Raw genomic sequence first — 115,377 nt, forward strand, 5'->3', positions numbered from 1 at the left:
TGTGCACACGGAGCAGGGGGAGCTGCAGCGCACGGGCTGGTCCTTATGAAATATGAAGGTATTTGGGCTCGATAGACGGGCAGTACCTTGCGGGAGACCTCGTGGCTCCTTCCCCCGTGGCTCCATCCACCGCCACAAGCGCTGCATCCCGGAGGGGGGCTGCTGTGCGCGCCCGAGAGCTCGTGATCCAATTAAACACGAGCTAAATGAATGCATAAACGAGTAAATAAATAGATAAGTAAACAACCGAATAAGTGATTAACTAAATGAGTAAATAAATGAGTAAATAAGTAAATAAATAGATAAGAAAATAAGTGAGTAAATAAATAGGTATGTAAATAAATAGGTATATAAATAAGTAAATAAGTAGATGAGTAAATAAATAGGTAAGTAAATAAATAAGTAAATAAATAAGGAAGCAAGTAAATAAATGCAATAACTCATTGCATGGTGTGCCACGTGCCACATAGCCCAGGGTCAGTGCCGCCCGGCACGGAGCAGAAAAGGTCGGCTGGGAGGCTCCATCTCACCAAACGAGCGGCAACGAGCTGTGTGCCGACTCCCCCTGCCCCCGTGCATCTCATTAAGGGCTGATACTGAATAATAATAACGGCACTAATACCTCCTTCCGACAGATTTCTCCTTACCCAGGCGGTGACAGCAGCTTTCCCGAAGGCCTGGTGCAGGTTTTCCATCAGGGTGGCTCTTTCCCTGCTCGCAGAAGGCAGCTGTGGCTCCACATCCACCCGGGCAGCCCCCTGCCTCGCGTGCCACGTGCGGGCCATTCATCTCCCCTTAACGGTCTGCTGTCCCCATCCCTGTCCCCATCACACCAAGTGGCAGCCAGCAGGGAGGTGCTGGCGTGACTTCTCCTGCTCTATTTAGAGGTGATGCCTCCTCTCCGTCCCCCCACCACGCTCACAACCCTGGCCAGGACCGAGCTCACCTCCTCGTGCTCGGACCTGATGGGCTTGAAGGGTTTTTTCCAGCCTCCATCGCCCTGCCCATGTCTCCGAGGTGTCCCCCTGGGGCTTCCCTGCCTTCGGTGGCCTTGCCCAGCCCGGCACGCCGGTGACACCGATGACACCAGGCCCGGCACGTCGCGGGGAGGTTTGCACCAGGAGGGTGACCCAGGTCTGGGTGTGAACGGGGTTTGCAGAGAGCAGCACGGAGTCAGGCTCGGCCTTCTGGGGACCTTTTGGAGGGGCAGTGCCGTATCAATGTCCTCTTGGGGGGCCAACACCTCTGGGAGGAGACGTGAAGCCAGTTCGCCCCTCTAACATCAGCAGGGGCATGGTGAAAGGGGCAGGAAGGTCCCCAAACTCCCCTACACCACCCCAAGAGCCGCCCGTTCCAGGGATCCCCGGCAGCTCCTGGTCTTCTCCAGGGTCCCCCCAAAATCCAGGCCAAGGGGAGAGCCTGCAGGTGGGGCGCGGGGGCCGGTTCCCTGCTTACCTGGAAAGCAGAGCTGAGAGCACCCCCCCCGTGTGGCTTTTAGGGCAGGGGGAACCCCAGCTCCCCGCTCACATCAGGTGTCAGCGGCGGGCAGCGAGCCTCAGCTCCCACCGGTGTGTCTGAGGCTGGCTGCCATGGGGAGGGGGGGACGTCTCGTCTGCTCCCCCTCCCCTAATCCCCAGGGATGTGTGATATAGCATAAGCTAATATAATAGGTCATGCAAGGATTTGCATCTCATTACAGCAGGTTAGAGCCCCGGGAGGAAGGATGACTCATTCGGGCTGGAACACGTTTTGGGGAGAGGGAGCAGGGGGTGCAGGGGGATGGCAGCCCCCTGGCAGCCCCCCAGTGGGCATGGCCCCCACCGGGACCCCCGCTGTCCCCTCAGTGCCACCTCCAGGCGGGACACCCAAGAGGAGCCCTCCCAGAGGTCATTTCCCCGGGGTTGTTCGGGGGAAATGCCCCTTCCTCGCCCTTTTGCTCCATGCCCAAAAGTGCCACGGGCGCATTGGGGCCGCGGTGAGCCACAAAGGGCAACCTCATGGCTCTGCTCCCCGGGGCACCTCCAGCTCCTGCTGAGCACCAGCGGCTGCGCCACGAGCACCACGGGGGCTCTGCGCCCCCCTGTGCCTCCCCCTGCCCTCGCCTCCCCCCGAAACGCCGCCGAGGAGGGTCCCCGGGGAGCCCCCCGGCAGCCGGGGCCCACGCGCTCCTTTTCACCTCGCTGCTTCGCCTGGGCAGCTCGGCTCGGCTCGTCACGAGCTGTTTCCTCTCCCCTCCGCAGACAGGGAGGCTACGCGGCAGCTGACCCATCCAACCCAGCTGCAAAAATCGGTCCTGACTCCGAGTCTCTTGCTGTTAGCTCACGCTGCCTCCCGACGCGCGCTGCGGGCGCTGTTCCAGCCCTCAGCCGGGTGCTCGGGGCCATGCACCCCCCGTTCCCCGCAGGTCGAGGTGCCCCAATTCACCGGGGCACAGCCCCAAGGCCAGAACCCTTCGGCTCACCCTGTTTTTCCCCCAGTTTTACCCAAACTTGGCAGGTTTGCGAGCAGAGCTCTGCGGCGCACTCGGAGCCTCGGAGCCAGGTGTGAAAGCTCTGTGCTGGCTTTTTCCGTGGGCTGCCCTTGCAGATTGGGGGGAAAAGGGAAAAAATGGTGGTTTTGGGGCTGTCCCGCTGCCAGCTCGGCGGGGTGCTGTGGGTGACAGCAGGCTCGTGCCAAGCGCTGCCTCGGGTGTCCCCGGCGGCGGCGAGAAGCAATTTGCACCTTCAGCTGAGCACAGCCCCAGCCAGACACCATGGAGCTGGGGGGGGGGGGGCACACACCATAATTTATTTATTTTTTTCCTTCTACGACCAAGTTTTGCCCGGTGTTACCTTGGGCGAGGGGGGAAGGGAGGAGATGGGCCGCGTCCCCCCCTCGCCGTTCGCTTTATTCTATCTCTTCACAGCTGTTCCATCATTTTAATCTGCGGAGATTGTCTTTATGTTTCCGAAATGAAATGATTTCCCCCAAGCCGGGATTGAGAGCTGGGATATGCGTTCGTATTTTCACCAGAGGAGAAGAAAAGAGGGAGAAAAGGACGCGAAGCCAGGCTGGCCATCTGGAAGGGAGGCGCGTCGCCGAGCCTGAAACTGCTCGACCCCCCCAGGCCTGGGGGGGGGCTGCAGCCAGAGGGGAAATGGGGATGGGATGGGGATGGGGATGGGATGGGGATGGGATGGGGATGGGGATGGGGATAGGGATGGGGATGGGGATGGGGATGGGATGGAGATGGGGATGGGGATGGGATGGGATGGGATTGGGATGGGATTGGGATGGGGATTGGGATGGGGATGGGATGGGATGGGATTGGGATGGGATTGGGATGGGGATGGGATGGAATAGGTACAGGGATGGAGATGGGAATGGGATGGGGATGGGGATGGGATGGAGGTGGGGATGGGGATGGGATGGGGATGGGATGGGATGGGATTGGGATAGGATTGGGATAGGATGGGATGGAATAGGTACAGGGATGGAGATGGGGATGGGATGGGGATGGGATGGGGTTGGGGGTAAGGATTGGGATAGGATGGGATGAGAGCCGGGTGGCAGAGGGCATTTCCCAACCCCCTGGGTGCCTGCGCCTTCCTCAGCCCCCTGCGCTGTGACCGACGGACGCCAGGCTCTGGCACACGGCAGCGCTGGCAGGGAGCAGCAGCTTTTATTAGAATTAATTAACATCGTTAATAGCAAGCTGCGGGGCGCGCCAGATCCTCCCGGCGAGGAGCGAACAACAGTTGCAACTCGTGCGTGCTGCGCCTGCCTTCCGCGGGGTGCTAAATCCTCCGGGAACGGGGGAAATAAAGAAAAAAAGAATCAAAAAAAGCACATTCTCGGGGGGGGAGCGTGCCGGGGGGGGGGGGGAACGAGCAGTTTCCATCCACCCCCGGGCCGGCTGCTCGGGGGGCTCCTTCCCGAGGCGAAGTTTCCCGGAGCCCCCCCCCCATCCTCGTTCCTCCACCGGGGGCCGGGGGGGGGCGGCGGCTCCGCCTCTCGGCCGGGGGGGTCGGGGAGGGGGCCGGGGGGAGGCGGCGCCGCCCCCGCCGCGCTCACACCGGAGCCGCTCGAGCCTCGGCGCCGCTCCCCGGGCAGCCCCGGGGAGGAGCGGAGCGGAGCGGCCCCGCCGAGCGCCGGCCCCCCCCCCGGCCCCCCGGTACCTCGCTGCTGGCGGCGGTAAGCCGGCTCTCCGGGCACCCCGGAGCTGCTCTCCCTCGGGCTCCCCTCCAGCTCGGCACCCCGGCTCCCGGCTCTCCGGGACCCCCGAGAGTTCCCCGAGCCCCCGACCTCCCCGCTGCTGCCGGTTCCCGCATCCCCCCCCCGTTCCCTCAGCATCCCATCTCCCCGTTCCCTGAGCATCCCACCTCCCCGGTACCCCTTGTACCCGCTCCTCCCCGTTCCCTGAGCTCCCCACCTCCCCGGTACCCCCGGTACCCCCATCTCCTAATTTTCCGAGCATCCCACCTCCCTGTTCCTTCAGTATCCCACCCCCCCGGTACCCCCTTTACCCCCATCTCCTCATTTTCTGAGCATCCCACCTCCCCGGTCAGCCTTTTACCTTCATCTCCCGGCTCCCCGAGCTCCCCATCTCCCTCGCACCAGCATCTCCCAGTTCCCCCAGCATCCCACCAGTATCCCCAGTACCTGCATCTCCCGGCTCCCCGAGACCCCACCTCCCCACTACCCCCATCTCCCGACCCCCTGAGCACCCCACCCCCCCGATCCCTCAGCATCCCTTCTCCCCGCTACCCCCACACCCCCATCTCCCGGTTCCCTGAGCTCCCCATCACCCCCGGACCCCCTCTCCTCGCCCCCCCCCGGTCCCGCAGCCATGGCATTCATGGTGAAGAGCATGGTGGGGGGGCAGCTGAAGAACCTGACGGGTGGCCTGGGCGGCGAGGAGAAGAGCGAGGGCGAAAAGTCCCCGGCAGAGGCTCAGGGCATGACCCGCGAGGAGTACGAGGAGTATCAGCGGCAGCTGGTGGAGGAGAAGTGAGTGCCTGGGGGGGGGGGACAACACACGGACAGGACGGGGGGCCCGGAGCTCCCCGCGCCTGGGGGGAGCCACTGGTGGGGCTGCAGAGCCAGGAGGCTGCCTAATGAACCCCCCTAATCCCTTAATCCGCTTCCTCAGGGATTTTTTTTCTCCTTTCTGGCTGCGCCGTGGTGGGGGGGGGAGGAAAGCGGGGGGACCGGGGCTTTGCGGAGAGGATGGGGGGTACCTGGGTTTGGGGAGGGGGGGTTATCGAGGTGATGGGGGCGCCGGCTGGGGGTAACTGCGCCGTGCGGTTCGCAGGATGGAGAGGGATGCCCAGTTTGCCCAGCGCAAGGCGGAGAGGGCCACCTTCAGGTCCCACTTCCGAGACAAGTACCGGCTCCCCAAGGTACGGCCGAAGGGGGGGGCAGGCGCAGGGACCCCCCCAAACTGCGGGGCCAGGATGGGGCGCACCGAGGGCACCACCCAGGGGGGGCATCGGCTGCAAAGCCCAAAGCCCAAAGCCCGTTCCCCTAAAAAAACATCCCTCCCTTTGGCCCTACAGCCCCCCTCACACCACCAGCTCTCCAACCCCGAGGGCAGGACCCTCCCCACGCACCCCCAGCCCCCCAATTCCTCCTTTTTCCCCCCAGCCCTGCCAGGCAGAGCCACCCTCGTGCCAGGCTCCCAGCCCCACACGGAGCTAGCGCTGCGCCCCCCCGGCTGGATGAGCCAGCTCTTGGCTTCTTTGGCACCCCCCCGCTTCCACGAGCTGGGTTCCTATTTTGGCCCTTCCGCCCCGCCAGCGATTCACTCCCAACAATTCAATCAGCGCCCATTCAGCCGCTCTTGGACCTGCCACCAGCGCCCCGCGCCCAGCCCGATCCTTCCCGAACCCCTCGGTGGGAACGCTCTGAATGGAGCCGGGATAATTTTAGGCAGGGAAGGCCAGCTCGGCCAAAAGAGGTTCATTTTTTTGGGTATCGCTGGCACAAAGCGCCCCGCTTATTCTTACACCCGTTGCAGCGCCGGGGAATAAGCAGCCAGGGGATTTTTCTCCTGCCAAAGCGAAGCGAGGCAGGCAAGGAGAGATGGAGATTTTCTCCCGGGGGGGAGCGGGGATTCGTTCGGCTCCATGCCCCCATCCTTCTGCTGCCTCCCCACGCTCGAGACGTCCCGTCCCCACCACCACCACCACCTCGCCCCGACTTTTCTTGTTCCAGAACGAGACGGACGACAACCAGATCCAGCTGGTGGGCGGCGACGTGGAGCTGCCCAAGGAGCTGGCCAAGATGATCGAGCAGGACAACGAGGAGGAGGAGGAGAAGAACTCCGTCATCGGCCAGCTCAGCAACATCCAGAACCTGGACCTGGACTCCTTGAAGGACAAAGCCTCGGCCACGCTGGAGGACCTGAAGCAGTCGGCCGAGAAATGCGCCGTGATGTGACCCGGCCGGCGGCTCCGTCCCCTCTCCCTCGCAGCGAGGGGTCCCCACGGGGACCCCCCCGGCACCGCCACCCCCTGCGTGAGCCGGGTCTGAGCCCCTGAGCCCCGAGCCCCTGCCCCAGCCCCCCCTGCTCCGTCCGTGCCGGTGTCCCCGTGCGTGCTGTGGTTGTGTTTTTGGGGGGGAAGGAGGAGGTTTCGGTGAGGACACAGCCAAGGGGTGGCCTCGCGCCCTCCGTCCCCGATGCTGGGACCTGCTGGAGAAGGGGGGGGGGGGAAAGCGAGCTGCGTGTAGGGAACCTCGCCTCCGTGCCCGTCGTGATGTGATCGTGCGCCGTGCCCCGCCGAGTGTCCGCCCCTACCGTGCTGTCCCCGTGCCGCGGCACCGCCGGAATAAAGCCGGGAGCTCCCTGTGCACCGCTCGCTGCTGTGGGACGAGTCAAGGGCCTGGGGGGCAGCACCTTAAAACCTGGGAGGGGGCGCAAAAAGCCCAGCTCCCCCCAGCCCCACAGAGATTTGGGGTGACCCCGCTGCAGACCGTGTCCTGCCGAGGGGGACGGGGCTCCGGATCCGGCCGCGTCTTCGGCAGAGCGTGAAGGCGAACGTGATGGATGGCAGCGCGGGGGGGCGGCAGGCTTGGCAGCTCTTTACAGCCCGGGGATGCACTCGCTGCTCCCAAGGGTAACGAAAAAAGAAACCCCACAGAACGGCCTCGGGGAGAGAGGTCGACCCCAGCTTCGACCCCACCAAAAGCAGCGGCACGGAATAAGCCACTTGGAGACCCCCCCAAAAAAAACAAAGCATTTATTCGAGGCAATAAATTACATTCCCTTGAAACGCAGCAGCTTTCGGAGACGAGGCCCCCACCCCGCAGGGCAGGACCCCCCCACGGCCACAGAGCCACTCCAGCTGGGGACAGCCCCAAAGGGACGAGGTTTTGGGGCATCCCCACGGGGCACAGCACACGTGGGGCCGGATCCTGCCCCCGGGGTCTGCGTGGGGCCAGGCTCTGCGCTGGCATTTCCCTGAAGCTCATGGCACGGGCGAGCAGCGCGCTCGGTGCCCGCGCCGCCGCCTCCAGCGCAGATAGGATGGGTTTTTTTTTGTGTGTGTGTGCCTTTTTTTTTAATTATTATTATTTTTTCCGGGCTGTGCACGCAAGAGCCTGCACGCAGCAGCAGCGTGCGCCCAGACGTGCGGAGGAACTGGGGTGGAATAAGCCGCCCGCCGCGGGCAGGGCAGGGCCGGGCAGGGAGCAGACGGTCGCGGCAGGGACGCCTCCTGCCACCACCGCCGGGCCATGTCCTTGCTGTCACTGCACCGTGCAGGCTGGGGGGGACACAGAGGGGGACACGGGGTCACTCGGGGGGCTGCGGCCACGGCCCCCAGCGTGCCCGCAGGGTTTGGGGACTCACAGCTCCGGACGGACTCCGCCAGCGCCTCCTTGCCCATGGACTGCGCCTCCCGCACCTGTACGGGCAGAGGAGCTCGTGCCAGCCCCAGACCCCCCCTGCAGCCCCCCAGAGCCCCCCCCGGGGTGGCCGTACCTTGATTTGCTCCTTCAGGTACTCGGCTCGGGCCATCAGGGTCTGCACCTGGTGGGTGGACAGAGGGGAGCCCGTCAGGGCAGCACCCGGGGAGGCGAGCAGGATTTAGGGGCAGCTTTGGGGGCTCACCTCGGCGTGGAGCAGCTCCCGCCTCCTCCCCGCAGGCTCTGCTGGAGAGGGCAGAGGGGGCATCAGCGGGGTGCAGGGTGCAGCCCCCCCGGTGCCCCCCGGCACTCACCGGCCAGCAGCAGCAGCAGCTCGCCCAGGCTCTGCTGGTAGAGCTCCAAGGCGTCGCCGTCGTCTCGGCCCTCCTCCTCCTGCAAGGGACCCCCGGCACCTCCAGGGATGCTCCGGGAGCTCCTTCTCCCCCTGGGATCAGCCCCCCCCCGCCACCCCAGGGGTGCCGGCACCCCAAAATCCGGGACTCACCCTGGCCATGGCCGCTGCTGCCACCTCCAGTGCGGCACAGAGCCGCGGCTTGTCCTTGGCCATCTCTGCGGGGAGACATTTTGGGGTGCCCTCAGCCCTCCTCCTCGCTGCCAGACCCCCCAGTGATGTTTCCCCCCCCCAAAAAAAAAAAAATGCCACCTTTGAGGACCTCCCTGGCCGGGCTGCCCTGCTGCAGGAGGTTCTTGCTGTCGGAGGTGACCAGCGCCTTCAGCTCCTCTGCCCGCGAGATGTACTGCCCCACCTGGGGGGGGGGACGGGGTGAAGCAGCCCCCCCAGGGCTTTGGGGTGACGGGAGCACCCCCCGGATGGGATGGGGTGCCCCCCAGGCTCCCCGCACTCACCTTTGCCCGGATGGCCTCTTTGCGCCGGGGGTCGCTTTCATCTGGGGGCAGAGAAGGGCTCAGGGGTCCCCGAGGGCCGGGGGGTGCCAAGCACCAGCGGCGCTGCTCCTGCACCCAAACCGGGCGAGCTCCAGCCCCTTCCACGTCCCCTCTGCCTGGACTGAAGCCCCCCCTGCTCCTCCACGGCCCCCCCGCAGCCCCCCCGGGGCACTCACAGCGCAGGGCAGGCACGAAATACTCCAGGGCTTTGCAGTAGAGCGCGAGCGCGGCGCTCGCATCCCCCTCCTGGTCCTTCCTCACCGCCTCCACCACCAGCTCGCTCTGGGGAGGGGGCAGAGGGGTTCTCGGGGGCTCGGTCCCACCTCACCCCACTGCTGGCCCCCCCCCCCCATCCCCGGAGCCGGCCCCGCTCACCGCCTTGGGGAAGCTCTCGGGGCCGGGCGCGTGCTCCATGTCCACGAAGGGGTGGGCGAAGAAGTCCTGGAAGGAGATGCGCCGCCGGGGGTCCCTCTCCAGGAGGCGTTGCAGGAGGTCCCGGCAGTCCGGGGACAGCGGGGGCCGGCTGGGCAGCTGGGGAGGGGGGTAATAAGGTGTGTGGGGGGGGTGAGAACAACCTGCCACCCCCCCTGGGTTGGTGGCCGTGCCACCCCGCAGCTCACCTCGATGGCTCGGTCGCTGCGGATCTTCTCCTCCAGCTCGGCGAACGACCGCGAGGCGAAGGGGGGGCGCCCGAAAAGCGCCTCTGTGAGGAGGGGGCACTCCCTAAACCCTAAATCCTAAACCCTAAATCCTAAACCCTAAACCCGAAATCCTAAACCCTAAACCCTAAATCCACCCCCTCCAGGTCCCAGCAAGGGGCCACCGAGCCGAGGGCGCACAGGTGCCGGCCCCGCAGGCTGCTGGATGTCACCGCGGGGGTGCCCCCCGATTTGGGGACGGGGACACCAAGCCCCGGGGGGGTTCTGGGGGGGGACACACACCGTAGAGGATGACGCCCACCGACCAGAGGTCCACGCGGGCGTCGTACTGCTGGCGGCACACCATCTCGGGGGCCATGTAGAGCGGGGAGCCCCGCAGCACGTGCTGCTCGTCCCAGGGCGACATGTACTGCGCGAAGCCGAAATCTGTGAGGGGGGGAGAGAGCGTGGGGAGGGGGCACCCGGCGTGCGCCCCCACTGGGGGGGGGGAGAAGGGCCTGGGGACCCACCTGCCAGCTTCAGCTGGGGGTTATCCGGGGCGCTCAGCAGGATGTTCTGCGGCTTGAGGTCCAGGTGGGAGATGTTGTGGTCGTGGAGGAACTTGAGGGCGCAGGCTGGAGGGGGGGGCGAGGGGGGCAGTGGGTCCCCAAAAGCCCCCAGAGCCCTGCGCCTCCCCGAGGAGGAGGAGGAGGAGGAGGAGGAGGAGGAGGAGGAGGAAGAGGAGGAGGCCCTCACCCAGCTGCTGGAGGAAGACGCGTGCCACCTTCTCGGGCAGCAGGCGCCGCGTGCGGATGAAGCGGGACAGGTCCCCCCCGGCGCAGAACTCCATGATCAGGTAGATGTGCTCGCTGTCCCACTGCACCACAGCAACTGGGGGCTCACCGGAGGCCACCCCGGCCGCGTCCAGCACCGTGGGGATCACGGCGTGGACCCCGAGACCCCGCGGAGCCCCCGGGTGCGCCCCCAGCCCCACCTGGAAGTCCTTGAGCTCCACGACGTGCGGGTGCCGGATGGTTTTCAGGATCTCGATCTCGGTCAGCAGGTTCTCCACCGACGCCCGGTTGAGGCTCCTCTTGCTCACGCACTTGACGGCCACCACCTCGCGCGTGTCCTTCTGCCCGGAGAAGCCACCCTGCAGCCCTGACCCCTTGGGGACCCCCCCCCTTTTTTGGGTGTCCCCCCCCCGTACCCCACCCAGCACCCCAGGGTCCCCGCACCTTGCCATACGCCTTGTACACCGTGGCGTAGGTGCCGGTGCCCAGGCGCTCGGTGAGCACGAAGCCGTCGAGGCGCGGAGGGGCGCAGCCGGCCCTGGCCATGCCAACCCGGGACCCCCAGGGGCCCCCCCCGGTGTCGCCCCCCCGGTCCCCGTCGCCTCCCGGTTCCGGCTCCGCCTCGGCGCCGCCGCCCCCGGCAGGAAGGGGCGGGCTCGGCCGCTCCCCTCTTTATTTATTTATTTAGTGGAAGCACTTTTTTTCTTTTTTTTTTAAACCTTTCCTTTCCTTTTTTTAATTTTTTAACCCCTTTTTTATTTTTTTAAGCACTTTTTAATTATTTCTCTTCCTCAAAGCGCGATCGTTTCACGGGACGCGTCCTTTATTGATTTTTTTTTTTTTTTTTTTTTTTTAAACGGGGAAAGATCAGACAAGGAAAAGGGGGAAAGTACACCAGAAAGGGGCTGGCTGTTCACTTTTTTTTTTTTTTTTTTTTCTTTTACAAAAAAAAAATCAGGTTTTATTACCCAGGAAAAACAAACCCAAGCCCCCCAGGGAGCAGGGGGAGCGGTTTCCCAGCAGGGAGAATTCCCCGTCCCCAGCATCTCGGCAGAAATCAAACCCCCAAGGCTCTCCAGCACCCCCTGCTCTTCCCCTTTTTCCCCCAAAAAAGCACTCACCGCGTGGCTGCCCACCCCCTTGTTTTTACAGAACCCCCCCCAAACCCACCAGCGCACCCACACCTCCCGCATCCCAACCAGCAGCTTCCAGCTCAAAGCTGCAGATTTTGGAGAATTTAGGGGCAAGGAGGAGCTCGGAAGGGGAAGCCCCAAATCCCTACAACACCTGGGGACAGGTGGAAAGGGGCTGGGGGGGGAGCACACAGCAGGAGGGGTCCTGCCATTCCCCTAAAACCAGGCACGAAACCAGTTCTTCCCCTGTTAAAATTAAATAAAATGAGAGCTGGCCCTGCAGGGGGATCCGTCCACGCCTCGGGGCTGGCAGGAGGCAGCGATGGGGGGACAAGGAGGGGAAATTCCCCCCCTCCCCGACCCCACAGCCCCCAGGTTTCTGCTGGTGCCTGCGGGCGGTGGGGGCGCAGCGTGGGGCTGCGGCAGCCCAGCGGGGCAGCTTTCACCCTTAAAAATCAACGACAGGCTACATGCGAGTTACAAACCCCCCCCCCAAAAAAAACAAAACCAGCAGATAATCAAGTTGTTCAGAGCAAAGGCTGATAGAAGAGAGAAAGTAAAATCAAAAATCCTGCTTCTCCTCGCCCCCCTGCCTTAGCCAGGGGGGGGCAGGAGGAGACGAACGCCCGGCTGAGCCGCCTCCTCTGCCCCCCCCGAGCGGGCCAGGGAAAAGAAACCGTGATCAACCTGGGCCAGCTGAAGCGAAACCAGCCCTCTCCTCAGCTGGAGTCGGCGTCTCAGAGCTCGCGTGGTGCCCACGGAAAGTGCGTCGTTAGAAAAGGGAGGTGGGGGCGACGGCGGGAGGGGAGGCGAGGCGGGGGCAGGCCCCCCCCGAGGGGCTAATTCCCCCGGAAAGCTCCGTGTGCGGCCGAGGAGGCCGCCCCGGCCGCCACGTTCTGGAAGCTCCTGTTGGTGAGGATGCCTTGGGAAAACTCCTCCTGCGCCCTTTGGAAGCTGGCTCCCGTGCGGCGATACAGGGAGTGCACCTGGGGAAGGGAGCAGGGGGGAAAACATCAGCCTGCGGGACGCCCCCCAGCCTCGCCACCCCCCTCTGGCATCACAATCCCACGCAGGGACGCCCCACAAGGGTCCTGAGTCCTGCGAGGAACTCACCTGCTTGAGGAGGAAGAGCGAGAGGACGGCGCAGAGCGTGAAGAACGCCGCCACCACCATCATGATGATGGCCACGGCCAGGTTCCCGTGCAGCTCGGACAGCGCCGCGATCCAGCCGCTGCGAGGGAGAGCAGAGGGGTGAGCACGGCCCCCCCCGGCCCCAAGAGCCCCCCCGGCGCTGCCAGGAAGCAGGCAGCTCCCCCAAACACCTCCAAACTCAGCCGAGCAGGGAAAAGAGGGGCTGGTGCGTCGAGAGGTGACAGAAAAAGCTCCCCGGGAACTGGCTGTGGGGCAGGGAGGACTCGGGAGTGATGGGGCAAAGCCACCAAGGTGCCTCCAGAGCAAGGAACCCCGCCGGCTGCTCAGCCACGTGCAGGAGAGAGGGGACCCAAGGGGACAGCTGGGCTCGCCCCACGCTCTGTGCAGCTCCCAGCGCGTTAAAAAGCAGCAGAGAGGCCACGCCGGGCGCCACGGCCAGAAATAACCACGCTGCCTGGCCCGAGGGAGCAGAGCTCTGACCCAAAACGCCGCTGTGTGGGCAGGGAGTGCCAGGACAGCTCTGCCTGGGAGCTGCTCCGCAGGCAGCGGGCAAAAATAGAGGCAGCTTCCACGGCACGCAGCTCCTGAAGGCTGCACCAGGAGGGGAAAAAAGAGAGCAGCCACGGCCCCGAGCTCCTGGCAGCCCCAGCAGCTCGTGCAGGAGCCTCACCTGTCTCCCCAGCCAGGAATGCCGACAGCCTGGATGATGTAGATGGCGATTTGGCAGAAGAAGATGAAAAAGAAGACGAAGAAGCTGAAGGAGCTGTCAGACCTGCAGGAGAGATGGCAGCGGGAGTGAAAACTGGGGACCTGACCTGATGGATTCCCTGCTCTGAGAGGAGGAAACGCACTCCAGTGGCCAGGCTCGGGTTTCCCAACAAAAAAGGGAGCACGGCGAGCATGTTCCATCCAATTTTTTTCAGATGGGCTCAGGAACGAGTGGGTTTGATCTACTCGGTGATGCGAAGGGATGGAAAAATCCCCCAGGCAGCACGCTGCTGGAGCAGACAAACCCCAGCTCCCCACCAGCAGGAGCCACGTGCCCGTTACGGAGGGGAACGGCACTTGCCTGAAAGCCTTGTAGATCGGTCGGTACCAGCAGAGGAAGGCACAAGGAGTGAATAAAACGAACCACAGGATGGAGAGACCGAAGTCTACGCCTCTTTCCGTCTGGACCGTGAACCACGCCAGGCAGGCGAGCAGGTTGAGGAGCAGGGTGACCGAGTGCACTGCGGGACGGAGAGGAGAAGCAGCTGTAAAGCCCTCAGGCATCTCCCAGAGCCCTCCGAGCACCTCCCGGCCCTCGCTGAGGCACAAAGCTCTGCAGATGTGACAGTTTCGGGGCCATCTGATTGCCTTTCTTCCACGGGAAGGACAATTGGGCTTAACCTGAGGCCCTCACCCGGCCCTGCTGCTTGCAAACACGGCTCAAATCCTTTCAGGGCTGAGGGATGCAGCTCAGAGTGCCCTGCACCTGCTCCCTAGGTGCACTTCTCAGAGCCTCAGGCCATCCAGCCTCCTTCAAACAACGACCAAAACTCCCCAAAACTCCATCGTGAATGAGCCATTCCCAAAGCAAAAACCCTCAGCCCTTTACACCCCCCTCCATTTAAAAAAAAAAAAAAAAATCAAGGAAGGGAGGCACCGCTTGGCCCTGGCCGACACCACCCACGGCCCTCGCTGTGGGACAAAGGGCAGCATTCGATCCAGGAACTTCTCAGAGCCAGCTTTTATGGAGGCCAAGGGCATTACTCACGCATCCACAGGTAATACAGCATCTTGCATATCCGCTGGTAGTCGGCCGGGATGTCTGCGGAGAAATCCTGGTAGAAGCAGGGCTTGATGGGGCACCTCCTGGGAAGGGGCGGCCAGTTGTTCTGCCTCGCTGCGGGAGGGAAGGACAGAGGAGAGCTCTGCACACAGCCGGGGCTTCATCAGCCTGCCAGGAGCCACGAGGGCTCCTGTGGGAGCCTCGGGAGAGGCTGGAGCAGAGCTCCCTGTGATAAACCCCCACAGCCACCACCACCGCTTGAAATCGCAGTCAGCCAGAGCAAAACTCTATTTTTCCCTCAAAAAACCTCACCAAAAAAAAGCCAGGGCCGGCCCCCAGCAGCTCCCCTCTGAGCCCCTTTCCTGCCCAGCCCTCGGGGCAGCCCCGATGTGGGCTGTGGGGGGACAGGTACGGCCCCAGGGGCACGAGGCAGGAGGAGAACACCTCAGGACAGGGCAAAGCCGCCCCTGCCAGCGGCCGTGCTGCCACAGGGAGCGGCCAAGGAGCCCCTGGTTGTGCTCCCACTCACGGTTAATGCTGGCAGCGTTGCTCTGCAGCTCCCTCTCCTTCTTCTCCAGCTCGGCTGCCTTCCTCTCGAGCTCTGCCTGCTGCTGCAGCAGCCCGGCCTGTGCCGCCGCGGCCACAGCCTGAAAGAGGAGGGGGAGAGAAAGGTGGAGAAGCCCATCCCCAGCCCAGGCAGGCGCAGCAGGAGCCCCCCGTCCCCTGATGCCCCCCCCAGAAGTCAGCAGGAGCTGGCTGGGGCTCCCCTGGGGCTGTGCCTCACCTGCGGGGTGGGCTCCACCGAGGTCTGCAGGACGGCAGGCTGCGAGGGGCCGGCGGGCTGCGTGGCTGGCGTCGTCCGTGCTGCATTTGTCTGTGAGGGATAAAGGAACACGGTGACTGACGGGCTGCTTCTTTTGGGGGAGGATTCTCGAGTTTTAGCACTGCCACGAGGAGCTGGGGGCACCGGTGTGCTCTCGGGAACACGCTTGCTCCCAAATGCCTGGGGAAGCGGTGCCCAAGGGCTGCGGGCACAAGAGAACCCCAGAGGGATCCCCATCGGCTGTTTAAGCCGCAAGAATTATTTTTATCCCGGTTTCCTCTTCTCCTTTTCCCCACAGCACACGTGCCAGCAGCCAGGAAACGAGGCTGCAGTTCTCGCAGCGATCCATGAGCAGTTTCAGCCCGGCTCCCGGCCCTCAGAGCAGACAAACACGGCGTGCCCTGCCACCAAACCCCTTCCCCTCACACCACACCTGGCTTTTTCGGGAGCCAGCCCCTGAGGAGCTGCTGCACGTGAGCCCCGAGCTCCATCTGGGTGCTCGCAGTGCCCGTGGGGAAGGCAGCCGCGGTGCCTCGCCTTTATCCCCTTTGCACTGCCCCGCTTTAGGGTGCCCTAAAGCCCCCCAGGCACCGCTGTGACGCCCGGCGGGGGCACACGCACCAGCTGGGAGCTCTCCGAGAAGGGGTTGAATTCATCCAGGCCGCTCTGGCTCGTGCTGGTGAGCTGCGTCACCGAGGGGTCCTGAGGAGCAGAAAGAGGAGACAACAATCAGCAGCGGGCAGCGGCTCACAGCCCCCCCCCTACCCCCCCAGCCCCTTTTTTAACCCAAATACAGCCTCAGGGTCACTGCTACCGGCCGGGCTATCCCATTTCTTGCTGGCAGCAGCCCCGCCAAACGGCCTGGCGCTGGGCAAGAGGCTCCCTGGACGCCTCCGTGGCTGCAGGGGCCGGGAGCGCCGTTTTGGGTCAAATCCCGGGGATTTTGGGAGCCCCCCCGGGGTGGGGTGGGCTGCAGGGCAGGACCTCAATTAGCCCCGCTGCTAATGAGGCAGAGCGCCCCACCGCCCCGCCTTGCTTCTAAAACCGGGCAGCCCACCCAGAGCCGCCCCCCGCAGCCCCAAACTCGCGCTTTTTTCCCCCAAAACGCCCCCACCCCCCCCAAGGGGCAGCGGCGGCCCCGGAACTCAGCGGCCGGGCTGCGGCTCCCGGCGGGACCCAAACGGCGCCGGACCCCGGGGGGCGCCGGACCCTGCCTGCGGCGCACACCCCCCCCTCCAGGTCCCGCCCCCGCGCGCTGATTGGCTGCGGCGCGCCGGAGCGGCGCGGCTATTGGCCAGCGGGCTGCCACTCAGCGCCGCGGCCCGGCGGCGCGGGGATGGGAGGGGGGGGAACGGGGAGCGGGGGGGAAAAGGGGGCGCGGCGCGCACCTGGAAGGGGTTCACGTCCACCGGGTCCGCGAACGGGTTGGTGTCGAAGCCCGCCATGGCGGCGCTCCCCGCCCCGCTCCGCTCCGCGCTCCCGCCCCGGCCGCCGCCGCCGCCGCGCCGACACTTCCGGGAGCGCCACGGCGCATGCGCCGCTCTCCCCGCCCACGTGACCGCCTCCCTGCGCGGGGCGGGGCGGTGCCCTGCCCTGGCGTGACGTCACAACGGCGGGTCGGGGGCGGGGCTTCGCGCGTCGGGGAGGGGGCGTGGCCTGGCGGCGGGGGGCGTGGCCTGGCAGAGCTGGGGCGCGCTGGGTCCTAAAGGGAGCCGCGCCCCATAGCGCGCCCTATAGGGCCCTATAGCGCCCCACAGCGCCCTATAGCGCCCCATAGAGCGCCCCACGGGCCGGCACCCCCCAGAGCAGCCCCCAGAGGCGCTCCCGCAGCGCCCCCCGGCCCCGCAGCCCGCTCGCAGCCCCCGCCCGGCCCCCCCGCGGCGCGCCCCCTATGGCCGCTATAGGGCGGGTGTAGGGCGCTGCCCCGCCCGGCGGGGGGAGGCGCCCGGCAGCGGCACCGGGCGGCACGGCCATGGCGGAGATCCGCGGTGAGAGACGGGGGCACCCCCGGGGAGACCCCCGGGGTCAGGATTGGGGTCGGGTTTGGGGTCGGGTTTGGGGTCAGGGTTGGGGTCGGGTTTGGGGTCGGGTTTGGGGTCGGTTTGGGGCCGGCCGGCCGCTGACGGGTGTCCCCTCGCCGCCGTCCCGCAGTGTTCCCGCTGGCCTGCGTGGTGCAGAACTACTCGTGGGGCAAGCTGGGGCTGCAGAGCGAGGTGGCCCAGCTGGTGGCCAGCGACGACCCCACAGCGCACATCGACCCCGAGCAGCCCTACGCCGAGGTGAGTCCGTCCGTCCCTCCACCTGTCCATCCATCCATCCGTCCGTCCGTCCGGGGTCACCCCACAGCAGGGTGACTCAGCCCAAATCCCATTGACCCCCCCCAAATCCCATTAACCCTCCCCAAATCCCATTAACCCCCCCCCAGCTGTGGATGGGCGCCCACCCCAAAGGCGACGCGGCCATCCGGGACAACCGCATCCCGCAGAAGACGCTGGGGCGCTGGATCTCGGCCAACCCCGCCTGCCTGGGCGCCAAGGTGAAGGACGCCTTCCAGGGCCGCCTGCCCTTCCTCTTCAAGGTGCTGTCGGTGCGCAGCGCCCTCTCCATCCAGGCGCACCCCAATAAGGTAGGCACGGCGCGGCGGCGCCGGGATGGGGTTGTGGGGTTTTGGGGTGAGCTCCCCGCGTGCCCACCCTATGGGACGTCGCCCCCCAGCGCTGTCCCCTCGGCAGGAGCTGGCGGCCAAGCTGCACGCCCAGTTCCCCCAGCACTACCCCGACGCCAACCACAAGCCCGAGATGGCCATCGCGCTCACCCCCTTCGAGGGCTTGTGCGGCTTCCGACCCGTCGAGGAGATCTCCGCCTTCCTGCGGGGTGAGCTTTTGGGAAGGAGGGGATATGGGGGGGAGGAAAAAAAGGGGACGGAGCCTGGAGCCCGTCCCCCGTGGCCCCGCTGATGGCCCCGTCCTTTTGGGGCAGCCGTCCCCGAGCTGCGGGCGCTGGTGGGCGAGGTGGCGGCGGAGCAGCTGGAGCAGAGCAGCGCCAGCCACGACCCCCGCGGGGTCTCGGCCGCCCTGCGGGTCTGCTTCACCCGGCTGATGAAGAGCGAGAAGAAAGCCTTCGTCGACCAGCTCAACACCCTGGTGCAGAGGATTTCCCGAGAAGGTGGCGGAGGAAAAACCTCCCGGGTGTTGTTCGGGCAGGGAGGGGAGGCTGGGAAAGGAGGGGAAGGGGCTGGGGAAGACCCCCGTGTTGGGGGCTGGGATGGGGAGGTCGGGATGGGGAGATCAGAACGGGGAGACCAGGATGGGGAGGTGAGAATGGGGAGGCCAGGATGGGGAGATTGGGATGGGGAGGCTGGGACAGGGAGATGAGGATGGGGAGGCTGGGATGGGGAGATCAGGGTGGGGAGATTAGGGTGGGGAGGCCAGGATGGGGACTCTGGGATGGAGAGACCAGGATGGGAAGGCCAGAATGGGGAGATCAGGGTGGGGAGGTTGGGATGGGGAGGCTGGGAAAGGGCGACCAGGATGGGGAGACTGGGATGAGGAGGCCAGGATGGAGAGACAAGGATGGGGAGGTTGGGATGCGGAGATCGGGATGGAGAGGCTGAGATGGGGAGACCAGGATGGGGAGGTTGGGACGGGGAGACTGGGACAGGGACACCAGGATGGGGAGATCAGGATGGGAAAGACAGAATGGGGAGATCAGGGTGGGGAGGCCGGGTTATGGAGGCTAGGACAGGGCAACCAGGATGGGAAGACTGGGACAGGAAGGCCAGGAAGGGGAGACTGGGATGAGAAGCCTAGAATGGGGAGATCAGGGTGGGGAGACTAGGATGGGGACTCCGGGGTGGGGAGATCAGGGTGGGGAGGCCGGGCCGAGCCCCCACCCATCCCCACGGCCCCCCCCCTGCAGCGGCCGACGGGCAGGACACGTCGGGGAGCAACGGGGACCTGCTGCTGCGCCTGCACGCCCAGTTCCCGGGGGACATCGGCTGCTTCGCCGTCTACTTCCTCAACCTGGTGCGGCTGGAGCCCGGCGAGGCCCTGTTCCTGGCGGCCAACGAGCCCCACGCCTACCTGCAGGGAGGTGAGGGGGGGCTCGGCTCGGCTCGGGGCCGGGAGGGGGGCACGGCTCGGGGCGGGGGGCGCTGACAGCCCTGTCCCCGCAGACTGCGTGGAGTGCATGGCGTGCTCGGACAACACGGTGCGCGCCGGCCTCACCCCCAAATTCATCGACGTGCTCACCCTGTGCGAGATGCTCAACTACACGCCGGCCCCCAGCAGCTCCAAGATCTTCCCGGCCGTGCAGAGCCCGCTGGACCCCAGCGTTTTTCTCTACGACCCCCCGGTGCCCGACTTCACGCTGATGAGGATCGAGGTGAGGCCGCTGGGGGTGCTTTTGGGGCCGTGAGCACCCGTCTGGGCTCGGGGATGCCGCGTCCCGGGTGTCCTTTGTAGGGCATGGAGCGGGTCGGGTGGGAAGGGACCCTACAGCCCACACAGTCTGGGCAGCCTGGGCTCGAGGGGTGCAAACCCCACCCGGCCTGGCCATAAACACCCCTGGGGATGGGGCCGCCTCCCAGTTTGGCCTCGTGGTTTGCTGGTGGCACGGGGAGGAGGAGGGTGCTGGGGACGCTGTGCCACCGCCAGCTCCTCTCCACCCTGAGCCCTCCTCGCTCGGCTCCTCAAGAAGTCCCGGGCAAGGGGAGGAGGAAGAGAAATGAGGGTGGTGCTCCCGTTGCAGATCCCATCTTCCATCAAGCTGTACCTCGTCTCGGCCCTGGACTCGGCCAGCATCCTGCTGGTGCTGCGGGGCACGGCCGTGGCCACCTCCACGGCGGCCGCCTCCGAAATGTCCCTGCGCCGCGGCTCCGTCCTCTTCGTCTCCGCCAACGAGAGCCTCTCCCTGCGCCTCGCCTCGCCCGACGGGATGCTGCTCTTCCGAGCCTGCTGCCTCCTCTGAGCCCGCCCCAACGCCCTCAAAAACCAAAGCAGCCCCGGTCCGGCGCTCGGCAGCCACCCCACACGGCGATCCCGAAGCCGCTCGTCCCCGATTCTGTGAAAAAAAGCAGCTGGGCGCCCGCCCCGCGCCTCCCGAGGTGACTTTTTGGGCAGAGGGCTCGCGTCTCCACAGCCCTCATCAGTGCTGCTAACGCCCTGCGGCGGTGTGGGGCTGCTGCGGGGTTTTGGGGTTCCCCTCGGGACTGCTGCTGGCCCCATGAGGCTCCCCCCGGGGGGAAGGAGGCGTCGGGTCGGCCTCAGGTGGTGCTGGGTGTCCCACGGGGGGCTTACGGGGTGCTGGGCTGGGGGTTTGTGGGGTCCTGGTGCTACCAATAAAGCGGTGACTTCGTCCTCAGCGCTGCGTGAGGGGCTGGGGGGGTCCCTGCTGCCTCCCCCGGCCCCAAATCGGGTTCCCCATTGGATTTTCCCCACCTGTGGGGAAAGGAAATGGGAGCGGGGAGACGCCTGGAGTAGCAAGATCCTTTTATTGAGCGCTTCCCTCGCCAGGACACCAAACAGGAGAGCCTCTCTCTCCGGGTGCAGTGTTTAAATAAGGTTCCTCCCTGCGTGCCCGCCGTCCCTGTAGGGCAGCAGGACCCCGATTTAGGGCAGCAGGACCCTGATTTAAGGCAGCTGGTGAGACCGGAATGGCCCCAATGGGGGGAGAAATCATAATGGGGAGGCCGTCGGTCCCGTCCTGAGCAGCAGTGGGGCTCACAGCAGGGAGTTGCCCCGTGTGACACGGAGCCTTTTGGGGTGCCCCCGGGCGCCCCGAGGGCTGTGGGGTGCTGTGCCCTATTGCAGCACGCAGCAGAGGGAGTCCCCAAAGCACCAGGGGCAGGGGGCGGCGGCGGGTTTTGGGGGAATCAGGTCCAGGTCCTCGTCGTCGGGGACCTCGTCCAGGTGGTAGCCGTCCCGCAGCAGCTGCCGGCTCAGCTCCTGGTTCACCTGCGGGGGGAAATGGGGCTGGGACCCCCTCCCCGAGGTGGCAAATCCCCCACAGCGGCCCTGCCAAGCCCCCAGGATGGGAGCTTTGCAAACCTGCACTTGCCTCGGCAGAGGAGTAGCCGGAGGAGCCCCTGGATTCCAGCTCCCCGTCGCTGCGAGGAGGAAAAAAAAGGGGCAGGGTGAGCACCACGGGCACGGGGCTGCTCGGAAACCCCAAAGGATTTGAGGGCAGGGCGGCTGCTGCCTTTAGGGCACGCGGGCACCTCGCTGCTGCTCCCCCAGCCCAGCAGGAGCCCCCTCCAGGCTCTCCAAATCTCATCGATTTGGTCAAATCGACGGCCAAAATGGGGTTTGGGGGCTTTTGAAGCGAGGTTTGGAGGGGCTGTAGGGTGCTCCTCGCCCCGATCCCCCCCAGCCCGCCCTCCCCGTGCCCCACAGCGGGGTGCAGGGCGCTCACCTGCCCGAGCTGGGGGACAGCCGCCCGTCCTCCGCCACCTGGCTGAGCGCCACGTAGCCCCCCCGGGACCTGGCGGGCCTGCTGGGGGACACGGGGTGACAGTGGGGCCGCGGGGGGAAAGGGACGGGGAAACTGTGCGCCCCCATGGCCTCAGCCAGCCTCGGCGTCTTCCTCCCAGTATCCCCAGTATCCTCATCACCGTCCTCCCAGTATCCCATCCTCAGCTTCTCAGCACCCTCATCCTCCCCTTCCCAGTATCCTCCTTCCCCTCCCAGTATCCTCATCATCCCAGTATCTTCATCCCCCCAGTATCCCCATCCTCATCCTCCCAGCAACCCCATCCTCCCAGTATCCTCCTCATCTTCCCAGTATCCCCATCCCCATCCTCCCAGTATCCTCCTCATCCTCCCAGTATCCTCCTCATTCTCCCAGTATCCTTGTCCTCCCAGTATCCCCATCCCCCCAGCCCTCCCAGTGTCCCCATCCCCATCCTCCCAGTATCCCCATCCTCGTCCTCCCAGTATCCTTGTCCTCATCCTCCCAGTATCCTCCTCATCCTCCCAGTATCCTCGTCCTCCCAGCCCTCCCAGTATCCCCATCCCCATCCTCCCAGTATCCTCCTCATCCTCCCAGTATCCCCATTCCCATCCTCCCAGTATCCCCATCCCCCCAGTATCCTCCTCATCCTCCCAGTATCCCCATCCCCCATCCCCTCCCCCATTCCCAGTTCACCCCAAACCCTTCTGTCCCAGCTTACACTCCCCAATTTGGGTTCAAAAACCCTAAAATAAGGATGTGAGCTCCCACCTTTTAGGCGCTGCCCGGGCCGGGCCCCCCAGCAGCCCGTGCCATCGCGGCGCCGCCTTCGCCGGCTCCCGCGGCCGCTCTGCAAGCAGCGGGGTGAGACCCCGAAGCCCCCCGCGGCCCCGTTGGGGTTTTAGGGCCGGCTCGGGGCTGGGGGCGCCCCTAAGGCCACTTACGGAGCTTGGGGTGGCCGGGGGGGGCCCGGCAGAGCAGGTAGGGTCCCCTCCTCTCCGCCCCGGCGCTGCCCCGAGCGCTCGGCCGCCTGCTCTCGCCTCGGGGCGGCTGGAAAGGAAAAGGGGAAGAGTTGGGGGGCAGCCCTGACCCTATAAAGCGCCCTGTGTGTGCTGTGTGGTCCCTATAGCGCCCTGTATGTGTTGTATGGCCCCCCCATGTGCTCGCTCGGCCTCTGTATGGCCTCTGCCCTGAGCAGCCCCTGCCCGGCCCCGTGCAGCCCTGTATGGCCGCGGGCACGCAGCCCCATAGGGCTCAGGCCCTACACCGCTCCTCGAGCACAAAGCCCCGCGTTGCCCCATAAATACAGCCCAGGCCCAGACTGCTCCCCGTGCACACAGCCCCACACGAACCCATATAGCCCCATACACACACACAGCCCCATAGAACCCCATACATGAACCCCCAGCCCCATATAACCCCACAGCCCAGGAAATGCCCATTCAGCCCCACATAAGCCCGTACAGCCCCACACAGTCCCATATAACCCCATACAGCCCTATACAGACCCACACAAGCCCCTACAGCCCCATATAGCCCCATGCAAACCCCTATATCCTCACACATGGCCCCTCATATAAGCCACACAGTCCCATACAGCCCCACATATCTCCCTATAGCCCCACACAGCCATATACAACCCCATATAACCCTGTACAGCCCCATATAACCCCACGTACAGCCCCCTATGTCCCCCCACACTGCCCCCCATAGCCCCCTACAACCCTATATAACCCTGTACTGCCCCATACAGTCCCCTACAGCCCCACGTAACCCCACACAGTCCCATACAACCCCATATAGCCCCAGACAGCCCCACGTAGCCCCCTACAATCCCACATAACCCTGTACAGCCCCGTATAACCCCACACAGCCTCCTATAATCCCCAGAGCCCCATATAACCCCACACAGCGCCAAGTAACCCCACACAAGCCTGTACAGCCCCATTCAACCCCATACAGCCCCATATAACCCCATATATCCCCCCACACAGCTCCCTACAATCCCATATAACCCCATACAGCTCCATATATCCCCCATAGCCCCCTACAATCCCATATAACCCTGTACCGCCCCATACAGCCCCATATATCCCCCCCACAGCCCCCTACAATCCCATAGAACCCCATACAGCCCCATATATCCCCCCTACAATCCCATAGAACCCCATACAGCCCCATATATCCCCCCTACAATCCCATAGAACCCCATACAGCCCCATATATCCCCCCACACGGCCCCACATAGCCCCCCACAGCCCCATATAACCCCGTACCGCCCCATACAGCCCCCTACAATCCCCCATCGCCCCAAGCAACGCCACACAGCCCCACCTAACCCCCATATAACCCCACACAGCCCCCTACAGCCCCACAGAACCCCTCTAACCCCACACAGCCCCTATACCCCCCCCCACCCCCCTCGCCCCCCCCTCACCGCCCGGCCCCGCCCCGCCCCCTCCCGGCCCGCAGCCCCGGGCCCGCCGCCGCCGCCCGTCGCCATGGCCGCGAGGCCCCGCCCCCGCCGCCTCCCATTGGCTGCGCCGCCGGGCGGGGGCGGGGCCTGCGCACCTCCGGCAGGCTCCGGGTGGCCGCCGCGCCCCCGGCTCAAAGGTTCCGGGGCGCAAAGGTTCCGGGGCCGGCTGATTTCTAATTTTTTTGTTTCTATTTTGCCGGTTTTTTGCCCAAACTCCTCAGCCCCGCGGTCAGAGCTAGCGCAGGAGGGTTCCTGCTCCCCGTAACAAATAACCACAGCACAGCGGTCAGGCCAAGCTTCCCTTTATTAGGCCCGCCCCGCCCCGCAGCATGGCGGCGCGCTGAAGCTCGGTGAAACCACAACACCGCGGCCCCGCGGCGGCCGCCCGCGCTCAGGCCGCGTCAGGAGAACGCTCAAATAACGCACCTGCAACGGAAAAAAGACAAAAAAGTCGTCAGAAAGTAGCCCGTTACCTCACCAGCTCCCAAACACCTCCCTGCCCGCCATCGTCACGCAGAGCCCGGCCCTAAGGGTCACGTTAAAAAAATGTGGAAAAAATCCAGAATATGACAAAAAAAATGACAGTCTATGACACTGATAGTCTCCTGGATTAAGAGGCTGCCTTCACGTAACTCAGGCTCCGTGAGAAGTTTTGTTTCGGGCTTTATTTCTGTCAGGGTTGCCACACACACAGCCTCAGCTAAACCTAACGATGGGTCCTCGTTAAGGATCCCTACAGCTCCTCTGTAACCCCGGCACTGATGCTGCAGACCTAACCCTTTGTTACATCCTTTCCCAGGTTATGCAGTGCTCAGAATTCTGCTTTTTAAGGTGGTAAAACAAGCGGCCTCCCAGAACTTGAGGCCAGCGCCATCGGGACCAAATGCCACACACTGCTCCTGACGTTATCCGTGGGCGTCCCGCACATCAGTTAAACTCTGGCTGTGCCACAGCTCATCTGTTTGCTCTGTAAGCACGGGGTCCTGCAAATTAGCAGAAATTATGTTATTTTAACTACAAGGTAAAGGAACTTCAGTGTTGTTAGGTGACCGTCAACAGTGGGGCTCATTTGCTAGCATGAGAGAGAAACGAGCACCTCCCCATTTTCTAAATTGGCTACAATAAAATGAAAGCTTGAGCACTTCCAGATGAAATAATCCTTCCATTTGCTAAAAAAACTTCTCAGGAAAAGGACACCCCAGGGCTGCACAGTCCCACAGGAACTGCTCTGTGTGGGTCTGGCCACTTAAATCATGATCAATTTTCACAATAAACCCTTGTTCTTCCTTCAATGCTTGAATTTCCCAGTTACAGCTAGGGAACTGCAAACATCCCCCTCGTGTCCCAAGGCCAAACATTTTTCAGACAGGTTTCAGTGTCACTAAAGTGATGTCTTCCTATCAAGAACCTCAACAGGAGCCGGAGCTTCCTTGCCACACTGGGTTTGTGGAAGGCTGTGAGGAGCACTCCGGCTTTGCCAGAGGAGTTTTAGGGTACAGGAGTCCCAGGCCAGGAGCCTGGGAAGCGAGAGCACCCCTTACCAACATGGTTTATGCTTTGTCCAGGCCCAGTTCTTCTGGAGTGGAGATTCCTAGTTCACTCAAAGTTGGTCTAAGTTCCTGGATAACGTACGGATAGATTTCCTTGTGAGGTCCTGCCTTGTCCTACAAGGAAAGGAAGGGCGTTAGTCAGAGAGCAAAGTCCAGCACCCTACAAATCCAGCACCAAAGTGCCCCAGCGATCCCTCACGGCTGCAAAACACCCCAAAGCAACACCAAGCTCCTGTCTGGGGGATTTTCAGAGCATTAACAGTGACACCACTCCCTGTGTAACACCAGCTAACGCCTAGCTAAGGGGCGCCCTGCGTGTCATTTCCAACCTGCTCCCTGGGATGGAAGCAGCCCCGAGAGGAAAGCTAGAGAAACCCCACAGAAAGCAGCAGCTGCACCCCGTGCCCCGCTCACCTTCACGACCTCCAGGATGCGGACCGCGCTGGCGAAGTCGTTTAACCGTCTGCACGCCCGCAGAGCTGCATCGATGATTTTTGGTTCCGGAACCAGGTCGTAGCCCACCAGCGTGTTTATACCTGTGAGCGCAGGGAAACATCGAGTAGCTCGGCCCGGGCTACCAAAAGAAGCCTGCAAAGCGTTGTTTTGCTCCGGCTCGTGACAGAATAATTAACACCACCAGGAGCATCCGACTGGCACTTTCACTGCTATTTTGAACACACATCCACACCCCAAGGGCGTTCTTTTGTTCTTCTCCCTCTCCCTGTCGCTCACTGCTATGCCTATAACCAGCTTTTAAGTTAATTTTGTGAAATCCCAGTGGGCCAGTAACATCCACGCTCCCCAAAGCGGTGTATGTGAGGAGCCTGCTACAGAACCATGAAGAAATCCAAACGACTTTGTTCCTCCTAGCGCAATGCAGGCAGCCTGTTCCCTTCCTCTCCCTCCAAGGGGAAGGACCCAACCCTGGTCATCCACATCACATGGGAACAATCCCTCTGGCGGTTATTTTAAGCCCTAATTAGGATAGGTTAATAGCAGCTGCACAGCAAGCAACATGTGGAGACAACCAAACAGTCTGCAGCAAGTTATGGCCAAGCCACTTGCCCAAAGCCCAAAAAAAAAATGTGTGTGGTCTCCCATCAGGCAGCAACTGAGCTCAGAAACTTTCCTCAGAGCCAGTGTTTCTCTCCTTCTCAAAGACCAAGAGTTAGAATACGTGTTCTGGGGCACTAGAATTAAAAAAAAAAAAAAAATTGTTCCTACTGCCTTGTACCCTCTTTCTCCTCATTTTCCATACTGTAGTTCCTTCCAACATCCTCGTTGTATTAGTGAGGTGTCATCGCCCACCACAGCAAGCTCAGCAAGCCCTCACGGCTCCAGATCCCAAACAAAACTGCATTTTCTGCAGGTTACCCCTCCCTTTTCCTTCCACGTACCTTTCCTTAGCTCCCAGGCGTCGATATCTGGCTTGTTGAAATACGTCACCCAGCGAGCGTCAAACTCCTCGTCCGACTCCTGCGACCCATGGGAGTAGCAGCGGGCGTGCAGCACGGCTGGATGCAGGGAGAGAGGAGGAGGCTGTGAGCCCACACAGGAGCAGTGCACTTTAGCCCTGACCGAGGGAACAGCAGCTATAAAAGCACGCGTCTCACTCGCGGTGTTGGATTTGGACCAGTACTGAGCACCAGGCGGGCGCAGCTCGTTAACTAAGCGCTGTTTGCCTCGTGGCACAGCGCCCTGCCCTCCAGCACAGACTTCCACAGCACTCCTGGAGCCTCCAGCCGGAGCAGGATTATTTAACAGGAGAGGGAAAACGCAAGTGAAAAACAATTCTGTGCAGCCAGCCCTCCACAGATGCCTTCTGGGACCCGTTTCCATAAGGCAGAGGAATTTTCTCTCTTTCCAGAGCTCAGCAATTTAGGTTAATGAGCTTTTCAGCAGCCTTCCCCCCCAAAATAAGAGCCTACAGCCGAGGAGTTACAACGTTATCCAACTGCGATGAACGCCCCGATTTATTCTGCAGCATCTTCCCCCTGCAGCCGACTCCTGCAGTTGCTCAGTAGCTCATTCTGTCAGCCAGAGGATTTCTCTGCTCGCACACCCACCCTGCTGGGCGCCTCCTTCCTAACAGGTCGGTGATTCCACCACAAGCTCCGAGCTGATAAAAGGTTTTTTAGTGTCGTTTTCGGGAAATAATCAAGATGAGCACGCCGATCTAAGCCCTTGGAGAGTTATTTCTCCCAACAGGCTACTGAAGAAGAAAAAATTACTGCCAAGTTTGGCTGCTTTTTTTTTTTTTTTGTGGCTGCTTTCTTCTTTTCCGGCACAAAGGTCGGAGCAGTTTGTCAGGAGGAACCACAGCCGGGCTACAAGCAGAGCCAGGTACTTCGCAAGCTGCTCTGCCCCTCCGGGAGCCTCCCTCTGCCCATGTTTGCAGAGCTCGGCTGTGACCTTGAGGGCTCCAAGATCCACTTCTGAGGAAGCTGCAGACAGCTGCTCACTTTCTCTTTCCTAACCCGGCGTGAACTATTCACCCCGACCAGCCAGGAGGGTTCTTTAAAATCAAGAAAAACCCTTCACGTGCCTGCGTTGTTTGCATGGCTGATGGGGCTGGGCTGTGCTTTTCCTCCTTTCCCACAGGCATTTTTCCTTTTGGAGAATCCCCCAAAGCAGTGCTTTAATTTACAACGCACACAACAGGAGCCGCAGGGCTACCGAGGAGTATTTTTAGCCTCATCGAGTGAGGGCCCAGCCGGAACACAACCCAGATTTTGAGCCGAATTTATCACAGCCCAATCTTTGAGTCGCAATCCCGATTTACACCTGCCCCAAAGCATTTTTGGTGGTTTTATCAGGGAGCAGGCAGCAGCCGCCGAGCTCTGACGCCCTCGCTCGCCCCTTCCCGCTGACCTTCCCCAATGACACCGCTCCGAGCGCTCCCTGGGTCAGCGGCCTCCCCCTTCTGGCCGGCATCGCCCTACTGCAGGAGCCCCAAAAGCCCCAAAATCAGGACCCCAGAGCTTCATCACCGCTGCCTGACGGCATTTCCCTGCGTGACCCACACGTAGCCTTGGATATGCCTAATAACAGTGACTGCCTGGGTCACAGCTCTGGGGTGCTGACTGCAAACCTCAGTCTTAAGCAAAAGGACAATTTAGCAGACACGGTTAGACTGTTGTTTTTTTTTTTGTTTGTTTGTTTTCCAAAAAGGGGAAAATAATAACACAAAGATTCCTGAATTTGGGATTCCAGGGGGTATTTTTCAATTACAGCTGTGTTCCTTTCCAACCTTTTTCTCTCTAAAGCTCACACCCGCAGTCAGAACTCAGCACTACACAACCCAAATCCCGTTTTTTCCCCAAAATTTGACAGCTGAGCTTACAGAACCCCCAGCCCCCCCAGACCGATGGGGGGGGGCTGACAGGCAGAGCACCCCGCACGAGGATCAGGACGGGGCCGCACACACACACCCCCATGCCCATTCCACCCCATTTCACCCCGCGAGCCAACCAACCCCCAACGCCCCCAAAACCCCCCGAATTTCCCCCAAAACCCCAAACCCACCCCGGGAGGCCAGCAGGCAGCACAAAACCCCACACCCCACCCACCCCCCGCGCTGCCCTCCGACCTCCCCAACCCCACAGCCCCGAGCCCGGGGGCACCCCCAGACCCTCCCCAAACCCCCCAAACCCCCCCCGTTCCCCCCCCCCTCCCGGTACCGGGCCTCATTCGCGGCCTAGCCCCGGGGTCACGGCAAGGACGCGGCGGCGGCGGGCCCAGGGCTCACCCGCGGGGCCGAGGGGGCGGCGGAGGGCGGCGGCGCGGAGCCCGAGGGCGGCGGCGGGGCGGCAGAGGAGGAGGCGGGCGGCGGCGGGCAGCATGGCGGCGGCGGCGGCACCGGCAGCACCGGGGCGCTCGGAGGAGGAAATGGAGGGCGGGCGGGAAGCGGTGGGGAGGGGGGGGGAGGACGGAGGCTGCGCGGGGACAAAATGCCGCGGGGACGCCGCGCGCGGTCACGTGGCGGGAGGGAGAGGGGAGGGGGGAGGGAGGGAGAAGGGGGGGGGGGGGCTCGCCGCCATTTTGTGGTGGGGAGCGGGTCCTGCTAGGGTATAGGATAAGGGTATAGTGTTGTGTCCTGAGTGGGAATGGTTGTGGAGGCCGGCTCCTGGCTCCATGCGCCACCCAAAAGTCAAAGCTTGTGTCTCAGAAGCGCTTCTGTCTGCAAACAGTCCCCAGTGTGCCGTGCCCACGTCCCCGTCCCACCTCTGGGTGCAGAGTTTCACCCTCACGCCCACACTGAGCGTCCCCTGTCCCAGCTCCGTGCTGTCCCCTCGGGGCCTGTCTCTGTCCCCAGAGAGCAGAGCTCAGCGCCTGCCCCTCCGCTCCCCTCTTTGGGGTGAGCAAACCATGGAACCTCAGCCACTCCTTGCACATCCTCCCCTATAGACCCTTCACCATCTTCATAGCCCTCCCTCAGACGCTCTGGTAGTTTCATGTCCTTACACCCGCTGCCCAAACTGCACGAGGTGCTCGGGATGAGGCGGCCCCAGCAGGGCAGGATGATCCCTTCCCTCAAGCACCGTGTGCCCGAGGCACCCCAGCATGCAGTCTGGCTGCCTGGCCACGCTGCTGCCTCAGCTCCCACCCGCAGCAGCACTTCTTGGCATATCTCAGAGCCATGTTGTGTCCCTGCTGCCATGGGGCTGTCTCTACCGCTGCCCCTGAAGCCACCAGGCTTGCAAAATGACCCCAAAATTACTCTTTGTGGGCACCTGGGGCTGTGTCTCCACAGCACACAATCCCCGCACTGTTTTCACTCACAATGTTCCCTCAGGACCCCGTTGAGCCAGATGCCATCCTGCTATTTATAAATGCTTCATATTTCGAGTTAGTCTTTTTTTTTTTTTTTTTTTTTTTTTTAACTATTTCCTCATGCAGGAAATCCTTGGTACGCAGCCAGCAACATGAGGCGTTTGAAATCCCCAGGCTCCTGTTGCCTCCAGGATTGCAAATTGACTGTGTGCAAAATCAATTAAAAATAATTTTGAACATTAACGAAATAATAAGGTGAAACAATTGACTTCTTTTTCCCTCTCTCCTTGCTCCTCTCTTTCCTGGGAGCAACGTGAGATGGCAGCAGGATGAAGGACTCCTAGTTCTCAGCCTCATTTGTGCTTCGATCAGTGTTTACTAAGCAGTGCGGTGGCACTGGAGGGTGACGAGGGGCAAAAATGCTAAGAACTTAGAGAATCTCAGCTGGATACCAAAGGACGCAGGCCACAAAGCAGTTGGGGATGCTCTGGGTGAATTGCACTTGGTTTATTTCCATCTCCCACTGACACAGGCTCTGCTCATCTGATAGGAAAGCTTTCCCAGCCCCTCTCCTTGGTTTGATGGGGAAGCCATCACGTTGGTAAGGTTAAATAAATCTGCCCCCAAAGTCCTGCCATTGCCGGCCAGCATGTTAGGAGACCAGAAATCCTTGGCTGTGATCAGTGAGGGCAAGGTCGAGGCTTTGGGGGAACATCACCCTCTGTGATGTCCAGGATTCCCCATCTCTTTATGCATAGTAGGAAGTCCTTCTTTAGCCTCATTTAGGGTGGAAACTGGTGGGAGATGCTATGGGGTCTGTTCAGCCTCCTCCACTTCTCATGTCCCCCCACCCCCGTACACCTCCCATCTCCCTGCATGGAAAAACAAACAAACGAACAAAAAACACAGACAAAAAATGAAACAATTGGTAATTAATGTTCAATTACACCGTGGCAGATCCGTGAAAGGAATCAATCTGCAGCAGGGCAGATAAGCGGGAGCCTCTGGCCCGGAGGAGCAGCTGCCTGCTGAGGGAGATAACAAGGTCATTGCCAAACAAAACAGCCCCCTGCTTCCTCCTCCTCCTCTTCCTCACTCCCCTGCTCTCCTTTCAATCCCTCTCCCAGCCAAGAACAGCGATTTTCCAGATGGGGGCTCTGGGGGAGGCTTTGCCAGGCTCTGCTGTGCCGGCAGGGGCCAAGTGGCTGCCAGGGCATGCAGGAGAGGCTGGCCCCGATCCCTCGTCCCCTGGGGACATGGTTTGGCCAGGATCCCCCCCGTTCTGGCTTGGCAGTCCCACCCTCCCCGCGCCCATCTGTGCCACGGGCGGTCGCAAAATTGATCCCCCCATTTTCCCACAGGCATATCCCAGCTATTTCTAAAGAGCTTTTATTCTCGATTAGTTTCCTTTTACCCCTAGAAAACGCAGGGGGGGTTGCTCTGAAGGGCTTTCTCCATGAGCCAGCCCTTGGCAAGGGCTCTGCAGCCAAACCTACAAAGGCACAAGCTCCCCCTCATCCCGGTGTCCGTCCAGCACGCAGCAGGAGACAAGCTGCCCGATGCTCCCCATCGCTCCAGTCCCTCGACATCAGGCTTTCACCGTGGCTCTGGATCCTGCAAACAGCTCCGGGAGAGTGAAGACCCAAATATCTGATACAAGAAGGATTATTTCATTTTCTTCTCTTTGGGGGCTGCTATTAAAATAAAACAAACAAAAAAAGCAGTGCTCCAGGGCTCATTTCCTTGGCTCTCGGGCTGCAGCGGTGCTGGGAGGGGATGGATCAGCTTCAGGTATTTCAGAGAGAAGCACAAAATAGAAACGGTGCCGCGTCGGAGGGGAAAGGGGAGACAAGTAGAGGGGCAGGAGAGGCAGAAAGTGACCCACCCGCTTGCTTGTGTGTTATTCAGGATGAATCGCAGGAGCCACAAGGCGCGGAGCCCAGCATTAATAAACCTGACAGCTCCTCTCCGGGCGCAATCGAAGCAGTTTTCGTAATGAAGGTGTCACTCCAGGGGGCTGTGGGCAAAGCTGCTTCTCCTGATGGCCTCTCGGTGTGGAGCAGTGCCGCTTTTCCCCGGCTGGGCAAAAAGCAAAGGATGCTCCGGCTCCGCGGGAGTCCCGGGGGTCCGCAGCCCTTTTCGGCAGGGGGTTATTTAGCAGGGGGGCGTGAGCAGCTCCGCATCCCCGCACGCGGTGCCAGGCAGAGGAAAAGTTTGGAGAGGGGAGGTTTTCCTGCAGGCAGCCCCCATCCTTGCCTCCTTGCCTGCAGTCAGCAAAACGGGGAACCGGGAGGGGGGACAGAGTGGTTTGTGGCATTGCCACCGCCCTGGGGACAGCAGGATCAGCAGCCCCCCAGGTGCACCCCCTGAACCTCCCTGTAAGCGGGAGGTGGCAGGTCAGTGGTGGCCCTCTAGCTGGCTGTCCCTGTCCCCCGAGCCCCACGGGCTGCTGCCAGGGCCGGCTCCCTGCACCTTTTTGGGCAGCAGCTCCTCGCAGGGAGGTGGCAGGGGCCGCTTCTGCCCCTTGGCGGAGGAGCTCGAGGGGTCTTCTCCTGGCTGGCTGGGCTCGGGGGGCTGGTAGCCCGTCTGGTTGGGGTCCAGGGGGTCGCGGGAGAGCAGGATGCAGATGGAGGGCACGTTCTTGTGGACGGTCAGGTTCTGCGCCGCGCTGCCGGGCGGCGGGTCCTGGTTCTCCCAGACCTCCAGCAAGGTTTTGTAGCGCACCTTGGTGACCTGGTGGAGCCCCCCCAGCTTGCGCTTCATGATCTCCACGCAGGTGATGGTCTTGGTGACCGCCCGGCCGCAGCCGCTGAAGACGATCTGCCGGCTGCCCTTCAGCTCCATCTGGGCCATGGCGAAGCTCATCAGGTTCCTGATTTTGCTGCCCTCCTTCACCTTCATCTCCACCACGCCCGGGGGCAGGTCGGGGAAGGGCAGGGGGCTCTCCTCCTCCGACGTCCTGACCTTTCGGAAGTTCTCCATCCCGGCCGGGGCTGGGGGCTTGGCTGCCCCTCCTTGGGCTGCCATCGCTCGGCCCTTCCCGGTGGGCACGGTGGGCACCTAGCCCACCGCTGGCCTTAGCCTGGGGGTGTCCCCAGGGGGCTGCGTGGCTGCGGGACCCCCCAGCCGCCCCTGCTTGTCCCCACCGGCTGCGGCTCTCGGTGACGCTCGGGCTCCTCCGCTCCCGCTGCGGCGCTGGCTTCTGCCGCTCTTTGCTTCATTGTGGACTTCAGCAGCCCCCAGAGCTGCTCGGTGTAATTAGCAGATCCTCCCCCTCTCCCTCCCCTCCTCCTCCTCCTCCTCCTCCTCCTCCCCTCGCTCAGCCTCCCGTGCCAGCACCCAGCCGCTGCCTCCATCCCTGCGAAGGCAGAGGGAGAAGCTCTCTCCTGGCTTCGCGATGCTCCCAGAGTCCTGCCCCCTTAAAGAGAACCTGGTCCCTTCCCTCAAGGGCACCGAGAGCTGCCCGATAATGTCAGCAGTTGTCCCCTGTCACCTCTCGCTTGTCCCCTGTCCCTCCCGGCCTCCACCCCGCTGCCCGGGGATCATTGCACAGTGGAAAGAGATGCCCAAGTATTGCCTTGCGGCCAAATCTTATCGCCCTCCGGAGGACCTGGGATTGTTTTCACCCCGAGCAGGGCTTGCAAAAGCCATAAATAAACAAACGGGTCTGTAAGTCCTATCCCTGCTGCCCCTAAAGCAGGTAGGAGGGGGCACCACTGCTGCGACGTCCCCTGGTCCTGGCCACCAGCCTCGGGGGGCCAAAAGGGGCTGCAGATGCACAGGGGGACACCCCATGGTGTCAAATGGGGCACCCCATAGTGTAAAGGGCTGGGAGCCCCGTGGGGATGGAGAGGAGACAGCATCCTCTCCTGAAAGCACCTGGCACCAAGAGGGGAAACTGAGGCAGGGCCACAACGACAAGGGGACCCTCATGTCAGATCTCCCTTCAGCCTGGCCGGGGTGGATTAAAGCTTCTGGGGGAAAACACCCCAAAAGATGCTACCTCCCCACCCCAGGAAAATAAATAGGAAGGATTTCAGCAGCCGTGCACGCGGCAGGAAGGAAAGCTGTGGGCTGGGGCCAGGTCCTGCCACCCGCAGTCCATTTTTTCGCAGCGCTCCGCAACGCTTCAAATGGAAATGAGCTGCGTTATTAGCAGCTCCACCGCTAATTACCATCCGAAGCCATTCATTACCCTGCCAGCGCGTCTGCTGGGGGACAGCAGCGCAGTTATTCCACGCTGGGGAGCAGCAGGGTGGGAGAGGAACGGGAGCGGGACTGGGGGGTGGGGAAAGAATTGGGTAAAAAACCCAGGGAATTGGTTAAGATGGAGAAGAGGCCGATGGCAGAGGCTGCAGAAACCTGAGCCCTGCCCTCCGCCTGCCCCGGCTATATTTTCTTTCAGCTGCTGAATGTGGGAGCAGCTCGGAAAGTTGGAGCAGGTGATACGGGGACAGTCGGTGCCCATCTGCGCGTCACATCGGGGCGGCTCAGGTCTCGGGAGCACAGCTCCGCTCTGACCCCAAACCCTGACCCCGCACCCAGGGACCCCTGCTGTGGGGTGAGCCCCTCCACCGAGCTGCAGCACGATGGGGCAGAGCAGGAATTACACCCCCAGGGCACCAATAAACCCCCAGGACCCCAACCAACAGGTCCAGGAGCTCTGTTTAAGCTCAGCCCGGGGCTTTCCCCACAGTTTGGGGTTTGTGGGGCCCCAGCTCTGGGGGTACTGGGGCCTCCTGGATGGGAGCTCAGCCTGTGGATTGATCCGGGAGCTGCTGGACCTGGCTTTTAGGGGTTTTTGGGGATGAATGCTGTGTTTGGTGGGGGTGTGCTGCTGGGCCTGGGCTCCTGGCTGGCCCCGCTGGCTGTCCCCAATGTTCTGGGGGTGCTGGCTGTGCCCTCCCCCCTGGCTGCCCAGCCATCCCTTATGAGCAAGGGGAACCAGAGCTATTCCCAGCGCCCTGCTAACAGCACTGACGCACAACCACGTCACCCTAACGCTGTGCCCATGCCCTGAAGGCACCAGAAGCACCATTTCCCTACAGAAATGCCCCAAAAGTGCTCTTACTGCAGCACCCCATTGGCAAGAGACCCCACCACCCGCCTCCCCCCCCGGGCCATCCCCTGGCTCTTCCCACCACCCCCACCCCCCAGGGGATAGAGGACACCCGTGTCTTTTGGCGTTTTCAACATTTTTTGGTGTTTCTCGGTACTTTTTGCGTTCAACCCCACAGCACCCCTTGACCCCACAGCCCCCCCCACCCCCCGCTCCCCCTCCCCTCAGGGCCCGCCGGGCGGCAGCGGGACCCTGGACAGCTCCCGAGCTCTCGCGAGACTTGCGGGCGGCGCCGTGCGTGGGGCGGCGAAATCTCGCGAGAGCGCGGCCGCTGCGGCAGGAGCGGCGCCGGGCGGCCGCCGCCACCCGCGACGGGCCCGTGGGGACGGTGAGGGGCGGCCACGGCCACGGGGGGGCCCGCCCGGGGCCTCGTTTTTGTTTTTTTTTATTTTTTTTTTACCACGTAGCCCCGGCCAGCGAGCCTAGGGGGAGCCCGCGGGGTCGCGACACGCGTGGGGAGCCCGCCGGCGACGCGCGTGGGGGGCCCGCTCGCGACTGTCGCGATATGACAGGGGGTGGGGAGGGGGCTGAGGGGGTGTGGGGGGTGCTGGGCCCACCCCAGCCCGTCTGGGGGACACGCGTGGGTGTCCTGTGCTCACCCCCCCCTCCTCCGTGGGTTCCCCCCGCCGTGGGTGCCCCCTCCCGTGGTTTCCTCCCCCTCCGTGGCCAAATCCTCGTTAATGAGGGGTTAATTAGGATTAATGAGGGGTTAATTAGGGTGTCGGCGTGGGCGGAGGGAGCAGGGTTTATCCCGGAGATGAGGCTGTGAGCAGGGAGCTCGGGGACCCTCTGGTTCCAGCCCCTACCACAGGCAGGGCCGTGTCCTCTTTTGCCTTTCTCCACACCCCGCTTTATTTTTCCCTCATTTTTCTCTTTCCTCCAGCTTTCACACAGCTCCCGGCTCTTCTCCAGCTTCCCTGCAGAGTTCTCTCAGCTGAGAGCGTGTCAGCATGGCAGGTACGGGGGTTTCCGCAGGGACTTGGAGTAATTCCTGCTCTCTGCCCCTTCTTGACTCATTTTTTGGGGGTTTTCTTTTCAGAGAAAGCCAACAACTTCCCCCCGCTGCCCAAGTTCATCCCCCTGAAGCCATGTTTCTACCAGGACTTCGACGCGGAGATCCCGCCGCAGCACCGCACCATGGCCAAGCGGCTCTACTACCTCTGGATGCGTGAGTGCGGGCTGTCCGTGCGAGCTGCGGGTCCCCGGCCCCAAAACACGGACATTGCTCCCCCTCCTGCCCCCTGGGCCTTTGTGTCTCGTGCCCAAACCCTTTAGGGATGGGGCAGGGGTGCAGCATCCCCTGGATTTCCCACCATTGTGGTGGAGGATTTGCTGCCAGCGAAGCCTTTTGGGTTTCCTTTGCAGCCAGGGGCTTTCTCCATGGCCCCAAGCTCCTGGTGACTCCTTTGTGGGCTCCCAGAAGCCCTGACCCTTGTGCCCACGTCCAGTGTGAAGCCAGATGTGTGGGCTGGATTCCTCCGAGAGCCTTGCCTCTTTCTCTCTGCATGCGTGTGCCGTGCTCAGTGCTGAGAGCCACTGCTCTTCTCTAACCCCTTCAGCTCGCCCCGGTCTCTCTAACATCCCCCTGCATGCCAGGAGGGCTCTTGTAACCTTTCCACAAAAAGGAGGGGGGGAGAAAAATAGTTGTGCTTCCTTGGGGAAGCTGTTTTGGGGTGTTAAATCCCCTCCAGCTCACGCCTGCTGGCTTTTGGAGCTGTGTGTCCAGCCAGCTCTGTCTCCAGAGCACTTTCCCCCATCTCGCCCATAAACGCGGGCAGGATGAGTCCTCTCGGGGGGCTCTGGGGGGTCGGAGCTGCCGTAGGGTTTTGGGATCACGCCGCCCTCCTCGTGCACGCTACTCTGCTCCCTCTGCGTGTGTGTGTGTGTGTTTGCAGTGAACAGCATCACCTTGGCGGTGAATCTCGTTGGCTGCCTCGCATGGCTGATTGGAGGCGGCGGAGCTGTTAATTTGGGACTGGCAATTCTCTGGCTCATTCTCTTTACGCCCTGCTCCTATGTCTGCTGGTTTAGACCTATTTACAAAGCTTTCAAGTAAGTGGTCACACCTGAGCCTGGCTTCTCAAGGTTTGTGTTTTTTTGTGTGTTTTTTGGAAACTTCCATGCAGTGCTTAGCTTGAGGCACTGCCTGAATATTTGGGGAATTTCTGCTCTTCCTGGCCAGCCTTCTAGCTGTACTTCCTAACCTTTACCATGAGGCTGTTTGGGGGTGCCCCGTGTGGGCAGAGCAGCGGGGAAGGAGGCACAGGAGCTGACGGAGCCCTCTCTTGCAGGACAGACAGCTCCTTCAGCTTCATGGCCTTCTTCTTCACCTTCATGGCCCAGCTGGTGATCAGCATCATCCAGGCCGTGGGGATCCCTGGCTGGGGCGTCTGGTAAGGACCTCGCTTCTCCCACGGGTGCTTGGGCACCCAGGGGAGGTGTTTGTGCGTGGTGTGGTGGAGAAAAAAGGGGGAAGCTGCCTCTCGGGGTCTTAACATCGTGGGCAGCTTCTCCCCTTGGGGGTGCTGAGCGTGGCGGCTTCCATCTCCTTGCAGCGGCTGGATTGCGGCGATCTCCTTCTTCGGGACCAACGTGGGGTCGGCCGTGGTGATGCTGATCCCCACCATCCTGTTCACGGGGATGGCGGTCTTCTCCTTCATCGCCCTCACTATGGTACGACAGTGGGGCAGTGGCGGCGGGGTGCTGGCCGTGTGTTGTTTTTTTTCCCCTCTTTCCAACCTCTTCTCGGCTCCAGGTGCACAAGTTTTACCGGGGGAGCGGCGGGAGCTTCAGCAAAGCGCAGGAGGAGTGGACCACGGGCGCCTGGAAGAACCCGCACGTGCAGCAGGCAGCGCAGAGCGCGGCGATGGGGGCGGCGCAGGGGGCCATGATGCAGCACGAGACGCAGTACTCGGCCACCCCCAACTACACCTACTCCAACGAGATGTGAGCTGCGGGGCTCCGTCCGCCGGAGGAAAGCACTGGGGGGGAAGGAGGAGGAAGGCTGAGTCGAGTTCCTGCAGCTGTTGCAGAAAGCCAGAGCGAACCATCATCTTTCCCTGTTCTCTGTAACAGAACCTACTTTTTTTTTTTTTCCCCTTTTCCCCCTCATCACCTCAAGCTCCTTCTCTTTTATTTCTCTTTTATTCCTCATTCTGAAGAGGCTGTGAGCTGCCCTGCAGGACTCTTGCTGTGCGTGATAGTACGTGTACATTCCTGTGTCTTCTTTTCCCTGTGAAGTAGTGCACGGTGGTAACTTTTTAATTACTGTGGTGATAGGTGTGTGTTAGAACTACATCAGCCAAAAGCCCCCCCCCAAAAGGGAAAGATCACAAAATAGTGACCAGCACCCATCTCCCTCCTAAATAAGAGCTGAACTACAGGTTTCTGACGTGTGAGTTTCCTTTCACTTGGTAGAATCCAGCCATTTGCCAGTGTCTCAGCAAGGGCAAGCAATCCTGGGAATTCTTTTCTTCTGCTTTTTAACTAGCAGGTGGCTGATTTAGCCATTTAAAAAAAAAAAAAAAAGTTGTTTTAGCTGATTTTTAAATCAGGAGAGAGAGAACCCTTCAGCCCTGCTGTTGACATGCTGGAAGCCAAGAGATTCCTAATCCAATCCCTGGCTCAGGATCTCCATCCACCTTCTCTCAGTGCGTGGTGTTGTACCTGTGTAGTTTACATTTTGCTGTGGAAGAGCAGTATTATTTTGGCGTGGCTGCAGGTGAGAGCTGCTGTGTGCATGGGTGCGTGCGTGTTGGGGAGCAAGGACAGGTTTTCTCTGGGGGCTGAGACCAGCCCGGTCCCGTGTCCTGGTCCTGTTTTCTAAAGGCTTCTATTTCAGAACTAAAACTGGCAAAACCTGGCAGAGTGTCTCTCGTGGGACCTATTTTTGGTGCAATCTTGCCACCCCACATACAACCAGCCCCGCCGATGCTGTAAATAATAATAATACTCCCTGTTGGCTCGCAGCTCTTTAGGGAAGCTCTGGGCTGGTGGGAGTGACTCCTCCTTGCTCGCACTCCTAAGCAGTGCAGTGGAACTTGGCTGCCTGGCTCTAGTAGGATTCTTTGCGAGAATGAGTCCTGGTCCACCTGCCCCCAAATCCTGCCCAGTTTGGGGAGGTCGGGCTTGCAGGGAGGCAGCAGGGCTCAGGGCTGGTTTGTAAATGGGAGCAAATGGACATTGTGGGGCAGGAGGAGGGAAAGCTCCTTCTCAGAGATGCTTTTCAGACTCTAAATGCACTTTAAACAACCATTATTTTTTTTCCTTCAAGTCCTAGAAAAGCAACCCAAAAGGGAATGCAGCCCTCTGGCTCCAACCCCTCCTGCCCCACAGGTGCCCCAGTGATGCTGGCACTGCAGGTGCTGTGCCCCTGCCTGCCCCCCCAGCAGTTTGGCAGTGCCCGGATGCGAGACCTGCCCACGGGGATGGCACCAAACTGGAATTTCTCTCTTATTTTTTTCCCAGCAAAGCACACCAAGAATAGTTTCCTTTTTAAGAGTATCACTTCAGTCATTTGGCAGTAGGTAGTTGTCTCTTGACAAGACTAAAATGCAGCTAATGATAAAAATGCCTGTCTGTGTATGCGTGTATATATATGTATAAACTGTAAGGAGAAAAGTAATCCGTTGCTGAGCCTATTATGTACTTAATCAGGTTTAAATATTGTGCAATTCATTTCTAGCTAGCCTAAAACTTACTATGCCAAATCATGTGCTCTGTCATCCATGTCTGCAAAATAACGAAGTGATTTCACCTCTCGCGTTTATATCGAGCCGCAGAAATGATAACCTGTACCGCGCTGTACCTAACAGGCACTGCTTCAGCACCTCACCCTCCTCTCCCGTGTGTCTCCTCTGTGCAAGCCGGGCCCCTCGCTGGCCCCACGCGCGCCTTGCCCTGCTGGAAGCTGGCCGTGGCACCACACCGGCTCGCAGGGTGGTTATTTTTAATTAGCAGCTGTGTTAATTGGGGGAGCAGCCTTGGTTATGAGCTGTGGCTTGTCTCCCCTTCTGCACTGATTATTTAATAACAAGAGGGGTAGCCACAAGCTGGCACTTGGCAGCTGCACCAGGGGAAATTTGGGGGAGGCTGTGCACTAACCCAGCTCTGCTCTGCCTGTGGGGTGCCAGGAGTAACCCTGCACCCCAGGGCTCTGTCCCTGTGCCCTTGCTCTCACTTTCTCCCTGTCTGCTTTTCATTTTAACCCCTAGCAGTGAAATTTTAACCTCTAGCAGCCAATTTTTACCCCCTAGCAGCGACTCCTCTGCCTGGGACATGCATCAACCACCACCACGAGCCAGTGCTCCTGCTGGGGCTGACGGGACGATGCTCACCCTATAGCTCAGGGTGTTGGGGTGGGGAAATGCAGCTGGCCAGCCCTCAGCTGCAGCAGGGACGGGACACAACAACCCCCCGGGGGCTGGGCTGCGCGCTGCCACCAGAAAATAATGCACACTTATAGCGCCCAGGGCTGGGCACTGAGATGGGGGGCTTTGGGGCTGGGAGAAAGCGGGGTGTGCGTGGTGTGGGTGACCAGAGCGGGGTGTAGCGTTGCCCCACGGGGCCCTGAGGCTCTGCTGGGGTGAATCTGTGTTTTTGGGAGCCCCCTGAGGGCCGGCCTGGGCCTCATGGCGGCGCCGCGGGACTACATTTCCCAGCGTGCCCCGCGCTCTTCCGGGTTCCGCCCCCGTTGCTAGGGCGGGGAGCGGGGCCGGGCCGCAGGTAGGCCGCAGCCAGGCCCCGGGCCCTCTCCCCGGGCTCCCCGTTTGTGTCCTGCAGGCTGCCGGGCTCCTCCCGGCCGTTTTCGGCTTCGGCAGCCGTTAGGAGCGGTTCTCAGAGCTAAGGAGCCGGTAACGTCGCTGAGGGGCCGCCTGCTCTGTGCGCCCTTCGCGCTTAGCTCCCTCCCTGGGCTGTGAGGGGGAGAGGAGGGAGCGGTGCCTCCAGCGCCAGCAGCCGTCATGTCCTGTGTCCTACAGCTCAGCTTGGGGGTGCTTCGGTGAATTAATCATTACTTAATAAGAGTTTTCATCTCTGGGCGGCTTGCAATAGCTTTAATTTTTGTTAGGTAAGCACGTGAAGTGTCGCTCTGGTATCAGACCACCCTAGCTGCTACGTACACTGAGCATCCCGTTCTGTAATTTCTCGTGGTAAGCAGTGCCTGGAAGGTCAAGCTGAAATTGTGCTCCTGTCCTAGCTCTTTGTTTATTTGCCCTTTTTTTTTTTTTTTTTTCCAGCCATATTGACAAACCCCAGGGCCCCGAGCACAACGTATGAATTCCCAGTGGACTGTGGAGAAAGGATGTGTGGCTCCCTTTGTGCCTCAGCTGAGAGGCTGAGGCAATTAGCGAAGATCCTGGTGCTTGTGCCTCTCGGTGGGTCAGGCTTCTGTGTAGCTGTTGTGCGAGCGTGATCTGAATCGCCCCGTGAAGGATCCTAAATTAAACTTGGATCTGAGTGAGCTCTGGGAATGACCAAGAGGTAAACTCTCTCCAGGGAACCCAGCTACCTCACTCCAAAATCCAAGCTGGTGCGTAAAATAAAGCTGGTGTTAAGATTTTTTCCTTCCTCTCTTTTACCCAAAATGCTTCCAGGTAACTTCCTCTGAGTAATGAGGTTAGTTTGAATCCTGGTGTGATGCCTTCACTAACGTACAGTTTTCAGGTGTTTTACATGAGAGAGTTCTGTGTTAGTTTCAAGACTTATTAGAGACGTTCATATGGATTCTATAGAGGTATGCTTTTCTTTGACAGAATACTTGTGAGTGATTTATCGTTAGTGACTTATCAGTGTGGCAGAACACTCAGAGATGGTAGAAGAGCATCCTGAATCATCTCTGCTTGCCACACATGCCTTCAAAAACAACCTCTAGGCCTGTAGGTAGCCTTGGCTGGCAGTGGTGGATGAGTGAGCGGTTCTGGCTTTCACATTCCTACAGTGTTTGCACATGGTGGCTGGTTTGGTTTATGTTTTATGCACAGTTTGGGTCTTTTTTTGCCCGATCTACACAGAGTAATTCCTAGCGCTACTGTAAATATGCATTAATACGATGGGCAGTACAGCTCTAATGCTTGTCTGAGGCCCCCCCGAATTTTTACTTCCTGAAATGTCTCCCTGCGTTTATTCTTCTCCACAGAGCGTGAAGGGAGCACAACTCAGCTGGGCTGCGTGTCTTGCCTGCAGTCTGTACCGTGTCCACCACACGAGGGCATATTTCTGTTCTGGGGGCTGTTGGCTTTACCAACTGCAATCGAGCTTGTGTAATTTCTGGCATTCTGTTTACTGTTATCCCAGAGAACCAGTACGTAAGGAAAATGGGAGGAGTCCGGCTACTCCTGTGCTTAAAGGAGTGCCAGTACGTAAAAGCTTTGTGGATCAGGGCCTGAATGCTCAGCATCAGACCGAGTTGCTCTGGGTCCTGCATAGCCCACGCTTAGACCTGTGTCTTTGGGAGTACTTCAGGAGCACCTGCTGTGCAGGTCTCAGTGCTAAAATTCTTTTATGTTTCTGTGCTCCTAGAGTTTGACTGAACCATGGAGCCCTTCTCACCTCTGGAACCAAAGGCAGCTGCAGAAACGGGTTCGTCTGTGCCAGAGAAAAAATTCCGTGTCCTGGTGGGTGTGACTGGCAGTGTGGCTGCCCTGAAGCTGCCTCTCCTCATCTCTGAATTGCTGAAAATCCCTGGGGTGAGTAAATCTTATCGGTAGAGCTGGTGCTATCCTGTTTTTTTGGTTTCCAGGAGAGACTGGATGGCTTCTGCTGAAGTGAAGAGTTCCATCTGGCCTTGAGCCCTTTAGTTTGAAACTTGGGACAGGTTTCTCCTGCTTTTAAAAATCAGTATTTCTTTTAATATCATTTCTTACTTCTCTACACTTAAGCTTTAGCTTGAAATTAGGTTTAAAGGGCAGCGACTATTCCTAGATACTTCCCTGGGCAGCCCTGGCTGCAGACACAGGTGGATGCTTTTTGGAGGTTAACGTTTTTAATTAGGACCCTGCAATTTTTGGTAGCTGCGACATGGGTTTTACAAAGAGGGACGCTGCCGTCTGACCAGCAAAGGGCAACCAGATCTAGTAGAAACAGGAGATCTGAGCCAGTATATGTGTCTGAGCATTTTTATTTATTTTTTAAGTCGAGTTTGTTGTCAGGAGTAAGAGAGGTGTCCAGCAGAGGCCACTAGTGACTAGAGTCAGGGAAGGAAGGGTGGTAACGTTTGCTTTAGAGTGAAGGTAGGGGAAACTGTAGAAGCCTGGAGCTTTTAAGAAGCGAAGCGTCTGTTTTGGAGCAGCAAAATGAAAGAGGAGCAGGAGCAAGAGTGCGCACTTAAATATCCACGGCTCTTGGTTACAGTACCTGCTGAATGTCCTTTCGAAATGATTTTGACCTGAAATCATTACTGAGGCCAAAGGTCCTAGCTTGGAGCAGGGGGGTGAAGCCAAATGGTGCTGAGGAAGTGGGTGACCAGCCCAGAGCCAGCTCCAGCCGTCGTCCTCTTAGCAAGGGATGCAGGGCACGCGTCCTCTGGTCCTCTTGCCTTGGATCCACTTCGCTGTGGTCTCTTTTCCCTTGCTACTGGTGCTGGGGACACCCTTTGGAGGTGGCAGGAAGAATGCAAATGGTCTGTTGTAGGAATCGAGATCAAGGGCATTGCTTCTCTGTTGGCTTTTGATGCATAATTAACAGCCACAGATGGCTGGTCCTAAATTCTGTGCTCTGTGACATCTGTTGCAGGCCTTGTGGCTGCTGGTTTTAGGCTGTGTTGCATAAAAAAAATAAAAGACGAATGAGTATTCAGCCTGTCCAGGAGCTTCTCATAACAGTTTTGTTAGTTAAATTTATTTGTTTACTCAGTTTTGATGTGATTTTGCTGCCTGATCTAAAGCCTGGTGGGTGAAGTCAGCGTAATTTCTCAGTCAAGTTTAAGGCCTGCTGCATTAACTGACAGAGCAGAACTTTGGGAAGCAGGGCAGAGGCGGAGGAAGGCTTTGGTACCAGCAGAGATGCAGCCAGAAGTTTGAAATGGGAGCAGTTTAAAATTGTTGTTTCTGCTAAAATGATTCTCAGCCAACAACTTGGTGGCACAATTTTGCACCCATTAAGCTTTAACATGTCCTTGAGGGTGATAATTGACACGGCTATGTCTTACTGTCTTTTAAGCTCTCTGAAGATCTAGGGAATCCATAGGGCACCAGCTTATGCTTTACAGCTTTTTACCCTTGCCTCTTTTTTATTCTTTTATTTTTTTTTTGTGAGGAGATAGCACGTGGCACATTGTCAGGATGCCTGGGGAACTTGTGGCTGTGCTGGACTCACACACGTTGTCTCAGCCTGATCCCTAGTAATCTGGGTGGTGGCCTGGCAGGAAAACAAAGCCAAAGAATCACATCGATGGGATATCAGTTAGTTAATAAGAAAGGAGAAAGCAAACTTCTTTCAGGTGACAGCTATTGTTACTGAAGCTTCTGGATGTCATCTGGCCTTGGAGGTTTGAAGCACGTTGCGCAAGTTTGTGAGTGGGGCCAGAGAGATTTAGAGCTTAAGCAGAGGGATATCCACAGTCAAACAGAGGGTGTGCCAGGTAAATAGAAGGAAAAACTATGTAGGCTAAAACAATCTTGAGAGCACTGATCTCTTTCCAACATAGCTGGAGGGACTTGAAACACTTGCAGAGAACGAGGGATCCAGGAGCCCACCCCAGCTGAAAACCTCGATCAGAGAGGATAATTAAACTGCTAGAGCAGCTTTCCTGGGGGAGTGGTGGAGTTACCACCACGCACAGTCCTCGAACAGCCTCCTGCTGTGCTCTGCCTTGTAGTGGGTTGGACGCAGTTCTTGATAGCCAGCCATTTCCTGGTCCTGGGCTTCAGCTTTGAAGAAGTAGGGTTTTATTTATTTATTTTTTTTAAGACCAGAGATGGTTATGAAACTGTCTTTAAAAAAATTAAGAAAAGTAAAGTGGATTTTTTTTTGCATCCGTTAGTCTTTTGACCAGGTGTTTCTGGTCTAGATTAGAACATTTTGGATACTGGCACAACTGAAGCAGCAAGGTACAAAATATGTCATGGGGTAGATACAAATCCTTGTATTGCTATGGCTCTCTGTAAATAGGAATAGCACTAACAAATGTTGCTGGTGAGAACTTTTAGCACAGATGCAGCCTACTGGTATCATTTCAGAGAGCAGACAAACCCCTTTAAACTCTTTAAAATCACCAAATAAATAGTATCTTGCAGCCTGCGAGGTTAACACCTCCTCGAGGGCCAGGGGATGGCAGAAAGCAGCGTTAGCACCTTCGGTGGCATCGCTGCTTGGCTCCAAACAGCTTTCTGCAAGGTGAGGCTAATACAGATGTGACGTGGTTGATTGCTGTGAATGTGATCTTCACGCTCGAAAGCCCCAGAAATGCAGCTGTGGTTCTGAGCTAGGACTGCCCAAAAAGGAGCAGGCACCTCACAGGAGCTGAGAGCTGCTGGTGTAACTGAACCACGGCGTGGGTGGTGCCATGAGCTGTCTCGAGGTGCAGACCACAGTCAGAACGGGGTGATAACGAGGAAAAGAATTATTTCCTTATGGTTATCGGTGGTGTGAGGTGCATCAGCAGCCACTTGTGGCACCTGTCAGAGGCACAGAATTGGTCGTGGGACGTGCAGAAACTGGGGCAAATTCCACTTTTTCCACCTGCTAAGATTCCTGCAGGAGGAAATAAAAGGATCTCCTGCCATAGGCACCTTGGCACCTCCTAACTGTGTGTGTCAGACAGCCAAGGGACATGCTGGGACTTCCCCAGTGCATGCCATGTACCTGAAGGCTCAGCTGGCTTCCCGTAAGGCAGGCAGGTTTGGCTAAGAGCTGGGAGAGAACCCCCAGGCACTTTATGCAGTCTCCTTTTCCTTGTGCGAGCTGCAGGAGCCCTGTGCTGTGACCGTACCTGCGCAGAGCTTTTACTGTTTCCAGCATCTTTCCTTGATTGGCGCAGCAGCTGCAAGGCACTGCCCCAGCTTGCTGCCTTGGCTGGAGCGAGGGGGGTTAACGTGGTTGTAAAAATAGTGCCTGGTAGTCGGTAGGTACCTCCCCGCCTTTGGTGGTGCCTCCCTTGTCGAGAGAGAGGGGCAGGGGTGGAAGAAATCGAGGCAGAGAGAGGAATTGAAGGGAAAAATGTAACAAAGACCAAGAAATCATGCTTGTTCTTCCAAAGCAAAGGCTCTGCCTGGCAGACAGGACTTCATCACTTTCGTAACAGGCATGGTGGGCACAGGTAAGCCGACATCCTGCTGCTTCACAAACACCCCGGGAAACAAGAGGAGCTTTGAGCCGCTGCTTCTTGTGGAGCCTTGTTCCACAGGGATGGGCTTGCTCTGCCCTGGTGCTGCCGGGTCCCAGCTGCCAGGACCCGTGGCAGCTCAGCACCGTGCTTCCTCTTGGCTCCGAGTGTGGGAAGAGCGATCCCGCAGGGCCGTGTGCGGGCACGCCACCCCGTTCTGCGGTGGCTGAGGGAATCCACCGAGGCAGGATGCTCTGCTGCTCCCTTCGGCGGGCGTTTCCTGATTAAAGGGCACCTTCGTGGCGCTGCGCTTTGCTGCTCCGTGCCGTCCCTTTGAAGTTCTGCCTCTCGGTTCCGCGCTTGCTGCTGTCCCGGCCGTGAACTGGCCGTGTGAACGAGTTTGGCAGGCGGTGACTAATCACCTGCTGGGTGGCGATGAAACGAGGCTTCGGCCCCGTCAGCACCTCCAGCAGCCTGACCTTTCGGCTCGGGGTAGGTGCGGTTAGAGCACGTGCACGCAGCAGGGGAACGTCCTCTGCGGACCCACAAATCTTTCTCAATCTTTGCTGCTCGAGCCCTCCTGTGCAGGATTGGCCTCAGGGCGTAACTGTTGGTCTGTCTTTTTGCTTTCTGCCTAGGTGGAGGTGAAGGTGGTCACGACTGAGAGGGCAAAGCACTTCTACAACCCCCAGGAGATTCCTGTCCCCCTCTATAGCGATGAAGACGAATGGCAGGTGAGTAGTGCTACCTCTGGAGAGGGCGAGGGCTCCTCTCCTGGCCCTTCCAGCCTCATATTTTGTGATTCGAGTTGTTTCATCATGCACTTGGGCCTTCTGCTTCCTGCTTTGACCAACGGGTCCTGCTTCAGCAGCAGGCAGGGCTCGCAGAGGTTTCACTCCGTTGTTCAAGTGCTGAACAGCAAATCGAAGCCTCTCTTCATGAGGGACCACATTCCTTACATTCTTGGCCGAGGCTCACCTCTTTGTTGGCACGCTGCATTCTCTGGGGCAGGGCTTTCGGAGAGGTGAGCGAGGCGGCCGTGGCTGCACCAGAGGGTTTGGTACCGCCCTAGCAGGCTTGCAGCAGGCACTGTGGGTAGAAGTGGTCTCTCACCACCCTGGGCTTAGCAGCTCTCTGCAGCGCTGCGAGGAGCATCAGGAAATGTCAAGAAAGCCACTGCAAAGTGGTGGTGAGGGTGTCAGCTGCTTGCCATGACTCATACTCGTCAGGAAGGCAGCAGCTGAATTCTCCTTCTCGCTGCCTATGCTAAATCTGCCAGCACCACTGACAATCACAAAACTACCCAGGCTGCTTCAGAGCTCAGCTCGGTGTCCGGCTGGGTAACCTCAGCCACCGCTGCCTGCGTGCTGCAGCTTCTTGCTCTGCGTCCTCCAGATCTGCCTGTGCCTCGGGAGAGCCCCAAAGCTGGCGTGTGCTGCGTCTGAGCCGCCTGCGGGGCCGCCTCTCTTGGGGAGTTTCATGCCAGCAGGGCCTGCTGCAGTGTCCTCCTCTTGCCCCTGTGGCGGGCAGCTGGCTGTAAGAGATGTTCTCTTGCTGGCAGCAGTGTGTGTAGCTCAAAAGGCATCCATGTTGATGTGTGTACGTGGAAGGGATCAGTCCATCGTCCTTTGAATTTTAGCAGTGTGCTGTCAACTTGACCTTTTTCACCATTTTTTTCCCCTCAAACCTGTTATGGATGAGCACATCCCGCAGGATCCACTAATAACAGTGGCCGGTGGCATCTTTTTGTCTCTTCCCCACAGAATTATCTTCTCTTGAATATGGTTTTGTTGATGTGCTTTGAGAGATTCTGGGATGGAGAGATGTATAAACGTCGACATTTGTTTTTCTGTACATTTTCTCTCAGCTTTGCAGCACTGATGTGAGCGCGAGCTGATCTCCCCTTTAGCAGTTCTCTTGCAGATGCACTCGCACGCAAGCGTTGCTTTCATGTGGAGGGGAGCAATGGCCAGGAAGCTCTCCGGCTGGTCTAGAAGATCAGCAGAGGTCTGTTGGGTGCCAGGATGCTGCAGCTCCAGGCAAAGCTGTTCAGGAGGAGCCCTGTGTGGCCGTGGAGGTGCAAGTCAGGCTCCATGGGCCTTTGGCACACTGGAAAGGAGACCTGGAGCCTTTATAGCATGCCCTGCTGACACCAGGGTAGCAAATAAGCCTGCTCAGCATGTCTGGGAGATGCTCTATTCTGAAAATAAAACTACAACCTTCAGCACTTGTAGAAAAAATAAAAGTGAGTGGAATAGCTGGGAAAGGTGTCAGGGAGCACCAACTTTCCGGATGCTGCCTTTTTGTTGTGGTTTCCAGTGACTCAGAGAAGGAATAGGTCATGGCCCTGACACACCTGGTGGGGCTGTGCGCTCTCTGGGGATGAAGCACCCGGTGCTGCTTGCTGCTTCTCTTGATGCTGTCCCAGTTGTATGTGCTCTTAAGCAGAGCAGGGACCCCCCTGGGCTTAACTGAGGATAGAAGTGCCTGTGGGGAGCCACGAGTGTGGCAGTGCCTGGCTGGCCAAACCTAACCCCTCCTAGAGGCTGCTCCCCGCTCAGTTGTGTGGCTTTACTTTGCTCTGAGCGTGTTTCCTAACTGAGAGGGGGGTCAGTTAGGGGTCTGAACCTCTTTAAAAGCCAGTGGATGGCTTCAGAGTGCCTAGAAGACAGTAAAGAGGGGTAAGGCTTCTACAGCACGCAGCTTCCCCAGCAGAGATTCCCCCTGGTTGGGTCCTGTCTGGGTTTGGTTGGCTGATAGGATGCAGCAGGCTTCTCAAATGCACTACATCTTGAGGGAGCTTTTATGCTGGGTATCTGCAAAGCTGGGGGATGTGGATGGAGAAAGCTTTTTGCTGGGAGCTGGCCAGGTTGTTGGATGCATAAATTGCTGGCTGCGTGGGGAAATTGCCCATTAGCTGTGCTTCCCAAACGCCGCTGCCCTGCAGCCTTCGCAGGAGGAGGTGGGAAGTCAGAAACGGGAGCTCTGTGGCTGCAGTCCTCAGTCCCCCCATGCAGTCAGATGTTGCTGGACGTGAGGATAACGAAGCTGAGGCTGCAGCCACTGCCGTGGGCTCGGTGCAGTGCCCGCTGTTTGTTTTGAGGGTTCAGTAACTGCATCTTGTCTCCTCCCCAGCTGTGGAAGGGCCGCTCGGACCCCGTCCTGCACATCGAGCTCAGACGGTGGGCCGACCTCATGCTGGTGGCCCCTCTTGATGCCAACACCCTGGCAAAGCTCGCCACCGGGATCTGTGACAACCTGCTGGTGAGTAGCTGCAGCTCTGCCCGAGAGCGGCCCCTCAGTTCCCTCCCCTCCCTGTGCTGGTCTGTCTGACCTTTCTTTCATGGAAACTCTTGTGCTTCAGCAGCGTCAAGATTTGCATGTTCTGCTGCCAGTTCATATGCTTGTCTCTCTTCTGCCAACGTGCTTCCCCCAATCCTTTTCAAATGCTCGTTATTTCCTTCCCTGACCTGTATTCCTTTCCATTCCTGGGCTATCTCGGTGTCTTCCATTATTTCCCTGTCCCTCTTTTGTGCCTGTCCTGCTTTTTCTAGTGGATGATCCTTCTCTCCTTCTACCTCCACCCTCTCTCTATCATGTTTTCTCTCTATCACGGTCTCTCTCTCTCTCTCTCTCTCTCTCTGACTCTTGAGTTCCTCTCTGCATTTTTTAGATGTAAGCTGGAAAGACACCTGTGAGATCAGATAAAACTGTTTACTTCCTGCTACTTCACCTCCTCCCTCACCTAACTGCATAGCACAGAAATACAAACATGTGCACACTTACATACCTTCCAGTTTCAGCTATGGTATTTTATTTCATTTTTTGCTTGTTCAGGCTTGTTTTTCTGGAACTAAAGGTGCTCTGGCTCAAAGACTGATCAGAAACTGTATTAAAAGAGAGCGTGCTTCTCAGTTCAGTGAGCAGGAACTTTTGTGTAGCTTCAGTGCCTTGTGTCGAGCCATCATCAGGAAAGGTTATATGTATAAAGCACCTGGAAGATCTGCCAGGAAGCTGCAGAAGTGCAAATGCTGCATCACCCCTTAGGTACCTCGTTCCTAAATCCATAGATTTAGGAACAGAGGGCTGCACATCAGCTCTGGCTGGGGAGCCGTATGCGACTAGCTTAGCTGTCTAGGTAAGAAAGAGTGCCTACAAATGAGCACAGTACACCCAGAGCTACAGCCCTCGCAGCATCTGGAGATCCGGGGAAGCCAGAAAGAGCTGAAAGAGGGACAAGCAACATCTTGTCCTGCTGAGCCCCCTTTGTACCATAGCCAACAGAGGAAGAGCTCAGGAAGGGTGTTAGGGACACGGCTTCACGAACCTCTGCCAGTCCTGGATGGTTTTGGGAAGGGAAGAGGTGGCTCCGGTAAAGACAAGCAAGTGCTAGAGGCGTTGGTTAGCAAGTTAGAACAGATTCTGGCAGACTTCCCCTGTGCCACAAAGGGTTCAGATCACAGGGCATGAAAAAGGATGGGCAGCCTGCTCCGAAGTGCTGTGAACCCAGCAGAGCCCCTGCAGCAGTGTGAGCTGCCTGGGAGGCTCCCTCTGCATCCCTGAGCTGGCAGGGCTAGGGACACTGAAGGGCACTGCACTGTTTAAGAGCAACCACTGCTTATCTTTCGAAGGAGATGAGGTGATAGGAGCTTATCTGGAAGCTGTATGTTATTGCGGCCTCAGATGTGAGCCTCTGCAGCACGCAGGAGCTGCTGGGTGGTTTGTAATCTACCAGCATCTTCTGCAGCAGCGCAGATAGCTTCGTGTAATCCTGCTTGTGAATGCTGGAAGCGGCAGCGCTTCCCTTGTCAGCCGTTGGGGATCCAGTTGGCGTGCTGCTTGAGAAGATTGACTTGCCAGCTCTTTCTGTTCAGCTCCACAGCTGGCTTATCTGAAGCGTTGCCTGGGGATTTCTCTGTAGCTGATACGATCTGTGGCCACCCCTCAGCTTCTCTTGGTCTCCCACAAGGGCTGGCTGCATGCATCACGTTCCAGCGTGGTTTGCTCCAGCGACTGGGATGTCTTGCTTGGCTCTGATCCAGCGTAGGATGGAATCTCTTCTCTTTGTAGCCTCCCTCGTCCTCCTCGCCTGTCAGAGGGGAGCTCTGCTGGAATGTAACACAAATTAGTAGCAGCCCCGTGGACCTGCTCACGGGTTAGTCCAGCTGCACTGACAGATGGATGCGTTTGGCCCTCTCGTGATAGCCGGGCTGGGAAAGCGCTTCTGTGCAGCAAAGAGGTGAGACAGAATGAGGGAAGAAAACATCCCAGAGCCCAACCTCTTGGCTTCTTTTGCAGACTTGTGTCATCCGTGCCTGGGACCTGCGCAAACCTCTGCTCTTCTGCCCAGCTATGAACACAGCCATGTGGGAACATCCCATCACGGCTCAGCAGGTGGAGCAGCTGAAGGGCTTTGGCTACACGGAGATCCCCTGTGTGGTGAAGAAACTCGTGTGTGGAGACGAAGGTCAGTCCTGTTGTGTGTCATCTGACTGTTTTGCTTCCCAAGTGCCCCTAATATCCTGAGGGGAGGTGCCCTGTTCTTTCGCCCTGTGACCTGCAAGGTGTTGGACTGCAGAGAGCAGGTGCTCGTTGCCAAGGTTTGTATGAACAAGGCGAAACGTTGCCCTGTGCTAGCTGGCACCTATTATTCTTCATTAATCTTCCAGCAGTCTCATGAGACCACCCAAGCCAGGCTTTCAGACGAGCTCTTAGATAGACATTTAAAAGAAAAGCCCATCCTCGGAGAGAGCAGGTCAGACAGAAGGAAGGCTCTGTGGTGAGCACTATCAGCCTGGGATTGGGGTGTCCCAGCCTTGCCCTCTGCTGAGACTGAGACATGATGAAAACAGCCCACGGTTCCTCGTCTCTGCCAAGGGGATAATATCTTATCCCTCAGAGCAGCCACTGAGGATAAGCGCTTTGCAGATGTGGCTGAGGGTGTAGCTGGACGTGCATTTACCATGTGTTGTTGTTTGTTGCCTGGGTTACTTTTCAGCTAGATCAGCTTTCCAATCTTGTTTTGGTTTGGGGTTTTGACATTGGGCTTGTGTGAAGTGAAAGAAGGGGGTAGGAAACGTTGTCACACTCTGTTTCGAGTCTTAACTTACGCTGCCAAGTAAAATGGTCTCGCCTGTGTTTTACAGACTGGTTTAAATGAAGATGTTCTGACTTCTGGGAGGTTTTGAGAAGCTTTTTTTTTTTTTTTTTTTAACAAGCAACTTGGATGAATGGATTCTCTTCTTTCATTGAGATTTCTTTTGGAAAAATTGTGAAATGTCACCCAGTTCCAGCTGTAATAGCAAATGTGCCTGCACAGCAACGCACTCATCCTTTCATTTTACAATCCCAATTATACCAAGATCCTAACCACTCTGTTGGATGCCTCAAAAGGCAGCCTGCAGTGAAGACAGGATATTAAAATCTTCTTAACGGTTAAATTCTAGGGCTGGCTTTCTTAGTGTGTGAGTCGTTAGGTGCAATGCTTCTAGAGAAAGCTTTCTTGAGCTGAAGACTAAGAAATATTTACAGTTAGGTAAGCGTAGTCAAGTAACTCAGGCATCAGCTAAACTGTCTTGGACAGTGATGTTTCCGTTGGGGTTTTAGACCTGATTACATCAAATTTCTTGCGTACTTGTAATCATGTTAAGGGAAAACGCCCAGAAGAGGTCATTCCACGCAGACGTTTTGGCAGAAGCGGAAAGGCCATCTGCCACAGCCTCTTGGTCCCTCGGAGCTTTGCCTTCATCTCTGTTAGCACTTGTGTGGGACCTCTGTCCCCGTGGCACTCGGATGTTTGCTCCCCAACGGGTACCGTGCTTTTTGTGTGGGGCCACGCACCTGAAGCAGAAAGAGGCGTCCCCCTTCCACAGGTGGGGCTGTGGGGTGCAGAAGGGCCGTGTGAGGGGACTCGCATGGATTAGAGCTGGACGGCAAACGCGGTTTCCACCTTCTGCTGCTCTGCCCTGTTCCTTTCCTGGGGCTGCCACCCCTGCGGCAGGGATGTGCGAGCCACATGAGAAGCAGCACGTGAACTGCTGCGGTTTGTAGCTCGGAGTGGCAGAGCAGAGCAGCGTTGAGCAGGAGTTACCTCACCACACCAGAAGGTGTTTGGGAGCTGCTTCACGTTCCGTGCAAACCTGCTGTGAGAACAAACTCCTGAAGGAGCTCGTGGGAGAGGGGTGGTAGGGTCAGTTGGGCCAGTAGGAGCCACATCTGACTCTGCTCTGCTCGTGCTTCTGAGTCAATTTGCAGCAAGATTTTCCTGTTGGCACATGCCAGGGTTTTCCTGGCAATGTGTAAGAAAATTATGTCGAAGCAGCAATGCACTCCAGCTCTCTGAAGACCCAAAGTTGTCTCCACCGCTCACGTTTTTTCTCCCCCTTCTTTTTTCAGGCCTTTTACCCTACAGCCTCTTCTTCCAAGCTAATTTCTGTCTTGTGGGTTTTATCCACAAAGGGGTTTGCCCAGCTTTCACCCAAACAGCAGGCAGCAGAGCTCACATCTGGTGCAGAAGAAAAGAGATTCAGTTTGCACCAGTTTTGTCTGTTGACATTGTGGTTTGACTTGCTGGTGAGAGGTTCGCCTTCCTCCGCTCGTGTGACTGGTCTCACCTGAAGTGGGCCAGACCCTGGCTGCCACCAAGTTTCTGTATTACAACCTCTACCTGATACTTCTTGGTGAGTGAGTGGCTTTGTGTGTAAGGCCTGGCTAAAAACGAGTTAAAATAACAAATGAAATCGAGTTGACAATTAAAATGCTCCCTTAACTGGGTAGCTAAATGTAACCTGCTGGCTGTTGGCCTTGATGATGGCTGTGTGCTGTGATACAAGGAGGAACGCTTTGCAGCCTGTGGGCCTGCAGCAATTTACTGTTGCAAAACACTTCCAATCTGCTAATATCTTCATCATCCTTGGCCGGGTTTCTAGAGCTTGGCACGCTGGAAGAATTTTACCTGTAGGCACGATCTGTGCTGTAAGACAGGCAGTTTAGCAAGATTTTTTCTCAGCTAAACCTAAAGATCCAGCTGTCAATTGCCAAAGACGTGGAGGAAGTGGGTCATGGAGGACAAAGGCGGGCCTTGAAGGGTGTAGCTCTGCCAAGCCGTGAGGCGGCAGTCAGGGAATGTCTTTTGTTTAGCAGGGCTTGTCAGACACAGCTCCTCTCGAGATTAAGAGGTGCGAAGCACCCAAATCTGCCTGCATCTTGTCCGTAGGGTGCTTCAGGCCTCCTGGGATTTAGAGGTCTGGAAAAGGGGGAGTGGAGATTGGATCTTACTGAGTGTTTCTTAGGGAAACTCAGTTTTCTTGCCCTTCCAGAAGTATTGCTCTTCACCCCCAGCCTTCACAGTTCTATCCAGTTACGCCTTCTGTCCCAGACAGGGCCCCTACTGGAAGACTGAGGGTGAAGTTAGAGTCAGGCTGTGATCTGCCCACAGAGAGCACTTCTCTCTGCAGTTCTGAACGGCCTTTCCCCTTCCCCTCCATCTTTCCTCAAGTTGTTACTGTCCTTTGGAGCCTGCTGTTGGGCGCTGCTCATCTGTACACTCACTAACCCCGCTGTGTAAACGGACCAGAAAAAAAAAAAAAAGGAAATAAAACCTCCCCGAACTAATTTCTAATAGCAAATAAAGCTCATGTTATAAATAATTAGAGCAATTAGCCAGCAGAACAAAGGACCAACAGAAACTCCCATCTTTTGAATGGAGACACGTGCTGGTGGGGAGGTATCCCTGCGCTTGCCTCAAGCAAATGACAGGAGTGAACAGACTGAGCTCTGCGAGCGCATGAGGTTGGATGAGATGATTTAGGGATCTCTGGCATTAAAGCTTTCATTCTAAGCTTTAAAAAAAAAAAAGTCTTTCAGAAGGAAGCAACAGCGCAGTGTAGATTAGATGTTCATCTGGCAGCTAACCAGCCCAAAAGGAAAAGCTTTTACATTTTGTTCTGTTCAGCGCTCGCTCTTCTCCAAGAATTACTCCCAAGAATCAAGCTAGTGCAGATCCAGGGCAGCTCTCTGTAATGTGGGGCGAACTGTGGAGTCACAGGAATGGTATGAAATCAAGCTTTTTTTAAATAGTCACAGACCATTTCAAAACAATACCGAGCACACACAGCGTTTGCACTGGAGGAGGGAGGGGAGGCAGGGTGTTCTGTTACCCACGTGCTTTTTTTGGTCTCTTTTTGCACGCTTACTCCTGGGGTAGTGTGAGCGGAGAGAGCAGCTCCCCGCGCGAGGGTTAGGCGCAGTTGTCCTTGGAGATGATTCAGAACATGAGGTACTCATTAAGGTCACATGAATTGCCTTTTGAGGTTTCCTGCCTCCCTCCATTCACTGTCTGAGGAGCTCGTGCTCCTGCTTAGACTTGTGAGGTAGGAGCCAGGCGAAGTCAGCCTGACGGCTCCTCCCCGATGGCATTCCTCCCTGCCGCAAAACCCCTGCCCAGCCGGCAGGCCCCAGCCCATCCTGCAGCCCCCACAGCTGCTTTCTGTGGGGTGAGTCACGAGGAAACGCACGGGGCTACCGAGCAAGCTTTGCCCTGGCCTCGAGGTGTGCTCTGCATTGCCTCAGGGCTGCCAAGTGCGGAGGGGAGCAGAGGTGGGGCGGGGGCAGCGTGTCCTCGTGCTCTGTCTGTGAGCTTCACCCTGTGTGTGTCTGGCCCTGCCCTGCAGGTCGCGGTGCCATGGCAGAGGTGTGGACCATCGCCGAGAGCGTGCGGAGGGTCGTCGTGGAGCGGGACCTGCCGGCACAGAGCTGACTGCTCGCCCTGTCGATTGCCTTCCTGGGGACCTGAAGATAAAGCCAACAGGAAACCCAGCCGAGATGGCGCGCGGCCCTGCAGCGGGCTCCCCAACCGAAGGGGCGCAGCAGTTGGCTCCCAGCTGGTGCCAAACCGACGTCTGGTGCCTCGCTGCAGACTTTGAGAAACCAAGGCCGAGCTCACGCTGCTTTCGTGTGGGAAAACTCTTGTGGTATCTCGCAGCGAGGGAGTAACGTTCCCCCAGGCCCCGCGGCCTCGTGTTTCTCGTGTGATCCTTTCTGAGGAGGCTCAGAAGGAGCTGCCCGTGTGTCCCTGGGGCAGCTGGAGAGGAGGGGGGCGATGTGCCAGGCCTGGTGGTGGGAAGCTGGGGGTGGGGACGTGCCCACTCTCCAGAGCGTGGTCTGTGGCTGTGCTGCCTTCACCTTTCCAGCAGGAGTCACTGTCCAAAAAGCATTCCCCCTCCGGGAGCTTAATACCAGGGAGCTTTTAATTCTGCCCCCAAGGAATTGCCTCTTGTAGCTGCTTTGGGGGTGCCTGTGCCTAACATGGTTGCCTACGTGTGCTGTTTTTTATCACAGACAGAGGAAAAAAAATGATGTAGAGGAGCTCCCTAGTCCTCAAATCAGCCTTTGCCCTTTTGTGTCTGCCGACCAGCTCGGGATGGAGAAATCAGAGGGCGAGCCAGCCTGGCACCTGCCCCCCTGCGTGCTGCAGGCAGGAAGTGTTTCCCGAGGGAGGGGAGTCACGCCTTACCTCTGACAGCGCTCCCCGGCTTGAACATTAACAGGCTGGTGTGGGGAAATTGGGAAATCCTGTGACCCCGCGGACCCGAGCAGCCAGGGCTCCCCCAGTGCAGCCTTTCCTTGGAAACGTGGTCCTGCCCCTGGGGGGAACGGCGCCGGTGAACACGTCGCCGCGGCTCGGTACTGCTGAGCCAGAGTTTATTTTTAACTAGGCCCAGCCAAATGTAAGGCCTTCGGTACAGAATGTGCATCCTGCCTGGGGGGGCAACCTTCAAACTGCTGCGCACGAGGGAAGGGGTTATCGGGGTCTGTTTGCCCTCCTTATCTATTCCCCACAAATAAAAACCGCTGAACTTTCCCGTTTTGTCTCGTCCACTGACCAGGAGCCGGGGCGTCCGAGCTTCTAGGAACAAAGGCAGAAGGAGCCTGGTATGAGCAGAGCTGCTGGCTCGCGAGAAGGGCCGTGGCAGTGCCACAGGTCCCAGCTTTTGCCTCCCAGGGGTTGTGCCAGACCCCATGGGTGCTGTCTGGGGCAGTTTGCTCATGTGGGGATGGCGAAAGCCGCCAACACGGTGCAGGTTTTTACTTGGAGCTTCTTGATTTCCATGAGGTCTCTGCCTCCTCCTCACAGAGCAGCGTGTTCTGGTGCTTGCAGCTGACGCTGGACACTGCGGGCTGTCCTCTGGCTCTGCCGTGGGTATGTCACAGAGTTAGGGTTGCTTGTCCTCCCTGCTCCTCTGTGGTTTGGCAACGCAGCCACCCCCCGGTGTTCCTCACACGGTGTCAAAACACCACGTCCTTGGTACAAATGTTCAGCTGTTAGGGAGCTGGTTTGCTGCTCCAGGCATTCTCCCCCTGTAAAGAATATGTAATAAAGAATATGCTACACAGCATGAATGCTGGTAAGTCAGCAGAAATGGGATAACCTAATTTGCCCTTTTTAGACCCAGTTTGTGCTGGTAGCACGCAGATCTGGGGCTTGTGATCACAGCACCCACCAGTTGTGGATTTGCAGGGGGAGAAAGAAGCTGATAAGGAGACAGTGTTGCCGCTGGGGCTCACCCAGAGGCTTAAATTGTGGCTTGCAAAGAAACGGGAGAGCCTTGAACACAAGGAGTTACTTCTTTGTCCTGCAAATGCGTAAAGCAGCAGTGAAAAGGTGTGTCTGAGCACAGCCCGAGGGGATGACGGAAGGCTTCAGGGCGGCTGCCTGAATAATGCACAGGGAAGGACACCGTGCCCGGGCTGTGTCCTCTGGGCTGCAGGAACAGCTGGAATTTCACCACTGCGTGATCCTCTGCAACTGCTGGTGCTTCTGGGGGGAGGCAGGTCGTGATAGCGTTGCAGGGAGGGCTAAAGGCTGCCAAACCGCCTCTGCTCCGGGGCAGACATCAGAAACAGTTCAGTTCCTCTTTGGAGGCGGAGGGCTGAAGCAGCGCCGCTTCCACCCATGGCGCAGCCACCGCCGTCCCCACCCATGGCAAGGTATGTGCCAGCAGCCTCGGGGCGAAAAAAGGCTGGATCGGGAGTTTTTCCTCCCTGCAAAAGCAGCAGAAAGAGCGAAGTGGTGCTGGTGCTGCTTTGTGGCCAGATAGCCTGGCTCCTGGCACCGTGCTTCGGGCACCTCCTCTGCTGCTTGATCTGGGAGGTGCGTCAGCAGCGGCCCAAACCTCAGTCCTGGGAGCCTTCAGCAGAGCAGAGGAACGTGACCCATCAGGCAGATTGCTTAAAAACAACAACAATCATAATAATTAAAAGACTATCGAGCTGAAACCCCTGTGTTTCTTGGTTCCTTTCACAGCTCTGAGCTCCCTCTGCTTCACATCCCTCGCCGTGTCCCCGTGCCGTGCAGGCTCCGGGTCCAACGCCGCCTGCAGCAAGCGGGGCCGCGGCGAGCTCGTGTCTTCGAAAGCGCGGGGCGGCAGGAAGCCCTGTGCCTTCCGGCACAGCTCAGCGCCGACCGCAGCGGGGCCGGGGCCGGGGGGAAGATTTGGGAGCTGGAGAGGGATGTGGCACCTCAGGGACGGGGAGACAAAGCCCTGAGGGCTGCCCATCTCCGCCGTGGTTTGACCCCGAGCGGCAGGCAGGCTGCCTTCTGCAGCACGCCTCGCTTCGGGTCGGTGCACCCAGGTGGATGGGAATGGTGTGGTCCTGTCCTGTCCCATGCAGAGGGAGGACAGGGCACGAATTTTGCCGTGTGTGGGACGCACGACAACTACTTCATGCTGCCTCAAGTCGCTTACCCTTGCTGCTACAGCTCTAGCCGCAGGGGCGATGTTCTCCTGCCTCCTCCAGCCCTTTTCCTACGCCCCGCTGGCTTTGCTTTCCGCCTCCAGCAGTGTTTTGGCCTCTCGGGTGGGGAGAGATGAGAGAGCTGCCCGTGTGCTGCGATAGGGACGTGAGGCTGGGCAGACTCCTTGGCACCAGGCGCGCCGATAGCCCTGCTCCACGATGACAGCCTCGCAATTAAAACCTGCAGGTGCAGCGCTCTTGCCCTGGCCAGCTGCCTCAGCAGAGAGCCGAAAAAAAAAAAAAAAAAAAAAAATGTTTCCAGGAATAATTGAGCTTAATTAGAAGCTTGAATTCCCCAGGGCCGTGCTGCTCAGTGTTTCTGTGCTTGTCTGGAGTCATGCAGGGGCTGGAGTGCAGGCAGGCCAGACACAGAGGTCCTGCCCTGCTCTGCAGGTACTCCGGGGTCCTTAGCCAAGGCAGAAGATGCTCCGAGCTGCACGGAGGGGACAGAGAAATACTGAGAGCAGGCAGTCTGCTCCCTGCCTGGTCTCACCCTGCTTTTCCCTTGCATCAGTGGGATGTTGTTTTGTATCCTTTCCAGATGATTTGACACCGACTGATGATTTTACGTGCTCGTTTTAGGGAAATGCTCCACTTTTTTTTTCATGCTCTGCAAAGGGTTTGGGCTGGGTGACCTCTGCTCGGCCAGCAGAAAACCCGCAGGAAGCCTCAGAGCTGCCTGAGGAGCAGCAGCAGCCCCCAGGCATGCAGGCAGCTCGCTTTGCACAGCTCCCCGGGCTGCTTTGCAGCTCTGGAGAAACACAACGCACAAACTGGAGCGCGATAAGGTTGGGGGAAGAAAGAAAACCACGTCAACGCCGAGGAATGCGGCCGGGACAGAGCTGCTCTGTGGCTGGCAGAGCCCCCGGGCTGCTGGTAAAGCCCCCAGCGGGGACCTGGGGGCAACCCCAGCCCCTGACAGCCGTGAGCCTTCAGCACAGTGCTTGTGCCCTGGGTGCCCTGGCCATGCCGTGCGGTGCCATGTGCCCCGGGGACACATGGCTGGGGGCACGGAGCTCCTGTGGTGGTGGTCAGGAGCCTGTAGGGCCAAGCCGAGGTGGAGGCAGCAGGGAAAGCCCCGGCCCCCGCCTGCTGCTCTTGCGAGCAGTGACCCTGCTGCGCCTGCCCCGTGACCTGGCCCTTGGCAAGCGCGGCCCCTTTATAAAGGCGGCGAGGTTTTGGCCGCCAGCTCTTGCTCTGAAAGCAGAGAGGGCAGCAGATGAAGCCGGGGGCTCGCTGTGTCCCCCGGGAAGCCCCTTCTCCTGCCCTTCCCTGCCAGCCCTGCTCAGGGGCTTCCCACCTGCAGCTCCTTTCCCTCCGGGGAAGCCACCTTGGGGCTGGGATTTTCCCCGCTGTGACCGAGCTCCGGGGTCTCTGCACCCCGCGTGCGCGGCGCTGCAAGCAGCAGCCTTTTTGCACGGGTGGCACTCGGTGGCCAGGCTCCTGGGGTGCTCCACGGGCTGTGAGCGTCAGCCCCGTGCAGCTGCTGGAGCGCCTTCACCCCTGCAGTCAATGAACCCGGGCGCTTGCTTCAGTGGAAAGTCAATATTGACTCTCCGCCGTCGTTTGCATGCGTCGGCACTAAAATTAACAAAAGCAGAACAGAGCCCACGCTTCGTTCCGATGCCAGTTGTGTTGCAGTGATTCTCAAAAACAAAATAAAATAAAATAAAATGGTTGGGCTTACCAGCATGTGCTGGGGGCTGCGGGCACAGGGCAGCCAGGAATTGCTCTCATCCATGCCCTGGGGCTGGAGGGAGGGGGGGAGGTGATGTGCTTGTCTGCATAAGTCACCGACTTATTAACATCCCAGCTTTGTCCTCCTTGAAAATGCATTCTTCTCCCAAAGCACCCCCATCCTGAGCCCAAAGCATCCCCATCCTTCCCCCCGGGGCACCCCTCTGGGCTGGGCCACCTCCATCCCTGCCTTGCCCCCAGCTCCCGGAGGGGACGCGGGTACCGGGACCGGGCAGGGAGCAGCACGGGCCATGGGAACCGGCGGCATCCCTGCGGTTTAGAAACTGGAAATAAAAGCTGAAGCGGTTTGAAGGCTCGGCCTCGAAACAGGGAAGGTGGCGGGGGAGCGGAGAGGAACCAAAACCCGCCTGCGGAGGAACCGTGGGGGCAGCGAGGGAGAAGTGAGAGCGGCTGTGATTACTGCAGGCGGCGGTGGGAAGGGTGGCAGCGCTATCTCTGCCTCTTTCACTTCCCTGTCCCAGCGCCTCCTCCTGCCTCCAGCCTCGTTTTTTGCCCCCGTGGCTGCCCAGAGGAGCTCTGGGCCCTGGTGCTGTGCTCAGGTGGTGAAATCCTTGCAGGTGCGGGGCTTTTAGCACCGGTTCCCTGCTGCTTTCCCTCCCTCGCCTTTAAAAGCATCCCTGCTGCCCCTCTGGGGTGTGGAAAGGGGCTGAGGGCTTCCCTCTGAATTAAACCAAAAGAAAAAAAAAAAAAAAAAGGTGTAACTGGGGGGGAAAGAAATGCCAGAAAGGTGAAGCCGCTCCCTGAAAGCCGCCCGCTTTCATCCCAGAGGAGCCCCGGGCTCGCGGGGCTGGGCAGGGAGATCACAGACGGCGCTGGGTCGGATGTGCTGGAGCTCCTCCAGCCCTGGCCGGTGCTTAAATAGAAAGGTTACGTACCCGGGGGATTTATTTCATCTTTTAATTGGTTGTTTGTTTACACGGCTCGGGAGCTCTCTGCCAGTGTTTGCTTTGCTGGCTCGCTCGGCTCCTGCGAAGCCGGGATGTGCCGGGGCTGGATTTCGGCTCCTGCCACGGAGGCGGTGGCGATGGAGACCCCAAAACTTGGGCTTTGGGACACCCCTCTCCTGAGCATCCTCATGGAGAATGGTGCAAAGCACCCTCGTGTTCTTATAGTCCTTTTCCTTCCAGCATGGTTGGGAGCCAAGGGATCCTTGCCCGGGCTCAGTGCCCCTGCCCAGAGGCGAGGAGGGCAGGGATGTTCCCGGTCCTCCTCCGGAGCCCACGCTCCCGGAGCTGACATCGGCGGGGATTTTGGGAGGAGCGGATGGGTGTCTCTGCAGGAACGTGGGCTCCTTTCTGTTGTTTTTGGGGCTGCAGACGTGTTAACGCCTGCTTTGCGCAACCAATCCATTTCTCAACCTTTTCTCTCTGCAAACAGCTGGGGATGGGGGCGGGTTGCTCAACCAGGGACAGGAGAGCCGCCTGCCCTGCCCGCCTCGCTGACCACGAGGGTCTCCCTTCTCCTCTTCCTCTCTCCACAGCCACGCCTGGGAGCAGATCCTTGCCTTACCCTTCCTTTTTCCCCCTCCTGGCTTGGAGGTGAAGCTCCTTACATCGCCCACACTTTGTATTTTATTTGCAGGGGAAGGAAGACGATGGGCACTGCGCCATGCCAAAGGCCGGGTGCCACCCTATGAGCATCCCGTGCTTGGTGTCACCAACCTCTGGTCCATGTGGCCACAGAGGACATTGCGTGCTGCATCTCCGTGCCAGCCCCAGGCCACCCGTTGACCTGCTTGAGGAAGGAGCAGGAGATGCTTGGAGCAGGCAGGAGGTCGGACCGGCCGACCAGGAAGCCTCCGAGATGCTGCTGCCCTCGGGTACGACGAGGGATGAAGGCTCTGGGGAATTTTCCCCTCTTGCTGCAGGCTGTTGGGGGAAAAAATATACATCAGGAAGCTTCCTGGCTCAGCATGGTGGAGTTTCATGTTGAGGCAAAACGAAACAATTGAAATCCCTCTTGCTTCGTGCCGTGGGCTCAGCTTGAGCCATGGGATGGGGTTGGTCAGGGCTGGGGCTGGATCAGGCCACCTTGGGGGGAATCGGAGGTGGCACGGCCACCGTCAGCCTTCATCACCACCATCATCATCACGGGGACACCTGGGGTGGGAATCGCCTCCTGGAGAGCTGCCGGAGATGGGCGAGGTGCTGCTTTTTGTGCCGCCGGGGAGCCTGGGGCTGGGAGTTACCCACGGCAGCGGCCGCTGGTGAGAGCTCTGGAAAACCCGGGGCCCGCCGCGCCTTGCACCGGGCTTCCCAAAGTGGAGCAAACCGAGCCCGGCCCATTAATTACCTGCTCGGGGACAAAGTTTGTGGGTTTGGGCTGCCCCCCTCCATGGAAAAAAACAAAAATGCAAATTAGGCAGCCTCGTTAGACGGCGGGACGTGTCTCTTGAGCCTTGCACATCCTTGGGCCTGATGCGCACCAGGCTCCTTACATCTCCTGGCACCTGCCTCCAAAACCAAGGTTTTAGTGGTTTTTGTTTTTTGTTTTTTTTCTTATTTTTATTCCTTCCTCCCTTGTAACCCTATTGATTTTTCCACCCGGCCCTGAGCCTGCATCCCTGTAGGTGCATGCTCGGGTTTTGCCAGCATCTGGTCCGCGGCCGACCCTGCCCCAGTTGGCAGTGTGGTGCCCCGCGGGAGCCCTGTTTTCCCTTCGGTGGCTTCTGCCTTATCTCTCCAAGGCTTTTCACCTGGTTTTTACGTCAAAGGCACGCTTGGGAGCCGTGTTGCTGGCGTGCCCCAGCAGTTGCAGCCCAGAGCTGCCAGGGATGGAGCCCCCGCAGGCTTTGCTGCTTGCTGGGCGCTCGCCTACGAGGTGGGACATGGGTGGGTGAAGCCTCCCCACGGGGAACTCATTCCCTTTCCATAGTCACCAACCACAGTATTAAAAAAAAAAAGAGAGAGAGAAAGAAAAAAAAGCACTCCCTGAAAGCTGAGATCCCCCCAAAGGGGAACAGATCCCCAAAAGAGGGGAAGAAGCAGCGTGGCCATGTCTATGGGACCCCACCACCACCAATTTTCTAGACATCCTTCCTTTCGGTTTCCTGGTGGAGAAAATTGGCAGGCGAGACCCAAAGCCACCACCTCAGGGACAGGGGAATAGGGGAGAAGAGCTCCGACCCCAAAGCATCATGCCAGAGGAGGTCCCACAGCTCAAATGTTGGGCCCAAATCTGAAACATTGTGTTGGGCACGACCAAGAACTTCACTTGTTTCTTTTTTTAAAATTTTTTTTCCTTCCAGGCACTGAAAATTGCTGCGTGGGTAGAAGGAGATTTGGAGGTGATTGATGGGTTTTCAGTGCCTGCCAAGCAGATGTGCTCTTTTTATGGGCATCAGACACCCGGGCTTGGCCTTTCTGGCTGGCAATGCCAGCTCCCGGGTCCGGGGAGCTCGCGCCCTGTGGAAGATGTTCCAGTTGGCTTTGCATGACCAAAGACTGCCCCATGGTCAGAGAAAGGGTTTTTCTGCCTCATCTTTTTGGGCTGAGGCGCATCTTCCACCATGGAGAGCCTCGAGGGGTCCCTCCATGCCGCCCCACGCACGGGGGTGCAGGGCCATGGTGTTGGGGCTTTCCGCCCTGCCCCATTTCCCCGGGCTGTGGGGCCAGAAGATTGCTCAAGGCCGAGGCTGTGGCGTGTCCCCGAGTCTTGGGGACAGCTGTGGGTGTCACCAGGCTTGGCCCTGAGGGGTGCGGTGACCACACGCTGCTGGGGTGGGACCACAGGGGGGTTTCCAGCAGGGAACTCTGCCTTGTCTTGGCCCTGCCAGGGCAGAGCAGTAATTTTCCATCCGGCTTGGCGGCGTGGAAACACACCCAGGCACGGAAAAAGCCTGGAAGGGAAGAAAGAAGAAAAGGAGACACTTGGCCAAGGCAGCTTGGCGGGGTCCCAAGGCGAGGAACGGCTTCAGGTTCATCCCCTGTACATGGCCCAGGACCCCAAACCCTTTAACCCTGTGCTAATAACAATCTGTTTATTGCCCCGGGTGGTTTGGTCTCCATCCCTGGAGGAATGCAATGCAAGGAGGGGGAAAGGCTTCTGTGCAAAGAGTGGGGGAAGAAACTGGAAGAGAGACGACAGGGGTGGGTAGGGGCAACTCCTGGGAGGATAAATAGGGGGTGGCTGCTCCCTGCCTCTCCTTTTGCCAGATCTGGGGCCGTCGAACTGAGCTGGCAGCCGGCAGGCTGAAAGCGACCCAAAGGAGGTGCTGCTCCACGCCGCTGGGAGGAGAAAATCCCAGGAGGGAAAGCCACCAAGGAGCAAGACCGGGGTGTCCCAGGCTGGGACCCCAGCCTGGACGGGACAGGTCCTGCTCCTGGAAAAGAAACTCCCCTGACATCTCCTCCTGGCTCCTTTGTGCAGCCCCCCAGGGACATCCCACCCAGTGCACGGGGCCAGCCCCAGGCACTGGCTAGCTAAAACATGACCACCCTGGGGCCACACCCATCTCTATGGCTGGAAATAAGTCCCTTTACTACATTTTTCCCCCCTCATTTTGGCTCTTTTGTCCAGATCATTTCCCTGGGGATGCTCTCCCTGATCTCACAGGTTACAGGTGGTGGAAGGACAAAGGCAGGAACAGCTGGGCAAGGAGGAGGAGACGGGGCAGGCAGGCCTGGGGTGGCCGTGCTCAGCCCCAGGAGCTGCTCCAGGGGCCGTATTCTGCCCCATGTCCTCTGAACCCCATGGAGAAATCAAACCACCACTCACTTTGCCCCTTACCAGCCCATTGTCCCTCGCAGCGGGCAGCAGACATGGACAGAGGGGTGTCCACCCCTGGTGCTGGTGCTTGGTGTCACAGTGAGATTTTGGAGGAAAAGCTGAGCAGGGGGACACGGGATCCGGGCCTCCAAACTTCTCATCACCACGGAAAAAAAAATAGTGAAGACAAAATCGAGCTCCTCATGGTCATGTTTGGCATCCCTTGGGCGTCTGTGCCTGCTCTGTTGTTGCCGGGGGGATATCTCGTTATCTGCAGATAATTACCCAGAGATAATGATATCTGCATCCACAGTGAGGTCTTACTGGGTCTCGTCCTTCCTGGGGTGGCCGTGGGTAGTGGGAGTGTAAAGGGAGAAGCTCGGCGGTGCCTCGTCCAGAGGTGGCCACCACCAGCCATGCCCCAAAGCGACCACCAGCTGCCCCATTGGGCCCTTGGGACCTCGGAAACCTCTCCTGGCCCCAAAATAATGGGGCCCTGAGGAGTTCATTGAGGGCTTCGTGTCCTCAGGAGGCAGCAGCTCCGATTCTCTCCATCCCGCTTGCATGATGCAAGACCCGGCTCGCTCCATGGGGAACGGGCAAAGTGTGAATTAAGAGCAGCTGCACAGCTCTCTGGCTCCAATTAGCTCCATAATTAGGGCTTCATGGAGGACACGGCTACCTCCAGGGGTGTCTCCAGGGTGAGAGCTGCTAACAAGCCTGGAGGCCCTGGGATGGGGTTAAAGCCACCTCGTGGGTGGGAGCGGAGGGGTGGGACAGGAGGGATGGGGACATCCTTGGGTTGGTTCAGTTGGGTGCGGGGCAGAAATTGGAGAAATTGGCCCCAGATTTCCCTGGGTCCTTGAGGAGCCAAGACCCTATGAGCGTGTCGATACGGGAGGCTCCAGTCAGAAGCTGCCCCCAACGCCAAGTGATGAAGGCTCCATCTGCAGAGCCACAGAGGACGTTGGTTTGGTTTTTTATTTTAGGAGGGAGGATCCCTGTGTGCATAGCTGTGGGGCTGCAAAACCTCCCTGGGGAGGTGACTGGGCTGTCCCCACTGGTAGGGACAGAAAAGTTCAGGATCAGTCCCTGCTGGTCCCCCTGGGTGCCAACTTGTGCCACGATGCTGTAGTTTTTGGGGCATCCAAGGGACATCCCAGCTGCCTGTCACCCCAGGGCTTGCAGCCCTGCTCCTTGGTCCCTGGGGTCCCATCCTGGCCACAGCTGGGAGAAACGAGCCCAATCTGGAGCCAGCACGTTTCCTGAGCGCCGCCGGGGCCCAAAGGCAGCGAACCGCAGATAAAAGTTGCCCAAGAGATGAACCCAGAGATAGCTGCCGGCACTGCCGGGGCTGCGAAGCCTCAAAGAGACAACTTGAAAACCACACGCGGCCGAAATCGGGCTGGGGCAGGCAGATCTGCTCCTGGGCTGCTGGGGGGGGGCCTGGCACTGGCACACCCATGGGTGCTCAGCCCCCATCACCCACCCCATGGCCGAGCGTCACTGGCAGTACCCGAGCTCAGCATCACCCCCCAAAGACCATTTCCCCCAAACTGCCCGTGTCCTATTCTATATATTCAAATATATTTAAAGTTCCTATCTACTGTAAGCACGCCGCTTTGGTGCACCAGCAGCCCAAATTTCGGTTGGTGCTGCGCGTGAAAAGATGAATCACACAGGAAGCTCTAGAGAAGGAAATCTGCAGCAAAAAAAAAGAGAGAGAGAAAAAAAAAAAAAAAAAAAAAAAAAAAGCAAACCAAGAAACACAAAACCAGAAAAACCAACCCAAACCACAAGGCAGGTATGTGCTTAGGGAATGGGTAGAGAAAAATAAATAAATAATAATAAAATAAATGCTGCAGGGAAAATGGAACACCCTGAGGCATGTCGAGAGGGGAGTTATATGGCAAAATAATGTGTTTTAGAATTAATTTTTAACAAAACGCCCCCTGGAAATGAGTGGAGGCTGCCCTGAGAGCCTCTTGCCACACGTCCCAGCATTGACATGTCTTTTTAGCAGGAAAACGGTATTACAGAAATTACGGGGTAAAACCAATTGACCTAGCAGACCAAAAACTATGAAGTCTGGGGGCGATAAAGGAAGATTTGGGGGAGATTTGCTTTTCAGAGTTCAGCAGGTAGGTGTAGAAATACTGGACACCCATCCCTTAAAATAAATTGGTCCAGAGCAAGTTTCCTTAAATTCTTAAGAGTTTTGAGGCTTGGATGATGCCAAGGGGAGGGTACTGGCGAGGAAGAGGAGGAGGAAGAGTGGCACGAAGGTGCAAAGGGTTATCTGCCACACCAAGAAGGTGAGCTGCTGTCCTGCCCTAGATGGGAAAAATTAATGCCAACCATTTCTTTTTGGCCATAAATCCAAATAAAAAGGTCTGCTAAGGGTTTCCTAAGACTTGGCTCCCTTCCACCGCTGCCTCCCCGGAGCTGCTGCAAATTAAACAAGCCGTGAGGGTGAAATAATGGTCAGGAGCCCAACAATTTGGGCACCTGGCTTTGCTCCACGAGGTCCTCCATCACCGAGACGTGCCGCCGGGCACCGTTCTGCGACCACTGCTGGACCGAGGCCCCAGACCCCCAATTTTAGAGGCTGGGGGAGGCTGCCGAGCCTCTGCTAGTGCCTCGCCAAGGGGCTGTGTGTGCCTCCCTTCCTCTCCCAGCACCGGTGTCGCTGGGTTTCAGTGGTCCTGGGGGTTCGGCATCGCTCGGGGGCTGTTTGGGGCAGGGAGGCTGCGGGTGAGGGCTGCGAGTGGAGGCTCGGCGGCCTACTCCCATCCCTCCCCGTGAAACTGGGGGACTGGGGGTGGTGGTGGTGGTGGTGGCAGAGCCCCGACGAGCTCAGTGCACGTGTGGGGGAGGCCGGCCCGGCCTCATCCCCTCCTCCGGCCGGCCCCCGCGAGCACCCAGCCTCCTCCTCCTCCTCCTCCTCCTCCTCCTCCTCCTCCTCCTCCTCCTCCTCCTCGCCCTCCTCCTCCCACTTCCTCCGCACAATGCAAGCAGCCGCCCGAGCGGGGCAGAAGCAGCCGCCGGCCCCCCCCCGCCGCCGACCCCCCCGGCCCGGCTCCGTAAGATGCTCCCGGGGAGGCAGCGCCGCGAGGTGAGTGCGGGGAGCCTCAGCCTCCTCCTGCCCGGCCTCCAGCCGGCCGCGGGGCGCTCTCCCGGCTCCCCTTCGGTGGCAGCTTTTGGGGGGAGCGAGGCAAAAATAGGCCGGAGCGGCCCCCCCCGCGCCCCCTTTTGGAGAGGGTTTCCGCGCCCCGCCGCGGGTCGGGCGCGCCGGTGCTGGGCTGCAGCTTCGGTTTCGGGTTTTTCCCCATTTATGGCCGGTTTTAGAGCATGTGGTTCCTGCACCCTGCGCGGCGGCTGCTGCTGCTGCTGCAGCTTTCTTCAAATCCGCCCCCCCGCTCCGTGAAACATCGCTGGGGTGCTTTGGGGAGCGGTGAGCCCGCAGCGGGGCCGTGCCGCACACGTGCCCGCAGGTGCGCGCGCGAGCTTGGGGACCAGCTCCCCAAAAATCTGGGCGCCGGTGACAAATCCCAACGGGTTCCTCCCAGCCGGGGGAAGCTCGGGAGCCACGGATTCCTCTGGGGACACGCTGGGAGCAGGCGTGCGTGGCCTCCCGGCCGCTCCCCCAAACGCCCTGGCCGCCGATCGCATCCGGAGCTGGTGGAGACGTCGGGAAGGTGACCTCCTCCTCCTCCTCCTCCTCCTCGGCGGGGACACGAGGTCCCAGAGCCGCTATCGCAGCCGGACGGAAGCTCACGGGAAGCCCCTCTGCCAGCAGCCAGCACCGCCAGGCGTCACCTCCGCCACCCGCGAGGGGACGTGGGGACACGGGGACGGAGCACGTGGCAGCAGAGCCCCAAAGCAGTGCCGGGGGACTCGAGGCTGCCTTGGCGCTACCTGTGTCCTCCCCAAAGGAGGCTGCTCCTGGGCCTCGTGTGGGGGGAGGCAGAAAGGAGCCTCTGTGTTTATATCCCTTAAATCCACGGTGTTTTGCCTGCCTGAACACCCGGATGAGGTTGGATTTTGGGAGCGGTGCTGGGGGTCTGTCCCCGTGCTCCAGCTGGGAGCGGGGGCGTCCCCCTGATGTGGGGTCGGTTGCACAATGGGTGTCTGTAGATGGGCATGTTTCGGGGAAAGGGGAAAACGAAGCGTGGGAACACCATAAATTGTGAAATTCCTGCTTCCTCCTGAGCCCGGTGTCCACCCCAAGCACCGTCCCGACCGCCAGCCCTGTCGCTGTGTGTGGAGGGGGCATCTCCAGCTCCGTGTCCTCCCCGTGGGGCGCGTGGGCAGCCGCCCGCCTGGCCGCTTCCTGCTACCTTTTTGTGTTTCTCCTCCCGAAAACCTCCCACCCCAAATGTCCCATGGTGACCGAGGGATGTCAGCGGGGAAACGCGTTTCCTCCCCGCCGCGTGCAGAGCGGGGACAGACCCTTGTAGCAGAGCAAAACCGCCGCGCTCGGCGCCCTTTATCTACCCCAGCAAGCTCGCCCAGCTATCTGAGCCATTTCCCCTTTTGTGGACGAGGCTTTTATCTTATCTCCACGCTCTCTTCCTCCGTTTCCTTCTCTGTTTCTCTGCTAACTCTGGCCACAGAAAGAGAAAATAAACAGGGGGTGGAGAAGGGGCACCAGACCCCACCGCTGTTCATCCCTCCGGGAGGTTTTGGGGCTGCCGAGCGAGGCCAGGGATGTGTGGGGTGGCGTGGGGGATGCTCACGGGACTCGGGAGGTGCTGGGGGTGCTCAGTGGTGCTCTGGGGGGCAGGAAGGGATGCTGGAGGGGTCTCATGGGGTGCTGGAGGTGTCTCGGGGGCTGCTGGTGGTGCTGGGGTGAGGATGAGGAAGGCCGGGCGGTGCTGTGACGGTCTGCCAGCTCCACCTGCTGGCACGCGCTGCCTGCTGCTGCGGGGCCCACCCCGGCCCAGGAGAGACCACGGGGGTCCCTTGGGGTCCTGGTAACTCGGGGGAAGGATGAGGTGGCCGTGGGTGACCCGTGCTCTCTCTGCCCCTGCAGGAAGGCCAGCTGACCTCGCCCACCGCACGCCCCAGTCCTGCTGCTGGCCGCGACGTATAGATGGCCGCGAAACGTCCCCCGGAGCCTCTGGACGCCGTCGTCTTCAACAAGCTGCCTCGGGTGGATGCCGAGCCCGGCCCGGGCTTCCCCCCCGTGCTCTGCAAACCCAGCCCCGTGCCCACGGCCGGCTCCGAACACCACCTCAGCTACAAGGGCTCCTACTTCTCCTGCCCGCGCGCCGAGGGCCCGCTCCTGCACTGCCTCCTCCACCGGCCCCGCAGCCCCGCGCCGGGCAGGCTGGGTGCTGAGCAGGGCGCGGACGCCTTGGTGTGGGACCTGCTGATGGCGCGGGACAAGTGGCCCGGCCACCAGGGCCACCCCTTCCCGATGAAGAAGCCGGTGGCCGTCCCCAAGCCGGTGTACGCGGCCCCGCTGTGCTTCACCCCGCTGGGCTCCGGAGGGGGGGACAGCACCCTGCAGAGGGCACCAGGGGCTGCGTCACCCCACGGCGAGCCCTCCCGCAGGGGTCCCCACCCTGAGCCCAGCCTCCTGCCGCTGCCCCCGGCCTCCCCAGTCGCCTTCTCCCCGTATTATGCTGCCTTTGAGAAATACCGAGGCCCCTCTGCCTCGCACGACCTGGCCAAGGCCCCTGAGCTCCCCAGCCGGATCCAGGACCCCTGGCCCAAGCTCCGTGCCCCCGCTGGCAGCCCGGTGCACCGGGAGCATCCCCCGGCGTGCTACCCGCAGCCTCCCTACCCGCAGCCTCCCTTCCCGCAGCCTCCCTACCCGCAGCCCCCACGTGCAGAGCAGCCTCCGGGCTCCCTCTCCTCCTACAAAGCCCTCGGCTTCGCGGCCAGCGGGGAGCCTGCCCCTTTTCCCAGTGCTTACCTCAAACCCCAAACCCCCAGGACCTACTTCCCTGGCCCCTTGGATGCCTTCGTGCCGAGGCCGGCTGGGCCCGGCGCTCTGCCCTCACCGAAAGCAGCGGGGCTGCCGAGGGCTGCTGAGCCCCCACTGCCCACCGGGTTCCTGCATCCGAGCCCCAGTTTCGCCTTCAGCCCCATGGAGGCGGCTTTGTTTGGTGTCACGGAGCACCATGGGGCCGGGCGAGCAGTGGAGCCCCATGGAGGGAGGCCGGCGGCGAGGCCCGGCAGCGCCTTCCACCCCGTCCGCGCCCCACAGAAGATGCCCGAGGGACTCACGGGGACGTTCCCCAAGGGAGACGCCGGCTACGGGATGGACGTGGTGGCCAAAAGCAGCCCCATTACCTCCCAGCACCACCCGGGCACTGGGGACGCTTGTAGGGTCGGGGACACTTGTAGGGTCCAGGATGCTTGTAGGGCTGGGAACGCAACCCAGGAGCCTTCTGGGGCCGCCTGTCCCCGGGAGAGGCTGAAGGACCTCAAAAGTGGGGAGATGTCTGGGGAGATGTCCCCTGCCTCGCCACCGATGCCGGTGATCAACAATGTCTTCAGCCTGGCGCCTTACCGGGAGTACCTGGAGGGGACCGAGGCCTCCGCTGACGTCCCCGTCCCCAAGGAGCACACCCAGGGAGACACCTCACCCCAAAATGCAGCTGGCATTTGGGACTCTGGTGCTGTCAAGGTGTCGGTGAAACCCAGCGAAGGGGAGGGTGCTGACCAAAAGGTGCCCCCCGAGGGGCCCAAGGCAAAGGCCGTGTCCCCAGAGCCGCCGGCCAAAAGCCACGAGGGGCTCCAGGGCGGTGAGGTGGCGCTGGACCTGAGCTTAAAGAAGAGCCTGGTGACAACGGGGGACACCCACCCGGACACCAGGCAGCCCCAGGAGGACAAAGAGGGGCCGCTGGGGAAGGTGGAGGAGGTGGGGGAGGACACCAAGCCCCCGGTGCCACCCCAGCTGGTGGAGGCTGTCTCTGGGGACAGGAGCCACTTCCAGAGCTCGGCCGCCTTCATGTCCAAGAAATACAAGATCCTCAGGTCCTGGGGGCCGCCCCGTGCCCCCCAGCCCAGCCCCGTGCCTCGCAGCCCCCCTGGCTCCCCACCACCCAGCACCTCGGCCCCGCAGGGGACCTGCCACCGCCGCCTGACGCTGACGGATATGCTCGTGCCCCAAGCTCCCCCTGTGCTGGGGGAGGACGGAGCCCCCCTGCCCGTCTGCTGCGATGCCCCGGCCCGGCAGGGCTTGGGCAACCCGTGCTTTGCTGCCCTGCACGCCGCCCTCTGCGATGTCCTCGCCTGCTCGGTGGCAGGGTCCTCCCCGGAGCTGCTGCAGGAGTGGCTGAGGAGGACGGAGCCGGAGGAGGCGCTGGCGGAGATGCCCAGGTCTCCCCCAAAACCCAAGAATGGGGTCAGGCTCCCCGAGCCCCCCAAACCCCCCAGGGGCAAGGAGATCTGGCTGGCTTTCCAGGACGTGGCCGCGCTGCTCAGCAAGCTGCTGTCCCAGCTGGAGACCTTCATGTTCACTCGCAAGTGCCCCTTTCCCCACGTGGTGCGGGCGGGTGCCATCTTCATCCCCATCCACGTGGTGAAGGAGAAGCTCTTCCCCAAGCTGCCCGGCGCCTCCGTTGACCAAGTGCTGCAGGAGCACAAGGTGGAGCTGCGTCCCACCACGCTCTCGGAGGAGAAGCTGCTGAGGGACCTGGAGCTCAAGAGCTGCACCTCGCGCATGCTGAAGCTCCTGGCTCTCAAGCAGCTCCCCGACATCTACCCGGACCTGCTGAACCTCCTGTGGCACCACTCCATCAGGCAGCAGCTCGGTAGGTAGCTTGGTGGCACCCCAAGCTCTTCCCTAAGGGGCTCGTGGAAGGATGTCCCACCAAAAACCAAGGATGCACCACTGAAAAGTAAGGATGTCCCATCAAAAATCAAGGACGTCCCACCAAAACTCAAAATGTCCTACCAAAAACTAAGGATGCCCCACCGAAACACAAGGATGTCCCACCAAAAATTAAGGATGTCCCACCAAAACCAAGGCTATCCCACCAAAACCAAGGATGTGCCACCAAAAACTAAGGACACCCCACCAAAAACTAAGGGTGTCCCACTGAAACCAAGGATGTCCCACCAAAAAATACAAGAATGTCCCAACAAAAAACAAGGATATCGCACCAAAAATCAAGGATGTCTCACCAAAAGCCAAGGATATTCCACCAAAACCAAGGACATCCCAACAAAACCCAAGGTTGCCCCACCAAAAAGCCCCCAGAAAACCCCAAGAGCATCCTGCACAGGGACTGGGTGGTGACACGTGCCCACCACCACCTTCCTTCTCCCAGCCCCTTCCCCACTGTTCCTCGTTGGCTCTCCGAGCGCTCGGCCACCCGGCTTCCCAAAATCTGCCTCCACGTGGCATGGACCATGCAGAGATGAGGAACCCCAACGCTTCTCCCGAGGAAGCCGAGCTCCTTCCAGGTGTCTCTGGATGGGGACAATTCCACCGCCACCCCTCGTGTCCTCGTGCTGCAGCTGGAGGCCGGCACCGAGAGCCTTGTGTCGTACGGGGTGGAGGCTGGAGGCTGGCCAGTAGGTGAGTCTTTTGTGGGTATTTGTAGGGATTTGTCATCTTTGGGGGCATTTGTGGGGGGTTTTCATGCTCAGGGTGGACCAGGAGGACCACGAGAGGGGCTGCTTGAGGGGGTTGGGATGGTGGGGACCCCGCTGTCCCCCATGACCTGAGGGAGAGACTGAAGGTATCGGTAGGGCTAGGGGAAATGCAATTTTTCTTGATTTTGTAAAAATTACAGGGGAATTGCCTTCGCGAGGAGACACCTTCATGTTATAACTCCTAAAAATATATATATAATAATAGAATTTGTATTATAACTTCTAAAAAAAATAGTAATTTATATTTGTCTTTTTATTTCAGAATTCGGCTTCACCCACAGACCGCGCTGGACCAAGGTGCAGGGATCCAAGCTGTCGGAGTGTGAGCTTCAGCCCCGGATGGATGGAGAGAAGCTGCGAGGAAGATTTGGGAGACTTTTAATGCCAAAAACACTCCCAAAAATGCTGGGGGCATCCCAGGGACCCCCCGATCCCCCGGACACGCAGCCAGCCTTATGCCCAGCCCCAGGGCCTTACAACCTCCGTGCTCAGGTGTTTCCAGCAGGGGAAGAACGAGTTAAAATGAGGATTATCGTTTATTAATTATTATTATTTTTTCACTACAGGAATATTTATTTTAAACTAAGAAAATGGGGAAAAAATGGGGAAAAAAAAAAAACAAACAAACCACAAAACCCATGACTTTTACTTAGCCAAATAGGGCAACGTGGAAAGCAGCGTTTGCTGACAAGCCAGCAGTTTGGTTTTAGGGATCAAGGAATCTCTGCTTTATTTAAGGTTTTGTAAGACTTCCCAGAGGTGCCTCACCTCATTAAAGGGCTCGGCTCGTTTTCCAACACTGCGATCCCGTCTCTGCTTGGTGGCTGGGATGGGGAGGACCCAAATGATCTCCCAGGCAGCCCAAACCCCATTGTTTGTTTCTTGTAGGATCGGTCCCCACAGCCCCTCTGCTGTGCCAAGGGCTTAATGAGGAGCTGGGGGGCACCTGTGCTAATTGGGACCAGCTGGAGCTGAGCTGGGACATGAGATAAAAGCTCAGGGCCTGGGTGGGGGCTTGGTGCTTCCTCCTCCTGGTGGGTGCTGTGAGGTAGGATTTGGGTTTGTGGACCCTCTTCTGAGGGGCTGCTTGGGAGTTTTGGGGGGTGTTTTGGGTCTTGCTGTGGGGGTTTTGGGGGGAGTTTGGGATTTTGCCCTGTGTGGGGTGAGGAGGGAGGCTGGAGAAGTAAGGGTGGGTGAAGCTGTGTGAGAGGGGCTTTGGTAAGGGGCTGACCCTGATTTGGGGTCTGCCCTGGGGACAACTTGGGGTGCCCCCCTAAGGTTCCTTTTGCACCCCTTACAGCCACGCCATCCCCATGGGCTCTCCCCGGCGGAGCTGTGGGGTGGCCCCACCACGTCCTGCAGGTGATACGTCCCCGATGCCCTGCAGCAAGGGGAACATGGCCCCAGCCCCGTGTCCTGCTGCTGGTGGGCTGCGGTGCAGGGCTGTCCTGCTGCTGGCTGTCTGTCTGTCCATCACCGTCCTGCCCCATGGCCTGGGCTCCCTGGTGGCCCCATCCCCTGGCCGCTTGTCCCAGAGGGGACATGGGGACCCATGTAGCCACCCCACTGTGGAGCCACCTGCATCTGAGGGCACCTTGGGCTGCTTCTGCGGTGAAGAAAACTCCAGTCATGGCATGGGAGCTGTGGGACTGGCCCTGGGGACACCGACTGGAGCTGTGGTGCTGGGGGACAGCAGCGTGACCATGTCCAGAGACTTCTCTGATGTCCAGCGTGGAGCTCCTGGAGCCCCAGTGAAGAGTCCTGGAGGGCAGGAGCGAGCCGTGAGCCCTGTCCCCTGCCACCCTATAGGTGGTGTGGGTGAGGACCCTGCGGGGCCATCCCCAGCCCTGCCATCGGAGGGGACATCCACTGCTCTGCTTTCTGTCCCTGCTGTCACACCAGTGGTGCTCTGGTCCCTGGGCACTGCCTCGGCATCTCCCAGTGCCATGTCCCATGGTGTCAGCCACCCACAGGTGCTGGTCCCTTCGGATGGGTTTGGGGGACCTGCTCTCCCCTCTGAGGAACAAATTGATCCCTCCCCACTGCCCACCCACCTGGCTCTGCCGCCACCCTCCAAAGCCCCTCCTGTCCCCACATGGACGCGGGTCCCCAGCTCCTCAGGTCCCGCTGAGGCTGGGGTCGGCTTGGCAGTCCCTGGTGCCACCGAAGCCCCCGATGAGGATGGAGCAGCTATGGGGGCTTCCTGGCCTCCAGACCCCACTCTGAGCTCTGTGCCACCTCCCAGCTCCAGCCCCCTTGCTCCCAGGCGCCCCCTCAGCACCACCAGCTCTCCATCCCCATCCCACCCACCGGCTTCCCCTGCCCCGAGCTCGCAGACCCCAGCAGCACCAGCAGTCACACCTGATGCTCCTCCTGCATCCAGTCCTTCTGTCACCTCCTGGCACCCCTCTGATGTCCCCACGGCCACCAGCTGGGTGGCAGCAGGAGGAACCCTCCCAGCAGAAGCCGCATCGAGGAGCGCTCCTGGCTCGGTGCAGCCTCCCGTGCACAGCCTGCCCCTGAGCTTCAGGCTCCTGGGCATCGCCTACACTGAGGCTCTGAGCCGCAGGGCCTCAGGGAGCTACAGGCAGCTGGAGGATGAAGTGAAGCTGATGGTGAGTGCCAGCAGAGCCCCCCGGGGGGGGTTTTGGGCGGGGAGCCCTGGGTATGCTGGTTGTGGTGTGCGGGAGCTCCCCATCCCCACGTGCTTCTCTTCCAGCTGGGCCAGGCGCTGTCCTCCTACGAGAGCTTCCTCCAGGCCAACATCCTCGAGTTCAGGTGGGTGCAGGGTGCCCGTGTGGGGCTGCCCCAGGGGGAGCAGAGCCCCCCGGGTGTGCTGCTGGCCCCCAGTTGTGGGTCAGCCCCAGCGGCTCCTCTCCTGCCCCCAGGAACGGCTCGGTGCTGGTGCGTGGGGAGGTTTTGTTCCGGGGGGATGCCCCCAGCAGCTCCCACCTCATCCGCACGCTGCTCACGGAGGCGAGCAGAGCAGGGGATGCCTTCAGCTGGCGGCTGGAGCCCCGCTCTGTCAGGTCTGGAGGTAAGCCAGGAGGGTCTGCAGCAGGGCAGCCACCCCCAAACTTCCCCCTGTGCACTGACCCAAGCCCAAACCTCCTTGGTGTAGCCCTCGTGTAACCTCTCTGCTCCTGATCCACACAAAACCATGTGGTGCTAAGGGTGCTGGAGACCTCCGTGGCCCAGTGCTGGTGCCAAAACTCCTGGGTTTCCCCTCCCTGAGCTGCCTCGGGTGCAGCCTGAGCCCTTCCACCACGGACAGGAGAGCTCCTGCCCTTCACTGAGTGCCTCTGCCCCCCAGCGTGGGCTCAGGGCTGGGCACGCAGCTGGGGGAACAGGCACAGACAGAGGTTTTCTCACCCCTTCCAGGCTTCAGCTTGGAGAACCTGGACCCAGAGAAGCTGCCCATCTCTCTCACTGCCCTCCAGCTCCGCCAGGATGGGGCAGAGCCCCTGGTGAGCGAGGTATGGTGAGCCTCGGGGGCGTTGGGGCTGGTGCCCTGGGATGGATGCAGCGGGGCCAGGAGTCGGGAGTACATTGAGGGAGCTGCTCCTGGTCCCTTGGGGTCTGAGGGCGAGCTGCCTGTGAGGGATGAGCTCCTGCCTCCTCCTCTTGCAGGTAATTCGGGCTCTCAGTGCCCTCTACCCCGTGAGGAACTTCACCATCGGCCGTCTCAGGTACGGGCAGCCCCTCTCCAAATCTCCCTGCTGAGCCCCATTTTCATGGCTCTGAAGCCACGAGCTGCTGGGGGCTGCCAGCAGGAGGATGCTCCTGCCTTGCTTAGAGCCCTTCTCCCTCCTCAGACCCCTCGGGGGGGACCTGGAGGTCACTGGGGACCTCTACCTGGACACTGCTGTCCACGCCGACATCGCAGCAGTGCTACAAGCCCTGAGGGTGCTGGCCAGCAGCTCCGTGGACCTCAGCTCCCTCTCAGTGCAGGGTAAGGGTGGTTCCTGAGGGTTATGGGGCTCGTGGCCGTGTCTGCAAACCAAAACCTATGTCCTGACCCTACAGGAGCCAGGCTGCCCCTGCAGGTGTACCCCATCTCCTTCCTCATCACCAACAGGCGCTTCAGTGAGCGCCTCCTGGACCCGCTCGCTGAGGAGCACCGGGGGCTCGCCAGAGACCTGGGAGAAGTGGTAGGAACAGCTGGGGGAAGGGGCTGGGGGTCTCCCAGGGGCTGAGGACCCTGGAGGAATAGGGTCTGCGTTGGGGTGCCCACAGCAGCCCCCCGGGACCCTGTTGGGTGCTGGGTCTGAGGCTGTGCTGGTGGAGGTCTCCTCCCCAGGGTGGTGGAAATAAAAAACCCCTGGGCACTGCTGAGCAAATCCTCTCTTCCAGGTGGCGAGAGCCCTACAGGGGCACAGGAGCTTCCTGCAGGCGGTGATAAGAGGATTTCTGTGAGTGGGAGTGTGGGGCTGCCTGGGTGGGGGGGTATGGGTCTGGGGGGGGTCTCAAACATCCCTGGGCTCTGAGCATTTGAGCCCAGAAGGGTTTGTGGCAGGGGCTGGCATCTTAGGGGGGTGGCATCTTAAGTCCTTGGGACTAAAGGGATGTCTCTGGGGGCTGGGAAGGAAATCCCAACACCTCCTCATGGGGCCCTGCTGGGACAGGCTGGTGCAGGAGCTCTCCCCGACCTTCCCCCCAGGCCTGGCTCCCTGCTGTGCCATGGGGATGTGCTCTTCCAGCCCCCTGCTCCCACCAGCCTGGAGGTCCTGGAGGCGCTTGCTCTCGCCGTGGGGCCAGATGAAGCCTTGGCTGGCTCTGCCTTCCACGTGGACCCCTATTCCATCGCTGTCGGAGGTAAGCTCCCTTTGGGGTGGGAGCTGGGGGGCTCCATGACCCCCAGGAGGGTGCTGACCGCTGGCTCTGCTCCAGAGGACACCCTGGAGCCCCCTCCTGCTCCTGGCTTTCCTGAGTCTGTGGTGGCCATCATGGTTGTGTGCATCCTCATCATCGTTACCGTGCCCATCATCTTGCTGGTGGTAAGGGTGCTGTCTGTCCATCTGTCTGTCCGTCTGTCCCCTCAGTGGGGTTATGGAGCTCAGGTGGCAGCTCGGAGGGTGGTGGGCATGAGGGCTGTGGTGCTTCACCTGGATAAAAGAGGGACTGGGGAGGGGTCCGGAGGTGTCACGGCTGTCTCAGCCCTGCACAAGGGTTGGGGTGCTCCAAAATAACCCCAAAAATCCTGGGGGGAGGGGAATCCTGGTGGGGGGGAAGGCTGCAGTGTGAGCAGGGCCCAGCTGCAGCCTGGTGCTCCCCTCCCCAGGTCCTGAGGACCAGGAGGGGCAGCTGGAGCGATGTGGCAGTCCTGTGGGACAGGAGAGACCCTGAAGTGGGGACGCAGACCCTGGAGATGGAGAACCAAGGGTTCTGGGTGGCCTCTGAGCAGGTGAGTGGCCTTTATGGGGGGGTGGTGGTTTCTGGGGGTGGTTTCTGGTGGGAGCTGGAGGCAGGTAGCTGCGGGGGCTCTGAAGTCACTTCAGGGGTCTTGGTGGCTGGGCTGGGGATGCTCCTGTGTGATGTTGAGATCTGGAGGGGCTCTGAGCCCCCCTTGGGGCTGGAGGAAGGGGAGGGGGTCCCTGCTGCAGGTCCTGGAGGGGGACACAGCCACCTCTTGCTCTCAGGACACAGAGGAGGCTTCTGCGTGCTGGCAGACGGACTCAGCATCATGAGGGAAGGAGCTGCTGGGCTGAACGAGGCGAGGAGGGATGCTGCAGCACTGTCCCTGCTCCCCCTTCCCTGCGGGATGCCAGCTGCCCCCTGAGAAGGACGCAGGCTCTGGTATATCTTTTTGTACAAAATAAGCTTTAATAAACTGTTTGTAGAACCCCACACCTGCCTCTCCTCTCTTTCTGCCTTTCCTGGGTGGGATTCGGGGTTTGTGGGGCTTGCCCTTCACCCAGTCTTAAGAGCTAAGTAGGGCTTGGGAAGCCCAAACCATGACCCCAAACCTCCAGAGCTCAGCAATCACTGCCTCTGCTGCTGCTACCCCTGGGGACTTGGGGGGCAGGACTAAGCAAGAACAACTCTGAAATACCTTCATATTTAACTTCTCTCTAACCTCTGCTGTTTTTTCCCTTTCTTCATAGAAGCTGAGGCTGAGCTTTAGCTGGAATAGAGGGAGGGATGCCCCAGGGCCTGTAGGTCTCCTGTTTAGCACTAGAGCTGGGTTGTTAGACCCTTTCCCTCTTTTTTTTTTTTTTTTTTTTAAGGGGGGGGTCTCTGGCACCACCACACTCCCAATAGGATAAAAAACATAAAAATGTGGAAGTGTTCTCCTGAAATTTGGTCTGCCTGATCCCCAGAAAGTAGGGCTGTGTGGGCATCTCATTTATTAATGTTATTAGTGTTGTTTTCACCAGGTTTTTAAAACTAAGACTCAACCCCCCCCCAGGTGCCAAAGTGTACTTCCCAGTTCAATTCTTTATTTGGTGCTTGTGCACAGCTAAAGCAGCTCCTAATTAATTAACCAGGCAATACTTATATATACAGCTGTGGTGATTAACATTGATACCCAAGTTATAGCAGTGATTGGTTTATGGCCTTGTCAGAACCTGCTCACAGCAGCTGGTTGGAGGCTGAGCCTCTCTCCTGGTGCCCAGATAGAGAGCTGGAGCTGAAACGTAGGCCACAAGCTGAAAATGAAGATCTGGAGGGAGGAAACACGGGGCACAGGCTTATATATTTGTACAATAGCACAAGACGAAATCACAGGTCACAAACAGAATAAAGACCCAAGGTGGAAACACCAGGCATAAGCTAAAGCATGAACTGAAAACAGCAGCCTGGTGGTAAAATGCAGTGCATAAGGAACAAAATTCCCATTTAAATAAGTATCAGACACTATTTATACACTGGCCTGAGCTGAAGACACAGGTGATGCACTGAGAATAGAGATCCAGGGGTGGAACACAGGGATAGGAGCTGAAAACAGCATGCTGGTGGTGAAACACAAGGCAAAACAGCATCAGGTGGCTGGAGCTGGGAGAAGCCTGAGCATCTCCTACCTGCTTACCTCTGGAGCAGACCCGTGGGACCTGGAGCTGGCAGCAGGGCATGAGCTGCAAACAAAGACCCAGGGTAAAACACGGGGCTTAAGCCAAAATGGTCATGGTGGTAGTGAAACCCAGCCAAAACTAGTTATGGAGCAGTGTATGCATGCTAGCACAAGGTGAAAACAAATGCCATGAGCTGAAAATACAGAGCTGGAGGTGGAACCTAGGGCACGGTGGGCAAAACCACAAGGAGCTGAAGCAGTTCCTACCTGGCGTGTGCTGTGGTGCTGAGATGCAGGGCTGGGGCTGAATGAAGGCCTGGAGCTGGAAACTCAGGGCCTGAATTGAAAATGTAGACCTGGAGCTCAACTGCAGGGCTTGAGCTGAAAATGAAGATCTGGGTGTAGATAAATCCTGGGGAGCAGGGTGAGATGAAAACGTTGCCCAGCTGGAGCTGCACGAAACTGGAGCACCTCTTACCTGGAGCAGCCCCCGTGGAGCTGAGCTGCAGGGCACGAGCTGTAAGGAGGCAGCGCTGAAAGGAGCCGGAGCATCAGGTGTGTGCAGTGCCTGGAGCTGGGGTAGGGCTGGAAACCCAGTGCTGGAGCTGAAATTAAACATCTGGGAACAAAAGGTGCTGAAAACGTAACGGGGGGTGAGGACATGGCACTGGGGGGGTGAGAATGGGATGTGGGGATGGGAAAGGGGCATGGGGATGGACCCAGTGGGGAGCAGCGGCCCCACTGCAGGCACTGCTGGGCACAGTCTCCACTCACCAGCTCCTGGCAACATGGGACAGGGCAGGGCAGGGCCCCCTTGGCCCCAGGACCCCACACCAAGGGACCCCTCGCCCACCCCACCCACTCAAAGGCACCCCCTGCCCAAACCACCCTCCCCAGCTCAGCTCCGCTGCTTGAAAGAGATTAAAAATAATAATAATAAAAAAGCCCAAAGCAACGGGTTTTTAATGGGTTCCATCTTTTTTTTTTTTTGGTGTGAGTTTTTTTTTTTCTTTTTTTTTTTTTTACAGCTGGTGAAAATAATAATAAAAAACCAGGTGTCCCGTTGTCCCAAGGGCTGCATGGGCAGCCTGAATTTCAGGGGAAGCACCTCCAAATCTTTGCTGCTTTCATCTTATGGGGAGCATGGTGTTGCTGGAGACCCCCCAAAAAAAGGCAGAAAGGGTTCAATGACCCAGCTCGCTGTTGCTAAATGTGAGATCTACCGGCCCGGTAGCATCTCTCCCTTTATTCCAGCTAAAACTTGTCATCAGCTTCCATCAGAAAATGGAAAAACGACGCAGGTTAAGGAGAAGTTAAGTATCAAAATATTTCAGAGAGTCTCTCTTGCTTCCCTCGTGTCATGTGGAGTGGTTGGGGTGAGTTTTCTGGGGTGGTTTTGGGCTCGAGGAGCTGCTGGTGGTGGGGCTGGGGCAGGTGCCGTCCTTCAAGCCCCCTCGGCTCAAGATCTGCAGGGAGAAAGACAACGATTTGGGGCTGAAAAAGGTGAAGGGATTCCTTTGGAAAAATGCATATTGCAGCTGTTCCTGCTCCTAAATAACACGAAAATGGGGAAAATTCAATATAAACACCCAAGCAGGGTGACGGAGGAAAGCACTGACCCACAACCCAACCCTTTGCCAAACCCATCCCAAAGTCATGACAACAATTAACCCTCCACCTCCTGACACGTCCGTCCCCAGGGATGGACAGAGCCTGGTGGGACAGATGGACGGGCTGACGGACAGACAGACAGGCAGCTCCTTACTGGGAGATCTTGCAGTTTGTCGTGGCGACGTAGCGGCCGGTGTAGTGGATGTTGCAGCGCACCACGTTGTTGGTGAAGTCCGACTCCAGGACGATGTATTTGGGGTTCACTTGGACCTGAGCGGCGGTGGAAAAACACCGTGCAAAAATGAGCAAAAGGGGAAGAAGAACCCCAAGAAACGAGCCCACACATTGACAATTTTTGCTCCTAAAAAGTAAAAGCATCACCTTTAGGACATAATTCCCTGGCTGCACATCCGTGATATCGATCCACTGGCAATCGATGTCGGCGTTGTAGGTGTCGTAGCACCCTGGGCTCAAGCCCTGCGGGGAGGGAAATGAGTTTGAGGGGTAGGGAGATGGGTTTGGGGACCAGCCCCGAGGACCCCGACCGGTCGAGGAGCATCCCGAGCCCAACCTGGGTGTGGGAGGTGCAGGCGTAGCGCTTCAGGTTGCCGAAGTCGCAGGTGGTGTCCTCCAGGCAGAAGCTGGCCTTGTGGCCCTCGGCCACCTTCCTGCCCGTGGTGGCATCCAGCAGGTCGTAGTGGCTGAACTCGTCCATGCTGTGGTAGTGCCTGGGGGCGGAAGGCTGTAAGTGTGGCCGTACCCCCCCGAAAATCCCCCCCAAATTGCCCTGTCCCCACCCCAGGTGTGAGCTTTGGGGGTGTGAGGGGCTCCGCAGTGACCCCATGCTTACACCAGCCCGTGGCCAAGGGGTGACACACCCATGGGGACTTCTGGAGCAAGGAGGCAAAGCCAGGTGACCCCCCCCCCCAAAAAAAAAAAAAAAAAAAAAGATCTCGGGGCTGCAAGCAGGTGAAATGAGCCACAAAACCATAGGGGAAGGAGAGGGGGTGCAGAAGCGGGGGGGCCAGGCGGGTGTCCCCAACTCACTGGTGGCAGCTGTGCCACTCCCAGCTGTGCCGGGGGCGGCTGGGCAGGAAATCGGCCGTGCCCTGGTTCTTCACCCGCTGCGGGAACCGCAGGAGCACCCGCACGTCGTAGTCGGTGGCCTCGGCCGTGTAGGCGGTGCTGGGGAAAGTGGAAGTTGGCGGTGGGGCCATGCCCTTCCCCTTCCCTCTCCTACACCCTTCATCCACCATCCTTCTTCCTCTGTCCTCCATGCTCCATCTTCCTCTTTCATCCTCCGTCCTTCTCCTCCATCCTCTGTCCTTCACCCTCCAACCTTCATCATCCATCCTTCACCTCCCATCCTCCTCTTTCACCCTCTGTCCTTCCTTCATTGTCTTCCCTTTCCCTCCTTCATTCTTCATCCTCTATCCTCCATGCTCCATCCTCCTCTTTCGTCCTCCATTCTCTACCCTCCTTTCTTCATCCTCCAACCTCCTCCTGCATCCTTCACCCTCCTTCATCTTCCATCCTTCACCCCCATCCTCCTTCACCCTCTATCCTTTCTCCTTCCCTGTCCCTCCTTCATTCTTTATCCACCATCCTTCATCCTCTGTCCTCCACCCTTCTCCTTCATCCTCAATCTTTTTCCTCCATTCTCTACCCTTCATCCTTCACCCTCCATACTTCATCTTCCATCCTTCATCCCCCATCCTCCTCCTTCATCCTCCATCCTTTTTCCTCCCCTTCCCTTTCCTTCTTCATCCTTCATCCTCTATCCTCCATGCTCCATCTTCCTCTTTTATCCCCCATTCTCTACCCTCCTCCCTTCATCCTCCATCCTTCTGCATCCTCTATTCTCCATCCTTCACCCTCCATCCTTCATCTTCCATTCTTCACCCCATCCTCCTCCTTCACCCTCCATCCTTCCTTCTCCTCCCTCCCTCCTCCTCCTCCCTCCCCCACTTTACACCATTTCCAACCTGTGACCCCCCTCTCCCTCTCCACCCCGTCACCCCCAGGACCCCCAACCTACCTGGCCAGGCACTTCTCCTCGGCGGCGCAGCGCAGCGAGTAGAGGTGTGCCCGCTGCACGTAGGTGGATGCCTGCACGTAGTTGGGGTCGGGCACCAAGTCGGGGAGACCTGCGGGGGACACACGGCCTCCTGTGTGGTGCACACCCAAAACACCCACAGGTCCCAACAGCTTCACCAGCGTGCTGGCCCCAAAGGGTCACCATATGGCCAGCAAGGGGATAAAGTGCAAGGACTGGGGGGGTTGATGGTCTCCGGGCATGCTGTGCCTCAGTTTCCCTCATTGCAACCTTGTGCAAAGCAAAGCCGTGTCCTGTGCTCTGTGCCCAAGGGTGCTGCACCTCTGCTTGGCCTCCTGTGAGCTGGCCAGCTCATCCTCATCCTCCATCCTCATCCTCACCATTCACGTCTCCATCTCCATCCTCATCTCAATCCCATCCTCACCCTCACCATTCCCATCTTCATCTCCATCCCCATCTCAATCTCATCCTCACCATTCCCATCTCCATCCCAATCCCATCCTCTTCATTCCCATCTTCATATCCATCCCCTTCCCCATTCCCATCTCCATCCCCATCCCAATCCCATCCTCATCATTACCATCTTCATATCCATCCCCTTCCCCACTCCCAACCCCATCCCCATCCCCATCCCCATCCCCATCCCCATCCCCAGCACAAGAGCCAGTCCAGCTCCCCCCGTTGCACCAAGGATGTTTCCAGCATGTTGCATTTTTTCCTCCTGCCTTCCCCTTTACTTTATTTTGTTTTGTTTTATTTTATTATTTTGTTCCATGGGCAAGAAGAACAATGCCTCCTTGTTTCCCGGCCGGGCCTCCCCCGAGGGATCACGTCACTCGATTGGAGCTCGTTTCCTGCCCCGCTGCTTGGTCATCACTGCTGATGTAATGCCCAGGGGGGTCTGCGGGGCGAGGGGGAAGGCAGGAGGGCTGCAGGGACTTTTCCCCCTTAAAATCCCATAAAACAACACAGCAGACACAGAACGAGGTCCCCACCGAGCCGCGTTTTGGGGTGAGCACCCGAATTTAGTGCCCGTCCTGCTGGTGAGATGCGGGGAGAAGAGTTTGTCCTCGTCCACAAAACAACACTTCCTCGGCCCTGGTGTTTATAATAAATTCTTGGACGCTCCCGGAGAAACCCGACTCCTTCACCAACGGGGACGTTGCCCCCCCCACGCGATGCTCACCCCACCCGGCCCCGCTGTTTTTGTAGGGTCGCCTTCCCAGCCCACATTTCAGCTCGGATGGGCCACCGTGCGAAGGTGCCCCTGCCACCCTCCACGCCGAGCCCCCCGTGCCAAATCCTCCTCCTTTCCGCTGACCGAGCTCTTTTCCACCTCCTGCAAGCCCGGACCTGGCAGCCCCCCACCGCTGCCTCCAAAAAAAGGGACAACCACAGCAAGAAAATGTTTGTTTTTCCTCCTCCGCCCCCTTGCCTCTCAGCCTGCCCAGGGAGCTGCCAGAGAAGATTTCCTTCTCATGCACCGTGAAAATCACAATAACAGCGAGCCAGCCTGCTCCCTGCCACGCTGTTTGTGCAGGTGTGAGGGGCTGAGCCGAAAAAAAAATGCTTTTACAAGCCCAAATGCAGGGAGCAGGGCTGGCACCTTCCCCCTGCAAGGGACGAGGCAGGTACTGACCTGGGAGAGGCGACCCAAAGGATGAAGGACCCCGAAAACCACTGCGACATCACCTCGGTTTGCCCATCTGTAAAATGGACGCAGCGAGGCTGCGATGGGCAGGATTATCAAGACAGTGGTGGCTTGGGGATGTTTTTTTTTGTAGTTCGGAGGGAAGCAGGGAGAAACGTGCCAGGTCCTGCTGTTTTTAAGTGACCCACGCACGCACACGGTGATCCAGGGAAAATAAAGCCCACCCGAGCCACGTGGAGGCAGGACCCGCTGCCCAAACCACACGGTGCTCGCCACATCCCAACCTGAGCATCCTCAGCGAGGAGCTCCCATCCCAAGCCCAACCCTGCCTTCAAGGAAAAAGAAGAAATAACATCAACACAGAGCAGCAAGCTGAAAAGCAAGAGGCGGTGCAAAAAAAAAAAAATCAACCGAAAACGGGATTTTTCCCTCCTTTCTGTCTGAAAAGACAGCCAGATGTCTTGGCCAACTTGAGCTTCGCAGGAGCTGACTCACTGCTCAGCAATATTCGGCTTCGCCCAGAGACGGCTGCTTCTCGGGCTCGATTGTTTCCCACAGGTAGAAAAATCACGGCGTTAAGGAAGAGGCAAAAAGCAAACGTGCTTTTTTCAGTGAAAAAAAAAATGTTGGAGTGAATCAGGAGAAAAAAGGAAGAGGAGGAGGAGGAGAAGGAGGAGAAAAAAGGAGGAGGAAAAGGAGAAGGGTTGGGGTTGTTTTTATTTTAGAAAGTTCACATGTGCTTAGTATTGCAGGCTGACACGGATAGACGCAGACACCGCTGGCCTCCACTTCCCCAGCCCTTGGTGCTGGGCCAGGAGGAGGTGAGGTCAAACCCATAAAATTGGCGCTTTGTTCTACACCTCCTGCCCAAAACGGGGTCCTGAAGGGGGACGAGCTCCAGGAGGCGGGAGGCCTTGCATGCCCTCGGACCAATGTGGGAATTTTCCAGCCCTGGCACGGCCTCGCTTTCTCCCAGAGCGGGAGGAACCGGTACCAGGTAGGGGACAGGCCAAGGGACCCACTGGGGGAGGCCTCATCGAGGCTCGGAGGGGAGGTGGAGGTGGAGGTGGGTCCCTGGGGAGCGGGGAGGCTGCAGCCAGGAGCACGGGGTGGGAGAGCACCAACAGCACCTTGCCACGGCACCAGTACCTGAGCCATGGAGCTCCAGGACATGGTCCTGGGTGGCTGGAGGCTCACTTTGGGTGGCTGGAGGCTCACTTTGGATGGACGGCTGGAGGTTCACAGTTGGTTGGCTGGAGGCTCACTTTTGGATGGCTGGAGGCTCACCCACACCCTTACAACCCACCAGGTGGAAGCCGGGGGCGATCTAATTGCTTAATTAACCCCCCCAGGCAGCCCAGCCGGCGGCGAATGCCGCGCATTCCTCGCGGAGCCGGGCGGGATTACGCGTGTTTGAAGAGATTAGGGGCGTAATTAATGTTTGGCTCTGCTGCCAAAAGCCTCCTTCCCAATTAAGGAACCTGCCCAGGGTGGCTCTGCAGGTGACAAGGTGACCCCGAGGGGTGGCCCTGCTGTCCCTCCATGGCACAGTTAAGTCACCCCGAGGGCCCCAACACCATTTTGACCCTGACACCATCCCCATCATGCCCCGGCCTCCAGCACCGGGGGGCAGAGGTCCCCTCTGCACAAACTCCATCCCAAAATCACTTTCCCACACTTCTCCTGCGAGACCTCCCGCTGACCCGGGCTGGCTGCTCGCGCTGTGCTCCCTCGCTTGCACACAACGGGGCCGGGCTGTGGGGCTTTTCCCAGAAAGCAGGGACGGGGCCAGATGGGTTGTGGGGTCAGCCGGGTCGGAGGCTCCAGCCGAGGAGGGTTTCCCAAGGGACAGGCAGGGATCAGATCCCCCAGGCTGCTGCTCCTTGCGCCCTCCAGCCCTGCCTCAAATTTCAGCAACCCTCAGCCAAAAGCCACAGGATTGCACCGGTGTCGGGTCAGTAGGGCACGGAGCCACGGCAGCCCTGCTGTGACCTCTGCTGGGCGCCTCCCTCAAGGGATGGGGACGATGGAGCCGGGTGGGGGCATTGGGGTCCCAAGGGAGGCAGTACGGAGCCACACACAGAGCACACAGCATGCAGCCACCCCATGGAGGCAGGATGAGCGGGGACACAGCACAAACCCACCCCATAAACACTGTGCGTCCTCATCCCATGGCACACATCCACCCCACGGATGCAGGAGGAACTGGGACATGGCACGCAACCACCCCATGAACACAGAAGGACCCCTAACACAGCACACAACCACCCCACAAGCACAGTGCACCCCTATCCCATAGCACACATCTACCCCATGGATGCAGGAGGGCCTGGGACATGGCACAGAACCACCCCACAAGTGCATCATGCCAGCAATCCCATGGCACATATCTACCCCACGGATACAGGAGGGCCTGGGACATGGCACACAACCACCCCACAAACACATCATGTCGCTATCTCACGGCACACAACCCCATGGATGCAGGATGACCCGGGACAAGGCACACAACCACCCCGCAAGTGTCACATCTCCAATCCCAAAACACACAACCACCCCACGCTTGCAGGAGGACCCAGGACACAGCCGGCCCTCAGCGGGACCTGCCCCTGTCCCTTCACATCACCCCCACCCCACCCCAAAACACCCTCCCCAAACCACATTCCAGCATCCCCAGCCCCTCAACGCCCGTGTCAGCATCCCCTGGGGCGCACCCACCACCAGACCCCGATGCCACGAGCTCAGGGCCACCATCCCCAAGGGCGAGGGGGCACCGGGGGCACCATCCCACCTCAGGACCCCCCAAAACTCACCCCGTCCTCCTTGGCTGGGCCTGTAGACGCTCCCCACGCTGAGCCGCGCCTGGCTGTCGGGGACGGCTTGCGGCACCTCGGGGCTGCGGGCGGGCACGTAGGGCTCGGGGCGAGGGGGCACGTAGGGCTCGGGGCGGGGGGCCCCGTAGGGCTCCATCACCACCCCGAAAGGCGGCTGCGGCTCGTGGGGCTGGTACTGGCTCCCGTACGCCATCCCGCCCGCCTGCGGCGAGCCGACGGGCGCTTGGAGGTTATCCGTGGAGGCCACGCCGCGTTGGTCGAGGCCGAAGGAGTCCGCGCCGCCCTGCTCCGCGCCGGCCCCGGCGTCGTGGTACAAGCTGTGGGAGTACCTCCGGTCCAAGCCGTCGGCCGGTTGAGGGGCATAGGGCCGCTCGGGGTAGTAGCCCTGAGCTCGGTAGGGGCTCTGCTCCTCCCCGTAGTCCTCGTAGCGCGCTCGGGGCTGGAAGGGGTACACCACGCTGGCCCCCGCCGCCGCCGAGGCCACGGCCGCCCCGCCGGCACCCGTGGCGCGGTAGTAGGCGTACGCCTCGTCGTAGGATGCCCGTGGGGCCGCCTCGTAGGGCTCGAAGGGGGGCTGCGGGAAGGGCGGCTGGGGGTACAGCGGCTGCCCGAAGGCCGCGTAGGCGAAGGACGAGGAGGACGAGGACGAGGAGGAGGAAGAGGAGGAGGAGGAGGAGGAGGAAGGCTGGCGCTGGCGTCCTGCCGGCCTCAAGCGCGGCGAGCCCACGCTGTCGCCCACCGGCCCGTCCCTCCAGTTGTCGGGCACCTGCCCGAAGCCGAAGGGGTGCCGAGTGTGGCCCCGCACCGTCTCGGAGCCCAGGCGGGGCGGTGGAGGCGCCTGCCTCCGACCCCCTCGGCCGGGAGCTTCGTCGGCCAGCAGCAGCCGGGCCCCCCCGGGCCTCTCTCCCCCCGGAGGCACGTACTCGGCGCCGGTGTTGAGCAGGCTGTACACCCGCCCGTTGTTCTCCCAGCGGATCAGCTGCCTCCAGGGCTCCCCGGCCCTCCCGACGGCATCCTGCCCCCCGGCCAGCAGCCACAAGCCGCAGCCCAGCGCTGCCCAAAGCCCCCACCAAACCCCCCGGCCCCCCATCGCCTCCCCCGCTACCGGCCCCCGGCCCCCGGGCGGCTGCTCCTGCCCATCCCCGCCCGGCCCGGCTCGGCTCGGCTCGGCTCGGCTCGCTGCGGGGCAGCCGGAGCTGGGGGGGCGGCCGCCGGCTGCCAGGCGCCTCCTCCGCCCCCGCCCCGCCGCCGGGGAGGGGGGATTTGGGGAGTGGGGGGGCCCCCGAGCAGCCCCCTCCGAGCTGGGAGCTGCGATCGGCTCGGTTGTGGGGAGAGGGGGCTTCAGGAAGGGTCTGGGGGCAGAGGCATGCCCCCTTCAATTAGCCTTTTCCACCCCCCCAAAAAAAAGTCCTCCCCTAAATAGTCCCCCCCTCCCCCCCCGCGTACCTCCCCGAATAACTCCTCCAAAATGTCCTCCCCCAAATACCTCCCCCAAGACGTCCTCCCCCAAGTACCACCCTCCAAAATATCCTCCCCCAAGTACCTCCCCCAAAAGATCTCCCTCCAAACGCCTCCCCTCAAAACGCCCCCCCACTACCTCCTCCCAAATATCTCCCTCCAAAATTCCCCCTCCCAAACACCCCCTCCCAAATAACCCCCTCAAAAAACCCCCCCAAATATCTCCTTCCAAACCACCTCCCCCAAATGCTCCCTCCCAATTCCCCCCCTCGAGATGCCCCTTCCCAATTGCCCCCCCATTCCCTCCCCAAATAGCCCCTTCCCACATATCAACCCCCCAAACACACCTCCAAAAATACCCCCCAAAAGGTCTCCCCCTAAATACCTCCCCCAAACACCCCACAACCATCCCCCCACCCAAACACCCCTCCCAAATATCCCCTCAAATACCCCCCAAAATACTCCCCAAACACCTCCCTCCAAATCCCCTCTCCCAAATGCCCCATTACCCCCCCAAACATCTCCCACCAAAATACCCCCAAGCACCCCCTCCCCAGTCTATAACCCCTCCCAACCTATAACCCCCCCAAATAATCCCAGAATTTCGGGATTGTTTCCAATCAGGATCAAAACAACAGCAAACAAAAACAGTGTGGTTTTGTTTCTATCACCCTCCGGATATTTTGGGTAAAAACCTCCCCCGGACATCAGCGTTATACAAAAACACCACAAAACGGCCCCAAAAGAGGTGTGGGGGATATAACACGACCCCATTTTCTGCAGGGACCCAACCGCAGGCCTGATGCCGGGGTGAAGGGCAGACCCCGAGCTTTGGGCTCTCGGCTTCCAGCTGCACCAAAAAGGGGAACTTTTCCCCCAGAATTCCCCAACTGTGGCATTTTGGAGACTTTCCTGGATTCTTGCCTCACCCCTGCTTGGGGAAACCGAGGCGGGATCCCGGCTGGTTTCCCTGCTGCTTTATGTCCCGGCTGTAGGGCCGCGCGTTTCCACGTGGAGATTTTTTTCCTTTTTCCCTTTCCCCCCCCCCCTTTCCGTGCCCACAACCCGGGAGCCGAGGCCAGCACGGGGACGGATGGGGACAGCCACCCAAGGGGGGGCTACCCCAGTGCTGCAGGGACCGAAGTGACCCCCAAACCCCCTCCCCGGCCCCATGTCCCCCCCATTTCTTTGCTTCTCCCTTTTCCCTGCCGCGCTCCTCCCTTCTCCCGCAGGGACTGGAAATGCCGGAGTTGATGCAATAGGCAGCGGCGCTCTCCAGGAAGAAAAAGCCTGGCCCGGCCTCCCAGCCCTGCTTGGGGACAGGGACATGCGGGTTACCCCCCCTTGGCTGTCCCCCAGCACCCCAATATCCCCCTGCCCCACTTTTGGGTTCTCGCTGCCCCCTCCTCAAACCCCCCAAACCCTTAGGATATCGCTGCGGCAGTGGGGACTCTGGTCCCCGTCCCCCTTCTCCTGGGCCACAGGGTCCCACCCCATGTCCCCGAGGGGGCTCGATGTCCCCTGAGGGCTCAGGGGGTGGCCCCACATCTGTCCCAAAAACTAGGGGGTGGCACACGGCAGCGGGGCGAGGGGGCAGCACCCACTAGATGGTGCCAGCAGCCCACGCTTGGGTGGCAGCGCTGGGGACAGCCACCTCCTGGCGCCCCACTGAAACCCCATGGGAAGCCACCCCCTGGGGTGACAAGTCCCCAAATCCCATATCCCCGGTGGTCCCTGCCAGGAGGGGATGGATGTCCCTCGGGGCAGGGGGGGGACGGAGCGGTGCTGGGGGACACCTGGGGTCATCTCGCCCACCGATGGGGCAGCAGGACCGGGAGCTTTGGCTTCAAAGGGAGCAATGAAACGCAGAAATTGTCCAAGAAATCCAAACAAAGTAGCCCTTGGGAATTATATTTTGGGGTGTGTTTTTATTCTGGGGGCTTGCAGCAGGGAGCAGCATCCCAAGCATCACATCTTCCCATGAGAAACCCTCTCTCACCCCCCTTTAGGTACCCCCAAATAACAAACCAACTCCTCCCCACCTCCCCACAGCTCCCAGCACCACTTAGCTTGGTGTTTGCCATGAGCACGTCACTTCTTAATTTTTAATTAAGAAAAAAATTAATTTAACTCACTTAAATTTCTGCTTCCCTTTGAGACCGAGACCACCCGGCTGTGAGCAAAGCCCACCGAGGGACCAAGCCCACCCCAATAACCATCCCGCCACCTTCCAGCCGTGGGTGAAACTGGATGAAAAGGGACATCTGTTTAATCAGAAAATGGTGTTTTCTCCCAAAAACACTGAGTTTTAATGCGAGGTTCGGGGGCAGGTGGCAGCCTCGGCGTGGAGCTTGCTGTCCCAGCACATATGGGGTGCAGGAACCAGGGCTGGGTACAGCACATCTCGGACAATAACCCTGCTCCTCCTCCCCCCAGCTGGAAACTGGGGGCACCCCAGTATCCCCAGTATCCCCTGCGGTGCCACCAGTGCCTGCTCACCCCTAAGAGCTGGGTCACCCTGCCTGGTATCCAGCTTAAATAGGGGCTGGGGGAGGAAGAGAACCAGTGGGAATTAAAAGCACTTAGGGTCCCCCCTCCAACCCTGATTTATTCCACAATAAGGATGCGATCCTGACCCCATGCCTCAGTTTCCCCACGGTGGGAAGCCCCGAAGGCAGCAGGCTGGAGGAGGACAACCCAACCCCTCCACGCCCCCACTTTTCCCCCAGACAATGCAGGAGGAAAGCCCCAACCCCCCCAGGCAGTGCCGAGCATCTCGCCCTCGCCTCCCTAGCAAGGAAAACTCACAGCGCCCGAGTGTGGTGGCTGCTTGCTCCGGAGTGGTAGGTGTATAAATATACGGTGAATAAAATGAATAGTTTTGTTTGTTCTGCTCTTATCTAATTTAATAGCTTCTGGGTGAGCAATTACTCGCTGTAACAAGAGCAAATAAGCAGCATTAGGGTAATTGGCTGAGCGGTGCTGTGCTTTGTGCTACATAATGCGGCGGGAGGACCTCAGCACTTACTCTTAAAAGGAGCCTTTTTGCTCGGGTCAAAATAAACAGACACCCGTCGGAAAGGAGGTGGCTGGCCCCGTGATTGCTGGGGTGAAAAGAGGAGGAAAAATTCAGGAAGGCAGGAAAAATTGAGGAGGAATTGGAAAACTGGTGGCTAAAAGATAGCCAATGGTGGTTGGAGAGGGGTCGTGTTTTCTTCCCGTGTCTTCTGGGGGGTGAGCACACAACAAATCCAAGCGGGGAACCTCCGAGCCCTTCTGAAAGCCTCCCAGTAGCTCCCAGTGCTTCCAGTTGGCCTTGGAAGCAGGGGCTGGGGAGAATGCGGGTGCTTGTCCCAGCTGTGCCTGGGTTTGGGGCCATCTCAATGGGATTGCATCGTCCCAGGGGCATCTCCCAGGGCTTCCATCCCTCCTACTGAAACCACCGTGATGCCGAGCCGTGGTCCAACTCTGGGCCTCATTTTTCACCTCCCCAAGTCCTCACCTTTTCTGACTCCCCTGTCAAAGCACAGGAGGACCAAGGATGCTCTCCTTGGAGAGGAGGACGTGGAGCACCCTTATCCACACGACTGGTTGGCCCTAAAACCTCCATCACCTTCCAGCAGCACCCTGAGGTGATGTCCCTCTCTGTTTTATAGCGGGGAGAGATAAAAATGCTTCCTCACAGCAAGCTGGTGCCTCATGCACAATCACATCCCCTTCACTGGGAGCAAGACAGGGACCCCAAAAAAGCTGCAACCCCCCCCAAAGCAATGGCACCCTACAAAGAGGCCTCCTGAAACCATTTCCAGGGGTTAGCTCCCAGCTGGCACAAGGCTGATTATCGCTGTGCTGCCCCTGATCCCACAAAAGCTGCCTCACGCCAGGAATCCACACACCCGCCCGTGCCACGGCACCTAAACCCCGCCGAGAATAGCATCAAGCCCAAATCGGATCGCCCTCGTTGACTTAACCTCGCTAATCCTACAGGGAAAATAAACCCACGAGGTCGGGGAATTTCTGGTGCAAGTGCAAATCCGGCTTCGTTTTGCTAAAGGCCACGTCTGCCTCTGGACCTGCAGGTTTTGGGGGTTGCAAGGGAGGCAGGAGGATGGGGTGGGACAAACGTGTGGCTCCTGGATATGCTGAGGTCCCAAGCTGAGGCTCACCTGCCCCTTCTCAGCATTGCACGGGGACCCCGAGCAGCTGGGGAGGCTCCTGCATGCTCCCCCCTCACCAGCATCCTGCGGGGGAACAACAGAAAAATAAAATAACAAGCCCCGCTGCACGCACCGTGCTTTGAAATGGAAAGGAAGGAGTAGGAGGGGAAGCAGAGCAGCGGTGCTCGGGAAGCATAATCTTGTTAAAAATCTCAGCAGGGACGCGGCGTAATTAATACTAACAAATCCCTTTCAGAACAATCCCTCGGTTGGCTGTGCCTAAGTCAGGAGCCCGGCGAGTACCTCCAAGGCACCACCGAAAAATGCAGCTGCATTCAAGGGAGAAGGGATTTGGGCAAGTTAGGGCACAAAAAGGGTGCCGGGGCTTTTTTGTGCTCTGGGTTTGCTCAGGAATAAAGGGAAACCACATTCAGGCCTGGGCTGGGAGAAAGAATGGGAAGGGGATGCTCAGGCCAGCGTGGCTCCTCTGGAGCAATTGCATTTAGGAAAGCAAGGCTGAGTTCCCAAGGATACAATGGGACAAATGTGTGCCTTAAGATGGAGAGGGACGTCCATCATCTGCCACCAAGTTGTGCCATGCACGATGTCCTAGGCTGATAAAACAACAGCAAAACAGCCTGAACTCTGCCCTCGGCCAGCTCTTCCTTGCTCTTAGTAGCAAAACCCAGGGGGTTTTGTGGCAAGGGGACAATGCGCTCTCACCTTGTATTAATATCCAGGGGCCACTCCAAAACTTAGCAGGACCTTGAACATATTGGCAGGTTTTTGGGTCCACCTGCCAGCATGGGCGAGGTCCCCAGGAGAAGCTGAGCAGCTCAGCAGGGAGTGGGGCTGGGGCAGGAGCTGCAAGGATCTGCTGGCAGGGCGAGGGACTGGCCAGAAGGGATGCGGGGTGCTCGGGGTGGTGGCAGGGACGTTCATGAACACTCACCTCCAGATGTCATCCAAGGATTTGGACATTCACTGGAAGGAGAGGCAGAACCAGGGGGCAGCGAGTCACTTCCTCACCTTCCACTTCTGAAAGGTGAGAAAAGCAAACCCTGGTCAGAGACAAAGATTTTAAGGGCAGAAAGGGGGATTTGTGAGTGGTAGGGCAGGGATTGTATTGCCAGGTTGGGTTTTGTGGGTCTGTTCTTGTTCAGGCTGCAAAACATACTTTTAAAAGTCCACTTTTTGGAGAAGTTGAGCTCCAGCATGGCACAAATCTGCTGCCTTGTGCTGAGCAGAGCTGGGGAAACTGGGACAGCTCTGCTGGCCTGGCCCAGCTCTGGTGGGATGGGAGGTGAAAAGCAGTTAAAGCCAGAAGAGAGGGGGCATTTTCCATGTACAAAGAGTTTTAGCTCTGAAAAACATGCGTAAACTCCTAAAAGCTCCTCTAACCAGATCAGTTTGTGTCCTGGAAAAGAATAAGGGAGTAAGGAGATGCAGCTGGCTGAAGGCATGGCGTTCTTCTAAGGTCTTCTGCAGCTGGACGCAGCCCCTTTCATTTCCAAGGCAGCACCTCATTTCTAAAGCAGCCACTTCGAGAAAAGCAAGCCCTACCTTCCTGCCTGGGCTGGGCTGATTTATGCAGGTTACATTGATTTGTAACATAAATTTTGCAGTATCATTTAATATTCCTTTTGTTGTACAACTTGGAGCAGCCTAAATGGGAATCTGAATATAATCATGCTATTCACTGAAGTAAGCTCCTTTCATCCACAAAAAAAAAAAAAAAAAAAAAAAAAAAAAAGGCCTGGAGGTGCTCTCCCGACTCCCAGCTTCTCTCTAATGACATCTCTATCTCCTGCCTTTCTATATATAATTCCCTCACTCTGGGTCACTCGACCCATCGCTGCAACGCTGTGGGCTCCAGGCGATGCTGTAGCAGGTAGAGTGCGAACAACGTGGCAGCTCTGGATGAAAAAGGAGGAAGAAAACCAGCTGTGGATGAGAAAAGAGGGAGAAAACCAGCTCAGGATGAGGAAAGAGGGATAAAACTGCCACAAATTGGAGCAGCTGGGGGGATGTAGGCACTCAGGGACCTTGCATCTTGTCCCTTTGGTCCCCAGGTGGGAGGACACCCATGGCCCCGGGTCACCTCGTCCCCAGCCTGGCACAGCTCCTGTGTCCCCAGCAGCAAGCCCTGGCCCCCCCAGGTGCTTCCCAAGCACTGTTTTTAGGGCCAGGCAGGGACATTCCTCCCTCCCCAGCCAACAAGGGGGAAGCAGACTGTTTTCGCAGCTCCCTGCAAGTGTGACAGGGTGTCTGGGCTCGTCTCGGAGCTCGCCCGGCTGCTTTCATGGGAAGGAAAAGCTGTTTTTAGAGGGGAGAAAAAAAAAAAAAAAGAGTGTTTCACCATAAAATCAATTCTTCCTCACCGGGCAAAGCTGACTAATTTGTAAACTGTGAGAAAAGAATAAGGGAAAAAGGCAGCAAGCAAGAGATGCCAAATGAGGATAAGCGTAGAGCAGAGGGATGGCATTCCACCAAGAACTTTTTTTTTTGTTTTTTCCCCAGAAAAATAAGAGGGGAGCAAAGTCTCAGAGGTGTCAGCTCCTACAGACCCCACAGCCCACCTCCTTCAGTGGGAAAACCGAGCCCTGAGCCAACTTTTCCTACTGAATTCCTGCCTGGGAGGGTTTTCCTAGAAGGTTTTGCCCCCGAGACCCTCAGTCCCTACAAAGCACCAAAGCCAGCTCCTGAGCATCCGATGGGGTCTGAGAGCTTCAGGTCCTCCATCCCCAACCCCAAAAGGCTTTGGACAGCAGAACCTCGAGGACTTTTTGGGGTTTGTCATCTCCTGGGCTTGCTGATGACCTATTTATGCTGGCTTTGGTAGATCTCAGCCTATATCCCGTGCATAATGTGATTACAAGGCTGTGTAATTGCTTCATAATTGTCCTTCTTCCTGAGGCTGGCGCACCCTGGGGTTCCAGCCTCTCAATCTTAATTAAAAGTATAAATCTTGGTCTTGATCATCATTTCAGAGATGTGTGTGTGTTGGGGGGGAAGTGTCCCAGCACAAAACCAGCCTCTGGGACGGACAGGGGACGTTTCCCATTTTTTTTCCCCCAGTTTTCCCACTGGGGAAACCAGCCTGCAGAAGGAGCTGGGAGGTGCCACTGCCTCCTCGTTAGGGGTCTAATTGGGGAGCATTGGAAGCAGCGGTTCAGCTCCCCAGGTCCCTCGGCAGAGTGAAGCCTCAAGAAGAGAAGGCCACACACCTGATGCACCCAGCATTTCCGAGCAGATGGGGATCTGGAAAGGGAAGGGAAAGGGGGATCTGGGGCTGGAGCAGGACTTGGGGGCACGGAAGGACTCTGTGACACCTCCGTGAGCTCCTGGACACAGAGGCTGACACCTGCTAGTTACATCCTCAGCGACATCACCACTCCCAAATGAACGTTCAGTGAAATATAATTTCCGTTTTCCAGTTACTTAACGTAGGAAGGAGAGGCTCCAGAGCTCACCACGCCACTCCCCCTGTATCCATCACACCTGGCACCCCAAGACTACCCAGAGAGGTGACACTGCCTGTTATGCAAGGATGTGCCTCAATTCCCCAGACCTCTGGAAGTGATGTGGAAGCCTCACCTGGCATGGGACTGTGGGATGGCAAAAGGGGACAAAAAAAAAGCTGCCAGCAACCCCAACCGGCTCTCCCACCACCCAGGCACCCCACGGGTGGAGCTGGGATGCCTCATCCTCAGCATTCAGAAGAGACCAGCACTCCCTGGGTGCTTGGGGAAAAGGGCTGATTCGGGGACATTTTACTGTTGGTTAAGCTTTTTCCTCCTTTTGTCTAATTCTGCACACCACTAGCACAACGGAGCTGAATTATGGCTGTGCAAACAAGCCTTGTCTTTGTTTTAAAGCTTCTCTCATCTCCTGGCTCCTGGTTCTCACGAGGCAAGGAAGAAAAATCACTCCCTGCTGCCCAGGCTTTTACGGACCTCTGTCACAGCCCCATCCATCATCCCTCCCCTGTACTGATGAGCAGCAGGTATTTAAGCTTTCCCCATACTGATCTTCTGTTCCACCCCTCTGATCTCCCTCGACTCCCCCTAAATTGTCCCCCAGGGAGCTCTGATGTCTCAATGCAGCACTTGGGAGCCACGAGGAAGGTGCAGACAACATGCTATGTCTGGCTGAAGCCTCTGAAGGTGAGGTTTTGGTTATTTCCACATCTTTAAGCACCTCACGCCCACCTGGGACCAGTCTTTCAGGCCTGTGATCCGGGAGCCTGATTTGTTAAAATCGCACGTCTTGGATCACCAGGCAACCCGTGAGTGCTCTCCGCAGTAAGCTCAGCTCAGCTGTCATGCTCTCCTGTCCCCCGGCTCCCCAAAACCACGAAAAAGCCAGAGAAAAACCTCCATGCAAAATTCATGGGGGAATTCCGAGGAGTTCTTGTCTCCTGCTCGTGTGAGTCAAGGTTGGACCCGTGAAAATGAGAGAGGGAAAAAAGGAGGTGAGTTTTTCAATAAAGCTAAGCAATATGGGTTTAAAAGAGGCTGAAGGCAGGATGCTTTGAGAGGCAGGGAAGGACGTGGGGATGGAGAAGCCCCTCTTTGCCCAAATACCTTTTTAGCCTCTCCGATAGCATCTTCCCACGACCCATCCATCTTTTATGGATGGAGGGCTGCAAACGCTGCCTCCCTGCTCCCAGTTTTGCTCTTAAAAACTGTTCCATCAAGGAGATCTATGGAGGGCTCAGCTCCCAGCTGACAAGCTATCTGTTTGAGGTTGATGTGCCAGAGAACATTCGCTACGACTTATTAATGGGAAACTGCTGAAGGAAGCAATCCTACGGGCAGCCACCACCCAAACACGTCTCCCTTATCAATTAACGCTCCCCATCAGGGTGAAACAACGTTTTAACTCCTTGCTTCGGTGCCCAAGGACCCCAGGAAGGGGTAGGATGGAGACATGGAGACCCACCTCACCTGCCAGGTCTCCAAAAGTGATGGTGAGGAGGAGCAAGCAGGAGACGTGACTCCAGCACGGACCAGGTGGCAGGGACGCACCTCTCAGGGAGGAGAAGAGCAGCCAAGTTTAAATGAAGCACGCTGAAGCCACTTCTGTTACATGCTGACAGCTCAGAACATTTTAATCCTCTCTGCAAAGATCCCCAAAGGCAGAGAGGGGGCCACTAATGGATGCTCTGGGTTTGGGGTAAGAAGGGCTGCAGGCAGGTAGGGTTTCTGCTCTTCCCAAGCAGTCGCCCAGAGAAAATTCCTCCCTCCCACACTGGCTTCATTCAAGCCAGGAAAATAAAGCAAATGAAATAAAAGCAACCCTCCCAAACCACATCAGCTAGGAAATTTAGGTGATCGCGTTCGCGTACGTGTGCCCCGGGCGATGTTTTACTCCCGGCACGCTACGAAATGGAGCATGACCTTGCCTCCTTGAAATCAAAGATTTATCCACGAGTGCTTGCACAGCTCATTGAAACAGGAGAGGAGCAGAGCTGAGAGGAATGGACAATCAAGCCATAGCTGTTTTCTCTCCTGAACGCACGTGAAAATAGATGCAGCTTTTCCAGCCAGGCGCTGACACATCCGATGTGACTGATGCCAGGGCTTTTTCTGGCTTAAGGTTCCCAACGTTGGGGTTTTCCGAGCAGACAAAAGCCCTGCTTGTCTGATAAACACCCATGCAGCTCGTGTTTAACTTGACAAGGGGACAAACTGACAAAAGCCGTGAAACAAGAGACTAAAAATGGATATTGGGTGTGAGGAGGTGTTCTTTGGATGAGGAATGGGAAAGCCTGGGACTGCTGAGCCCGAGGGGCTGAAGGAGACACGAAGCACCCAGTGCTGCTCCCTCCGCCCACCAGATGGTCCAAATGCCCCATTTCACACCTCGGAGCAGCTGGCACACGTGCTGGGGTGCTGAGCCAGCAGCGTTTTGGCTCCCAACCTGAGCCAGCACCACACCTCCACCAGCGCTCAGCACCTCTCCTGGCCAAGGGAGGCAGTGTGACGCTTTTATAGGTGGGACGTCATTTTTGGTATTGCTCCATCTGCTCATGGTATTACTTCCTTTTTTATAGGGTCAATAAATTGTTCAAAAAGCACTTTTATCGAGCCATTTCCTAATGAACAACTGCGCCAATTGGCTTTTTGGACAAAGTCAAGGTAATATTGACTGTTTATGTCAGGGCAGTAAAAAGCTAATTAATGTTAACCCTGCAAAGTTCAGGGGTCCTCACCTGCCTGGAAACACTTTAGATCGATTCTTTCAACATCCCTCAAATCCCAGCATAAACACAGTACCCTGAATTACTTGAGGCTGCACACCGGTACCTCTTACAGAGCCCAGGCTTGGGTTTCATTGGGAAATGTTCCCAGTTTTTACTGGCAAATATAGAATTGGGATTTTTATTGGGAAATAGGTAAGCTCATCTTAGTGTTTGTTGTGAAGTAGGCTCCCCATCCATTGGCAAAAAGTCTCTTTGGCCCTACAGACAGGCTGGATATTGTGTTGGGCATCCCCAAGGAGATAACTACAGGGAAAAGGGACCAGTGCTGGGTCATGCCCAGAGGTAATGTGGGAAGCAAGCAGACCTGGAGGAGGGCCATCACGTTTCACATGGACCAAAATGCAGTCAGACACAGACACGGACCAACAAACAGCAGGACTGGGTGGAAAAGGGGAATCAGAGATACAAGAGGCTTTTCAAACCCATTGCCTCACCTCGCATCGCCGCCAGCAGACAGCCCAGCTGGCACCGCGGGCAGCAGCAGGGCTGGGAGAGGATGCTCCAGTCCAGAAATGCAGCCAGGGTCTAGGAAAATACAAGAACAACTGCCCTCAGCGTGGTTTATGAGCAAAAAAATAGCCACCCATTGTAATTAAATCATTGGCAGGTTACCCACCGGCATTGTCCCTTTGGAGGCTTCAGTCATTTAAAATCAGGTTTATTTGGGGTGAGCTGGAAAATTATGGGGGCCAAAGAGGCAGACCATGCTGAGATCACCTATACTGTTGTTTGCTCCGAGTGAATTACTCTGGTTTAAATGCAGACATGAGGTTATACCCAGGACAGATTTCCTAGATAAATAAGCCACTAGCCTTTTATACTTGTAACCAGGCAACATGCAGACATGTGGGCGTAGGATGCCAATGAATGTTTATATTGGGTATCGTAACCTTTATTTACTGCTGGACTGGTGTTATTCTCTCATTCTGAAAAAGAAAAGAAGGTTTATTGCCAAGCTGAGTGGGTGCAGACTCGTGCCTTATAACCAAACCCCATAAGAAAAAGCCATCAGATCCCCATCCTGCCACACTAAGGTGGCCCCTGGTGCAGCCCTTTGGCACAGGGAGCATCTCCTTAAGCATTTAACATGCTCAATCAGAGAATCACAGAATTGTAGGGGTTGGAAGGGACCTCAAGAAATCATCGGGTCCAACCTCCTTGCTAAAGCAGGTTCCCTAGAGCAGGTTGCCCAGGTAGGCATCCAGACGGGCTTTAAATATCTCCCTTGTGCTTTGTGCTCCTTTTCCCTTCCATAATGCCTAATCACTTGGCACTGTGGGAAGTACTGGAAAAAAAAGGGAAATAGGAGTTTTCACCCAAAAATGCTGCCAACGCCAGCTGAGCTCTCTGGCAGCTCCCATCTGTGAGCGTGTCCCACAGGGCAGCAGATTCGGGTTTCCCCTTGGGTGCAGTGAAGCCTGGTTCGATGAGCAGATGCATTTTCAGTGATTTTGGTCAGCCAGCTGGGTGGGGGAGTCATCCAAAAAATACATCACTGGCCCTGGTATCTCCAGGTCACAGCACTGTGATGGGGACACTGCTCTTATTGAACCCCCTGCTGCATTACATCGGGGATGAGCCCCAAATCCTGCCACCATCCACTTTGCCCCCATCTAGGATCCCTCACCCATTTAATTCCCACAGATGTGTACAGCAGGGTGGTGCACAAGGTGGTTTAGCAGAGCGATTTGGGAGGGCTTATGCTTTTTTTTTTATTTTTTTTATTTTTTTTTTTTTAGGAAAACGCCCTCAAAAGAAGCTCCTGATGGACAAAACAAGCCAGGCACAGCCTTTAGGCATCTCCTGGCCACCCCACAGCAGCACCCATGTCCAGGGGAAAGGTGCTCCTCTTTTTTCCTCTTTTTTTTTTCCCTCTTTTCTCCCTGAGACAGGGCAGGTAGGGAGGCAGGGACCAGAAACCCGTCCCTGCTGGGTTATCCCTGGGTAACTCATGGCATCGTCCCAGGATGGAGCAGCAAGGTGAAACCTCCTGCCACAGGTGGGAACCTCCCTGCTGCTGGCATTGCCCCTGCTGCCCCCGCGCCTCCTTCTCTCCACCCCTTCCTATCTAATTAATTGGAGTAAGCTCAGCTTGAAATAATTGCTGCTGTGGTGCTGGGAGGGACCCTGAGACACTAAACAGGCTCCTTGAATCAGAGAAGGGAAGCTTACAAAACACGATGTGTGGTGCTAAATTGCCTTCTGTAGGTCTAAGAGTGAATGAACAACATGTTGCTGCCAAAACAGCTCTCTGGAGAAGGCATCCTCTACCCCAAAATAAAGCACATCTCACAGTTTAGCCCCACTTTTATGTCCCGTAGGAAATCCCAAATGTTTGGTGGGTTTTATTGCAACCTGGACCATGAAGACAAAATTGTGCAATGTCTCCAGGGAGGAGAAGTTTAGGGAAGGCTTCGATGCAAAACCCAAATGCTTCAGTCCCGCCCTGCCGGGTTGTTTCCCTTCGATAAGTACAACGTGCCATTTGGCTAATGTTTAAGCAGGGTAATGTAAGATATAATGCAAGCCTATATGTAAGTGAGACAGCAGAGAAGTCAGGATGAATGCAGAGTGATAACATCTAAATGAAAAGTTTTGATGATCACAATGAAATGAGATTGAAAAGATTCATTATAACACTTCTGCTGTAATGGTAGCGGGAATTTTTTATTTTTTATTTTTGATATTAGTATGCTTCTAGCAAATTTTGCAGTTAAATAAAACTGCACGTTTCGCAAGAAATCTCCTGCAGCAGCAACAACACAGAGGCTCTCCTGGTAATGTTTTCCTTTGGGAGATTTCCTGCGCATCCCGAATTAAATCTGGAAGAGGACGCCCAGAGAAGCCCTGCCTCTGCAGGGACTCCCTGTCCCCAGAGCCACCCGAGCGCAGGGAGGAGTTATTTTCTGCCAGCTCGGTGTGTTGAACTGGCTCAGCCACGCACCAGAAAAGCACAAGCAGCAGTGACACAGCAGCGAAGCGGCCAGAGAGAAGGGAAGGAAATAAATCCATTAAATTCATCCATCTCGTGCAGGCACAGCACAGCTCGCCTCTGGCCACCACGCTGTCCCCACCGTGTCACGGTTTGCTCAAGCTCCAAGGGCACGGAGGGAAAGGGGGAAAGGAAAAGCCTGAGAAATCCCCGATGCATTTATTAAAGATCATTTTGGTCATGGCAGAGAATTGCTGGCAGCTCCAGCCCCACCGTCTGAGCAGCTGCCGTGTGGCCTCCAACCCTTCCTGCTGGAAGCCAGCCTGGAAATCATCTGGCCCGAGTACAAGAGCCGAACCCGAAGGACGGGGGGATTTGTTCCTTGAAATCAAACCCAGTTAATATCCTGCCCCAGGGGAAGCAGAGATCTCTGCCTGAGCACAAAAGCAAATAATGAAGGAAAGCAGCAGCAGCAGCATCTGCCCTGGACATCGTGCACACCGAGGCAGGGGGGTCTGTGGGCAGGGTGAGGATGCGGCAGTGGAGGAATGGGATTAAAATTAAAATCAGGATGCCCAGTGCAGTTGCCCTGCTCTCTCCCCTCCACTCGGCTAAAACCCAATTTTGAAGTCCTGCCTTGCCCAGGAGCATTTTCCTCTCCTTCACACGCTGCAAAGGCGCTCGTGATCTGTGAGCATCTCCCCCTGCTTTCCTTCCCAGCAGCTTGCTTCCCTGTCTGGCAGCCTCTGTACTTCCAGCCCAGCTCCTTCTCCTCTCCCCCTCGCCCACGGAGCCAAAGGAGAGCTGCGTGTGGATGGCAGCTCAGCTCCTCTTTTACACACATCAGGTTAGAGATCCTCCAGGACTTTTTCACTTTTTCTCTGTTTTTTTTTTTTTTTTTTTTTTTTTTTTTTTTTTTTTTTCCTCTCTCTCTTGTTTTTTGAGCTTCCTCCCCTCCTGTTAGCTCATTTTAGCCCCAGCATGCTGGATACACGCACCTGGCTGACGCTTGGAGAAGATGAATCCCTCTGGGTACTACATAAATGGGGAATCCTTTTAATTTCTCAGAGGAGCATGTATGTTCAAGCTTCAATATGCACTTTTTGGTGAGATAGTCTCTTTTGAGGAGACCCCATCCCATTCCCCAAGGTCTGGGTGAACCCCAGCATTGACCAGGTCCTTTGGTCCTTTGCTGCATCCCAACCCCTAGATGTACCCAGGTCAGACCCACCTCACACAGAGGGTTTGATAAGGAGACAGGCTTGGATGGCTCAAACCCTAAAGGTTTGAGGGCTTTTGAGCTTTGGGGCTCAAACCCTAAAGGTCCCAAAATTTGGAGCAAGGTGTCCCTTGGGGGAAGTTTGGGCTGAAGACAAGGAATGGCTCCTCAGACTGCTCATCCTCCAGGGGATTTTACTTGAATGTTTGTGGTCCCTTTCCCTTCAAAATGAGGTGGAAATAGTGAAAACAAAACAAAACAAAAACAAAAACACTGGTCTACATTCTGACAAAACTGCTTCTGGGCAGGGAAGCTGACCCAAAACTGGTGGGATTACAAGTTTGTTTTCCCAGCTAGCACTGGGATTACCTTCTGCATCGGGACTGAACAACTCATCCTGCAGTTGTCTTTCATCCCCCGAGGCTGCATTGACGAGCAGACTGGGTTAAACATGGTGTATTAACCGAGAAGGGTACGAATCAAAAAGCCAAATAAATCATAGATGCTGATTGATTTATACGGTTTAAATAAAGCCTTTCAAATGGAGACATTATCCACTGGAAACCCTTAATGAAAAGTTAGCAATGTTCTCAGAAGCAGAAATATTCTCAGCATGAAGGCAAGACATCTATTAAAGCCAGTGAAATTAGATGAATGGGGCTCAAAGCTAGCAGTTTTTAATACACCAGCTGGACATTGCAAATTTAAGCTAATGCCATCCGGAATTAGTTCTGCTCCCAAGGTATTTCAAAGAGCAATTTGGCAGATATTTGAGGGATTAGGAGGTGCTGGAGTTAGAGCAGATGATATTTTAATTTGGGCTGTGGGACCTCAAGGACCATCATGAAAGACGGAGGCAACTTTGCAGATGAGCCCTATCTGCGTGTTTAAGAAGTCCAAATGCCACAGGTATCGTTGGTCCCAGGTGAATCATGTTAGCAGTGGTGTTCTCCAGAATAAACCCAAAGCCAGTGATGAAGCAACCTTCAAAACTATTCCAACATCAATATTTGAAGACAGCAATAAGGAGATAGGGCACAAAATGCTTCTGGTAGGGTGTCCTTCATGTGCTGCCTGTGCAGAGATTGGAAACTTGCTGCAAGGGATGCCTCAGCCTCCCTTCTGATGGACACATTGTGCCTTGGTGTGATTTCTAAATCCAAACAGGTGTCTTGAAGAGATTCAGATTGAAAAATGAATAAGAAATTGAAAAGGTCAATGAGAAGGTGATGGACGAGTGTTGCTTGCAGTGAGGTGTGTGCCCATGCTGCTGTCCCCATATGGTGACCTCCAGGAAGATAAAGAAGTCCCCACTGAGTGGTGACACCAGCAGCTGCTCTTTTTCCTTTTTCAGTTTAAAAAAAAAAAAAAAGAAAAAAAAGAAAAAAAAAAAAGAGAGAGAGAGAGAGAGAGAGAGACAGCATTTACCCTGTTTATAATATTGCTCTGGATCAACATATTAATTATTGATACAACCAGAGACGAAAGCAGTCTCCAAACACCTCCTATTGCATCAAGCTAATGCGCTGCATTTTCATCCATCAAACTCCCTGGAAGGGAAAAGCCTACAAACAAGTTTTGATGTCGAGGAGAGAGCAAGGCAAGGAGGAAAGCCCCACCGTGGTGCCAGCACTCAGCCGGGGACCCTGGGCGAGGGTGACAAGATAAATACAGGCTCCTGCCAGCCACAGCAAAGCTCTGTGCTTTCACTGTGCCCACAGCCATGAAGAGATTAAAATGCTCTTTATTTAAAATATCTGCTTGGATATCTCTCCTCCTTAGCTGCTGCAGGATGCCAGGAACCACAACATAGCACATCTTCAAAAAGGATGTGTCCCAGACCCCATTACTCCACCTCAAAGGAGATCTTCACCCCATCCTCAGTGCCTCCAGACCTGGAAGTGCAACCCCATGTTTCCAAACCTTCCTTCCCCACTCAGAAACAAAACAATTAGTATTTAGTACATGCACCCCACCTGCCCCAACCAAAAAAAAAAAAAAAAAAAAAAAAAAAAAGACAACTGCAAGCATCCAATTCCTTTTCGTTGTTATTTCCTAGGTTTTTTGAGAGAGGCATTTTTTAGTGCTGGAGGTGGCCAGGCTTTCTCATTTGCCTCCAGCTGCATCTAAATAAATCAGTTATTACATTTCTCCAGGCAGGGGCCAGGAATACTGGCCCAGGCAGCCAAGGGACACCAAATTTTATCAGCCAGTAATGAGAGTGGCTGTAGGATATCTCCAGGGACAGAAAAGGGTTCAGCCAGCCTGGGTCCCGTGCTAGTTCATGGGGGACTCTCTACTTTTGGACTTTGTACAGCTGCTGAGTTGTTAATAGCTTGTCCTCAAACAACCCAACTTTTTTTCCCCGATTCCAGAAGCTTTCTCTTCTACTCATCAGCATATCAAATTTCTTAATAACGGAGTGAAATAACCTGAGAAGTAATGGAAAACAGGGAAGGATTAAGTTTTCCCAGGGACCTTGATCTCTTTTATCATCTCATTGTCTTCAGAGGGGTGGTTTTCTTTCAATCTAATTATCTGGTGGATGTGTGTTGCCAGCTCTCTGATGCATCCAGGCTTCCATCAAAACAAAACAAAAAAAAGAAGATAAATCCCCCGTTATTGTTTTTTGATGAGAAATTCATGCTAATAACTTACGTTTGGGAAATAATTTCAGTGAGTTTACCTTGTTTTCCTGAGAGATGTCCCACAGGAGCTCTGTGATGGAAGAAATGGCCACAGTGAAGATGCAGCTGCTGTGAAGAAGAAAGGGGAACACAAACACATTTCCTGAAGTCACGTCCCCAGGTCGGGGATTTTTAGACGCACAAATCCCTCACTAATGGCACATTTTCTTAAATATTCTGTGCAAGAGGAGCTGCGGCCAAGCTTAGAAAAAGTTGCAGCATGCAGCGGGTATAAAGTGAAAGAGGAAGTTCAAAAGTCAAAATTTATTCAAAGACAACAGAAAGGAGAGATTTTATAGTTAGATTGATGGTTGGTACAGAAGGGCAAGAGAGATAATGCAGAAAGGAACAGACATAAATATATATTGAAAGATATCCTGGACAGATAAATGTGATGCAGATAGATGAATAGATAAAAATGACTTAGGTAAATAGACCGTAGTGAGGGAAAGGGGGGAGGGGGAAAATCACAAAACAAATCATGGAGCTTTATTTCCCAAATATATCCTGATCTTTTTACTTGCAAACCTAAAATGCACATCCAGGACAGCCAGGCAAGAGGAACATAACCATATTCTAGTAACCACACCAGTCAGCCCAGCCAATGGTCCCCCTGTTTCCTTGCACAGAACATCAGCAGAACATGGCTCCTAGCAGATCAGCTATTTCACAAGAAATATTCCTCCGAGCAGCCCCGGAGACCTGGGCACCCTAGAGATCACATGTGCAAACACCAGCCAGTTGTTCCTCCTAACAAAAAAATGAAGTCTGGCCATAAAGCCTGCCAAAACACCCAGTCAAAAAAAAAAAAAAAGCAAAAAAAAAAAAAAAAAGCAGCCAGGGGATGCATGTCAATAAAACCATGGAGATCTTATGCTTTTATATAGTTGCTGGCTTTCGATGGATCTTGACAACTTCTGCAGGACAATCAGGGCTGGGTGGGAGCAACCCAACCCGTGCATCTGTGCATCCTGCTTCTGAAAGAGCTTCAAATAAATGAGTGTTTTTTTGTTTGCTTTCCTTCCAAAACACATCTGGACACAAACATTTCTTTGTCCAGCTCTGCTTGAGTCCCAGATCACTGAGGAGTGCTGGAGAAGCTCAGCTCCTGCCCCAGGACGGGGTGCCTGCTGTGGAGCCAGCAAAGCAAAGTCACCTCAAGGGGATGCCCATGGTGGAGGCAGCAAGCTGGGTGCTACCAGTACAACCACCCCTTGTAGAAGCTGTCACAGTGCTCACAGTGAGCTGAAATGCTGCCAGGAGCATCCCCAGGTGGCATCTAGGAAGCTGGGACAAGCCCTGGAGCAGCATCTCATGGGGGTTCCACCCCTGGCTTCTGGTCCTAGCTCTAAAGCCATCACCACCCCCATCCTCCAGCCCAGCATCGTATTTATATTTAAACTATGTTTTCTTAAGGGTGTTTTAGTCCTACTGCAAGACAAACCCCTCTTGGCCCTGGGGTCCTTCATAGCTGTCTCTGACCATTCCATGCAGGTGGGCTCCCGTGGGGTTAATCCAGCATCATTCTCATGGAGGAGGCTACAAAAAGCGTCAGCTGGGGAGAGATTTCCACTTCCAAAAATAATGAGTGGTGGAGATGACTAATCTGCTCTCTGAGCTTGGGAGAAATCCCAACTGTAGTGGGTATTGTGGAATTCAGGACTGAATTGGTGGTGCTCAGAGCAATGTCCTGCCTTCAGCGTGTCTCAGGGGGCACCTGGGCATGGAAAACCTCCAAGATCTTCTTTCACTCCAGCAGCTGATGGGCTGGCAGATGTTGTTTTCCTTTCTTCTGCTGTGTAAGAAGCTGTGAAATAACAAGCTCCCTTTCCCTTGGGCCACCAGCTCTCTCGGGGCTGGAGCATGTGCACCACGAACATCCCACTGGGGACTTCACTGCGCTGCTGCTCACTCTTCAAACAACCACTCCTCAACACAGAGAGGAGAAAGGAGGAAGAAAAAATGTTTTGTTGTCGCTGCATTTCCATGCTCCCCAGCCCCACCACCCCGGAGGAAATACATCCCTACACCAGGTGCCTATAGGTGTACAGACACAGGGCTGGTGCACAGCCCTGCCTCTTCTTCCCCCAGCAATGACTGGTGAGGCTCATAGCACAAAGTCAATCCCGCAGTGGGGACTTGGTGGGGATGCTCCCACCACGCTCTTGGCACCTCATGCCCAAAGACCCAGAGCCCTTTCTCACTAGAAAGCATTTGGTCGTAGCAATAAAGGCATCTCCAGTTAATGAAGGATGAAATAAAGCAACTAATAACTGCCCAGAAACACCACAGCAAGAGGGAATTTGTCTTTTGGTTGTCCACGTGCTGGCCAAAAGCATCATCTGCTGCTAGGAGCTCATGGAGGCTGGGGCAGAGACCTTGGAGCTACCTCCCACTCATGCAACATTTAACTTATTAACTTTTTAAACTTTTTAACATTTAACATTTCAATTTCTCTTAAAAGCCTAAATTTAACTCTACATTGCTAAATGAGGTTTTGCAGGACAAACCTGAAGCCATCTTCAATGTAATGCAAAGCTTGCACAAGCAACCTTGGCTGCTGCAAGGTAAAGAGAAGGACAAAGCAAGTCTGAGACCACTGTGCCACGCCACCTGCAAGCAAACACATCACATAATCCCACCCCTAAATAGATTAAATTCCCTTTCAAAACCCAATGGCCACTGGTTGTCCTCAAAAGCCCAACAAGACTGTTCCAGACAGCCAAAAACATTCACTTTTTTTTTTTTTTTTTTTTTTTTTTTTTTTTTAAGCATATGCATACTAATTGGCTGCACGATAATCTGTTTTGTCTCATCTGTGGGAACAACAAACACATTTGATTCCCAAACACTTAAAAGCTGCTTTATAGCCCATAGAAGAAGATGTTACTGCTTGCATTGCAAACACATGAAGCAGAACCCCTGAATTTTGTACTTCTGAATACACTCATATGTATAAAAAACATTTTTTCTCCCCTCCATTTACCAATAAGCAGAAAATCTAACAAGAAATTCAGCTCCAGGTGGGTGGTGATGGCTGGACAGAGCCCATTGCACCAGCATCCCACTGAGCACCTCGTCCTTTTTTGCACCTGCCTTTCTATTTCTGCATCTATCAGGGAAGAGTGTAATTATTATTAATTAAAATAATTAAGGGTGTAATCAGAGCAGGGTGACTTCTGGATCCTGAACACCCTTGGAGAAGACCCTGTAGCTATATCTGAAGAGCAGAGTCCTTCCCTTCACGTTCAGGGCTCGCACCCAGCTTCCATGACAAGTAAGGAGAAGCAAGAAAAATGAAGCAAAGTTCAAGATCTGGGTGGTTTCTGGCTTCTTTTAATCTATTTATAAACTCTCAACCTCAATCCATGAGTGGTGACCCCAAACCCATCCCCGTTTGGCATGGATGGGGACCCCAAACTCATACCCAGGGCACAGCTAGGAGCAATACCAGCATTTGAGGGATTATTCCCTTTTCATATTATAAGGACCAGGCTGCTCCACCGAGCTCCTCCTGCCTCAGGACCCACTGTAGCACCCCAAAACCAATGGTCACCCACCCTTCACTTTGCATTTATCTTCAAACTGAAGGAAATTCAGCTTATCTGAGCTGCAAACTCTTCCAGGACAATTTCTCAATTGGAGACCCAAACTTTGTTGCCAAAAAGCTGCCGGAACCGACCAGCAGCAACCAATTCCCCTGAATAGGAAGGAAATAAAAGCATGCTTAAGTTATTTCTGCAAAAAAAGGGAAAAAATAATACCTTTTCCTGCTGATGGCACGCTGCTTTGATCTTTACTTTGTAGTTACCATAGTGACAAATAAAAAAAGCATAGGTGGAATAAATTGCTGAAAGTTGACAACATCCTATATATGTGTCTGCAGAGCAGGAGCGCAGCCTGCGAACATCCCCCAGCTGCAGCAACGCACACCCAGCACAGGGCTCACACCGTCTATTTACACTCTGCCTCACCGTAAATGATATTTATGTAGGGCTCCAGCCCAGAAACCTCCATCACTGGGGTGTCAGGGGCTGGAGGCTTTGCTTTGTCTTGCCAAACTCATCCTGGAGCATCCTCAGCTGGGATGGGGTGCAGAGGAGGAGCAGCAGTAAAACAAACACAATATTCTAAACAAACAAACAAAAAAATACCACTTGTCCAGGCTCTGCATTAATGAAGCACCAGGATAAATTAAAATAGCAAAAATACAAAGCCTTTTTTTTTTTTTGCCAAAAAGTTATGTTAGCACCTAATACTTGGATGGGTTTGTTCTTTACGATCGCAGTGCCAGCTTCACCACGCCTGGGCTCCCCCATCACTCCCAGCCAGATATCAGAGCAGTTCCAGCTGACAACACACAGCTTACAGCTAACAGCCAGCCCATCCATTTCTGCTTGGAAAAAGGGGCAGTTTTCAGGAATTGAGCTGTTTTATGGGGTTTTCATCATCGGAAGGGTGCCTTGCTTCGCTGCTGTTGACACACAGCCCTTAAGTCAATCCGTGCCCAACTAGCACGTGACATCTGCTGTGTATTTTGCTCGTTGTTTATTTGCCCTAGGTCTGTTGACTCCCTTCCCACACTCCCTGGTAAGCTCTAATGATGTGCGGCGTCTGCTGTTGTGGCCCCATTACGCGGCGCTAATCTTTGGACAATTATTTGCTGGAGTCACCCCGTTGCTGGATGCAGCCGTGCTTTCGCCGCCTGTCACTTACGGATTTCTCCAGGCTGAAGCCCGGCTGCAGGGAACCATCCTGGGAAAATGCCAGGAACATCCTACAGATGCTTCAGATGCTCGTTAGTGGTTAATTAAGCGTCGCTTGGGCAAGGTCGGGTCCTGGTGGTAGGAGAGCCTGCAGGGATGCTCAGGTCACCTCTCCCCATGGGACAGGGGAAGTTCCCTAAGGGGAGATGTTGGGGTTTGGGGCTTCTTTCAGGGGCACCCCACATGATGCTGTTTTGCAAGAACCCCTCAGCAGATTTACATCTAAACCACACACGGCTTAATTTCAGCCGTGATGCTTCCAGAATGAGATATTTCACCAAAACAGGCATAGAGCAGGACCAGCAGACAAAGGGAGCACTGCCAATGCTCCCTCCCATCACCGCTCCCATCTCTGCTCTCGTCCTGTGCATTATTACAGCAGGATATGAAAGCGCTGGGGGGGTGAGAGGAGAGATATTGCTGCCGTTGCACCTCCTGCTTTCATCGCTCAGGATCAAATGCCTCGTGCCCACAGCCATCTCCAATCAGGCAGGGGCTGGGCCAGCACGGGTCATGATGCTCTCCCACCACAGCAGCAAGGGCAGAAAGCAAGGCAGGACGTGGTGCAGAAATATGTGATGGGAGGATAAAGTCGGAGTCCTGATGGAGGAACCCTTTAGGACACCGGCATTTGGATGCCCAAGCAGCTCGGGATGCTTGGGAAGACTCCCAGAGCATCAGTTCAGGGCATTTTCCTTACAGACCCAGGCTGGGGGCTCTTAGGATTACCAGGGAGCTCCTACAGCCTTGGTTTTGTGCTCGTTTGGCAGCAAGGGGGAAAGAGAGCAGGTGGAGAGAAAGGAATGCTGCCTTGGGGAGTCAATCTGATGGGAGAAATAAACCTTAAATTGAGGACAGACTTCAAGATTTTGGATCCCTGTGCTGTTGTGGGTGTTCCTACTGGGGTTCATACCCCAGGTACCACTTTTTCCATTAATATTCATTGGATTGGGAAAGGAGATTAAATAGCACGAGGTCTGGATAACCTAGAGCATCAGGAGCTGAGTACCAGCCCGTGGCTGCCACTCTTTCAACAAAAGCCAAGCAGAAGCATCAGCCAAAAATAGGACTAAAGCTCGGAAAAGGGCAGTGAGCAAGAAGCAGCTCCTGCTCGGTGGGGCTCCTGGGCAGGCTGGGCTCCAGCATCCCTCTGCCTTCTCCTCCCCACCAGCTGCAGGACAGCTTCGGGGCCACAGGAGCATCCTTTGCATGCCCAGGGCTTTATTTGCCAGCAGTCGTTCATTAAGGGAGGATAATGGGAGAATTAGCAGGGAGAAAGGCAACCAGGGAGCAGAGGAGAAAACCTGATCTATTAAAAACACCGCGGAGCCTCATTATTCTCACAAGTGTCTGTGCTCCTGCAACCCAGAAAAACATCCCAAAATGTGCACCAAAAATTTCTACACTTCTTGTGGCCAGGGCAAGGAGGGAAACAAGAGGTGAATCCATCAAAAGCTGGCCCAGTAGCATCATTCACGTGCGTCCTTATGGCCACAGTTTTGGGGCTGGCATCGCCAGCATCATTTCAAGGTCCAGGAGGAAAAACACAGGGAAGGGACATCGCAAAGCAACGGTGCGTCCCTGAGCCCTCCAGCTCACTCCAACCGCTTCTAAATCAAGCCCAATTATGACAGGTGCAATTTTATCTCTCTGTTTGACTTTTATTGGCATCATAAACAGGCCAGCTGGCACCAGGCTGGCAGCAGTTAGCAGCAAGAGATGCGCTGAGATAAATAAAGCCAGAAGAAGTCTTTCCATGCCACGGATGTGGCCGACCCCAGCTTGGAAGGATGCTGCGTGGGGCAAAATCAGCACCCGGCTCTTTGCGTGGGGATAGAGCTCATCCAGCAGCGCTGCTGCTCCCTTCCCCTATTTAGGGGGAGCCAGGATTGCAGAAGAAATCACACTTATTGTCCTTGATACCTTCTTGGCCACCTCTTCCCCACCATCCTGGGCTGGAAAGGGAAGAGACAAGAGCCCGAGCTGGGGCTCCCCCATCCCTGCACCACCAGAGATCCTTGCAGCTGCAACAAACCCATCCCATTCTTCCCATCTCAGGGACAGCCAAGAAGCAACATGAAGGGAAAGGGTTGTCAGAGCAAGCAGCAACACCCTAAACCC

General features: G+C 57.5%; 12 protein-coding genes across 20 annotated transcripts; 6 read left to right on the plus strand and 6 right to left on the minus strand.

Moving 5' to 3' along the window:
• Positions 1–4,828: 4,828 nt before the first annotated feature.
• On the plus strand, positions 4,829–6,420 carry CPLX3 (complexin 3; the record flags this gene model as incomplete). Its single annotated transcript, XM_082769502.1, has 3 exons — positions 4,829–4,989; positions 5,294–5,381; positions 6,196–6,420. The coding sequence occupies 3 exons, from the start codon at positions 4,829–4,831 to the stop codon at positions 6,418–6,420; spliced, it is 474 nt and encodes a 157-aa protein (XP_082625628.1).
• Positions 6,421–7,208: 788 nt separating this feature from the next.
• On the minus strand, positions 7,209–11,735 carry ULK3 (unc-51 like kinase 3). 3 transcript variants are annotated; one of them, XM_082768918.1, is made up of 16 exons: positions 10,670–11,735; positions 10,426–10,563; positions 10,188–10,308; positions 9,962–10,066; positions 9,735–9,878; positions 9,414–9,496; positions 9,169–9,324; positions 8,970–9,075; positions 8,755–8,795; positions 8,552–8,654; positions 8,393–8,457; positions 8,202–8,280; positions 8,093–8,133; positions 7,964–8,011; positions 7,832–7,886; positions 7,209–7,745 (listed from the first exon to the last, which is right to left on the minus strand). In XM_082768918.1, the coding sequence occupies exons 1-16, from the start codon at positions 10,769–10,771 to the stop codon at positions 7,729–7,731; spliced, it is 1,404 nt and encodes a 467-aa protein (XP_082625044.1). In that variant the 5' UTR covers positions 10,772–11,735; the 3' UTR covers positions 7,209–7,728. The 3 variants fall into 3 exon arrangements, with proteins under 3 accessions (XP_082625044.1, XP_082625043.1, XP_082625042.1); XM_082768917.1 differs by having other exon boundaries at positions 8,093–8,130; positions 10,426–10,566; XM_082768916.1 differs by having other exon boundaries at positions 10,426–10,566.
• A 141-nt stretch (positions 11,736–11,876) lies between these two features.
• SCAMP2 (secretory carrier membrane protein 2) lies at positions 11,877–16,637 on the minus strand. The gene is made up of 9 exons (XM_082768919.1): positions 16,493–16,637; positions 15,726–15,806; positions 15,066–15,155; positions 14,811–14,928; positions 14,267–14,395; positions 13,580–13,739; positions 13,181–13,282; positions 12,472–12,589; positions 11,877–12,344 (listed from the first exon to the last, which is right to left on the minus strand). The coding sequence occupies exons 1-9, from the start codon at positions 16,547–16,549 to the stop codon at positions 12,198–12,200; spliced, it is 1,002 nt and encodes a 333-aa protein (XP_082625045.1). The 5' UTR covers positions 16,550–16,637; the 3' UTR covers positions 11,877–12,197.
• Positions 16,638–16,800: 163 nt separating this feature from the next.
• MPI (mannose phosphate isomerase) lies at positions 16,801–20,445 on the plus strand. Its single transcript, XM_082769633.1, has 8 exons — positions 16,801–17,092; positions 17,256–17,383; positions 17,530–17,730; positions 17,837–17,978; positions 18,084–18,269; positions 19,023–19,196; positions 19,279–19,487; positions 19,854–20,445. Exons 1-8 carry the CDS (start codon positions 17,077–17,079, stop codon positions 20,070–20,072), a joined length of 1,275 nt encoding a protein of 424 aa, XP_082625759.1. The 5' UTR covers positions 16,801–17,076; the 3' UTR covers positions 20,073–20,445.
• Positions 20,446–20,499: 54 nt separating this feature from the next.
• Positions 20,500–24,054, minus strand: FAM219B (family with sequence similarity 219 member B; the record flags this gene model as incomplete). Of its 3 annotated transcripts, none has more annotated exons than XM_082768631.1 (6): positions 20,500–21,058; positions 21,152–21,210; positions 21,516–21,596; positions 22,323–22,401; positions 22,496–22,601; positions 23,989–24,054. In XM_082768631.1, the coding sequence occupies 6 exons, from the start codon at positions 24,052–24,054 to the stop codon at positions 20,595–20,597; spliced, it is 855 nt and encodes a 284-aa protein (XP_082624757.1). In that variant the 3' UTR covers positions 20,500–20,594. The 3 variants fall into 3 exon arrangements, with proteins under 3 accessions (XP_082624757.1, XP_082624758.1, XP_082624759.1); XM_082768632.1 differs by having other exon boundaries at positions 20,502–21,058; positions 21,516–21,593; XM_082768633.1 differs by having other exon boundaries at positions 20,775–21,058; positions 21,162–21,210.
• Positions 24,055–24,313: 259 nt separating this feature from the next.
• Positions 24,314–29,505, minus strand: COX5A (cytochrome c oxidase subunit 5A). Its single transcript, XM_082768648.1, has 5 exons — positions 29,326–29,505; positions 26,975–27,091; positions 25,992–26,113; positions 25,569–25,691; positions 24,314–24,453 (listed from the first exon to the last, which is right to left on the minus strand). The coding sequence occupies exons 1-4, from the start codon at positions 29,417–29,419 to the stop codon at positions 25,578–25,580; spliced, it is 447 nt and encodes a 148-aa protein (XP_082624774.1). The 5' UTR covers positions 29,420–29,505; the 3' UTR covers positions 24,314–24,453; positions 25,569–25,577.
• Positions 29,506–32,747: 3,242 nt separating this feature from the next.
• On the minus strand, positions 32,748–33,377 carry RPP25 (ribonuclease P/MRP subunit p25; the record flags this gene model as incomplete). Its single annotated transcript, XM_082769150.1, has 1 exon — positions 32,748–33,377. One exon carries the CDS (start codon positions 33,375–33,377, stop codon positions 32,748–32,750), a length of 630 nt encoding a protein of 209 aa, XP_082625276.1.
• Positions 33,378–35,745: 2,368 nt separating this feature from the next.
• Positions 35,746–40,093, plus strand: SCAMP5 (secretory carrier membrane protein 5). Its single transcript, XM_082768780.1, has 7 exons — positions 35,746–35,797; positions 36,353–36,426; positions 36,509–36,637; positions 37,365–37,521; positions 37,761–37,862; positions 38,025–38,142; positions 38,225–40,093. The coding sequence occupies exons 2-7, from the start codon at positions 36,420–36,422 to the stop codon at positions 38,417–38,419; spliced, it is 708 nt and encodes a 235-aa protein (XP_082624906.1). The 5' UTR covers positions 35,746–35,797; positions 36,353–36,419; the 3' UTR covers positions 38,420–40,093.
• Positions 40,094–41,199: 1,106 nt separating this feature from the next.
• Positions 41,200–57,590, plus strand: PPCDC (phosphopantothenoylcysteine decarboxylase). 5 transcript variants are annotated; one of them, XM_082769368.1, is made up of 7 exons: positions 41,200–41,618; positions 41,706–41,998; positions 42,988–43,154; positions 47,368–47,463; positions 49,865–49,993; positions 52,028–52,196; positions 56,401–57,590. In XM_082769368.1, exons 3-7 carry the CDS (start codon positions 43,002–43,004, stop codon positions 56,484–56,486), a joined length of 633 nt encoding a protein of 210 aa, XP_082625494.1. In that variant the 5' UTR covers positions 41,200–41,618; positions 41,706–41,998; positions 42,988–43,001; the 3' UTR covers positions 56,487–57,590. The 5 variants fall into 5 exon arrangements, with proteins under 5 accessions (XP_082625494.1, XP_082625496.1, XP_082625498.1 ...); XM_082769370.1 differs by having other exon boundaries at positions 41,706–41,949; XM_082769372.1 differs by having other exon boundaries at positions 41,706–41,843.
• Positions 57,591–68,990: 11,400 nt separating this feature from the next.
• LOC309882197 (uncharacterized protein C15orf39) lies at positions 68,991–74,045 on the plus strand. The gene is made up of 2 exons (XM_082769023.1): positions 68,991–69,104; positions 71,025–74,045. The coding sequence occupies exon 2, from the start codon at positions 71,085–71,087 to the stop codon at positions 73,764–73,766; it is 2,682 nt and encodes an 893-aa protein (XP_082625149.1). The 5' UTR covers positions 68,991–69,104; positions 71,025–71,084; the 3' UTR covers positions 73,767–74,045.
• Positions 74,046–75,843: 1,798 nt separating this feature from the next.
• LOC309882248 (uncharacterized protein) lies at positions 75,844–80,408 on the plus strand. Its single transcript, XM_082769151.1, has 12 exons — positions 75,844–77,220; positions 77,325–77,383; positions 77,494–77,642; positions 77,987–78,081; positions 78,236–78,294; positions 78,421–78,557; positions 78,632–78,756; positions 78,959–79,017; positions 79,231–79,420; positions 79,496–79,602; positions 79,887–80,009; positions 80,245–80,408. The coding sequence occupies exons 1-11, from the start codon at positions 75,919–75,921 to the stop codon at positions 79,891–79,893; spliced, it is 2,289 nt and encodes a 762-aa protein (XP_082625277.1). The 5' UTR covers positions 75,844–75,918; the 3' UTR covers positions 79,894–80,009; positions 80,245–80,408.
• A 2,970-nt stretch (positions 80,409–83,378) lies between these two features.
• LOXL1 (lysyl oxidase like 1) lies at positions 83,379–90,859 on the minus strand (the record flags this gene model as incomplete). The annotated part of the gene is made up of 6 exons (XM_082769024.1): positions 83,379–83,498; positions 83,610–83,705; positions 83,800–83,956; positions 84,276–84,413; positions 85,267–85,375; positions 89,749–90,859. 6 exons carry the CDS (start codon positions 90,857–90,859, stop codon positions 83,379–83,381), a joined length of 1,731 nt encoding a protein of 576 aa, XP_082625150.1.
• Positions 90,860–115,377: the final 24,518 nt, after the last annotated feature.

Source organism: Aythya marila (genome assembly GCF_965140915.1).
Source record: "Aythya marila genome assembly, chromosome: 11".
In the NCBI taxonomy this organism is placed as follows: Eukaryota; Metazoa; Chordata; class Aves; order Anseriformes; family Anatidae; genus Aythya; species Aythya marila.

Coding starts and splice junctions, on each gene's coding strand:
- ULK3 (XM_082768916.1), bottom strand. CDS start 10,771: ATGGCCAGGGCCGGCTGCGCCCCTCCGCGCCTCGACGGCTTCGTGCTC. Junction 9,879..9,961: donor CCCCCAGCTGAAGCTGGCAG/GTGGGTCCCCAG, acceptor CCCCCCTCACAG/ATTTCGGCTTCGCGCAGTAC. Junction 7,887..7,963: donor ACCTGAAGGAGCAAATCAAG/GTACGGCCACCC, acceptor CTGCCCGTACAG/GTGCGGGAGGCGCAGTCCAT.
- SCAMP2 (XM_082768919.1), bottom strand. CDS start 16,549: ATGGCGGGCTTCGACACCAACCCGTTCGCGGACCCGGTGGACGTGAAC. Junction 15,156..15,725: donor TCTCGGAGAGCTCCCAGCTG/GTGCGTGTGCCC, acceptor TATCCCTCACAG/ACAAATGCAGCACGGACGAC. Junction 14,396..14,810: donor CAACGCTGCCAGCATTAACC/GTGAGTGGGAGC, acceptor TCCCTCCCGCAG/CGAGGCAGAACAACTGGCCG.
- MPI (XM_082769633.1), top strand. Junction 17,731..17,836: donor TCCAGGCGCACCCCAATAAG/GTAGGCACGGCG, acceptor TCCCCTCGGCAG/GAGCTGGCGGCCAAGCTGCA. Junction 18,270..19,022: donor GCAGAGGATTTCCCGAGAAG/GTGGCGGAGGAA, acceptor CCCCCCCTGCAG/CGGCCGACGGGCAGGACACG.
- COX5A (XM_082768648.1), bottom strand. CDS start 29,419: ATGCTGCCCGCCGCCGCCCGCCTCCTCCTCTGCCGCCCCGCCGCCGCC. Junction 26,114..26,974: donor CGCCTGGGAGCTAAGGAAAG/GTACGTGGAAGG, acceptor CTGCGCTCACAG/GTATAAACACGCTGGTGGGC. Junction 25,692..25,991: donor GCATCCTGGAGGTCGTGAAG/GTGAGCGGGGCA, acceptor CTTTCCTTGTAG/GACAAGGCAGGACCTCACAA.
- SCAMP5 (XM_082768780.1), top strand. Junction 37,522..37,760: donor CCTATTTACAAAGCTTTCAA/GTAAGTGGTCAC, acceptor CCTCTCTTGCAG/GACAGACAGCTCCTTCAGCT. Junction 38,143..38,224: donor CCTTCATCGCCCTCACTATG/GTACGACAGTGG, acceptor TCTCGGCTCCAG/GTGCACAAGTTTTACCGGGG.
- PPCDC (XM_082769368.1), top strand. CDS start 43,002: ATGGAGCCCTTCTCACCTCTGGAACCAAAGGCAGCTGCAGAAACGGGT. Junction 43,155..47,367: donor AATTGCTGAAAATCCCTGGG/GTGAGTAAATCT, acceptor CTTTCTGCCTAG/GTGGAGGTGAAGGTGGTCAC. Junction 49,994..52,027: donor GGATCTGTGACAACCTGCTG/GTGAGTAGCTGC, acceptor CTTCTTTTGCAG/ACTTGTGTCATCCGTGCCTG.
- LOC309882197 (XM_082769023.1), top strand. CDS start 71,085: ATGGCCGCGAAACGTCCCCCGGAGCCTCTGGACGCCGTCGTCTTCAAC.
- LOC309882248 (XM_082769151.1), top strand. CDS start 75,919: ATGGGCTCTCCCCGGCGGAGCTGTGGGGTGGCCCCACCACGTCCTGCA. Junction 78,295..78,420: donor TTCACCATCGGCCGTCTCAG/GTACGGGCAGCC, acceptor CTCCCTCCTCAG/ACCCCTCGGGGGGGACCTGG. Junction 78,558..78,631: donor CAGCTCCCTCTCAGTGCAGG/GTAAGGGTGGTT, acceptor CTGACCCTACAG/GAGCCAGGCTGCCCCTGCAG.